The sequence below is a fragment of the Lytechinus pictus genome, chromosome 2 (assembly GCF_037042905.1).
Source record: "Lytechinus pictus isolate F3 Inbred chromosome 2, Lp3.0, whole genome shotgun sequence".
Lineage (NCBI taxonomy): Eukaryota > Metazoa > Echinodermata > Echinoidea > Temnopleuroida > Toxopneustidae > Lytechinus > Lytechinus pictus.
The window spans coordinates 42,277,931-42,422,109 of record NC_087246.1 but is presented as its reverse complement, the minus strand read 5'-3'; the positions used below and the strand labels follow the sequence as shown (position 1 = coordinate 42,422,109).

General features: G+C 38.3%; 4 protein-coding genes across 4 annotated transcripts; 3 read left to right on the top strand and 1 right to left on the bottom strand.

Annotated features, from left to right (window-relative positions):
* The first annotated feature begins 45,594 nt into the window (after positions 1-45,594).
* Positions 45,595-46,098, top strand: LOC129279487 (uncharacterized). The gene has a single exon (XM_054915597.1). The coding sequence runs from the start codon at positions 45,595-45,597 to the stop codon at positions 46,096-46,098; it is 504 nt and encodes a 167-aa protein (XP_054771572.1).
* Positions 46,099-68,311: 22,213 nt separating this feature from the next.
* LOC129279496 (uncharacterized) lies at positions 68,312-71,449 on the top strand. Its single transcript, XM_054915607.2, has one exon. It carries the CDS (start codon positions 68,312-68,314, stop codon positions 71,447-71,449), a length of 3,138 nt encoding a protein of 1,045 aa, XP_054771582.2.
* Positions 71,450-71,455: 6 nt separating this feature from the next.
* Positions 71,456-96,434, bottom strand: LOC135153233 (tyrosine-protein phosphatase non-receptor type 1-like). The gene is made up of 4 exons (XM_064095652.1): positions 96,357-96,434; positions 93,981-94,190; positions 72,067-72,243; positions 71,456-71,470 (listed from the first exon to the last, which is right to left on the bottom strand). Exons 1-4 carry the CDS (start codon positions 96,432-96,434, stop codon positions 71,456-71,458), a joined length of 480 nt encoding a protein of 159 aa, XP_063951722.1.
* Positions 96,435-100,847: 4,413 nt separating this feature from the next.
* LOC135153232 (uncharacterized protein K02A2.6-like) lies at positions 100,848-103,397 on the top strand. The gene has a single exon (XM_064095651.1). It carries the CDS (start codon positions 100,848-100,850, stop codon positions 103,395-103,397), a length of 2,550 nt encoding a protein of 849 aa, XP_063951721.1.
* The last annotated feature ends 40,782 nt before the right edge of the window (positions 103,398-144,179 follow it).

Below are 144,179 nucleotides of genomic sequence, written 5' to 3'. Positions count from 1 at the left end.
CGCCCATGATGTCTGACGTAAGAAGGTTTGCCCTGCCCCTTCCATTGATCGCTCGTACTCGGCCAGGTCTCCCTTTCAGCTTGAGATTGGGACCCCCTCATGGACGCCCCCCGGACCACACCTATAATCGCTACCCGTGATTGATTCTCTGGTCACTTGGACCATGTTATTCCCATGTACCATGCTGGATGAACTATGAACTCTTAGCCTTTACCCAGGATTTGGTTGCTTCTGTTTTTGCGAAAAATGGACTGCTTAATTGGTTTTCTGTAATTTTTATGTCATTATGAACATTCTTGTTTTTGGTTGTAATCTGATTTTATTGATATTAGTGTATAATTGATGGCCTTATGTATTTTTTATGTTTGTATGGACTTTTCGTTTTGGGTTTAGAATAATGTTGTAACCCGCAAGTGAAAACCCGAACCGTACCGTCCCGTATAATCCAATAATTTGCAAGCGGGACCCGCTGACCCGTCGGGTTTTAACCCGCAAGTAAATTTATCTTTGAAAAATGAAAATTATTTCTGCAATCCCCACACTATACAGGCACAAATCACGAAAATATATGCCAACTACTAACCTAGCCTAGAGTGAATTTACTTACAATTTGCAAATTCGCCTTTTATTCCGGAGAGAAAATATTTTTTGGGGTTACTTTGTACCCGAAATGGGTCGGCTCTGATCTCGTAATCGAAAGCATTGCGCAATTAACTCCTCGGATCGGAGCCGCAGCTCAGCGCGCGCTAGCTACATGTTGTAGTCCAGGCTGCCCAGCAAATTCGATGTTCAGTTTCCCGTCGCCCGCCCGCGTTATGAAATTTGGACCGCGTTTAAAAATCAAATTCTTGCTCGAGGTTTGGTCGAGCTACCTCAATAAATCCCATAGTCTAGTAACCTTGCATTGGTGAGTTGTCATACGGCATATCAGACAAAAAAATCATCAAACAAAACTCAATCTGTTTTACAAGGCCGACGGGAGGCTCACGCACGTACGCATTGGCGCTTGTACTAGCTAGCCAGTCTGAGCTCTGTCTCTCTGCCAGAGCTCTGGGGGACAATTCGCTCTGTAAAGGCCTCAATGATGGTGATTTTATGTTTCAGACAGAGTTTATATTTCGGGAATATTATTCAAAACTGCCAATAAAGTTAGATGATTTCTTCATTGTCATGTATATTTAAGTTATTAATGAGTTCATTCTCACCAAATTTAGACTCCCCCATAGAGAAATGCAATTTTCGTGGAGATCTGCGTTTTCAAAGAACATCAGGAAAAGTTAGGGTATGTAGGCCTTTATTACATGGCCAAGTACTGGAATTAGATGGAGTAGAAATTAGATATTGAATTCATTTATATCCAAGTTCAACTCATAGTCACACCCACACAAACACACCCACATCCAAGATTCTAAGCATGAAAAAAATAACTTTAAAATCATGCAATATTAAACAATAAGTAATAATTAATTTAATAAGTGAACAGGGATTCTTCAAAATACAAAAACGTAGCATTTGAAAAGAGCCCCCGAAATGAAAAAAGTAGCCTCCAAAACGGTAGAAATGGAGACTCTGAAATATTACAAAAAAATGAAAATGGAACCCCCGAAAAAAAATGATTGGTTTGCTCCCTGGCTTCAAGACAGTTCCACAGAATAAAAGTGCGTTCAAAGGTTACAAAAGGTCAAACTTTCATCTTCTAGAAAATAATGAATAATGAAATCCTCATTATGAGCTGGAAAAAATGGGACGGGAAACTCGACATCGAGTTTCATTGGCCTATGCGATTGCTTTTGACTAGACTGTGCTAGCTGCGCTGCACTCGCGCGCGCTCCTTCTTCGAAAGAGCAACTCGATGTATTTATGTCGAACTGGACTCGGTCCTGTTCACTGTTCACAAGACAAAAATACGCCAGCATTTTTTTTAAAGGAAATATCTACGTCTCTAAAAGAATCCGCCACGTAAGAAGCACATGATCCTAACTCAATTTTCATTGTTAATGTTTTTATTATGCGTCGTTACTTCTCCCTTTTTTTTCGCATGACGGTCTGCGGGTTTGAGAATGAACTCGGCCCGGCCCGCAACCCGCGATTGGGGGCATACCGGCAGGTTAACCCGTACCGCAACGGGTGCGGGTTACAACATTAGTTTAGAATAACCCTGGTAATTAAAAGTCGCTATATGAATATGGTTTTCATATGCACATATATTTAGTATTTAGTGGTGTGATTTATTACAGAAACTGATTTGATGGCTGCTTGTAATTATGTGACATGTGTATGATCTCGTTTTAATTTGTTGTATTAATGTAGGGAGATTTTTAACAGATGCTTACCATGCATGGGTATGAGTTTGTTTCAATGCATGCCTGTTTTCCCTTTGTTTTTGCTGAAATTATTTTGGGTGTGTGAAATTGTTTCATTCATTTGAACTTGATATATCATGACAATGGCATTGTTGTATGATACATGTATTTTGCATTGATAAGCTTTGATTGGTGTACCCCCCCCCCCCAGTTTATTGCCCTTAATTGTTTGTGACTATTTTTGGTATGGTCAGGATTGCTATCTTCCACAGCGGAGTACCTTTAGAATCCAATGTCATGAATCGATTACAAAAGAGCAATTACCTACTAATTGCTGCTGCGCTGCCGGTGTGGTGCGATATCAGTTTTGTCGCCCTCTACGTTCGTGAGTGAATTAAGAGTCCCCGGCGACAAGCAGGAATCGGATCGGGAGATGGATAAAGGATGGGGGGAGGGGGCAGATGGGGGAGGGGGGATGGCCCCGTAGAGGGAGTACACGACTTCTCCAATGTGGTGGATGTAGTAGGAGAGAGTGAAGTAATGGCAGGTGATATAATAATCAGAGGACTTAAAAAGGGATGATATATATGAAGGGATCAAAGAGGGGGCGCGTGATCGAGGACACGTGCAATGGTATATAATTATGTTGATGATGTTGTTTAAGGAATGATATACGTTGATATCTATATATGGATACAGAATACTTGGATACTATTATATTAAAACATGTATGGATATGAACACATGGATACGTGGATACTTGGATACTATTGGATACTTGGATACTTGGATACTTGGATACGTGGATACGTGGATACTTGGATACTGTTGGATACTTGGATACTTGGATACTTGGATACGTGGATACGCGGATACGTGGATACGTGGATACTTGGATACTATTGGATACTTGGATACTTGGATACGTGGATACGTGGATACGCGGATACGTGGATACGCGGATACTATTGGAGACTTGGATACTTGGATACATGGATACGTGGATACGCGGATACGTGGATACGTGGATACTTGGATACTATTGGAGACTTGGATACTTGGATACTTGGATACGTGGATACGTGGATACGTGGATACGCGGATACGTGGATACTTGGATACTGTTGGATACTTGGATACTTGGATACGTGGATACGCGGATACGTGGATACGTGGATACGCGGATACGTGGATACGTGGATACTTTTATACTATTGGATACTTGGATACTTGGATACGTGGATACGCGGATACGTGGATACGGGGATCTTAGATACCTTTGGTTACATGGATACTTGGATACGCGGCTACGGGCACATGCCTACATGAAAACTTAGATACATAGATACTTGGATAAGAACATCAAGGAGTTTTTGATACTCTGGAACATGGAAAACACATGAAGAAGTGCATGATACTAAGTGTACTTTTAGAACGAAGCATCACAGACCCTAATTACAATTATTTTCAGATAATTGACATCGTCACTTTTAATCTGTATTTTTCTTGAGAGAAAAGATAGAAAAGGCTACTTTCATCAGTGAATCGTTAAAAATTGGCTGCTCTCTTTATAATTATAACGAGACATATATCAATTCCCTAAGCCCATATGATTACAATTTGACCAATTAATCTTAATCCTTTTTAGGATTGATTTTATTTAATTAAGTTGATTTCAGTAAACAAAATATAAATAAACTATTTGGATTATTATAGATTTTTCAGTCAACATAAAAGAAGGCTAATATAATAACATGTACGAATATGCAGCTTAAAGGTCAAGTCTACCCAAAAAGTTATTGATTTGAATCAATAAAGAAATAAGAAACAAGCCAATTTCATCAAAAAACGTATGTAAAATAAGAAAGTTATGACATTTGGAAGTTTTTCGCTTATATTTCGCAAAACAATTACAATCATGTACAACTCAGTGATAAGTAATAAGACACGAGCAACAGAGAACAACAAAATAGTTAAGTAAGGGGATAATAAGAACGATATACGTTTTGGTTATATTAAAATGACCAATCAATTTCAAAACATTGGTTACAATTCGACAATTAATTTCACTCACTCCTGTTGGTAATTGCAACGAGACACATCATAGGGCCAATATCACAATCCTTTTTTTAAACAAATTAATTTCATTCCTATGTCTTGTTATGTGAATGTCTCGTTCTGATTATAAATTATCTCATATGACTCGTTCTATTTATAATTATTGGCATATAATTTACTTCTTTTCAAAAATTATAGAAAGAGTGAACTTGATGAAGAGAAATAGAAGAGGAATTACAGAAGGGGGAAAATAGGATAAAAGGAGAAGACGGAGGAGGAGAATGAAGAAAAATAGGAATATGAAGTAAGGGAGTGCAATACAAAGTTTTGTGAATGATATATTGCATTATTGGCATATAATTTACTTCTTTTCAAAAATTATCTTCCTACTTATACATCCAGAAGACTATCAAGAGAGCATGGAGAACTGCAATTGTAACAGAACATCGGCATGCAATGACGCCTATGATATAATATCTCGTTTTAAGCATAAATTGGATTAAACTTTAATTGGTGGGTTGTAATGTGAATGTCTCGTTCTGATTATAAATACGGATAAGTATTAGTCCTATATGATTCGTTCTATATCTTAATTTTTATCAAAAATGATTTTTTTTTAAATAAATATTTTATGAATTTAGACCTAGTTAAAAATTGAATAAGTTGACCGGTTTATGAAAAGACATGACTTTCTTAGCGTTTTTTTGAAATGGTGAACAGGAATGTTATATCTGACTAAACAATATTACTGATTCGAGTGCGAAGCGCGATTTAAAATATGTTATAGGGCCTATTGCGATCGGAAACTTCATATTTTAAGTACGTTTTGTACATAAATTTAGACCTAAAAACGGACATTCCTTGCTTTTTTTTTTTTGGGGGGGTCTTGTTGTATGCATTAAAAATTATTTAGTAATTTACGTTAAATAATGTGTTTAATTGCCAATATTTATTATCATCTACGATTATGCTGTAACGAAAAATGCATACACGACATACCTACAGTTACAACATCACCTTATTAATAAACTGGTAATTAGATACTGTCTTGCTCGAATGCAGTATACTGAAAATTTATCAAAATCGAATATAAAATAAGAAAGTTATGACATTTAAAGATACGCTTATTTTCAACAATTGGAAATTTTGAAATATGACGTGCTTGCACAACACATGTAATTCGATTTAATTATGTTAAAAAAATTCAGAATTCCTTCAGTTCATTGATAAAGAACCACCTGTGAATGCCTTTGAGACTATAGGGATACCGTGTAAGATTAATACCCCAAATTCTTGAAAGGAGGGATTAAGATTTAATAGTGATTACGTAATCTATTGAAGTTAATGACCGGCATGAACGTGAGACCGGCATGAGACGAGGAAAGAAAGATGAAATAAAAAAAGAGAAAAAAATGTGAAAAAGGAATATAAGAAAAAAACAGAAATTCAAGTTTATATTCCTAATGCATTTTAAGCACTTTGTTTGATCGTGAATGATATTTTATTAATAAGAAATAATAATAAATGATAGCATGTTTATAAATATCGCTATTCAGAACGGCTCAAAACGATTTACAGCATATTATTGTCCCATGATTCATTTCAATCCCGCATGAAAAGTGCACAATTTCCACATCTTGGGAAGCATTCCTTGCATTCATCGCAGCCTCGAAATGGCGCTTGCAAATTCAAGCATACAATAACTTTCGCATCCAACCGGGTACCCATTTAGCACCTGGGTCGAGAGTGGCAAGGTGTGCCGGCAATACGTCTTACCAAAGGACGGTATATAGACCGCGGTGAGAATCGAACACACGACTCTCCGTTTACAAGGCGGGAGTCAGAACCACTATACGCCACGACTCTTAAAAAAAAGGCCTTCCTGAAAAAGTCGTGCACAGAACATGTTTCTCATAAACATAAAATATGAGCGCGAACTTCTTTCAAACATCAAGGACGAAAAGACCTAAGTATTTTTCGTAAAAATGAATAGCGTGCACAATCTTCTTAATTATTAAAAGCATGAAGAGCGAAATGAACCAATAATTTTAACAAATTGACCTAGCTGAAACACTGATATCTTCCCGTCTGTAAATTTCTTCACTCTTTTTCTTCTTTTCCACTCTTCTTTGCATTTATTCAATTTTTCCTTTTTACGCAGCCAATAGGGCGTAGAGATCGCATTCGGCCTCCTGGAATTGCCCATTTACATTTTCTTTTTTAGTCTATATTTTAATTGGTACAAGAGGAGGCAAAGGCGATTAGACACTGGATTCACAAGTTCGTCCAAAAATTAAAACTGATATTTCTAATCTTACACATTCACAATCTTGGCCAATTATTTTCTGTTCATTATCGCGATTTTTTTTCCTACTTGATTCTATTTCACCTCATTTCATTCATCTCCTTTGTTTATCCAGGGGCCGCGGAACGGTTATCAAAGTGGGGGGGGGGGGGCTGAAGCCCCCCAGCCCCCCCCCCCGGTTCCGCGGCCCCTGTAATTCCTATTTCTTTTGTGCTGTTTGTATATCTCTTTAATACTGGGAGGGATAAGCCAGCAGCAGGGAGAGGAGGGCCGTATTAGCACGACATTCCCCCTTTGTTTTTCTTTTCCACCATATCATTTTTTAAGTTTCCCTTTCCATTTTACTTATATTTCTTCTGTTTGTACTTTTTTTAAAGGGGTAAGCAAGAGTGCAAGACCACCTCGCCCCTTGGTCTGCATGTGCCTGTCGAATGCAATTTGCATCCTAACTTCCCGTTTTCTTCCTCTTTTGTAATATATGTATTAATTTGTGGAAAAAACTATTAGAAAGTAATGTTATAAAGGGAGCCTCGACTTTGCTATTAACATATGCAGTCTTTTTAAAGTTACCTTAGATCCGAGATAATTTATTGTCATGTATAAAATGCACAAAATCTGCTTTCAAAAAGTGAATACTATTACACCGACAAACACAATTGTTTTTAGCCTACATATTTCAACAATCAAATAATGTGAGCGCAAAGCGCGAGCTGAATATTTCTTACATTCCCAGCTATATACAGGGCATTCTAAGCACCTTTTAAAATCACGAACAGGATAGGGGTATGACTATACACTTGATGTGATCGCGAAGCACGAGCCGAAACGAAATTCGACATCTCACGTTTTGTAAATCATGAAAAGGATGGATAAGTGGATAAATGGATAACATTCCTACATTAATAATTTGATAATCTGATCTGAAACTGGAACAAGATTCGTATCTAAATAAATATGCGTGCGTGTGTTTAGATTCAAACCTAGAATCTGGACATTCTAATTACATTCTTTATCATAATATCAATAATAAGAGCGCGATCCGCGAGCTAAAGATATTTGATTTTCCGATCCCAAAAAAAAAGTTAATTTAAGCGCAATTACGAATTGGATATGGATCCTGCTTAATAAATGATGCGAGTCAAAGCGCAAGTTGATATTTTTATCAATACATATATTTCCAGTTGCGACCGGGAAATTTTAAGGACATTTTTGTTTTTGTCGAGAGATGAAACTTGTCGATATTCCGTTCTGAAAAAAAAACCGGACAATGATTATTAGGAAATAATGAAAATATTATTATCTTACTTATTAATCTAATAAGCCCAATGAGGTCGCGAAATTAATATCAAGGTAAAAAAACTGGATATTTTGTAATCATGAAAAGGATGCATGGGTTAATATACTTTAAAGAATACTTTAAAAATAATGCGAGCGCAAATTGCAAGCCGAAAATTTTGATAAACTGTCAAGAAAGAGGAATTTAAAATAATTTGTTACAATTGATATAGGTATACATTACTCCCCAATGAAAATGCAAGTGCGCAGCTTTAGCTGATACTATTCAGAATCAGATAAGCCTAAAAAGGGATATTTTTCAAAAAAATATGGAATACACGAAGAGAATAGTTACTTGACGAATTAAATAATGCTAGTGCGCAGCGCGAGCGGAAAATGTCGATATTTAGACCATAAAATATAGTCATTTTACAGAAAACTATAAAATATATTTGTAAATCAAACAAATTGAAAACTCAGTGTCCGAGAAATATTTCATATATTTACTTCAAAACTTGATATTTTAAGCTCAATATAAGCCTATTGAGCAAGTTATGTATATCATAGATTAGGCAATGTGAGCACAAAGCGAGCGAAAATTTAAAATAGTGACATGAAATCCCCCCCCCCCCCCCCGCCTCATCTTATTTTATTCACTCGTCTTACTCCTCTTATTTTCCCTCTTCATTTTCTATTCTCTTTTCTCTTCTTTTTCCTCTCTTTCCATTTTTTCTTGTTTGCTCGTTCCAAAAAGTGGGGGGGGGGGGGGCATTTGATATCAAATTCCAAAAAGTGAGGGGAAGCGTCTCCCTGTCCCCCAGGGATTTCCACCAATGTATACAATTTGATTTGAAATAAAAGAAAACCCTACATCGTCTTTGTAGTCGATTTTTTTTTTTTTAATAGCGTACTTTCATGACGAATTACTTCATTCTCGCCTGCTCCTAAATCGGATTTAATAAGAAAATCAATGTTTCTTTAAAAAAAACCGCACCCCAAACCCCAAATAACACCCCTAAATTCATTTAAAAAAAATATATGAACGATAATTTTCTTGGAGTATTCGCAATTTGTCCGAAAATTATTCTTATTGTCCTCGTCCTTAAATTTACCACTCGTGACGTTGTCCTAAATGTCTCCGGTTCTGTCCTAATACGATCTGCATGCTGTCCGCGCCGAACGCCGACAAATTGATTTAGATAATCTTGTCCCAGGACAGTTCCAGGAATGTCCTACGACAATACGCAGACAGTCCTGGTCGTGTCCTAGGACAAGATCATTTGCATAATCTTTTACGGAATTTGGTTGCGGACAGCATGCCGAAATGACAAAAGTAGCTTCCGCAACCCTTCCTGGTCTTGTCCGCGCCCTAGTGGAAAACCGCCTTAAAAAAACAAGCTGTGTGTCTCGAACAATTAAATGTGAGCGCGAAGCACGAGCTTAATTTTTTGTATATTGACATGATAAAGGAGCATTTTGACAAATTTTGGAAAGAATTTCCAAAGAGGATAGGTATCTCACAAATCAAACAATGCCAGTGCGCAGCGCGAGCTGGAAACTTTTATATAACAATTTGTGTAAATCAAACAAAATAATGAAAGCTTGAGGTGCGAGGTAAAACATTGTGTGCAAATTGATTTCAGAACTGGATATATGAAATGTCATTTAATTCTCTTGAATGGGAATCATTACAAAGGCAATGCGAACGCGAAGCGCGAGCCACTTCCATTCACGAGTGGATACCATGCGCGACCATGGGGTCTCGAAAAGCACCCTAAACACGTAATTTCCATATTCTGAAAATGCGCCCCTTAACAAGTATTGGCGCGTGAAACCCTACCCTTAACAATAATTGGTAACAAAACGATACTCTTGGCAAATGTTCCCTTAAATGAACCCCTAAACAAGTACAGGAATGTTTTATTGTTACGGGTCCTTCGGTCGTCGGCTTTACCTTATTTGGTTTAGTACGACCCCACCTTCTACACCTCGCGCAAATCGTGACTCTAAATACGAAGTGTTGGGGCAAAAAGGACATCCTTTATAAAACATTTTAATTTTGTTTTATCATCCCCGCGAATTCGACCCTAAACACGTAATTTTCCTAGCGAAATAGATACCCTTTTTTCATTTTTGTGTTTTTGACACCCTTATCACGTTACGTACATAACGTGCCCTATCGTGAAAAAGACATCCTTTTTACGTGTTTTTTTTTTTGGTCGCGCATGGTATCCACTCGTCAATGTAAGTGCCCCCCCCCCCCCCCGCGGGGTTCAAACAAGGACAGAAAATGAGCTATGCCTATATTATACGAATCGCTTCATATTTATCCTCCTAAACATTCAGAATCCATGTCATATTCATCATAATCTCTAGATTTATAGAGAAAAAACAGCAAAAATATTGCTCTACAATTCTAAAAAGAAGGGTATATACATGTATATATTATTTTAATTATACGAACCAAAAGTCCAGTTTTCTGTCTTATAATTTACTGTGAAAATCACAAGAATTTGATTTAAAAAAAAATAGGTAGGCCTGTACAATTTTTTTTTTAATTAAAAAAGAAACAAAAATAGAATGGACAAGAAAGGAAGAATATAAAAGAGAAAAGAAAAATATATTTAAAAAAAAAAGAAGAAAAGAAAGGAGAAAAACAACGTAAAGGAAAACAAGTACAGGAATGTTTTATTGTTACGGGTCCTTCGGTCGTCGGCTTTACCTTATTTGGTTTAGTACGACCCCACCTTCTACACCTCGCGCAAATCGTGACTCTAAATACGAAGTGTTGGGGCAAAAAGGACATCCTTTATAAAACATTTTAATTTTGTTTTATCATCCCCGCGAATTCGACCCTAAACACGTAATTTTCCTAGCGAAATAGATACCCTTTTTTCATTATTTTTGTGTTTTTGACACCCTTATCACGTTACGTACATAACGTGCCCTATCGTGAAAAAGACATCCTTTTTACGTGTTTTTTTTTGGTCGCGCATGGTATCCACTCGTCAATGTAAGTGCCCCCCCCCCCCGCGGGGTTCAAACAAGGACAGAAAATGAGCTATGCCTATTATACGAATCGCTTCATATTTATCCTCCTAAACATTCAGAATCCATGTCATATTCATCATAATCTCTAGATTTATAGAGAAAAAAACAGCAAAAATATTGCTCTACAATTCTAAAAAGAAGGGTATATACATGTATATATTATTTTAATTATACGAACCAAAAGTCCAGTTTTCTGTCTTATAATTTACTGTGAAAATCACAAGAATTTGATTTAAAAAAAAAATAGGTAGGCCTGTACAATTTTCTTTTAATTAAAAAAGAAACAAAAATAGAATGGACAAGAAAGGAAGAATATAAAAGAGAAAAGAAAAATATATAAAAAAAAAGAAGAAAAGAAAGGAGAAAAACAACGTAAAGGAAAAGGAAAAGTGTTTAAACAAGGACAAAAAAATGAGCTATATGCCTGTATTGTCTTGAAAATGATTTTTTTAAAATAAGATGACTGAGACACGTACTGCACTGGGCCATGTTAAACCAAGAAAAGAATATAAACCAACAAAATTCTACTTTTAGTTAACGACAGATCGACCGACTGAAATGTGGATGAAAATATTTTCTGATTCTCCCTTCTTTTCCCCCTTTTCGCGAAAGGTGCATGGATCCTCCCCTGTATAACATACCCCCACGACTCTCCCTCCTTCCACCCCCCCCCCCTTTGGCGAAAGCTGGATACTCCCCTGTACCCCCTCCCCCGTATCCACAAACATTATCCCAGCTGCCCGTATCCTCGTATCCACGTATCCGCGTATCTTCGTATCCATGTATCCAGTTATCAGTACGGTAGTAGTATCCACGTATCCGCGTATCCACGTATCCTCGTATCCATGTATCCAGTTATCAGTACGGTAGTAGTATCCACGTATCCGCGTATCCACGTATCTTCGTATCCATGTATCCATTTATCAGTACGGTAGTAGTATCCACGTATCCCAGTATCCACGTATCCTCGTATCCATGTGTATCCACGTATCTTAGTATCCATGTATCCGCTTTTATCTCAAAAACGTAATTTCTAAAAAAAGTTAACAAGTACCGGTACGTCGTACCCGTTGTTTTCTCGTTTTAAAATCTAGAGATTTTTGTAATCGATTCATGACATTGGATTCTAAAGGTAAGCCCACAGCTATATGAAGCTAGCTATTTCAGTATTGTTTATTGTGAATTGCTTGCATATCTCCCTTTCGACTGATGGTTTTATTGAGAGTGGTCATTTTGTATATTACTTTATCAGTTAATACCTTTATCTTTGTCATTTATCGGCTGTACAAGTTTTGGATGGACAGTTGTTTTATTATTTATCTGTGTATTTTCTTTCATGTTACAGATAGGGAGTTATGTACAAATATGTGTATGTTTTGGTGATTTGTACTCGTTCATCATTTTTATATGTCAAAAGTTTTATTTTCCCTGTATATATGTTATAGCATTTGGTGAGTCTTGGACTCATTACTGTAATCATATTTGGAGATTGAGGGGTATCAGTTTACATGCCCCTTGCACAGTTTTTATTCCAAGGATTTGTATGAAGGAAAGGGTTATTCAGTTCATTTTAGTTCATGGTGATTAAGACACTTATATTTTATCTTTCGCTTCTTACAAACAACTTAGGCTGATTTATATGGTTCATGTTTTGCATAGGTGGAAACTGATTTTTTATAGTTGCTGTATTTACATAGCTGGTTCATTGTCAAAAAAAAGTTGGCTTTTATTCAGTTCCCTATTATGCAAAAAAGGAAGAAAAAAGGTTGCCATGGTAAGCTGTTATTTGTTTATAACATGTTGTGTATTTTGATGGGATAATAGGTGGAGAAAGTTATTGTGGTATTATTCCAATTGAGTTGTATGTATTTTATGTTGGTGAACTGGTAGGTACACTGTAGTTGATGATATTGATACAGGTAATTTGAATTAGTGATAAGACAATAATTACTCATAGTGATACAGGTAATTTGAATTAGTGAGAAGACAATGATTATTCAAAGTGATATCGATACTTTGAATTATTAATAAGACAATCATTATTTACGTATTAAGTGAACTGGTATGTAGGCCTACACTATAGTTGGTAATAGCGATACAGGCTTTTTGAATGATAGATGAGAATGATTATTAGCAGAGTTAAAAATTTTACTGTTGAGCATTCTCCCATTTAAATTTAGTGGAATTTATGTGAAGGCCAGTTTGCATCACTGTTACTGTTATTGTTTAAACTTTATATCTCAATAGCTGAGTTGTGTTTTCATGGCTTAAAAATGATCATATGGTTTAAACGTGATTTTATAGTTAACAAGCTATTCAGATGTCAGATGAGTAATTGCAGTAATTTAGAAAGTTAATAGAAGGGAGAGTTAAAGAAGTTAGTAGAGGGAAAGAAAAAGTGGTCACGCCATTGTGGATTGCTGCCCTCTGTCGGGCAGAGTTGTTTATGTCACACATGCGAATCGCTGTCATCGGCCCTTATCCGGCCAGCTCTGTGTAGAGGTACATTGTCATTAAAAATATAGACCATAAGATTATTGTAATTGACGTCTAATCATTTAATGGTGTTGATATCGTTACCAAAACTAGCATTTACCTTTAACAGAATGCTTTTGTAGTTACATGCAATTAAAAGGGTCTATCTTAGGTAAAAATGCACCCAGATTCAAAATAAAGTGGTTTCGTTTGCCAAATCACAATAGCAGTGGTCATTCGGGATTTATTTTGGCCTAAAATGAACATTTTAATGACCTTTTTGTCCGAAATATGCTACAAATACTGATCAGAGGTACGATTGGATGTCTTTAGAAATCCATATTTATTTTCAAAATGTGCGCTGGATCATAACAATCAACCTTATGTAATTCATTCCGTCAGTTATGACTAGCAACCCTCATCCATTATTATGACTGGCGAACCCTTTCTATTATTATGAAAAGCGACCCTCATCTACCATTATGACTGGCAAACCCCTTCTACTATTATGACTGGCGACCCTCATCCATTATTATGACTGGCGAACCCTTTCTACTATTATCAATAGCAACCCTCATCTACCATTATGACTGGCGAACCCCTTCTACTATTATGACTGGCGAATCCTTTCTACTATTTTGACTGGCGAACCCTTTGTACTTTTATGAATAGCGGCCCTCATCCACTATTATGACTGGGGAACCCCTTCTACTATCATGACTGGCGACCTTCATCCATTATTATGACTGGCGAACCCTTTCTACTATTATGAATAGCGACCCTCATCTGCCATTATGACTGGCGAATACCTTCTACTATTATGACTGGCGAACCCTTTCTACTTTTATCAATAGCAACCCTCATCTACCATTATGACTGGCGACCCTCATTCACTATTATGACTGGCGAATCCTTTCTACTTTAATGACTGGTGAACCCTTTGTACTTTTATGAATAGCGGCCCTCATCCACTATTATGACTGGCGAACTTCTTTTAGTATTATGACTGGCGACCCTCATCCAATATTATGACTGGCGAACCCTTTCTCCTATTATGACTGGCGACCCTCATCCATTATTATTACTGGCGAACCCTTTGTACTGTTATGACTGGCCACCCTAATCTACCATTATGACAGCCGAACCCCTTCTACTATTATGACTGGCCACCCTCATCCATTATTATGACTGGCGAACCCTTTCTACTATTATGACTGGCGAACCCTTTCTACTATTATGAATAGTGACTCTCATCTACCATTATGACTGGCGAACCCCTTCTACTATTATGACTGGCGAACCCTTTCTACTATTATGACTGGCGACCCTCATCTACCATTATGACTGGCGAACCCCTTCTACTATTATGACTGGCGAACCCCTTTTAGTATTATGACTGGCGACCCTCATCCACTGTTATGACTGGCGACCCTCATCCACTATTATGACTGGCGAACCCCATCTACTATTATGACTAGCGACCCTCATCAACCATCATGACTGGCGAACCCCTTCTACTATTATGACTGGCGAACCCCTTTTAGTATTATGACTGGCGACCCTCATCCACTGTTATGACTGGCGACCCTCATCCACTATTTCAAACGCCAAATTTCATCAACAGAAACGTTCAAGTCCCAGTTGAAAACTTACTTAATCTCCCATTAACAGTTTAATATTGTGTTTATTCAGGAGAATTCAAATTCCATTCTTGTTTGTTTTCTATAGTTGTTGTGTTTTGTGTTTATTTTCCTTGAAGCGCCATGAGCACCGAAAGGTGGACCTGTGCGCTATATAAGTAGCCACCATTATTATTATTATTACTATTATGACTGGCGAACCCCATCTACTATTATGACTAACGACCCTCATCTACCATTATGACTGGCGAACCCCTTCTACTATTATGACTGGCGACCCTCATCCATTATTATGACTGGCGAACCCTTTCTACTATTATGAATAGCAACCCTCATCCATTATTATGACTGGCGAACCCTTTCTACTATTATGACTGGCGACCCTCATCCACTATTATGACTGGCGAACCCCATCTACTATTATGACTAGCGACCCTCATCTACCATTATGACTGGCGAACCCCTTCTACTATTATGACTGGCGAACCCCTTTTAGTATTATGACTGGCGACCCTCATCCCCTATTATGACTGGTGACCCTTATGATTAATGTAGCCTCTTCCTTTTTATGACTAGCGACCCTTATCTAGTATTATGAATACCGACCCTCATTGTTGATTATGACTAGCGATCCTTATGATCAATTACCCTTATGGTCCATTATGAATAGCGACCCTTATTTTGCATTATGTAAATCGGACCTTATGACTCATGGTCCTTATGACCTTATGACTAGTGACCCCTTTTGCCTATTATGACTAGCGAGCTTTTGGGTATAGGATTTTACACGTTATGACTAGCGATCCTTATGACCAGTTAGTATTATGACTTATGGTCCTTATGACTGACGGGCTTATCCCGCACACTCGAGGGTATTTACAATATGTAACAAGCCATGAGGCAAAACCATCATTGGAGAAGGCAAACCCCTGTTTCGAAACATGGAAAACCTAAATCACCCCAGGTGGGTGTTTCATAAAGATAAGAGCGACTTTAAGAACGACTGCTGAACCTTTCTTCCACACTAAATAATTAATGATGAATACCATTTACCATAAGAAAGGATCACCAGTCGTTTTTAAAGTCGCTCTTAACTTACGAACAGCTTTATGAAACACCCACCATGCCACTTATTTAAAGGGATGGTCCGGGCTGAAAATATTTATATGCTTAAATCTTGTCTTCACCTTTTTCCCTCGATGTGTCTCAATGCTGTCACCTTTACGACCTATTCCACTACTAATTTCAACAGAGGGATTTTTTATGAATGAATAATATGCAAATAAAGCACACTTATTAGTGCGATGTGGTGATGCAGCACACTCGAGGGTATTTACAATATGTAACAAGCCATGAGGCAAAACCATCATTGGAGAAGGCAAACCCCTGTTACGAAACATGGAAAACCTAAATCACCCCAGGTGGGTGTTTCATAAAGATAAGAGCGACTTTAAGAACCACTGCTGAACCTTTCTTCCACACTAAATAATTACCGGTAACGGTGAATACCATTTACCATAAGAAAGGATCACCAGTCGTCTTTAAAGTCGCTCTTAACTTACGAACAGCTTTATGAAACACCCACCATGCCACTTATTTAAAGGGATGGTCCGGGCTGAAAATATTTATATTTTAATACATAGAGTAGAATTCATTGAGCAAAATGCCGAAAATTTCATCAAAATCGGATAACAAATAATAAAGTTATTGAAGTTATTAAAGTTTAGCAATATTTTGTGAAAACAGTCGTCATGACTATTCATTAGGTGGGCTGATGCAGTCACATCCCCACTTTCCTTTTTCTTGTTATTACATAAAATCATATTGTTTTCATTATTTCATACTTGTGTGAATAATATGTCTCCCTTATAATAAAATAAATCTAGTTCTTGGAGGAAAAAATTTGAAAAAACTTGTATATTTCATATAATAAAATACAAAAGAACAAGTGGGGATGTGACATCATCAGCCCTAATGAATATTCATGACGACATGTGTTAAACAAACTTGCTCGCCATCGCATGTAGTCATTTTTATTTCTCTTTGATAGTTTCCTTATTTCGGGGCCAATTTTCTTCATTCAAAACTGAAAACAGAATAACATTGGATTTCAAAATACAATATGCCTTTAAAAACTTGATTAAATATCAATTATACAATAATTTTTTTTCAGGCAGAGCTGCTCTTACGTAATATCAGCTGCACATGCACAGTGGGGTACCGGTCTACAGATACTCTCTGGCATGTCGGGAGTGGGTGGGTTAATTTGTGCCTGTTTCTATTTCTATTACTGCTCTTGTATTGTACATATGTTTATTATCATCATGTTTGATTCTTGTTACCTTGGTATTTTTTTCTTATACCTATTATTGCCATTGTTGTAAGTTGTTATATTTCTTCTATGCCCCCAGGAGGGGCCGTCAAAGAAATAAAATCATTGTCATTGTCATTGTCAGCTGGTGTTTATGGTCTAACCCTTCTGTTTCTCTCCCTATCTCCTTTTACGTTTCTGTTTCCTCTTATTTTTCCTTCTTTACGTTTTTATCCTTCGGCTTCTATCTTTAATTCTTTCTCTTTCTTCCTTTCTTTCTTTTTTTTTCTTTCTCTCTTTATTGCATATGCAGCGTGACGATTCAATCAAACTCTGCGGCCCACCAGCGCATGAAATCATTTTTATTCTCTCTAACAATTTCCTTTTTTCAGGGCCGATTTTCTTCGTTCAAAATTGAAAGCAAATTAACATTGAATTTCAAAATACAATATGCATTTGAAAACTTGATTAAATATCAAATACAATAATTTAATTCCGAAAGGCCTACTACAGGCAGAGCTGCTCTTACGTAATATCACAGCTGTTGTTTATGGTCCAACCATCAGGCTTGCGCCTGCAGAGGAGACATGTTACATACGAGGGATTATCGGGCGATTCAGGGTTGATAGCGCTTGGGAATGAAATATCTTGGTTCCCCCGAGGATTTCGTTATCGGGGTATACGACCGCAGCAAAGCCATGAGCTGGTGCACGAATCTGCAACGAGAATTTGAGGTAATGCACAATATAATGAAACCTGATATGTCTACATCATCACCAACTATGAAAATACTTACCTGATTTTCTTATTTACAATTTAACTGGATACATCTGCTTGATATAAGCTAGTTTATGTCAAATAACTTAACTTAAAATAATAGAACACAAATTTCCTTGTGCTAGTGCATCATTTCTGTGTGCGTATGCACCACTCAGAGCTCATCGCACAATGAGCATCCATCTTCCTCTTATTGAGCCTGTGACATTGAGACATGTTGCCATGCAAGGCGAGGGGCTGGTGGGAGGGACTAGATAATGTTGGGCCCGGAAGGAAAACCTGGCTTGAACCCGGACCGGAAGGTTTAGCAAACAAATTTCTGGGTCCTGGATCAGCCCGGAACTCAAAGCCACCGCACAACATTGCTGCTGCAGCACATATAGAAGCCTGGCCTTGCTAGGCACTTTCATAACCCATGATGTCAGTGAACTAATTTAACCTAAATTTTTGTCCGAATGAATTCCCAAGTAATGATCTTAACCTGACTTTCAACCTCATTTAGCAACAGGAACAGCTTTATTTCTGCTTCAACCTTGATTTCATCATTCGAATTCTCAGATGTAGGGTCTCACTCCGCCGCATATTCTTTTGGATATGTGCTGAAATTAGCGATTAAAACTGACAAACAGGAAGTCAACGTCAAATTTGACTAAGAATTTGAACGATGACGTCGCGTTTGAAGCCAAAATAAGGTGGTTTTTGTTGCTCGATGGGGCTGAAAATTCATGTTAAGGATCGATTGGAGTAAATATGAGCTAAGTTCACACATGGAGGTAAATAGTTACATTATCTTGCGGTTTATTTGGTATTTTTCCAAGACTGATTACAGCTTCCGGTCTCTGCTGTTTTAGCTCTCAACCGGACCAGCTTGACTCGGCGGAATTCCCCAAACTTGCCGAGTTCCGAGTTCCAGCCCAGCCAGCTCCCAGTATTAGGACTCGAGCAGATGTATTTTCATGATTTACTTCAACAACTGTGATACATCTGCTTGATATAAGCTAGACCAGCACGGATTCAGCCTTGGGGAGGCATGTTTAAAGCAAAGATAATACGCAAGAAATCAGGGAGATGAAGACACAAAGGCCGCTGCCTTCTGGGCTGAGGAGGGAAAACTCGCCTCATCAGTTACGTCTTTCAAAAAGGAAAGACGAGAAAGAGTTGGCAGAATGCCAAAAGCTGCCCTTAAAATATTTTCAAGTGGAAAAGGGGCTATGATGACCTGATACTCCTGGTATCATGGGCCTTCAGCCTCGTATCGGAAGAAGCGCGTCTGTACTTGCCAACCAAAACGCTACAACAAACCAGCGTAAGAGTCATGAGACACTGCACTGAAAGGTTAGCGAGAAATGACAAGGAGTTGATCAGATTTACGAGCACACTTTGTCTAATCGAGATACTATTTCAAAAGCCCGGACAGGACACCAAACTTTATCCTCAGAAAAGAAGGAATGTCTGAAGGGGAGTAAAAAAACTCCACAGAACCAGGCGCGATCGTTAGATGGTAGAAGAGCGATTAGCTCCCGCTCTGGGACCTGTGCTAGCCCCTGCTTTGCATAGCTGTTTCATGATGGAGCTTCAGAAGAGAGACACCACAATTCAACAACTGGAATTAAAGTTATTGAAAGCCGAAGCCCGTGTAGAAGACCTTGAACAGTATTCAAGAAGAAACTGCCTCGTCATACATGGAATCAAAGAGAATATCAACGAAGATACTGACAGCAAACTTGCTAAGGAGAAACTCGACGTCGACATCACCCCGGACAACATCGACCGATCACATCGAATAGGAGTCCACGGAAGAGTTGATAGGAATGGACATCCAATCCATCAACCCATCATTGCAAAGTTTACAATGTATGGACCAAGATCGCATATCTACGAGGCAAGATCAAAGCTCAAATCAACCAGCATCTACATCCATGAAAATCTGACTAGTGAAAGACAAAAGCTGCTGAGGAAGGTGAAAGAGAAGTACCCTACCCCGAACTCTAGATGGAAAGATCAAAGTGAAAACGACATCAAACAACAAGATAGTAATATCATCTTAATCTGATTGGGAAAAACAAACAGAGCACCTGAAAGTACATGTGAACTCTACACAACGCTCAACTTGCTTGCACTATAAGAACATGAAGAATGTAAACAAACCGGCTTCTGCATTGTAAGTTTCGTAATCTACAACTCTTTTGAACTCTTGAAATAGTGTGTTTCCGCATTTCTATGTTTATTACGTAACCTTATTTGTGTATGTGTTTGTTATGAAGTGCAATGTATGTTTCAAAACACTAAGAAGGAATCAATAGCACGTTGTGTGTGATTGTGGTGACAAATGCCATAAAAGGTGCTCTAATACAACCCAATTGCAAGATAAGTGGTCATGTTCTCAATGTATTGCAAATGAAATGCCTTTTAAGCAGATCCTTGACGATGTTGAATTTAAAATGTCCATTGATGCGTTCTTTAATCACGACTGTAACATGAATAATATTCCAATGCGGTGTTCTAAAATTTTTAATGGTTTCAATGAAATCGATGACGATACACCCAATTTGTTTATACCTTCATCCAATTATTACTTCAGCGACACGTTTAACAATAAATTAGATTATTTTAACGCCTACGATAACAACGTTCTTTCAATGTTCCATCGAAATTGTCGCAGTTTGGCCTCTAATTTCATGAGCCTACAGGATTATATTAATACTCTAAAACATAGATTCTCCATATATGCTTTTTCAGAAACATGGTTCAAAAACAATGTTCCATCAATGTACAACATGATAGGATATTCATTATTACACAAATCCAGAGGAAATAGAGTAGGTGGGGGAGTATGTTTATATGTTAATTCAAACTTGAATTTTAAACAACGGCTAGATATTTCTTTTGGAAATAGTAGTATAGATTCATTATTTATAGAACTGCAGTTTAATTCCCATAAAAATGTGATTGTAGGTGTGGTGTCTAAGGGTCCAAATTCTGTTTACATGGCAACTGTTACCATGGCAACGATGTCTCCGCCCAACACCAAAATCAATAGGCGGCTTTGCTTAATGGACCTTCATGCCACATTTGAAGATGATCGGAGAAGAAATGCAGCTGATAGAGCGCTCACAAGAACATCTCTGCTATTTCCACAAAAGCTCTTGTTACCATGGCAACGATGTCTTTGCTCACACTAAAATCAATAGGCAGCTTTGCTTTACCATAATGGACCTTCATGCCACATTTGAAGATGATCTGTTAAGGAAAGCAGCTGGTAGAGCACTCACAAGGATATCTCTGCTATTTCCACATACACTCTTGTTACCATGGCAATGTCTCCGCCCACACCAAAATCAATAGGCAGCTTTGCTTAATGGACCTTCATGCCACATTCGATGATCAGAGAAGAAATGCAGCTGGTAGAGTGCTCACGAGGACATCTCTGCTATTTCCACAAAAACTCTTGTTACCATGGCAATGATGTCTCCGCCCACACCAAAATCAATAGGCGTCTTTGCTTTACCATAATGGACCTTCATGCTACATTTGAAGAAGATCAGAAAACAAATGCAGCTGGTAGAGCGCTCACGAAGACATCTCTGCTATTTCCACAAAAACTCTTATTACCATGGCAATCATGTCTCCGCCCACACCAAAATCAATAGCCGGCTTTTCTTTACCATAATGGACCTTCACGCCACTTTTGAAGATGATCGGAGAAAAATGCAGCTGGTAGAGCGCTCACAAGGACATCTCTGCTATTCCACAGAAACTCATGTTACCATGGCAACGATGTCTCTGCCCACAACAAAATCAATAGTTGGCTTTGCTATACCATAATCGACCTTCCTGCCAAATTCGAAGATGATCGGAGAAGAAATGCAGCTGGTAGAGCGCTCACAATGAAATCTTTGCGGCGGCGCGACAAGGCCAAATCCATAGTATCCTCCGAACTCTGTTTGGGGGATACAATTATCATATGAATGGTGTTTTTTGTGAATAATTTTTCTAGTCATTTTCAAAGTCAGCACTGCTGCTGTATTAAATCGTGTAATGCAGGTGAGACTGCCAGAGGTGCTACACTAGTTCAGAGTTGTATTTCTTATCACTGCATACTCTTGCAATTTTGTGATTCATTAAATTGGAGTTGAACAGCTATCCCTAAGTGTTATTAATGCTATGCATGCATCTGAACAGGATAATGTCTGGGCCACCTAAAATTCCTAAGTATGTCAAAACCCAAGTTTGGGTGAAAAATGAATTACAGTTGCAGAGTTATGTGTCATAAGAGAGTCTTGCACGTAAACTTTACTGTTGACCTGAAAATGACCTTTAACTGCACCCTGACATGCAGGTCTTCTAAGGACATCAACAACCCAAGTTTCGCTGAAAAGTAACTTGCGGTTGCGGAGTTGTGTCATAAGAAAGTCTTGCATGTAAACTTCAGCGTTGACCTGAAAATGACCGTTGACTATACGATGTGACCTCTGACTGCAGCATAACATGCAGGTCCCCTAACTACATCTACCATCAAAGTTTGGTTGAAAAGTGACGGTTGCGGAGTTTTGTGTCAAAATGTTTGTGACGGACGGACGGCATTTGGATCCCTTAGTCTCGCCTTCACCTCTGGTGGGCAAGACAATAAAGTACTATGTTTATTGACCCAAAATGACCTTTGACCTTGATCATGTGACCTAAAGACTTGTGTAAAACAATCATTCATACTTGATTAGCTTTATATCTGTGTTTCATGAACTAGATCCATGATACCAATTCAACAAATACCCTCAACATGGCCGAAGTTCTTGATCTTAAATGACCTTTAACTCTAGGTCATGTGAACTGTTATGGGCACAAGATGTTCAGGGATACGTTGTTGCTCTTATGTCCAAGTTTCATGAACTAGATCCACTTTTAAAGTTATGATGATAATTCCACAAATATCCCCGACATTACCAAAGTTCTTGACCCACGATGACCTTTGAACTTAGTCATGTGACCTGAAACTCAGGCAGGATCTTCAGAGATACACCATCACCCTTATGTCCAAATTTCATAAACTTTCAAAGTTATGACGGCATTTCAAAAACTTAACCTTGGTTAAGATTACAATATTGATTACCCCAACAGTTCATTGACCCCAAATCAACTTGTTCATGTGACCTGAAAGTCAGGCAAGATGTTCAATAATACTTGATTACCCTTATTTTCAAGTTTCATGAACTAGATCCATATACTTTCTCAGTTATGATGACATTTAAAAAACTTAACCTTGGTTATGATTTCATTGTTGACAATGCCACCCTCGCCAAAGCGGTGCCTATAGTCTCTGCTATGCAGGCGAGACAAAAATGAGCATAAGTTGTTTTAAAAGGTTGGAAAAATAAATTTGTAGTGGATAGCTTGTTTAGAATCTCAGCAAATATTCTAGGATTGCACAGTTGAAGAGGTCACATCTGCTTTCTATTAAGATATAACAGGCATATCTCCCACATTATGTGCAACCAAGCACACAAATCAACTGTACGATCAATTCGATGGATTCATAATATGGTGCGCCATCAATCGGTTGCAGCAAACAGGTCAAATTTCTAACCTCGAGTGGACATCACGCGAAGGTGCAGGCAGCGCAAAGTGCAGTGTACTGAAATGTGATTGTGATGCTTCAAATATAAAATTGATTTGGCAAAAGTGGAGAAAGAATTCACCGAAAGCGGCAAAATTTCAGCCTGTCATTTGCAACCTATATTGTGATTCCACCGAATTGCTACACTTTGTGTTACAGTCACCAAGTCTCCTTTCTTACCTTGAGTTTGTTGGTGGGCTTGGTGAGTTACCATCGACTGTAGACTTGACACTATCCTTCATTCCATCCTTTTGTCCATCTTTCCCGATATTCTGCATATTGTTCTCTTCAGCCTTGTATGCGATTGTCTGTCCATCCACCATGGATTGAGGGCGTGAGGGCCTCTTAGGAGGAAGGGGAGGGGGTATTGACTCCACATCCGAGTTATTCTGCACAAATAATACAACAAACACTTTGAGGTAAAATCAGGTTTTCCAAAGCTGAGTCTGTTGAATTAAAGTTATTGGCAACTGCAAAGGTAACAATGTTTAATGGCCAAATGAAATCTATGATTCCATAGGATGGTAAAGTGACCATCATAGTACCTTTAAACAATGTTGAAGCGCCCTGGTGTAGCGGTTCTGACTCTCGCCTTGTAATCAGAGAGTTGTGTATTCGGATCCCACCATGGCCTAGCGTCCTTTGGCAAGGCGTCAATCCACACTTTGCCACTCTCACCCAGGTGCTAATTGGGTACAAGTATAACCGTCATTGTGGTTGGTTTAGCAAGTGTGCGCCTAACAGGCTGCTTGAAATGCTATGAATCCAGTGACCGGGTAATAATAATTGTGAAGCGCTTTGAGCAGTCGTAGATTGATAAAGCGCTATATAAATGCCAATTATTATTTATTATTATAGTAACTTTTAAACAATGGCACCCTGAACTGTACTGATAAACAGTATTGAATACATCAGAAGATTATGATAATGCTTAACTAATTTTCTTATTTGCAAGATAACTGGATACCTCTATTTGATTTTGCTAGTTATGTCTTAATAACAAGCTCCTGAATAATAGCATTAGCACCATCTCCAGGTGAACACGCACTTCTGTCTACCCCAAGCAAACTATCGTTATGCTATTCCTTGTAATGAGCTCTTGGAAGGTGGGACAGGTTGCCATGCTAGGCAAGAAGACGGAGACAGGGATTTAAAGGGATACTCCAGGCTGAAAATATTTATATCTAAATAAATAGAGTAAAATTCACAGAGCAAAATGCTGAAAATTCCATCAAAATCGGAGAACAAATAACAGGGTTTATTGAATTTTAAAGTTTAGCAATATTTTGTGAAAATAGTTATATGCACATGATCATGAATATTCATTAGGTGGGAGGATGATGTCACATCCCCACTTTTCTTTTTCTTATGTTATTACATGAAATTATAATTGTTTCAGTTTTTCATTCATGAATGAATAATGTGTCTCCTTCATAATGAAATAAGTTGCAGCAATCAATTTCTAATGCACTTAATCAGTTGTCAATCCAATTTTTTCAGTTCTTGGTAGAAAAATTTGAATAAGCCTAATTTCATATAACAAAATACAAAAGAACAAGTGGGAATATGACATCATCAATTTGTTCATTGAATATTCATGACATGCCGAGAACTGTTTCACAGGAATAATGCCAATCTTTAAAATGCCATAACTTTGTTATTCCTTGTCCGATTTTGTTTCAATTTTCAGTGTTTTGTTTTCTGGTTTTTCTCTATCTGTTTTAAAAACTCCCCGAAAGAGGCTAACTGCAATCAGGTAGCCCGGGAAACCCGTCACGGAACGAGACCCATAAAACCCGCTCGCCGCATATAAGCCTCCTCTTTCGTTGCCAAGGAGGGGCGAAGTCTGCTGGGGAGGACGGGTGGGGAGTTATAGGTAAGTATAGCTTGTCAGTAAATAATATGTTCACTACTGAGCATTCTGATTTACTAAACTGCGCTTTACTTACCTATACCATCTCATCAAATTGCTAGAATAGCAAGGAAAAACAAGTGGAACGCCTCTGGCAGTCTCGCCTGCATTACGCGATTTAATATAGCAGCAGTGCTAACTTTGAAAACTACTATAAAATAATCATTCACAAAAACACCATTCATATAATGACATTGACCATAGATGACATTTGAACGGTGACTTAAGACTTGTCAACTACACCCATGTCCACATTTCATTCACTCTATCCATAAACTTTCAAAGTTATGATGGCAATTCAACAATTACCCCAACATGGCCTACGTTTATTGACCTTAACTGACCTTTGACCTTGGTTTTGTGACCTGAAACTCACAGGGGATGTTCAGTGATACTTGATTACTCTTATATCCCAAGTTTTCTGAAATAGATCCATAAACTTCAGAGTTAGGATGGTAATTTAGCAAAGACCCCCAACACGGCCAAAGTTCATTGACCTTAAATGACAATTGACCATGGTCATGTGACCTGAAACTCGCACAGAATATTCAGTGGTACTTGATTAACCTAATATCCAAGTTTCATGAACTTGATCTATAAATTTTCTCAAAGTTATGAAGATAATTCAACAAATACCCCCAACTTGGCCAAAGTTCATTGACCCTAAATGACCTTTGACCTTGGTCATGTGACCTGGAACTCAGGAAGGATGTTCACTAATACTTGATTAACCTTATGTCCAAGTTTCATGAACTAGGTCTATATACTTTCTAAGTTATGATGTCATTTCAAAAACTTAACCTTGGGTTAAGATTTGATGTTGACGCCGCCGCCGTCGGAAAAGCGGCGCCTAGTCTTGCTCTGGCGTGACAAAAACTGGAGGAGGGGCAGAAATGAGACCAATCCCAGACATGTTAGCATAACAACAATAAAAAAACTGAATTTTATTGTCTCAATCTGCTATGCAGGTGAGACAATAACAACAAAATGACATACTATAAAAAGAAATTAATTAAACAAGGCAAACGCCAAGCGTTGTCTAGCCTGCATATTGCAGTCATGAAGAGACTACATGTCAAAACTACATGTATGCTATATGACTTAGATGGACCTCTTGTATGAATTTGGCAATCCTAACTCGAAGACATAGAAAGTTATTGTGTGTACAGCACAGCACATTGCCAGTCATGGAAAGTTCATTTACCTTTGACCTTATTCAAATTCGGCTCACATTTGAACTTGACCTGCACCTTCAAGAGATGGACCTCTGTTATGAATTTGGCGATCTCACCTCGAAGCTATAGAAAGTTATTGTGTGTACAACACAGCACAGTGCCAGTCATGAAAAGTTCATTGACCTTTGACCTTAATCAAATTCGGCTCACATTTGAACTTGACCTGCACCTTCAAGAGATGGACCTCTGTTATGAATTTGGCGATCTCACCTCGAAGCTAAAGAAAGTTATTGTGTGTACAACACAGCATAGTGCCAGTCATGGAAAGTTCATTGACCTTTGACCTTATTCAAATTCAACTCATATTCGAACTTGACCTGTGCCTTCAGGAGATGGACCTTTGGTATGAATTTGGTGATCCCACCTCGAAGATATAGAAAGTTATTATGTGTACAACACAGCTCAGTGCCAGTCATGGAAAGTTCATTGACCTTTGACCTTATTCAAATTCGACTCATATTCGAACTTGACCTGTGCCTTCAGGAGATGGACCTCTGGTATGAATTTGGTGATCCCACCTCGAAGATATTATGTGTACAACACAGTACAGTGCCAGTCATGGAAAGTTCATTGACCTTTGACCTTATTCAAATTCGACTCACATTCGAACTTGACCTGTGCCTTCAGGAGATGGACCTCTGGTATGAATTTGGTGATCCCACCTCGAAGCTACAGAAAGTTATTGGGTGTATCACACAATTGTTGACGACGACGACGACGACGACACCGGAAATAGTGAAAGCTATGTCTCGCTCCGCTACGCAGGCAAGACAAAAAATGACAACTTAGTAGAATAAAGAGAATAAAATGTTGAAATTTTTTACTTCCATTTCCCACACTCGATCTATTACGTATTAGACAATGATATGGAATAAGGCTGATACACCTTTATTTGTGCACGATATTCTTGACTAAAGTCATGATATGACCATAGACATATGGGTTATCAATTTTCATAGTTTGATCACACCATACCCTCTTTAAATTCCTGGAAATTCAAGCAACAATACATGTTATCATGGGTACGACACACATTTTCTTTATTGAATAGTATTATGACACCAAATTTGAAACTGTGCAAAGGCCTTTAATGGCGAACTCTGCTGGGTTGATACATATCCTATGGGCGATTAACATACCGGTACGCGAGTTTCAACGAGCATGATTCAGACAAATATTAATAGGTATAGATCTAGAGTGATGTTAATCATGGCAGATGGAAATGGAAAACAAGGCAAACGCCAAGCGTTGTCTCGCCTGCATATTGCAGTCATGAAGAGACAGCATGTCAAAACTACATGTATGCTATATGACTTAGATGGACCTCTGTTACGAGTTTGGCGATCCCACCTCGAAGCTATAGAAAGTTATTGTGTGTACAACACAGCACAGTGCCAGTCATGGAAACTTCATTGACCTTTGACCTTATTCAAATTCGACTCATATTCAAACTTGACCTGTGCCTTCAGGAGATGGACCTCTGGTATGAATTTGGTGATCCCACCTCATAGATATAGAAAGTTATTATGTGTACAACACAGCACAGTGCCAGTCATGGAAACTTCATTGACCTTTGACCTTATTCAAATTCGACTCATATTCAAACTTGACCTGTGCCTTCAGGAGATGGACCTCTGGTATGAATTTGGTGATCCCACCTCAAAGATATAGAAAGTTATTATGTGTACAACACAGCACAGTGCCAGTCATGGAAAGTTCATTGACCTTTGACCTTATTCAAATTCGACTCATATTCAAACTTGACCTGTGCCTTCAGGAGATGGACCTCTGGTATGAATTTGGTGATCCCACCTCCAAGATATAGAAAGTTATTATGTGTACAACACAGCACAGTGCCAGTCATGGAAAGTTCATTGACCTTTGACCTTATTCAAATTCGAACTTGACCTGTGCCTTCAGGAGATGGACCTCTGGTATGAATTTGGTGATCCCACCTCGAAGCTACAGAAAGTTATTGGGTGTATCACACAATTGTTGACGACGACGACGTAAATAGTGATACCTATGTCTCGCACCCCTACGCAGGCGAGACAAAAACAGTTCGGAAATATAATTTTTCTGGTTTGATTGTCAAACCTTTACACCACGCTCTGATTATGATTAGGGAGATACAAATACTCTCCATTAGTTTTACATACGATATTAAAATGACATTTTTAGGTGAGGATATACCCAACCGCGTAGCCAGGATTTCATTTTGGAGGGGGCGGTAAATGCACGCAAAGCGTGCCAACACTTACAGAGCGCGCGAAGCGCGGTCCCTAGGGGGTGGGTGCAGGGAGGGGGAGTTTCCCCCTCCCGCGCGAAGCGCGAAGCTTTTGGTGTCTCATAGATTAAAATGAAAATAGGAGCCGTCTCTCTTGTCTCTAGTACCTATATCAGCTCCAATTCAGTTGACTATATTGTGATTTTGAACCTTGTTTTCGAAAGTGATTGTGAACGCACAAAAAAGGAATACAATGGAGGAAATTAAAGTAATAACAACCCCGCGCGAAGCGCGGAAGCTAAAGCGTTTTATCATTTTTTTCAAAGAAAAGGGTTCCAAGAAAAGGGTATTCTCTAAGATATATTGAATACTTCCCTTGGAAAGATCAGATTTGATTACAAACAATTAGCGACAGTGCATATCTTTAATTCGCAAAACAGAGGAGAAGTGTATATGCCGGGAGGAAGATATTCCTCCCCGCGCAGAGCAATGAAACTCTGAAATTTTAAAGGGTGGACGTTTCATCAAATGCAGATATCTCTAATACCACATTGGCTCTAATTCAATTGATTATCTAAGATTATTGAACTTCATTACAAGGAAAATAGTGCGCAAAAAGTTGAAACTTCTGTGATTTATTGAAATTATATAAAAAAGGATGCCTAATTTCTTTGACTTATCCTGAATCGCTTCATTTTGAATGATAAAGAAACTTAATTGTCATTCAAAATTTCAATCTGAGGGCGCAAAACAGGAGATGAATGTGCAGGGAAATGACATGAAGTTTAATAGAATTTGATAAAAAAAATATTGTACTTTTTTATTTAATACGACACGAAATTTATACCTTCCTCTTTTTAAATTAGGAACCTGTTTGCCCCAAAATTATGGTTGTTTAGTGATGAGATGAAAAGCGGGAGAATTTGCCTATATGGAGGTGACGGCAGAAATTGATATAAAGATTTTACCTGCCCGGAGCCGACCCGACCAGAAGTTGCGCGATAAATAAAAAAAAAGGTAACTTCATATTTCGGCCTAACCTTACTCTAATTCCATGCCATAATGTATACATTTGAACTTTAACTGGCAAGAAACACATATAGCTGAGGTGGAAAAACAAGGTTAGAGAAAGGGTGGGGGAAACAATGGAGAACTGCAATATTGTCATTTAACCGCGCGCAGCGCGGAAGCAAAAATAGAAATTTAGAGCAAGAGTGAAGGAGTTTCTCTTTTGAGAAAAAAATAAAAGAAAAAGAAAAAACCCACAAAGCTACCCTTTTCCCTTTCTTCCCTTCGCTTTTCCTTTTCTCCTCTCTTTTTCTCTTCTTTTTTTTTCTTTTTGGGGACGTTTTGGGGGGGGGCGACCGCCCCCACCGCCCCCCCCTGGCTACGCGCCTGGATATACCGCATACATTCGTAATTCCGAAGCTTCGTTATTCCGAAGGTTCGTATTTCGGAAGGTTCGTAATTCCGAAGAATCGTTAATCCGAAAAAGAAATGAGGTTGGTTATTCAAAAGGTTCGTTAGTCCGAAAACGAAATGAGGATCGTAATTCCGAAGGTTCGTTAATCCGAAAACAAAATAAGGTTTGTAATTCCGAAGGTTCGTCAGTCCGAAAACGAAATAAGGTTCGTTAATCCAAGTATTAAATGAGGTTCGTATTTCCGAAAATGAAATTAATTCATTTTGGTAACAAAAACGGTGTTGTCATTACAAGATCTGACATGAAAAGTGGATATTTCAAAGATTGTTAGTTGGAGTTCAGGAATGGGATATACATCTCTCTAATCAAATGATGGGAGCTCGTAGCGCGAGCTGAACATTTTTTCTATATTCAGCACGTTTTGTAATCATGAACAGGATGCGTAATCGCGTATATCGCTGAAAGCTACAAAAATCGAATCGTGAGCATAAATAATCTAGTTAAATTGACTGGAAAATGGGATACCTTTTTTTAATATATATATTTGTATACCTTTCCTCCTCTCCTTCACTTTTTCCTCCAGGGAACCCCCCCCCCCACCCAGCTACGGCCCTGCATATAAAGTAGTCTGAAATTCAGACATCCTACATGTCAACTTTAGTAAGGCCTTTGATAAGGTATCACACAGGAAGCTGCTCTACAAATTGGAGTATTATGGCATTACTGGTCAAATGCATGGATGGATCAAAGCTTTTCTATCAGGCAGATCTCAGTCAGTTCATGTTGATGGAACATCCTCACCACGAGCCAGTGTACTCTCAGGCGTGCCGCAAAGCTCAGTACTCGGGCCTGTGTTATTCCTGCTGTACATCAATGACATCTGTGAATGCATCTCATCACCAATCAGACTCTTTGCTGATGACTGTGTGCTGTATCGCAAGGTCAAGACAAGAGCTGACCACGCAATTCTCCAGCGAGATCTTTCAACATTATCAGATTGGGCAAAACTGTGGGATATGTCCTTCAATGTCAAGAAGTGTGCCCACATGTGTATCTCATTGAAACGACAACCCTTGGCTTGCAACTTTACCATCAGTGACCAACCTGTTCCAACGGCAACCTCCTGTAAATACCTCGGTATGACCATCACAGACAACCTGAGTTGGAACTCCCATGCACAGAAGATATCCTCCAAAGCTGCTCGTACTCTTGGAATCATACATCGAGCATTGGGTAAATGTGACCTGAAAGTGAGAGACATTGCGTATAAGCAACTTGTCAGACCTCAACTTGAGTATGCTTCATGTGCATGGAATCCTCACATACAGAAAGATGTAAACATTATTGAGAACATTCAGGGTCAGGGTGCTCAGTTTGTCCTTCATGACTATAGCAGAGAATCCAGTGTAACATCGATGTTGTCAACTCTTCACTGGGATACTCTCCAACACAGACGCCTTCTTAGCTAATGTGAGATGTTCTACAAAATTCATCACAATTATGTTTACATCAACATGCCACATCAGATTAAGTTAAGCAGCAGTTCTCGTCCACAACGTTCACAACACACTGGACATCAGCTCAAGTACACCTAGACCAAAAGCTTCGGTCTCTGTTATGTTGGTTGTTCTGCTGAACTACGTTGGCTCCACTCACCAAATACATAGACAGAAGTTAAACCGTCGTCTGTACAGGGGCTCAATGGCCACCGCTAATTTCTTGTTTTTCTCCTCGATACCGCGATATTTTCCACCAAAAGTTCATACATATGCACCTATAGCTGAAAATGTATAAGTAATGACAGTTTCTTACCCTAAATTCCTGCTTTAAAACTGGCAATCAGGGGATTAACTGAAAGTTGACACTTGCGACTCGGACTAGTGGGCAGCCATCTTGGAATATAATTCATGAAAAAGTGGCCGACGAAAGTCAAACTCCGCCCCATGACCTTTACGTCACACATTACAGAAGGGGAAAAGAAAGGAGCAGTTAAAGAAACAAGAAAAAAGGGGAAATAAAAAATGAAAAATAAAAGTAAAACAAAAAAGAGAGAAAACGAAAGAGAAAGAGATAAAGGAAAAGGGAAAAAAAACGTCTAGAATTTTAGTATTCATAAACCCGACGTAAAAGAGATGATCTGATTGGCCAATGGTTTTGATACGCGGTTGACCCGGAAGTTCTTCCAACGGCATATGTTTGTGTGTTATGTCGACTTTGGATGAACTAGGAGCTACACGACAGCCGAGGTAAGTCGCTGTTTTTTCCCTTTTAACTTTATTTTTTCCCTCGTTTTTGGCAATTAATGCCAAGAGGGAATATTAATTCGCATTTTTGTCCATTTATTTTCATATATATTTATGAAATAAAGACAAAAATCGATGAGCCCCGTCGGGGGGAATTTGCATTGTACCTCCCCTAATGGCGGCGACACGCTAGCGAGCCGTCTGTGTATGAGGAGAAATTAAAAAAATAAAAAAATGTTTAAAAACTCCTCGAAACAGACGGCTGCCAGCTGTCTAAAGTACACCCAGCCTTTTTGTAGAGTGAACTGCTACATGTACAGTATGTTCCCAAGAACCATCCGTATTTGGAATACTCTCCCAAACGCTGCTGTAACTTCGACCTCTATAGCTGGCTTCCGGGGAGCAACATTGCCTATCATTCAGCAAATGTTGCCTCCCCCTCCCCTTAAGATGCTGTAAGAGGGACACACACGCACCACCCGCACACTGCACCTAGCACACTGTATATAGTGCACCAAGAATACCACCACAGGATCACCACATCACCTGAAGCACTGGCAGCACCTGACACAGCACAACCCTCTCCAGGACAGCGTGTACGCTTTTGGGAGAGTACTTCTTCAAGATTCAACAATAAACTTGCCTACCATTGAAATGTGATATGATGTCGAAGACCAGATAAAAAGGGAGTTTACACGGACGCAGACAATAGTGAAGGACATTATTTTAAGAGATCTCTGTACTAACATGATCGCCTCAGTACACCCGAACACACCCACCCACATTCACACACCCCCACACTCTGATAAACTGTGATACAATCGTAAAAATGTTAGTGTGTTATTGATTAATATGCCCTATATGTGGCGAAAGTTGGATCCGCGTGGGGGGTAGGGGCCACATGTATTACGGGCAAAGTGTCCGCCAGTATATTTCGTCGAATTCACGCCATTCTGTACACAAAATGTTATTATTCAGACGAAAATCATTTTGTCATGACGCAGTTTTATTTCGTATATGAAAGTTATTTTTTGTCACACGAAATGAATTTCGTCGAGACGAAATGTAATTGCGTCTACAAAATTCATTTCGTACCATATGAGATGAATTTTGCTATAACGAAATGTGATTTCGTGTACAAAATAGGCGCGCCAAGTGTCCAGTGGAAAATTTCGTCGAATTTACGCCATTCCGTACACAAAATTTGTTTTTCTCATACGAAAAACGTTTTGTCAATACGCAGTGTAATAACGTTAATAAATTTTATTTAGTACCACACGAAATGAATTTCGTCGAGACAAAATTAATTTCGCACCGTACGAAATGAATTTTGCTATAACGAAATGGATTGCGCCGACAAAATAAACTTCCTGTGGTACGAAAAGTTTGTTGTTGCGATGCAAAGATCTATTCTGTAAACGAATCGGACACTTGGTGCGCTAAGTCCGCCAAGTGTAAAAAAAATTAGTTTTGTGTCCGAAACCCGGAAATAAAAGGAAGTGGTCCGCAACGGCATTTACGCCCGCTCTGTCAAGGGGGGGGGGGGGGTACAAGAAGGGTGCTTATTGGCTGCCTTGCTCAAGTTGTTATGATAGCATCATTTTGTGGGACAGGCAAACCGATGAGACATAATGTAGTGAAATATTCAATATCGCTTTGAAATGTAATTTCATGTTTCCCTTTTTTTAAAAGACTTTTTTGTCCCTTTTACTGCGGGGGGGGGGGGGGGGCAAGGGAAATCAATGCTCTCCCATGACAAAAATATTAAATGTGTATCTGTCTAGTAGGGGATATAAAAAAGTCGCTGCCTTGCTCAAGCCGTTTTTGTCCCCCTTCAACTTACTTTGATTGATTGAATTCATTGTCATGCACAAATAAAAGTTGCATAAAAATTGTCTTGTGGCTCCTATTTCATGATACAGAACATATAACAAAATATGATTATTTTCTTATTTACGAGATAACTGGATATACTCATTTGATTTGCTTGTTCATTACGATGAACCAGCACGCCAAATATACAGTACACAATTTTCCTGCGCGCACGCTGCATCTCCCTATGAACGCACTATCCCAAGATCATCGCGCAATTTGGCGTCCATTTCCTCTCATGAGCCTGCTCGCAAGACATGTTACCACGCAAGGTGAGGGGTAGGTGGGAGGGTTCAAATGAGTATATCCAGTTATCTCGTAAATAAGAAAATAAACGCAAGTATTTTTATAATTTACTATCAATAACTGGGATAAACTCATTTGATTTGCTAGACCAACACGGATTCAACGTGAAGGGAGGCATGTCTAGACTAAGAAAGATACTGCTATCTGAGAATTTGGAGGGAGAAGACGTGTTTTTGCTTTGCTCTGAATATTGTCAACAAATACTTGGAAATACTTGGAAATGACTGCTACATTTTACATTGTGTGAAAGCTAATTGGACACCAAAGCCAGTGATGTGATTTTTATTGTTTGACTTTTGAAAACTGCGACGTTATCGTCGGTAAGAACATTAATTTTCGTCAATTTTAATATTCAATCTTGTTTGAAAATCAACATCACGCGCGAGATACTAACGCGCATCACTAAGACGCATATGCCCTTACAAAAAAATCCAATGGTAAATCAATGGTACATGAATGGTAGCTTCAATGGTATATGGTATTTCAATGGTATTTGAATGGTGGCATCTGAATGGTGAATGGTGTTTCAATGGTGGAGTCTGAATGGTGTATGGTGTTTAAATGGTGGAGTCTGAATGGTGAATGGTAGAGTCTGAATGGTGAATGGTGGAGTCTGAATGGTGAATGGTGGACTCTGAATGGTGAATGGTGGAGTCTGAATGGTAAATGGTGCTTTAATGGTGGAGTCTGAATGGTGAAAGGGGTTTTAATCGAATGATCTGAATGGTGAATGGTGTTTTTATGGTTGGGTCTGAATGGTGAATGGTGTTTTAATGGTAGAGTGTGTATGGTGAATGGTGTTTTGCGATGGCAATGGTAGCCAGTGTTCCACTGGTGGAAGTCTGTATGGTGAATGGTGTTTAATGGTAGTCTGTATGGTGAATGGTATTTTAATGGTGATGTCAATGGTAGCCAGTGTTCAAATTGTAGAAGTCTGTGTGGTGAATGGTGTTTAATGGTAGTCTGTTTGGTGAATGGTGTTTTAATTGTGATGAAAATGGTAGATAGCTTTGTGATAAATGGTGTATGGTATTCTGTATGGTGAGTGGTATTTAAATTGTGATGCCAATGGTAACCAGTGTTCAAATGGTAGAAGTATGTGTGGTGAATGGTGTTTAATGGTAGCGTGTATGGTGAATGGTATTTCAATTGTGATGTCAATGGTAGCCAGTGTTCCACTGGTGGAAATATGTGTGGTGAATGGTGTTTAATGGTCATCTGTATGGTGAATGGTATTTTAATTGTGATGTCAATGGTAACCAGTTTTCAAATGGTAGAAGTCTGTGTGATGAATATGTTTAATGGTAGTGTGTATGGTGAATGGTATTTTGATAATGATGTCAATGGTAACCAGTGTTCAAATGGTAAAAGTCTGTGTGATGAATATGTTTAATGGTAGTGTGTATGGTGAATGGTAATTCAATTGTGATGTCAATGGTAGCCAGTGTTCCACTGGTGGAAGTATGTGTGGTGAATGGTGTTTAATGGTAGTCTGTACGGTGAATGGTATTTTAATTGTGGTGGCAATGGCAACCAGCGCTTAAGTCTGTATGTGAATGGTGTTTTATGGTAGCGTGTATGGTGAATGGTATTTCAATTGTGATGTCAATGGTAGCCAGTGTTCCACTGGTGGAAGTATGTGTGGTGAATGGTGTTTAATGGTAGTCTGTACGGTGAATGGTATTTTAATTGTGGTGGCAATGGCAACCAGCGCTTAAGTCTGTATGTGAATGGTGTTTTATGGTAGCGTGTATGGTGAATGGTATTTCAATTGTGATGTCAATGGTAGCCAGTGTTCCACTGGTGGAAGTATGTGTGGTGAATGGTGTTTAATGGTAGTCTGTATGGTGAATGGTATTTCAATTGTGATGTCAATGGTAGCCAGTGTTCAAATGGTAGAAGTCTGTGTGGTGTTTAATGGTAGTGTGTATGGTGAATGGTATTTCAATTGTGATGTCAATGGTAGCCAGTGTTCAAATGATAGAAGTCTGTGTAATGAATATGTTTAATGGTAGTCTGTATGGTGAATGGTATTTCAATTGTGATGTCAATGGTAGCCAGTGTTCCACTGGTGGAAATATGTGTGGTGAATGGTGTTTAATGGTAGTGTGTATGGTGAATGGTATTTCAATTGTGATGGCAATGGTAGCCAGTGTTCAAATGGTAGAAGTCTGTGTGATGAATATGTTTAATGGTAGTGTGTATGGTGAATGGTAATTCAATTGTGATGTCAATGGTAGCCAGTGTTCCACTCGTGGAAGTATGTGTGGTGAATGGTGTTTAATGGTAGTCTGTACGGTGAATGGTATTTTGATTGTGGTGGCAATGGCAACCAGCGCTTAAGTCTGTATGTGAATGGTGTTTTATGGTAGTGTGTATGGTGAATGGTATTTCAATTGTGATGTCAATGGTAGCCAGTGTTCCACTGGTGGAAGTATGTGTGGTGAATGGTGTTTAATGGTAGTCTGTATGGTGAATGGTATTTCAATTGTGATGTCAATGGTAGCCAGTGTTCAAATGGTAGAAGTCTGTGTGGTAAATGGTGTTTAATGGTAGTCTGTATGGTGAATGGTATTTCAATTGTGATGTCAATGGTAGCCAGTGTTCCACTGGTGGAAGTATGTGTGGTGAATGGTGTTTAATGGTAGTCTGTACGGTGAATGGTATTTTAATTGTGGTGGCAATGGCAACCAGCGCTTAAGTCTGTATGTGAATGGTGTTTTATGGTAGTGTGTATGGTGAATGGTATTTCAATTGTGATGTCAATGGTAGCCAGTGTTCCACTGGTGGAAGTATGTGTGGTGAATGGTGTTTAATGGTAGTCTGTATGGTGAATGGTATTTCAATTGTGATGTCAATGGTAGCCAGTGTTCAAATGGTAGAAGTCTGTGTGGTAAATGGTGTTTAATGGTAGTCTGTATGGTGAATGGTATTTCAATTGTGATGTCAATGGTAGCCAGTGTTCAAATGGTAGAAGTATGTGTGGTGAATGGTGTTTAATGGTAGTCTGTATGGTGAATGGTATTGTAGCAGCTCGTGTTAGCTGTGTCACAAAGTCACCAAGAATCTTAATCTTAGAAGCATTTTAAATAAGCACTTTAAATAATGGAGATGGGAATCTTAGTAATCTTAGCAATCCTAGCAATCCTTACCCAGATAAACAATATGCTCTCATGCCAGAGTGGTCTGGTTGAGTAAGAGAGGTATGTTAATGATGTGTGCAATGAGCCATGCATGAATGCTGCTGTATGTTGCATGTGCTTGCCACTGGGCAGAGCAATTTTTACACTGGTCAAGACAGGACCTATGTGCTGAGTGAGTGATTGGGGAGTGATTAGAGATGTACAGGACCTAAATACTTGGTATTTTAATTGTGGTGGCAATGGCAACCAGCGCTTAAGTCTGTATGTGAATGGTGTTTTATGGTAGCGTGTATGGTGAATGGTATTTCAATTGTGATGTCAATGGTAGCCAGTGTTCCACTGGTGGAAGTATGTGTGGTGAATGGTGTTTAATGGTAGTCTGTATGGTGAATGGTATTTCAATTGTGATGTCAATGGTAGCCAGTGTTCAAATGGTAGAAGTCTGTGTGGTGTTTAATGGTAGTGTGTATGGTGAATGGTATTTCAATTGTGATGTCAATGGTAGCCAGTGTTCCACTGGTGGAAGTATGTGTGGTGAATGGTGTTTAATGGTAGTCTGTACGGTGAATGGTATTTTAATTGTGGTGGCAATGGCAACCAGCGCTTAAGTCTGTATGTGAATGGTGTTTTATGGTAGTGTGTATGGTGAATGGTATTTCAATTGTGATGTCAATGGTAGCCAGTGTTCCACTGGTGGAAGTATGTGTGGTGAATGGTGTTTAATGGTAGTCTGTATGGTGAATGGTATTTCAATTGTGATGTCAATGGTAGCCAGTGTTCAAATGGTAGAAGTCTGTGTGGTAAATGGTGTTTAATGGTAGTCTGTATGGTGAATGGTATTTCAATTGTGATGTCAATGGTAGCCAGTGTTCAAATGGTAGAAGTATGTGTGGTGAATGGTGTTTAATGGTAGTATGGTGATGGTATTGTAGCAGCTCGTGTTAGCTGTGTCACAAAGTCACCAAGAATCTTAATCTTAGAAGCATTTTAAATAAGCACTTTAAATAATGGAGATGGGAATCTTAGTAATCTTAGCAATCCTAGCAATCCTTACCCAGATAAACAATATGCTCTCATGCCAGAGTGGTCTGGTTGAGTAAGAGAGGTATGTTAATGATGTGTGCAATGAGCCATGCATGAATGCTGCTGTATGTTGCATGTGCTTGCCACTGGGCAGAGCAATTTTTACACTGGTCAAGACAGGACCTATGTGCTGAGTGAGTGATTGGGGAGTGATTAGAGATGTACAGGACCTAAATACTTATATATTTTGGGATGGCATCGACGGAAAACCGGGCAAGACAGGCCTGGAAGAAGACTCCTCTCAGCTCCACAGTATGGCTCTGACAACAGTAAGTTATATTTACCTGTTTTAGTAATATTTCTCAGATTCATTCATAGTTTTTTTAATAATGTATATCATCCAGAAATAGGGCGTGGCACCCGAACTAATCTCAGATTCATTATGGGCAATTGGTTAAGTTTATCTTTTGCTAAAAAGGAATGAAGGTAACCATTTGAGTAATTTGATTAATTCAAATTTGATCATTTGATGTATTTTATATTTTTGCTATACATGTATATATTCATATCATTTTGCCATGAAGAAGTCAACCTGCTAAAGGGTTTTGTTTTGTAAAGAGAATAATGTGCCCTGATAAGTAAGAATGTGCTCTATGGACAGATGTTTTGTTTTTCCTTCATAGATATTGGAAAGGGGGCAATTTAATTTATCCATTTAAGTTTATGCTCAGTTGAAAGAAAATTGATACAAGGAATAGAAGAATTATGTTTCTTGAATAATCCTGTACTTTAATGTACTTTGTATAATTATGTAGCTTTAACAGGCAATAACTGTTTTGGATTTAAATTGATGTAATCCAGTTGTAATATTCATATTGGTGCATTTTACAATTATAGTTGATATAATATTATTTTTCTGATTTATCACAAATGTTCCGGTATGTTTCTTGTGCATGAAAAAAACAGTCATGCCATAAACAATTTTAGAAAAGATTGTATTAATATCTATATTTAGAATATTCGCAACTTTATGCTGTGACCTGTAGGCTGTATATATATTGTTTTTAACAGGGGTCAGGCAGCTGGGTTCCGATTCCGATAGAGATTCCGATGATTTGAATTCTGATTCTGGGACAAGTCCTCCAGGATGGACTCTGTTCAACCACCATGATGCGAGTCTCCATCTACTAGACGCGTAGCATCGGTGTATTTTTGTTGATAATCACTACGACAAGCTTTCGTCGAGGATGGAACGCATGTTCATTGAAGGCCTGATGTAAGAACAGTCCATATGAGTTGAGAACATTCGCGGACTTATTTTTTGTTAATTGATTTTGCTGCAGAATCATACAGCGCAATTAGCAATTTCTTTGAGATTTTATAGTAATCTGAATTATGAGCTCAATTATAAGTTGGCCACTTAAATTATTGCAGTACGCCAATGTTGTACTTATACCAAAAAGGAATAATTGTTTTTCGTAGGAAAAACTGGGAAGTGAATATGTACACAATTCACTATTTGGGAGCATGATTGTTAGACAATTGTCATCTGAATGTTTAGGTCAGATTGAATCATTTACATCTGAGCTTGCATGTATATTGTTTATGTAAATGGAGATTGTTTAATGTGTTATGTGAAAATCACTGAGATAATGTTCATTCTGAGGTTGGAGAAAACCAATTGAAGATACTTGATTAATAAATCACATTTTCTTGATTTGAATATATGTATCAATGCATTGAATTTGATTTATTATTGTTGTGTAAATTCTTAGTCAACTTATCTATATAACCAGAATAGCACCTATCGCCAGATAATGCAAAAACAGTGCATGAATCTGACAAGCTGTGGCCTGTTTGTTAAATAATATTGCAGTTTAGATAGACTTGTAAATAAGGCTCATTTTAGTTTTAATTCCGTTAGCGCAACCACCTAGTTCTTTTGACCTTTTAATCTTTTCCTTCAGCTTCTTTGTTTATAAACAATAAAATTCTCCCACGCTCTGTACGTGACCTTTTTAGGTCCACGTGACTTTTGGTTGTTTCTCGCCACACACGTGCCTTTTTTTGGATGCGCGCATTCATTTCTTTTGACATTTCCTTGACTGGCGGTGGTTGCGGTAGCGATGTACGTTCCTGGTGTGCTAAGTCAACTTTTGGAGGTAATATGCTTGTAATTCGTAGTTATCCATTTGTTTCTTTAAGAAATTGTATTAGATAGAAAATCTCTCTAAGTCTTATTCTAGATGTCTGGCTAGCAATCACAGTCTTTATATGGATAGATTTTTGATAAATAGCAAACACATTTTAGTCCTTCTTGGACATTTTTCCTTTTTGTATTGTTTAGCTGTGATTGGTCGGATTTTTTGAGCTTTCTGATTGGTGCGTTTTACACCAATCTGATTGGACGAAAGTCTAGTTTGGTAGAAAATTTGGCTGATTGTGGGGAATGATCCCCAGAAGTTCGAGAATTAGCGTTTGGTCAACAAGGGCTCTGCTCTTAGCTCAGTTCATTAATTTTTCTTCGTCTTGGTAGCTTCGCTCAATGCACTGATCTCGCTTTGCCATTTGAGAACAATAATCATCAAACTTCATTTCATTGATTTATTTCGCCAACCGCTTTGGATCTATTTACCTGGTACTTTGAACTAGTGTCTTATTGAGCGATGGACTTGAATTTCGACTGCTCTTACTCTTAGTAATTGTCTTCTCATCATCGAACATTGTCTTATTCGTCAACCTCATCATAGAGCTTTAGAGTTCCACGACATCGAACATTATCTTATTCTTACTCGTCAACCTCATCATCAAATTTTAGTCAATCACGACATCGAACTTTGTCATCTTATTCGTCAACTTGATCATCGAAGTTTAGTCGATCAACGACATAGAAGTCGAACTTCGTCATTATCTTATTCGTCAACTTGATCATCAAAGTTTAGTCGATCAACGACATCGAAGTCGAACTTCGTCATTAATTATCTTATTCGTCAACTTGATCATCGAACATTGTCGTCATCTTAATTATTCGTCAACTTGATCATTGAACTTAAGTCGATCAACGAAGTCGAACATTGTTGTCCTCTTACATTTGAAATAGTTTAAATTTCCATGGCTATGCTTGGTCGTGTTAGAACTGTTCCAAAGGTACCTCATTTGTGTAATTCTTACTACCGTAATGCCCACAATGATGTGAATTTTATGTATGATAACAGTGTGTATATTTGTCTGGTCTCGGGTATTCATACCATATCTATCAAACATTTCTTGTAACAAATTATGTTTCCAGTGAAATCAGTTTTTCCTCAATCTTTGGATAGGAACCCACATTCCTCAACAAAAACACTGCCTGAATACTGTAAATGCATATGAGTTGACTGTCATAACAAAACAAATTGTCTTCTTTTTTTTTTCAAGTAATATTTTTATTGAAGTATCATTCCTATAGAAAACAAAAGTTATGTAACAAACTATTAATGTTTGGTTCTTCCGGGGACAAAGTGGGATTGATTAGGTATGGTAACACAGGAACTTATTCTTTAATTCTTGCCAAACTATAATATGCTATATAATTATCTGTATGCACATAGGGATGGCCGGGGGGGGGGGGGGCACTGAAGGAAACTCCATTATGTAGGCCCTTCTGTCCCTCAGCTTTATGTCAATTATTCTACCCCCACATAAATAATTTCAAAAATTTAATTCAGTGCAATTTTACCCAGCATCAATAATTTGAATATTCAACCGGGTGATTTTTGTATAGTTAATGCCCATTTTAATGGGCTGAAGTATGAACATATCCCGGGGGGGCCACTTACATTGACGAGTGGATACCATGCGCGACCAAGAAAACACGTAAAAAGGATGTCTTTTTCAAGATAGGGCACGTTACGTACGTAACGTGATTAGGGTGTCAAAAACACAAAAATAATGAAAAAAGGGTATCTATTTCGCTAGGAAAGCTACGTGTTTAGGGTCACATTTGCGGGGATGATCAAACAAAATTAAAATGTTGTATAAAGGATGTCCTTTTTGCCCCAACACTGCGTGTTTAGAGTCCCGATTTGCGCGAGGTGAGGAAGGTGGGGCCATACTAAACCAAATGGTGTGTAAATTAGATAAACACAACAATAAAATATCGCTGTATACTTGTTTAGGGGTTCATTTCAGGGAATACTTGCCAAGAGTATAGTTTTGTTTCCAATGCTTGTTAAGGGTAGGGTTTCAGACGCCAATATACTTGTTAAGGGGTGCATTTTCAGAACATGGAAAATACGTGTTTAGGGTGCTTTTTGAGACCCCGTGGTCGCGCATGGTATCCACTTGTCAATGGAAGTGGCCCCCCCCCGGGGAACATATAAACTAGCATTATATGGTATTTGAAATCTGGCTGAAGCATTTCTAATTACATGTATGTTCTTCATTATTCATGTTAAACTTCATTTCTGGTCAAGACAGTTAGACAGAATGAGCAGTTAGTAATCAAAAGGTTGAACATTAATTTGACATAGCAAGCGCATACTATTGTATTTTAGATGTGTATATACATGTATATATATATTTGTCAGTGTGTGAAAGGTGTAAGTTTTTACTTCATGTTTTAACTACCAATTTATATAGGAATGTTTGAGGCAGTTTTCTGTGTTGCATGTTACTTTTTTGTCGATAGCTCAAATTTTTGGGATCACAGTGTAAAAAAATCATACATTTTAGGTTATGTTTGTATTCATGTACCAAAGACAAAGATACAGTATTTTTTTTTATGCAAAGGTGCAGAGCCATGTGCTATATTTATATTGCTTTTTTTTTCTAGAAATAAAAGATATTATTGAAAGTTTAAATTAAAATCATATCCTTTTGGTATATAATTTATGCACTTATATTTATTATTGACTGTATGTACATATTTTGTATTACGTTGTCTGCATTTATCATGCTTGCTTTATATTATACCAATGACTCAATTTGTAATAGTATACACTGTCTAATTTTTGCCCACTATTCACTAGTTTGCCATAAAGTAAATAAAAAAATTTGAGTGGTATACTAATAATAGTAGTTAAATAGTAGACAAATAGTTTATTTTGTTTAATCGTAAGCCTATGGAACTAAATGGTGGCAAAATGGTAGATCGTGTATGGTAGATAAATGGTGGATTATTTGTGGTAACCCAATGGTAGACTCTGTATGGTAAACCAACGGTGGATTATTTATGGTAACCCAATGGTAGACCAATGGTACACTTTTTATGGTAGACCAATGGTGCACTTTATGGTAGCCCAATGGTAGATTATATATGGTAGTCCAATGGTGGTCTCTATGGTAGAGGAGTGGTGGATTGTGAATGGTGTTTCAATGGTAGATGAATGGTGGACTGTGAATGGTATGTCTATGGTAGACGAGTGGTGGATTGTGAATGGTGTTTCAATGGTAGAAGAATAGTAGACTGTGAATTGTATGTCTATGGTAGACGAGTGATGGATTGTGAATGGTGTTTCAATGGTAGACGTTTGGTGGATTGTGAATGGTGTTTCAATGGTAGATGAATGGTGGACTGTGAATGGTATGTCTATGGTAGACGATTGGTGGATTGTGAATGGTGTTTCAATGGTAGATGAATGGTGGACTGTGAATGGTATGTCTATGGTAGACGAATGGTGGATTGTGAATGGTGTTTCAATGGTAGATGAATGGTGGATTGTGAATGGTATGTCGAATGGTACATTTCAATGGTGGATGAATGGTACCAATGGTACAATTTATATGGTATTTTCAATGGATGAATGGTACCATTCATTTACCATTGATATGCAAATTTGTCCGAAAAATGTAAATTAGGTTGAATGGTACATTTCAATGGTGGATGAATGGTACCAATGATACATTTTGAATGGTATTTTCAAATGGTATTCTACTGGTATACTCCAGATGAATATTCCACTGGTACTGCCGAATGGTATTCCACTGGTACTTCCGAATGGTACTTCTGAACTTCCAAATGGTATTCCACTGGTACTTCCAAATGGTATTCCAATGGTAAACCAGCAATTTTTTTTGTAAGGGTGACTTTACGCTAAAAGGCATCTTTGAAGCGCAACATCCATCTCCATCCATCTCATCCAAATCAGGTCGGGTCAGTGTGACGTCATCGATAAACAGAGTATGCCAGGACCTAAGAAAAATCAGTCCATAACGTTCGAAGATTTCATTGAAATCAAGTCTGAACTTCAAAAACTAAACAAAACACTAACATCACAACTCAATGAAATTAAATCTGGTCAAGATGAGCTTTGAAAATCTGCTGAATTCTTTAGCGATAAAGTGGATGAGCTCACTGCGAGGTGAAAAGGCTGAGTAGTGAGAATGCTTCTATGAAGAAAGAAAATGAGGATCTGAAAGCAAAGATGACGACACTTGAACACCAAGTGAATGATTTGGATCAATATCACAGAAGGATCAACTTAGAAGTGGCAGGTGTTCCTGAGAAGGAAGGTGAGAATGTGAGGGAGGCTGTCCTTCACGTCATGAAGAAAATTTCACCAGAGGTATCCAACGACGACATTGATGTGACACATCGACTTGGTCAGAGAAGTGAAGGTGGTCCAGCCAGACCAATCATCGTTAGATTCACAACCAGAAGGATGAGGGATACTCTATACTCAGGCCGGAAAAAACTGAGGGAAACATCAACCCGTCAACTGGGATTCTCAAGAGATGAAGGAAAGGTGTTTCTCAATGAAAATCTAGCCCCAGCTAAGAGGTCTCTCCTGAAGAAGGCGAATGACGAGAGAAAGAAGGCGGGATACAAGTTCTTATGGACAGTGAATGGCACCATTCTGGTGAGGAAGAGCCCGAATGTTCCACCGGTTGCTATTCATCGAGAAGAGGATCTGAACAAAATTAAGTAAAACTCTCTCACGCATATATGTTTATATTATACTGGTGTTTCATGTAAATAATGATTGACTTTGATATGATTACGAACATTTCTAATGATTCCAATGATGTTATTAATAATATTGGTGCTAATAATGATGAACTTAAAATTGATTTAGATCCAAATGATGGGGCTTCGAGTGTCATATCCTCAAACTACTACACTCAGGCTTCAGCCAAAAACATTTTCAAAGGTTTACCTTCTTCCTGCTTGTCTATTTTGCATCTAAATATCAGAAGCCTTAACAAGAATTTTGAACAATTTCGTTTATTTTTAGATAACTCAGGTGTTCCCCAAAATACAGTAATAGGTTTAACTGAGACATGGCTGTCAGATAAATATATTAATATGAATGCACTCCCAGGTTATGATATACTTACAAATAATCGTGTTGATAAAATTGGTGGTGGTCTTGCAATTTTTGTGCCGAGTCAATTTGAGTATGTTATTATTGAAGACATGAATTTAATGAATGAAACTGCAGAAACTTTATTTATTGAAATTAGTGATCGTGATAACAGAAAAACTGTATTGGGAGTTGTTTATAAGCCTCCTCGAAGCAATAGTGCCGATTTTCTAGACACTTTAAATAATTTACTACATTATCATTCTGTTCAAAACTAAAGATGTATCATAATGGGAGACTTTAACTATGACCTGTTAGCGAGTGATACTAATATTTTTGCAAATGACTTTTTAGAGACATTCCTTTCTGCCTCCTTTTTGCCACATATTTCTCGACCCACTAGAATCACTAAAACTTCCGCTACTCTGATTGACAATTTTTTCTCCAATATACGTTCAGAATTTAAAGCTGGTATAATTATTTCAGACATGTCTGATCATTTCACAATTTTCATGTATTGTTCTAATCAATATCAGCCAAACAAACTTCCCGATTACGTATCTAAGAGGCGTGTGTATAGTGATATAAATATATCTCGTTTGAAACAGAGTTTAGAAGAAGAATCTTGGGATGATGTATTTAGTACAGAATGTGTTGACGAGTCCTACGAAACATTTATTGATATCTTCATGAGTCATGTTAATGAAAATATTCCTTTTGCAAAGCCCAAGTCCAAAAATTATAAAAGATCACCCAGACTACCTTGGATAACGAATTCAATTCTTCGTTCGATAAATAGAAAAAATCGATTATACTATAAATATATATCAAGATTAACTGAGAATACTCGGAGCCAATATACTAATTATAAGAATATACTTAACAGGGGTCATCCGTACTGCTAAAAAGGCATATTACCATGATCAATTTAATGAATGCAAGAATGATCTTTAAAAAACATGGAAATTGGTAAATTCTACCATCAATAATGGACCAAAGTTTTCAAAGATAACTAAGCTTATGCATAATGATTCTATTATTGAAGATAAAGTTCAGATGGCAAATATTTTCAACAATTACTTTTCACAAGTTGGATTTAAGCTCTCTAGAAGTATACCAACAAACTCCCATTCATTTCATCAATATCTGGGGATAGAAATCAAAGTTCTATGTTTTTCTCTCCTACGAACGCACAGGAGATAATTAAAATTATATCTAGCCTAAAATCAAATAAAAGTGCAGGATTTGATAACATTGATAACAACCTTTTACAAAAAACTATGAATTATATAATTGACCCTCTTATTTATATATTCAATTTGTCATTATCATCGGGAAATATTCCAAAATCAATGAAAATTTCTAAGATAATACCAGTCTTCAAAAAAGGTGATAGTTCTTAAGCAAGTAATTATAGACCGATTTCATTGCTTACAAACTTATCTAAAATTCTTTAAAAATTGGTTCACATACGAACCATATGTTTTTTTAAAAAGCACAACATCCTATCCGATACTCAATTTGGTTTCCGGGAAAAGAGTAGCACTTCCCACGCAATACTTTCTTTAGTTCAAACAGTTGCCAAAGCTTATGACAAGTCTTCAAATACGATTGGTTTGTTTTTAGATTTTTCAAAAGCATTCGATACAGTTGATCATAACATTCTCCTTTATAAACTTTCTCATTATGGAATAAGAGGGGAACCACTAAAGTGGTTCAAGAATTATCTAACCGGGCGTTCACAGTTCGTTTCACTTGATTGTAATATTTCTGAACGTAAACCTGTCCTTTGTGGAGTTCCACAGGGCAGCATTCTTGGCCCACTTTTGTTCATTACTTATATAAATGATATTGATATGTCATCTAGATTGCTTCAATTTATACTTTTCGCTGATGACTCTAATATATTTCTGTCGCACCCCGACCCAGAGCAATTGACGCAAATATTCAATGACGAACTAAAAAATGTGTCTAATTGGATAACAGCTAACAAACTCTCTCTTAACCTAGAAAAAACTAGCTACATGCTATTTAGCAACAAGATTACGAGTGTACCAAAAGATGTAATTTAAAAATGATATTGTCATTCAAAGAGTGCGATCTACTAAATTTTTGGGACTGATCATTGACGAAAAACTTTCTTGGAAAGCACATATTGATAATATTTGTAAAATCATTGCTCGCAACATCGGTGTCATTAGAAAATTAAGTTACTTCTTACCCCATTATATTTTGTTATCATTGTATTCAACGTAAATTTTACCTTCCTTGAATTACGGAGTTGTTGCGTGGGGTAATGCAGCGAATTCTCAAATTAATAGACTTTTTATTTTACAAAAAAGAGTGATTCGTATTATTAGTCATGCAGAATTCAGGGCACATACAAATATTCTGTTTTTGAGAAATAAAGTCTTGAAGGTTAAAGATTTATATTCTTTTCAACTCGGACAGTTAATGTTCAAGTTTATCAATAAACAATTACCGTTACCTTTTAATAATATGTTTGTAAAAAATGATACAATTCATAAGCACTTCACTCGCCAGGCGAATTCCTTTCATTTACCTCTGAATAGAACATCGTTTGCACAGAAGACATTTGTTTTTACTGGTCCAAAATTATGGAATTCTTTTTCAAAGGATATTATACAATGTAATTCAATACACAATTTCAAAGGAAAACTTAAAAAATATCTTCTGAATTCATATTAGATTATTGTTTTTTCCCAAAGTAATGTAATTCAGAACTTAATATGTAAATGTGTTTATTACTTTCTCTTTGTATATATGTTTAATCGTTTTATGATTTCTGTATACAGTGTATACTGAATCATTTATTTTTATTATTATTCATTTATTTTTATTTTTATTTGTTTATTTTTTATTCATTTTACATATATATATATATACATATATATACTGTTTATTTCTTTATTTTATCTTATTTTTTATTCATAAAATTTACTTATAAAAGGGGGCCTTCACCCTACAAGCTCTGCTTTTTAGTTGGTCTCCTTCCCTTTCGATTTCATGGTATTATTGTATTACAAAAAAATGATTTAAATGTTATATTTTGTAAATATGTATGTTGAACTATCATTGTAAATGTAAAAAGATTGAAAGAGAAAATAAATGAATTGAAAAAAAACAAACAATTGAATTGAAAGAAAGTGCGTACAAAAATAGGGAGATGAAGACACGAAAGGCCGATGCCTTAAGGACAGAGGAGACAAATAAGGCCTCATGTGAAGAAAGGTCCTTAAGAACAAGGAATTAGAAGAGCGCCAAAAAGGCGGTCCTCAAGATGTCGTATACGACGATTCCATAGAAAGAGCCCAAGAAGAATGATACTAAAGTATCATGGGCCCTCGGCCTAGTGTCAGAAGGAGAACATCATCACCAACTGACTTGATCGTTTCAACAATCCAGCGTGAAAAGATGTCTCGAGAAGCTGCCGCGAACGGCTTGCGCGACAAAACAACCAACTTCACAGAGTTGGGAATTGTCTGAAGAATGGCAAACAAAGATGAGGGTTAGAAGTCCCGGCAACGGTCCGGGAGCGATGCATAAGTATGCAAAACTGTAAATGGTTATATATAAACAGATACAGGAGGGATCTCGACTGATAGACAGACAAAAGATACCCTGAATACCGACCCAAGAGGGAGTTAGTCAAGCGTCAAGAACGACCGACAGGTGCCATGACGGACTAAGCCATACAAGCTCAACGTTAGAGAAGAACTTTAGAGGTTGTAAGATTCGGATTGAAGGTATTAATCATCCGTAACCGGAGGGATGATAATTGCCGATGATCAAAAAACGATCCGATTTTGTTGAAAATTTCGACAAGAATCGTGATCGGAAGAATGAAACTTGTACGATTCAGTAAGTGATCAATCAATCAATCTGAGAAGGCGACAGCGGGGCTAATAAAAGCCACGGTCAAGTCACCGGCTTAATAATTTAAGCCAAGCCGCAACCATGCAAACGAAGAAATGCGAGATATCTCAGAAGACCCCGCGTGGGAGAAGGCGCCCAGAATTCGATATCTGTCTCAAATGCGTGAGGGCAGAACATCTGCAGAATTCTGATAGAGAGCTGTGGCAGGATGTTTCCAGCAGTCCGATAAGGACATGGAACGACAGAGAGTAAGGTTGAAGTAAACCACGCGTAACAACGGCCCTGTCCTATCAAGGTTAGGGACGGAAACTGGCAAAGAGTGTCTAAGTCCTCGCTTGACGAAACAAGCGGAGGAGAAAGGCGACTTGAGGAAAATAATCACCAATATTTCCCTCAGTCTGCGATGAGAACCAGTGGTTTCTCTGGTGATCGCAAGGGCAAGCACCGCTGGCGCCGGTTGCAACAGCATGGAACAGTCCGATATCGGTAAGATAAGGAGTTCCGAGAAGCTGCGGGGGGCGGCAAAAATGATGCCCTAAGCAGCGGGGGATGAGAATCTAAGCTTCTAAAAAGAAGAAGTCCAGTGAAGTAAATCACTTTCATGGAGGGACTCATCCACAGTCGGCCCGAGAGAAAGCGGGTCGTGGTGATCGTGGTTAGACAGGCATAAGTATGCATACACACACGTATACATTTTATACATAAATGTATATCCACCACGATTACATCATCCTCGGTCACGCAGTGACCATGGTCACATACATAGCATGGAAGGAGGATGAAAGCAGCCTGCGAGGCGACTCAAGTGTGCCGAGTGAAAAAGCTTCTAAAAAAGAAGACAACTCGACACACGGGCACGGTAAATGCATCGACCGTAGCCCACTCCACACGAGGAAGCGGCGGAGACGCCCGCAAGCTTGACCCACATAGAGGGCAGTCTATCAGATAGACTGTTTGAGCTCGACCGATGGCCTGGTGGCGGACAGTTTGGAGTGAACTCGCCGACCCGACAGAAAAAACCTGGGGCTTGAAACAACCCTGAACGCACGTACACAGCCGACAATCTAAAGAGATATATGGCTGTTTCTTTCCACCGAGATGATGCTTACCCGACCGGGAAAGACTCGGGGAACAAGTTGTGAATGTCAACAGGAGGGGTATCTGGGCGTTCGGTGCGGGTGCTGCCGGCGGGGTCCGGGGGGACGACCGATGATGGCAGATCGGGCAGGGCTCGCACGAGCCGCCCGAATACGAGACAAATAGCTTACAAAATAACCATAATGCACCGGGTGGTGAAGGCATAGCGATTATTAAGTATAGGAGAACTATTAATCGCCGTGACATTCAGATCCGATATTTATGCTCATAAGCTCGGCAGAGCTACGAGATAGTGAGACATACCGCTGAGCGGTGATGGTGCTAATATCGGAGTCGCCCTCACTACAGCGGCGATCGCTGGAGGACGGGTGTCTGTACTAGCCCTGACTCTAACCTCACAAGGAAGAGAAGGAGTTAAAAGTAAAGACAGGGCACCCTTACTTTCGTATAGAAAGTGAGGTTCAGGCCAAAAGCTGACAGTCCCGTCACCTGGGCGGACGGTCCGCGGGCGTGATAGGTTGCCCTCTCAAAAACAGCCAAACATTCTCATGAGAGAAGGAAGGCATGCGGTATGTTAGAAATTCTTATCTCCAATCTACAGGCCCGCCTAGGGGGTAGAATGGAGAGAGTTACCGCTGAAAGAGCCGTTGCCGTAAGCGATGCCCGGTCAAACTGTGAAGCTTGACGTAGAGGGCGAATTCGGGAGTACCTGCATATTAATGGGGGATACCCCTGCAGGTGAACTCGCCGACGGCTCCCCGGAGTGCGGGCTGGCGGGAGAAACTCAATCCGCTCAATGCCCGACACCGGCAATAATACCGACAGAAAGCAGCCAAGCGGCTGCAGCGTCCAACCAGCGACATACGGGGGCTTGCCGACTTGCTGGGTGAGACCCATACATCAGCAGCACCTGTGCATATCGTGAAAACACCCGTGCGGGTGAAAGGGCCGGCAATTTCAAAGAAAAGGGCCGGTGGCTGGTGCGAGGCTGTTGATAAGCCCGGCCGTCGCGTAGCGGCGGTCTGTAATGACGGAGAACACGAGGGTAAGAACCCGTAATGCTCGGGACGTGTTGATGCAACCTGTAAGGATGCAACGTCCAGCCGTCGGTCATCGAGAGCTTGCCGACATGTTGGCTTGAAAGCCGTATGTTGGAAGCACCTGCATAAAAACGGGGTCACCGTGTAGGTGAACAGCGTTTCAATAAAAGCCCGGCGTGAGAGGGCAGGTGACTGCTTGAACCGCACGGTGCTTAGCACGGCGGCTGAAGCTGACATGAAGCGTGGGGGAATTTACCCGCACTGCTCGTGGGCGTGTGAAGCAACATGAGAGTTGCGACGCCTGACCCACAATTATCGGAGGTGTGAGATGGCGAATGTCTGCTTGACCTGCCCGGTGCTTGACACGGCGGCTGAAGCTGACATGAAGCGTGGGGGAATTTACCCGCACTGCTCGTGGGCGTGTGAAGCAACATGAGAGTTGCGACGCCTGACCCACAATTATCGGGAGTCTGGTGACATAATGGGGGGCGATGCCCTTATGTCGATAACACCTGTGTATTAGCGGGAATTTCCCTTGCAGGTGCGTGAGCCGGCGAATCATGAAATTGCCGGTGACTCTCCGAGGTGTGAGATGGCGAATGTCTGCTTGACCTGCCCGGTGTTTGACACGGCGGTTTTAGCTGACAGAGAGCATGAGGATAAAAATCCGTGATGCTCGAGGGCGTTCTGTTGTAACATGGAGTTACGACGACTGGCCATCGGCACAAGATTTAGAAAGAAAGGGTCTGCCCGCGAAGCAGGGTTAGCAACCTAGAATTTCTTCTTCTTCCTCTTCTATGCAGCCCCCGCCGGGGGGCAGAAGAGGGCACAAGAGGCAGGGGGGACGTGATATCTCGCATGAGAAAAGTCACCCAAATCTGATCAAGCCGTTTAGGCACATGAACGCTAATTCCACGGTTCCACCTTTAAGGGCACGTGGACGCGATTTCACGGTTCCACCCTGATCAGATAATCGTGAGATTGACGGAGTCGAGCTCACGTGTCTCTAGTGACTAGGGGCTGGTAGCCCTTTGCTAATGCTCCCTGAAGGAGACTGACAAAGCATCGAGCCTAGTCTGTGCCGGGAAAAGAGTCCCATGCTCTTAACCCGGACTTGATGGACCCGATAGCCGGTGGGTAAAGCAGCCCTGGAGGAGTGAAGTTTTCTATACTAGTACAACACTCCCCAAAATAGGTTCAGGTCCCGTCGAGGGAGCCGTGGCTATCACCTTTCAGGCACGTGGCCGCTGCGCCACGGTTCCACCCTAAAACGCTCGGGCACGTGGGCGCGGTTCCAACCTCTTGGGCACGTGGACGCAACTCCACGGTTCCACCCTCCTTTTTCCAAGGCACGTGGACGCAACTCCACGGTTCCACCCTTTATAGAGCCCATCGCAAAGGGTCTCACTCTCATGCCCTCATACTCACCGCCGCTGATCACGGGAACAAAATACCATGTCTGGTTCTCTCCCAGCGGCAGGTTTGGAGTCATCAGGAGATGAGTCAAAAGAGCTCATCTACCTGGTAAGTTCTTAGCCTGAAAGAACAAAGGAGGGTCGAAAACAGAGAGGGGGCGGAGGGGTGGGTGGACAAGAAAGGTGACAAAGCAAGATCCTTTTCAGAAATATTAATAATAAAATTAATAACTTCGGAAAGAACAGGACCGACTTCTTAAACATGAGATCAAACAAAGTTAAGAAGCTGAAGTGAGAAAAAAAACTAAAGTTTTTTTTTTTTTTTTTAATTTTTTATCAATCACACGTATACATGACGTTAATTAATTAAAAACAGAAACGTCAAAGTCCAAGGACGAAGAGCAGGATCAGCTAAGAAAAAAAACACAAGGTTTTTTTTTTGTTTTTTTTGACAAGGGTCAAAAGAAATAAGTAAAGGAGCTGATCTGAAAGGAAGAAGTAAAAACTTACTTCCCTTAAACTGGAAAGCCGAAAACTCATTAGCGAAAACTTTTTTAAAGGACGCTAATAGATAACAGGGGGGCTTCCCAAAAATTTTAAGAGAACTTTTTTTAAGACAATAAGTCCAAAAAAAAAATTTTCAATACAAAAATAATTATTAAAATTAATTTATAATTAAACAATTAACCAATTGGTTAATTAAACAATCAATCAATTAATCAAACAAGAACAAAAGATTGATTGAGACAATCAACCGACTCACAAAGGAACAAGTTGAAAACAAGTTTGAGAACAAACAAGGACGACGCTCCTACCTGTCCCATAGCCTAAGCTGTGGGGGGAAATAAAATCAATTCAATTCAAGACGAGGCAAAGGTGCAAGTCAAGAATAATAAAGAATTCAAAAGGATCGTCGTATCAATGCCTGCGGCACGCAGGAAGAGTGCGCGGAGCTATGGGGAAGGGAAGTGGAAGCAACCCGTCTGTGAGAAAACGAAACTGACGGTTCGGAACTCACAAGTTTATTTAAAGAAAAACGTGAATAATAACACGAAGGCTCCATGCACTAGGATATAAATGAAATCAATCTAAAGCCAAAAGGCAAAGGATTGAAATAGGCTGTAAATACATAGATAAATATGTAAACAACGGACACTTTTAAGAAGTAAAGTGGGAGTGTACTTAGCTAACGTCTGATCACGGCGGCAGGCGAAAGTAAAAGAGGAAATGGACGCCAAACTGCGCGATGATCTTGGGATAGTGCGTTCATCTAGGGACATGCAGCGTGCGTGCAGGAAAATTGTGTACTTTTTATTCGGCGTGCAAGTTAATAGTAATGAACTAGCAAATCAAATGAATATATCCCAGTTATTGATATAGTAGAGCGGATAAGCTGAACAATTGTGCAAATTATGACTAAAGCATGAAACTTTCACAAGTATTAGTATATGCCGTATGACTTATTTTAAAGATGGGAGGTAAATTCATAAATGCCATTTTCGGCCGTTGCCATGGCAATGGATTAATTTCTCAAAAATACATTCCCATGTAAATGGTAAATAAACATGATATAGATGACCAAAATAATAATTTCAGGCTCCCAATTGAATACATTGAAATATTCAAGATCACCTAGATAGTTCCAATCGGTCTGTTGCCATGGCAACGGCTTGTTTTTCCCCAGGAAAAAAAAATTGATTTAAAAAACGTAGAATATGATTTATCTTTAATTTTCCATAATTTTACAGTGTTAAACAAAGATATTTTGGTTGTTAAATGTTTAAATTACATCTCAAGCCATTGCCATGGCAACCAAATAACATCTAATTTGCAAACATAACATGGTTGACAAGACAATGGACAGGTGGAATTGGCTTAATCTGTATGCTTAAGTTTTGACCCCCTAATTTGAACAAAAAATACAGAAAGAGTTCTGCAGGAGTTCTTTATAAAGATAACAAATTATGTTGCCTTGGTAATGCTTGAATTAAACTATTAAAAAAACAATGTTGCAAAGGACCCGTTGCCATGGCAACAGCTTATTTCCCTCTAGAAAGATAAAAATATTGATAAAAATGTAGAATACATGTATGATCATCATTCCATTTTCAATAATTTTAAGGTACTAAGCGAGATATGTTTGTGACTAAATCTATTAATATAACATCTGAAGCTATTGCCATGGCAACCAAATAATGTCTAATTTACAAAAAAATAATAATTTGGATGACAAGATTATGGACAGGTGGAAAATACAATTACAAATAACTCAATGTGGGAAAGGTTTGGCCAGTCATTCAATTTTGAACAAAAAATTCACTTAGTATTCTGTATGAGATCATTAGAATAATAAATTGATTTTGCCTTGGTAATACTTGAATTTAATGATAAACATTAGTGTTTCAAATGTCCCATTGCCATGGTAACAGCTCATTTCCCCCAGAAAAGTATCAGCAGCTTTCATAAACAAAAACATTGTAAAATCTGATTTTTCTTTCATTTCCCCTAATTTTTAGGGTGCTAAGCATATATATGCTTGCTGTTAATATATAACATCTTCAGCCATTGCAACCAACTAAAATATTAATTTATAAACATAATTTGTTATCTTTATAAAGAACTCCTGCAGAACACTTTCTGTATTTTTTGTTCAAAAGAGGGGGTCAAAACTTAAGCATACAGATTAAGTCAATTCTATTAGTATTTTCCACCTGACCATTGTCTTGTCAACCATATTATTTTTTGTAAATTAGATGTTATTTGGTTGCCATGACAATGGCTTGTGATGTAATTTATACATTTCGCAACCAAAATATCTTTGTTTAACACTGTAAAATTAGGGAAAATTAAAGATAAATCATATTCTACAACGATTTTTTAATCAAAATTTTTATTTTTCTGGGGAAAAACTAGCCATTGCCATGGCAACGGACCAATTGGAACTATCTTGGTGATCTTGAATATTTCTAAATTTCATATTATTATTTTGGTCATCTATATCATGTTTATTTACCATTTACATGGGAATGTATGTCATTTTTGAGAAATTAATCCGTTGCCATGGCAACGGCTGAAAATGGCATTTATAAATTTACCTCCCATCTTTAAAATAAATCTTATGGCATATACTAATACTTGTGAAAGTTTCATGCTTTAGTCAAAATTTGCACAATTGTTGTGATTTTTGGAGCTTATCCGCTCTACTAATACATGTAGTAAATCATTCATTTTTAAGATCTTGCTGAAAATAATAGGCACGTGTTTAGCGCTCGCATACATTGTTTACGTTAGTTATTCTGTCTTAACATGTTTTATTTTCACTGGTCGAGTGCAGGATTTAAAAAAAAAACGGACTAGATTATTCTGTCTTAACATATGTTTTATTTTCACTGGTCGAGTGCAGAGTATATATATATATATATATATATATATATATATATATGTGTGAAGAGTAGAGTAGAATCAAGGATGAAGCAAAGTATACACTATGTTGTAAAGCTTTCGGCCCTGGCCTTCTTCAGTTTTTAAGATCTATATATATATATATATATATATATAGACCTACACTTTGAAAGGGGTGCAATGACTTGTCCCAGGCCTTGTTTGTCCTAGATACGCCACTGTGGACATGGTAGATATTCAATGAAACAATGCGAGCGAATATCGAGAGCTGAAATTCTCTATATTATGACACGACAACTAGACATTCTAAGCAGTTTTTTTAATTTAAATAAGCTTTATTTTTACATGTAGACATAAAAACTGGACATTCCTTTTGCACTTCTTGTGAAAATGAATACGAAGGACATCATGCTCAACAATAAATATTGTGATATTACTACTTGATCACGACTGGACGTTGTAAAAACAATAAAGAACAAGCTGTCTATAGCGCGAACTAAATTTACTGACCTGAAAAGGAACATTTTAAATGTGCTGTCCAACACGTAAAAAACTTGTGAAGATGATAATGGAACACTCTAAATGAATGATGCGAGCGTGAAGCCCGAGCTAAAAATGTTGGTGACTTAGACCTACGGCCGGGCAATGTTAATCACTGTAGGCAAAAAGAATGGGTTAAATTTTTAGGCGAATTAGACCTAAAACCGGTACATTCATATCACTCTCGGAACATGAAGCAGTTAGAACAGCCCTGTGTGACAGTACATTCTAAACACTGTCGGTATAGCCTACATGGAGTAGTGGAACATTCCTTCGTGACCCAACATTTTTATCATTTTTCCGGTGGGCGTCAGACCAACAGCCTCTTTTCTTTTCATTTTCGTTTCCTTCTTTCTCTTTTCTTCTTTCTCTGTGACCTTGACCTTTGAACTTTTGACCTCAAAATCAACAGGCTTCCTGGGATTCATGCTAGTATCATACACACCAAATTATATGAGCCTAGGTTAAGTTTAACTAAAGTTATCGCATTTACAAGGACTTCAGAAGGGTAAGATGAAAACATGTAAGTGTGACCTTGACCTTTGTCCTTTTGACCTCAAAATCGATAGGCTTCCTGGGATACTTGCTAGTATCATACACACCAATTATATGAGCCTAGATTAAGTTAAACTGAAGTTATCATGTTACAAGGACTGAAGAAGGGTATGATGAAAACATGTCAGTGTAACCTTGACCTTTGTCCTTTTGACATCAAAATCGATATGCTTCCTGGGATACTTGCTAGTATCATACACACCAAATTATATGAGCCTAGATTAAGTTAAACTGAAGTTGTCGTGTTACAAGGACTGCAGAAGGGTAAGAAGAAAGCATGTCAGTGTGACCTTGACCTTTGACCTTTTGACCTCAAAATTTATAGGCTTCCTGGGATCCTTGCTAGTATCATACTCACCAAATTATATGAGCCAAGGTTAAGTAAAACTGAAGTTATCGCATTTACAAGGACTGCAGAAGGGTAAAACAAAAACATGTCACTGTGACCTTGACCTTTTGACCTCAAAATCAATAGGCTTCCTGGGATCCATATATGTATCATACACACTTAATTATATGAGCCTAAGTCAAACTGAAGTTATCGTGTTACAAGGAAAAGTTAACAGACAGACGAATGGACACCGAGCGTGATACCATAATACAGTTGAGGCCAGAAGTTTACATACATGTACACCCAGGAAATTCAAAGAAAAGTTGACACTTGCCAAACATCTTAAAATCTAATGTATCTAATAAAATATTTGTGCTATCATGACGAATTTGATATAAAACAAATGAGTATGTCATGCCCCTTCATCACATTGCTTTGTCATCAGGAGCTGAAAAATATTTAGTTGTAATTTTTTACTCCCAAAATCTTCATAAGACAAATTATAAATAAAAACTTGACAAAAACATTTCACATTTGTGCTAGTTACTTCTCAACACAAACATTTCAGATTACACTTTTTTGTTCAGTGGTGACATATCATGATAGAAAATGTAACATAAATCATAGATTTGAAATTTATATTTCATGAAACGATGTTTGAAATTATAATAAACAATAAAATACATTTGGCATGAATATTCCTTTTTTTTCTTCAAAGGTCAATTCCACCTGAAATATACTTTAATCCCAACGGCATCCCAATCATGTGAAAAGAGCTTAATACATTATTTCATTTGATACCAAATTTGTCATGGTAGTATCTATATTTCTGAAGATATACATGTAGTAAATTTTACGATGTTTGGCAAGCAAACAAATTTCCCTGAATTCCATGGGTGTATGTAAACTTTTGGCCTCAACTGTACGTCCCGTCTAAGACAGGCGTATAAATATTTAATTGATTGACTTCGTTATTCTTCATCTAATTTCGATCTAGAGATTCATAATTAGAAGCGAAACCTTCCCCTGTCGTAGCTTCATTGCCAATACCATTTGATTCAGGGCCTTGAAATTGCATTCTTTTTCGCGATTCTAGGACATCCACCCCCTTAGGACAAGTACCCCCTAGGACAAGTACCCCTAGGACATCTACCCCCCGGACATTTAACCCCGGACATCTACCCCCCGGACATCTACTCCCCCGGAAATCTACCCCCGGACATCTACCCCTGGACATCTATCCCCCGGACATCTACCCCTAGACATCTACCACCCCCGGATATCTACCCCCCCCGGACATCTACCTCCCGGACATTTACCCCCTGGACATCTAAAATATTATGTCCACATTTTTATTGTCGGGGACTGTTACCCACCCCCGGAAATTTACCCTCTAGACGCCATTTACCCCTAGTACGGAGCCTTTAAAATGCCATCGACTTGAGAACATGGCGAGATACTTTATCTTGCCATTTCGACTAAATAAGCTCATTATGTCCACATGGCGAGATACATTAGATTCTCGCCGGGACATGTACACTTCATATCTCGCCATGTTGACATATCGACTTGGCAAGATAGAATATATCGCCATGTCGAAATAATAAGCTTATTAATTAGACATGGCAAGATAAAGTATCCCGCCATGTCATCACGTCGATGGCATTTTCAAGGCTCCGTACTAGGGGTAATTATCTGGAGGGTAAATTTTCGGGGGGTAACAGTCCCTAGCGGTAAAATATGGGGGTAACATTTTCCTTGAAGTCAGGGGGGATTGCCCTAATTGGGTTAGTGTTAAAGAACCCAGGCGCTGATCCAGGATTTCATGGGGAGGGGGGCCCAAATTTGACCTGATTTTTGGCGCCCATGTGTACTTTTCGAAAATGGCGCCCCTCCCTCCCGGCCAGGCAAACTTAAGTGCCTTAAAGGGGGGAAGAACTGTGTGTGGTCTCTCATTGACTGTGTGTTATAAATACATAATCTTGAAAAATACGTTTTCAGATATCTGCTAATACTACAAGAGAATAAATTGACCTATAATTGCATTTGTATAGAGAACCTAAAATCTTTTGAGAGGAAAAGTAATTATTTTGCTACTTGTCATTACGGTATAAATGTATTGAGTAGTTAAGTAGCATGTTATCACTCAAGTGGGTCTATATTACTAGACTACACTAGCATTATGGGTCAGGAAACTGGCCAGGTATGAGTAGTTGAGGACTCGAGATGGCGATATTGGTTTGTATCTGCTTTAAATGAATTTTGAATTATCTTATTACATAATCACATTTAAAAAATAAAGGCAATTAAAGACCACTTTTTTAATGTGTTCTTAAAAAAATCCATGAATATATAATGTAATATCAATGGGAGCGCGACGCGCGAGCGATTTTTTTTTGGTTTCAATTTGGTTTAACTTCTCACCAGAGTACAGTCAGTCGGCAAGCCCCTGTGTTAATGAGCAAATGAGCAAGATTTATCAATTTTTATCCTCTCGTGGCTGAATTCATGTCCCTGCAAAATCTTGTGAATTGTGAGACTTTCTTTCTCAAAGAATTTTACCACTTTCTCCTTGAGTAATATTGATTACTTTTGTACCATGGGGAAGAGTAAATAATACTCTTGTTTATTGATCATTTCTTTTGAATGAAATATTTTGATAAATAAGTTAATTTTTTACCTGAAAAGATGCATCAAACAGAAATTTCTTCCTCTGTTTTCACTTGCAAATTGTGTAACATTTTGTGTTTTAGGCACAAACATTATTTATATCATCAGAAAGCTCAAACTCTATACTTTCTTACAATGTCACTCTTGATATGTGGCATCTTTTAGATGGGTCAGCAGCCAGCTTTTTCCATCAAGATGCAAGACGAGATTTCTGAAAAATCCAGAGTTCTGATTAGCTGAATAATGTTTTCAAAGCAACAGGCGCGGGTAATTTGAAGAGATTACCACATGGTGAGTGTGACCTTGCAAAGGCCCAGTGTGGGGAACATTGGAATTTGCGTGGGTGTGTTGCGTGGGTCTCCATGAGGCCATTCTCATTACGCTTTCTAAAACTAGTTTACTGGAAACCGATTCAGGAAACCACTTTGGAAGATCGCTTTGCTAGCGTTCCCACTTGATCACACGAAAGTGGTTTTCAAAATCACTTCACGTAAAGCGCTCTTGTTGCTATGGAAACGCTCTCAGTTGGGTGACACGTTTCGCGCAAAATTCAAAACCGCAGCATCGGCATTCTACACCTGTCGTGTGGAGTAGAGCGCTCAAAATGTGCGAAGATCGCTTCCCGAAGAACGGTTGTGTCCTCACTTACGCTAAAACCTACGCTATGACACGACAACTAGACATTCTAAGCAGTTTTTTTAATTTAAATAAGCTTTATTTTTACATGTAGACATAAAAACTGGACATTCCTTTTGCACTTCTTGTGAAAATGAATACGAAGGACATCATGCTCAACAATAAATATTGTGATATTACTACTTGATCACGACTGGACGTTGTAAAAACAATAAAGAACAAGCTGTCTATAGCGCGAACTAAATTTACTGACCTGAAAAGGAACATTTTAAATGTGCTGTCCAACACGTAAAAAACTTGTGAAGATGATAATGGAACACTCTAAATGAATGATGCGAGCGTGAAGCCCGAGCTAAAAATGTTGGTGACTTAGACCTACGGCCGGGCAATGTTAATCACTGTAGGCAAAAAGAATGGGTTAAATTTTTAGGCGAATTAGACCTAAAACCGGTACATTCATATCACTCTCGGAACATGAAGCAGTTAGAACAGCCCTGTGTGACAGTACATTCTAAACACTGTCGGTATAGCCTACATGGAGTAGTGGAACATTCCTTCGTGACCCAACATTTTTATCATTTTTCCGGTGGGCGTCAGACCAACAGCCTCTTTTCTTTTCATTTTCGTTTCCTTCTTTCTCTTTTCTTCTTTCTCTGTGACCTTGACCTTTGAACTTTTGACCTCAAAATCAACAGGCTTCCTGGGATTCATGCTAGTATCATACACACCAAATTATATGAGCCTAGGTTAAGTTTAACTAAAGTTATCGCATTTACAAGGACTTCAGAAGGGTAAGATGAAAACATGTAAGTGTGACCTTGACCTTTGTCCTTTTGACCTCAAAATCGATAGGCTTCCTGGGATACTTGCTAGTATCATACACACCAATTATATGAGCCTAGATTAAGTTAAACTGAAGTTATCATGAAGAAGGGTATGATGAAAACATGTCAGTGTAACCTTGACCTTTGTCCTTTTGACATCAAAATCGATATGCTTCCTGGGATACTTGCTAGTATCATACACACCAAATTATATGAGCCTAGATTAAGTTAAACTGAAGTTGTCGTGTTACAAGGACTGCAGAAGGGTAAGAAGAAAGCATGTCAGTGTGACCTTGACCTTTGACCTTTTGACCTCAAAATTTATAGGCTTCCTGGGATCCTTGCTAGTATCATACTCACCAAATTATATGAGCCAAGGTTAAGTAAAACTGAAGTTATCGCATTTACAAGGACTACAGAAGGGTAAAACAAAAACATGTCACTGTGACCTTGAACTTTTGACCTCAAAATCAATAGGCTTCCTGGGATCCATATATGTATCATACACACTTAATTATATGAGCCTAAGTCAAACTGAAGTTATCGTGTTACAAGGAAAAGTTAACAGACAGACGAATGGACACCGAGCGTGATACCATAATACAGTTGAGGCCAGAAGTTTACATACATGTACACCCAGGAAATTCAAAGAAAAGTTGACACTTGCCAAACATCTTAAAATCTAATGTATCTAATAAAATATTTGTGCTATCATGACGAATTTGATATAAAACAAATGAGTATGTCATGCCCCTTCATCACATTGCTTTGTCATCAGGAGCTGAAAAATATTTAGTTGTAATTTTTTACTCCCAAAATCTTCATAAGACAAATTATAAATAAAAACTTGACAAAAACATTTCACATTTGTGCTAGTTACTTCTCAACACAAACATTTCAGATTACACTTTTTTGTTCAGTGGTGACATATCATGATAGAAAATGTAACATAAATCATAGATTTGAAATTTATATTTCATGAAACGATGTTTGAAATTATAATAAACAATAAAATACATTTGGCATGAATATTCCTTTTTTTTCTTCAAAGGTCAATTCCACCTGAAATATACTTTAATCCCAACGGCATCCCAATCATGTGAAAAGAGCTTAATACATTATTTCATTTGATACCAAATTTGTCATGGTAGTATCTATATTTCTGAAGATATACATGTAGTAAATTTTACGATGTTTGGCAAGCAAACAAATTTCCCTGAATTCCATGGGTGTATGTAAACTTTTGGCCTCAACTGTACGTCCCGTCTAAGACAGGCGTATAAATATTTAATTGATTGACTTCGTTATTCTTCATCTAATTTCGATCTAGAGATTCATAATTAGAAGCGAAACCTTCCCCTGTCGTAGCTTCATTGCCAATACCATTTGATTCAGGGCCTTGAAATTGCATTCTTTTTCGCGATTCTAGGACATCCACCCCCTTAGGACAAGTACCCCCTAGGACAAGTACCCCTAGGACATCTACCCCCCGGACATTTAACCCCGGACATCTACCCCCCGGACATCTACTCCCCCGGAAATCTACCCCTGGACATCTATCCCCCGGACATCTACCCCTAGACATCTACCACCCCCGGATATCTACCCCCCCCGGACATCTACCTCCCGGACATTTACCCCCTGGACATCTAAAATATTATGTCCACATTTTTATTGTCGGGGACTGTTACCCACCCCCGGAAATTTACCCTCTAGACGCCATTTACCCCTAGTACGGAGCCTTTAAAATGCCATCGACTTGAGAACATGGCGAGATACTTTATCTTGCCATTTCGACTAAATAAGCTCATTATGTCCACATGGCGAGATACATTAGATTCTCGCCGGGACATGTACACTTCATATCTCGCCATGTTGACATATCGACTTGGCAAGATAGAATATATCGCCATGTCGAAATAATAAGCTTATTAATTAGACATGGCAAGATAAAGTATCCCGCCATGTCATCACGTCGATGGCATTTTCAAGGCTCCGTACTAGGGGTAATTATCTGGAGGGTAAATTTTCGGGGGGTAACAGTCCCTAGCGGTAAAATATGGGGGTAACATTTTCCTTGAAGTCAGGGGGGATTGCCCTAATTGGGTTAGTGTTAAAGAACCCAGGCGCTGATCCAGGATTTCATGGGGAGGGGGGCCCAAATTTGACCTGATTTTTGGCGCCCATGTGTACTTTTCGAAAATGGCGCCCCTCCCTCCCGGCCAGGCAAACTTAAGTGCCTTAAAGGGGGGAAGAACTGTGTGTGGTCTCTCATTGACTGTGTGTTATAAATACATAATCTTGAAAAATACGTTTTCAGATATCTGCTAATACTACAAGAGAATAAATTGACCTATAATTGCATTTGTATAGAGAACCTAAAATCTTTTGAGAGGAAAAGTAATTATTTTGCTACTTGTCATTACGGTATAAATGTATTGAGTAGTTAAGTAGCATGTTATCACTCAAGTGGGTCTATATTACTAGACTACACTAGCATTATGGGTCAGGAAACTGGCCAGGTATGAGTAGTTGAGGACTCGAGATGGCGATATTGGTTTGTATCTGCTTTAAATGAATTTTGAATTATCTTATTACATAATCACATTTAAAAAATAAAGGCAATTAAAGACCACTTTTTTAATGTGTTCTTAAAAAAATCCATGAATATATAATGTAATATCAATGGGAGCGCGACGCGCGAGCGATTTTTTTTTGGTTTCAATTTGGTTTAACTTCTCACCAGAGTACAGTCAGTCGGCAAGCCCCTGTGTTAATGAGCAAATGAGCAAGATTTATCAATTTTTATCCTCTCGTGGCTGAATTCATGTCCCTGCAAAATCTTGTGAATTGTGAGACTTTCTTTCTCAAAGAATTTTACCACTTTCTCCTTGAGTAATATTGATTACTTTTGTACCATGGGGAAGAGTAAATAATACTCTTGTTTATTGATCATTTCTTTTGAATGAAATATTTTGATAAATAAGTTAATTTTTTACCTGAAAAGATGCATCAAACAGAAATTTCTTCCTCTGTTTTCACTTGCAAATTGTGTAACATTTTGTGTTTTAGGCACAAACATTATTTATATCATCAGAAAGCTCAAACTCTATACTTTCTTACAATGTCACTCTTGATATGTGGCATCTTTTAGATGGGTCAGCAGCCAGCTTTTTCCATCAAGATGCAAGACGAGATTTCTGAAAAATCCAGAGTTCTGATTAGCTGAATAATGTTTTCAAAGCAACAGGCGCGGGTAATTTGAAGAGATTACCACATGGTGAGTGTGACCTTGCAAAGGCCCAGTGTGGGGAACATTGGAATTTGCGTGGGTGTGTTGCGTGGGTCTCCATGAGGCCATTCTCATTACGCTTTCTAAAACTAGTTTACTGGAAACCGATTCAGGAAACCACTTTGGAAGATCGCTTTGCTAGCGTTCCCACTTGATCACACGAAAGTGGTTTTCAAAATCACTTCACGTAAAGCGCTCTTGTTGCTATGGAAACGCTCTCAGTTGGGTGACACGTTTCGCGCAAAATTCAAAACCGCAGCATCGGCATTCTACACCTGTCGTGTGGAGTAGAGCGCTCAAAATGTGCGAAGATCGCTTCCCGAAGAACGGTTGTGTCCTCACTTACGCTAAAACCAGTTTAATGAGGCAAAACGATCTTGAAAACTACATCGCGAGGTGGTTTTCCAAACTGGTTTGGAAGATCGCTTCCAAGACCGCTTCGACCGTTCTCACTACGCGTTAAACTAGTTTCCACTAAACTAGTTTCCAGTAAACTAGTTTTAGGAACGTAGTGAGAACAGCCTCTAAGACCAATTCTTGTTTTTGAGCTGCTAAATGTACTTGGCCTATGAAAAGCTGGCTGCTGACCCATCTAAAATACATCTTCTTATAAAAACTATATCATATCAAAGCTTAGATCTTCAGCTTTATCATGATCTAATAATCATTTGTGCTCAAACAGAAATTAAGTGTGAAAACAACAACTTTTGTTGCATGAAAAAATTATTTGTTTCATGTTTTAGATCAAAAGTGTTATGACATACGTTGTACTTTCCTCTAAAGCGGCTGCGACAAGACTACTAAATTACGGAAAAGAAAAAGCTGCTTTATGCTTAGCCATGAGTTAGTGATACGCTCGACGTGTCGTCGGGTTTCCTCAGATTTCTTTAAAATTTACCAGAGTTATGCACTAAAAAGGTCTGTTGAAATCGTTTATGATATTTTGGATAGTTATAGTGTCTTTATGATTCAAAGTGAAGAAATAACTGTATTTCATAATGCCTTTTGAAGGGCTTTTATAGATCGATCTGTCAAGAAATTGTTTGATTCTCCCGCAGAAGTGTGGCTGCTTACTCTGCGGATTCTATAAATTCCAGTTTCATCTTTTTGGTAGAAAATAATTGCTCTGAGTTGTGAGAAATGCTAATTATTGAACAGTAATGAATATGATGAGTTATGATATGTTTTGAGAGAAAATTGAGTTTAAATACTAGTTTCAGGCATGTACTATTTATTTGTATGGCGGAGGTTGCCATAAGTGATACATACACAAACCTACGCAGAAAATTGAGTGCGGATTGATATTCTGTCAGTTGTAAAAGTGATCTGCTGCTTAATTTATGCTTGGATTCGCGGAGTTGTAAATGATTGGAAATAGTTCAGGTCGTTTTGAACCTCTGGGATTCTCTGATGAATAATTTCAAGCTTGAAGTACAGATTGCCCAGGATTTTTTTAATGATTCTGAATTAGTAGTTTTGGTATGAAAAGTTATTGCAAATTTGATATTTGGTGATTGTTATGCAAGAATTGAAAAAGTCACATCATTTCAGGAAATAACTGAAAACTTGATAGCTTATTGTAAAACAAACGTAGGTTTATTAGCTATGGTTTTTGAAAACTATACTTCTTATTTTTCCTTTCTCTTTGTTTTATTTTCTGCAGGAATCTTTTATTGTTATTGCTACTTCGTTGAAACAGAGAGTTGAAACTAGAAATTAAACAACACAAGAACTTAAGAACAGTTTCCACTCATCTTTATTATTGCAACAACGTGTTACTAAGTATTACATCACTAATTCGGGACATTCTTCAACAACTCTTGTGTGTTCATACAAGTTCTCTGTCTTCTTAATCCATCATGGGTGATGACGTCAAGAGTCTGAAGCTGTCACGTCGCAACCTGAAAGGTCAGCTTACCAGGACGCTGACAACTTTGGACAATCTCGCAAAGAATGACCTTGGTGACATCAACATATTCCAGAGGTACATCAGCAAGGCAGAAGAGCAATTCGAGGGTGTCGAAAAGAAGCACGCTGAGCTGATAGAAGTCATCGAAGACGACACAGAGTCAGAGGAGAAATAGATGAATGACTGTGAAGCCCAATTTGTCCAAGCGCTGATTCAAGCTAAAAAGAACATGGAACGCTGCCCTCAGACTACATCCGATGCCAGAGGGCCAGCAACATTATCAACATCTCATCAAGAAACTCATACAGGTGATGTGAATTCTACACTATCCCAACCTCGTGTTGCCCCATCCTCAACTCCCAAGATGGCGCGGATGAAATTCCCAACCTTTAGTGGGGATTTGAAGGATTACAGACGATTCAAGGAGCTGTTTGTCCACTGTGCAGGAGGCTTAACTGAGATTGAGTGCTTCTACCAGCTCACAGAGTCAATGATCAACAACAGAGAGCGCAACATGATAAAAGGATGTGTTAGTGTTGCTCGTGCATGGGAGATATTGGATGAATACTATGGAGATCCAGACAAGGTGGTTGATAGTCTTCTAAAAGAACTTGATGACCTGAAGCCATATGAACATAAAGGAAAGATTAGTCTACCTGCAATGAAACGGTTTGTCCAAACCTTACTAACATTTGAAAACCAAGCAGAGACTGTTGGCCTGGAAGGAGAGCTGAATAGCAGGATAATGTTGAGCAACATTAGACAGAAGCTGCCAGAAGAGCATCGCATAGCTTTCTTCAAGAGTGTGAGAGATGAGCATACTTCTGATACATTGACTGGCCTTTTGAAGTGGCTCTACAGCCAGTTGCTATTGCTTGATAAGGCCAAGCTTACTCATGCAGAGACACCAATGCCATCTAAAAATGACAAGACCAGTAGGTGCTCTAACTCCGCCACAGTTCATCCCTCTCCAAAACAACGTGGGAAAGGTTCTCAACCCGAGGTGCCAAAGTGTGCATTACACAGGGATTCTCGCGCACACTATCTCAAAACCTGTAAGAAGTTCCGTGGACTAGATCTGAAAGAGAAATATGATATTATGGAGAAGAATAACATTTGCAGGCGTTGTGGGCATAACAACTGTGCAGCTGGGAAACCTCCACATAATCTCAGATCCTGTCAATTTGCTTCCCCCTGTATTATCCGCACATGTGGAAGTGATTCTCATTTCTCAGCTATCTGTCCAGTGGTGTATGGGAATAGTGCAAGTTCCTCAAGCCAGTGGATTGAACCCTCAGGGCTGTTGAATGCCAGTGCAAGTTCCTTTGTTCCAGACCAAACTCAAGCTAATGTTTATACTGCCACAGGAACTCAATTAAGTGGTATTCTCCCAACAGTTATGGGGTACGTTCGGATTCGCAACACTCGTCATTTGGTTCGCATACTGCTTGATGGTGGTAGTCAGGCAACCCTTATCAGAGAGGGGATCCTACCTAGGATGGAAGATGATAGGTACCAAGATCATGAGCTAACACTGGTTGGAGGTAAAATGATTTCACGTAAATTAAGACTGATCGATTGCTACCTAGAGGATCTGGAGAGTAAACGGTCTTACCCACTAACAATGACAGAGATCGACAAGCCTTGTGGGAATGCTCCAATCATTCAAGCTGAAGATCTTAACCAATATGACCACTTGAGAGGTGTCGAGATCAACACACCTGCTTCTACAACCATTGATGTACTGCTGGGAGTAGATAACACCAATCTGATGATCTGGGAAGAGTATGTACGTGGTCATAAATCACAAGATCCTATTGCTGTTCGTTGCCCACTTGGATGGTACATCCAGGGAGGCCGTTTTGCAGGTGCCAATCCACTCTTGAACTACCTGAACATCTCAGCCACCGGACCAGTAGAAGAGTTCATGGGTCTTGAGACGGTTGGTCTTGAACCACGGAGATGTCATTGCGCAGATGAAGTGTTGAATAAGAGTGCGACCGAGTCAATGCAGAAGAGTGTCACTCAACTTCCTGATGGATCGTACCAGATAGATCTACCATGGAAGAAGCAACCAGACGATCTTCCAGACAATTACTTGTATGCAGTTAAGAGATTGAGAAGTCTGGAGCACCAGTTTGCTAACCGTCAAGAAGAATGGGAGGTATACTGCAAACAGATGAAGGACCAGCAAATGAGGGGCGTCTCCCGTCATATCAGTAAAGCACAGTTACAGAAAGAGAGAGATGAAGGAAAGAAAATGTGGTTCCTACCTCATTTCGCTGTCAAGAAGGACTCCAAGTCAACCCCAGTACGAGTGGTATATGATGCCAAAGCAAGATTCCAGGGCCATTCACTCAATAGATATCTTGTGAAGGGTGACAACATCAACAATGACATTTTTGATGTTGCCTTAAGATTCAGAGAAAATGAAGTTGGTGTCATAGCAGATATCTCTAAGATGTTTCAAGCAATCAAGATAAGACCTGATGATGCCCGCTTTCATAGATTTCTGTTCCGTGAGAAGCCTACTGAGCCCATTGAAGTCTATGAACTGACAACAGTAACCTTTGGGGATAAGCCGTCTCCAACAGCTGCGATTGTGACATTACGGCATGTAGTCGAAGAGCATGCACCAGATGATGAGCAGCTGAGAAAAGTCATCACTGATCAGTTTTACATGGATGACCTCAACGAGTCAGTAGCCAATGTGCAAGAAGCTCTTGATCTGAAAGTAAAACTTACTGAGACTCTCAGGAAGGGTAAATTTGCCATAAGAAAATGGCAATCAAATGCCAAAGTGATTTGTGACGAGTCAGAAGATGACAGCAATGCTATGGTACTTGGGACCAAGTGGGATCTCAGCAAAGACACACTGAAGGTTAAAGAAGTCAACCCATGTAAAGATGCTCCAACAAAACGTAACATTCTGGGACAGCTAGCTTCTTACTATGATGTCTTCGGCATCCTATCAGGGATTCTTGTACGTCCAAAAATACTCTTGCAGAAGTTATGGCAACTGAACTTTGACTGGGACACGTGCCTGGACAGGAAGAGTACACTGTATGCTATGCTAGACGGGATATACAAGGACCTCCAGCAGATCGATGGTGTAGAAATTCCTAGATGCTTGATTCCAACACAATTCAAGGGAATGAGACCACTACCTGAGGTTTCTCTACACGGAGCGAGTGACGCATCGGAAGATGCAATGGGTATGGTGGTCTGGTTGAGATGGTCTCACCCTAAGGACACTGATGCTCATTTATCATTTGTTTGTGCACGAGCCAGAGTCACTCCTTTGAAACAGCGCAAGGAATTTTGTGTGTGTTATTGTCTTCAGTTAGGCATTCATGTGGATGAATAATAATAGTTAAAAGGCTGTATCCTAGTTGTTGAAATAAATCATATAATTTAATTTTACCAATGGAGACTTAAAATTAGCCACATTGGTGATGTCATAGAGTAAGGCAAGGACTTCTCTTCCATTTATTAAAATGGCTAAAATGTCGTTTAAAAAAAGTTTTACTTCAATCCTATTTTTCTTTCCCTGAGGACATAAAACACTATGCTACCTTGGTTATATTTTGATTAAGTACTGTGAAAGGGGAATAGGTACTTAAGAGAAAACTCATGGGGCTATGGGAAAGTTTTCACTTCCACTTGTCATAATTTCCTTACAAAGTTGCCAATTTTAAATTGACATAGTTATGGAGATCTCAATTTTAAAACAGCCATAATTATTTTATTGATTGTCCGATTTCTTTCAAACTTTCACCAATCTGTTTTACTTAATTTTCTCCTCTCTCACACAGCATTTCATGACCAAAGTTGGATTCCACTGTTATTCATGATCTATTCCACTTAGAGTTTAACTTGCAGGCTACAAATGAGGAAACCTCTGCCTATTCAAAGTTCATACACACCACATTCAAAACTATTTATTATGAAAAACCTCATCTATTTTCTACAGTAAATGCTTACTTCTACTGCTAATGAACTCAGGTCATCTCCCCTGAGAATGACCTTTGATCCTTCTAGGATAGCACAGTATGAAAAGCGTAGTTGTTGCCAGGTCTGAATGAGACCTTGTCGATACCGCCTCATGTCTAGTAGCTGCTTCTTCACATCCAATTCCGAGGTATTGCCTTTCTTCTCAATCTGTACAAGTATGATAAAAAGAAATGTAAAAGATGGTAACTACATGGACATTGACTTCTTATTGTTATGCAAACTAATGTAGCCTACAATTAATACTAGAACAGACATGAAAACAAGTAGTCACATATCATTAATGGTCAACTGGCTCTAGTTTTTCTTTCCATTTGGATGACAATGATATTAACCCCAGGTCAAGATATGATTATCAAATAACCAGTATAACATAACTACAATCCAATTGCTGTTTAGCTTTGAATATCAATTATCGGTTACACTTTTGTAATTACGAAGCTTCGTAATTCCGAAGGTTCTTTATTCCGAAGGTTCGTAATTCCGAAACACGTAAATTGCCTATACCTCGATGTTCGTTAATCCGAAAACAAAAAGGGTTCGTTAATCCGAACATTTGTGGCGTTATTCCGACGGTTCGTTATTCCGAAGGTTCGATAATCCGAAAACGAAATAAGGTTCGTTGTTCCGAATGTTCGATAATCCGAAAACAAAATAAGGTTCGTTGTTCCGAAGGTTCGTCAATCCGAAAACGAAATAAGGTTAGTTGTTCCGAAGGTTCGTTTATCTGAAAACGAAATAAAGTTTGTTGTTCCGAAGGTTCGTTAATCCGAAAACGAAATAAGGTTCGTTAATCCGAAAACAAAATAAGGTTCGTTAATCCAAACAAGTGGAATGCCTCTGGCCGTCTCACCTGCATCACGCGATTCAATATAGCAGCAGTGCTGATTTTGAAAACTACTATAACTCGCACAAGATGTTCAGTGATACTTGGTTACTCTTATTTCCACGTTTTATGAACTAGACCAATACACTTATAGAGATATGATGGCAATTCAACAAATACCCCCAACGTGGCCAAAGTTCTTTGACCTTACATGACCTTTGACCTTGATCATGTGACCTGAAACTCGCACAGGATGTTCAGTGATACTTGATTACTATTATGTCCAAGTTTTATGAACTAGACCAACACACTTTCAAATTTATGGCTGTAATTCAACAAATACCCCAATTTGGCCAAAGTTCATTGACCCTAAATGACCTTTGACCTTGATCATGTGACCTGAAACTTGCACAGGATGTTCAGTAATACTTGATTACTATTATGTCCAAGTTTCATGAATCAGATCCATAAACTTTCAAAGTTATGATGGTAATTCAACAGATACCCCCAATTCGACCAAAGTTCATTGACCCTAAATGACCTTTGACCTTGGTCATGTGATGTGAAACTCATGCAGGATGTTCAGTGATACTTGATTAACCTTATGCATAAGTTTCATGAACTAGGTCCATATATTTTCTAAGTTATGATGACATTTCAAAAACTTAACCTTAGGTTAAGATTTTGATGTTGATTCCCCCAACATGGTCTAAGTTCATTGACCCTAAATGACCTTTGACCTTGGTCATGTGACATGAAACTCAGGCAGGATGTTCAGTAATACTTGATTAACCTTATGGCCAAGTTTCATGAACTAGGTCCATATACTTTCTAAGTTATGCTGTCATTTCAAAAACTTAACCTCAGGTTAAGATTTGGTGTTGACGCCGCCGCCGCCGTCGCCGTCGGAAAAGCGGCGCCTATAGTCTCACTCTGCTATGCAGGTGAGACAAAAATGAAAACCGGGAAAGCAGAGGCAGAGGCAAGGGGGGGGGGCGGGGGACACTGTTGCCGTTCAATTGTTATGAGGATGGGAAGGCAAGGGCGGCCGAACGAATTTTCGTTCGGGGGTAAAGCCAAAAAATGAAACTCATATGTCAAAATGGGCACTTTGGTGATATTTTCACCTTAAGATTATCATCTGCTTGAAGTCATTGTGTGTTTGATAGTGATTAAGTAGAGAAAAACTTTTTTGAAGTGACTTCTTATTATGGCAAAATGTATATTAAGGCTTTATTTTTCGGGAGAGAGTATAATGACGGGCGGCTTGGTAAGAAAAAATTTAAAGGTGAAGTTGTAAAACTCGTTTAGGGGTCAATTATTCTTAAAATGGCATTGCGAGGTGTTGCGAGCGTAAATCACAAGCCAAAACTTAAGGGTATTTCAATAAAAAAATGAAAATAAGTATTTAAAAAGCCGAGCAGATTTCTGCTGTCATTAAAAAGATGTGCATCTAACTAAAGAATTAACACGAGCGCAAAACGCGAGCTTAAACATACTGACCAGAAAAGGAACCTGTTAAAGAAAGCATTTAGTGACCTCTTTAGGATACATATTTCTCCAATCGAATAATTGAGAGTGCGAAGCACAAGCTGAAAATTTGCAATAACCCAGCCTTTTCATGAGTCACTAAATGCAGTCCTTAAAAGGTTACTTTCTAAAGCCTGTTGCATAATAATAATAATAATAATAGCCAATATTTATATAGCGCTTTTCCCAGAATGGCTCAAAGCGCTTTACAGCATATTATTACCCCGGTCATTGGATTCATTTCAATCCCGCACGAAAAGTGCACAATCTCCACTCCCTGGGGAGTATTCCTTGCATTCATCGCTGTCTCATTATGGTGCTGGCAAATTCAAACATACAATATCTTTCGCATCCTACCGGGTACCCATTTAGCACCTGGGTCGAGAGTGGCAAAGTGTGGATTAACGCCTTGCCTTGCATAAAACTTTTTACCTGAGAAAACTCTGGTAAAAACTGAAAACTAAGGTTAGTCTGATTTCCGCCATTGACTTTAGCACAGGGCAAAAACTCCGGTAAAAACAATCTGAGTTTTCTCAGGTAAAAAGTTTTATGCAACGGGCCCCAGGTCAGTATATAAACAAATTACAGCTCGCGCTTCGCGCTCGTGTTAATTCTTCAGTCAGATACACATCTTTCTCACGATTACAAAAAATGCTCAGAATATTTAAGTTCAAGTTTTTTTACATGAAATGTCTACTAGTTTGAGCTTGCGATTCGCGCTTTCAAATCTCACAAGGATCATTATTAGTATTATTTTTATTTTTATTACCAGCAGAAGCTGTTATTAAAAATGACATCCCCTCCAATACAAATCCTATTATCAAGAGGTTACTCGCACGCGACCAACAAACTTAATCCCCTGCAGCCTTAAACCATTTGCTAAAGGCAGCAATTGCTCAGATAAAATCGAAATTAGCCTATGCTTGATCCGGGCGCCTATTCTTAATGAAATACATGCTTTTGGCCACAACACACGCATGTATCATCGATCGTTATTACTAACATCCTTCGGAATTACGAAGCTTCGGAATTACGAATGTATGCGCTAATATCATCCACTTGTTCTCATACCCACTTTTGTTGAGTCGGAAATGGGGGTTCCCGTGCACCATCATATTTTTTTTTAAACCAACTTTTTTGTATTCCCTGAAGTGTCTAGTTAATGAATCTTGATGTTCCCTTTGCCAAATTGTGTCCCATGGGGTTCAAAATTTGCAATTTTGGTGGCCATCTTGGATTTTTCATGAAAATCAATTATTTTCATACTTTTTGCACAGACACTGGGAAAATCTTAAATGAAATATGCATTTCACTATGATATAGTTTGTAGAAATCGATCGCAATCGTCTTCTGGACAGTCTGGTTCATATTTTTTGAAAAATATGATAATTTATGCCAAAATTTTAAGGTTTTTCGACAAAAATTTGTATGTGCATAGATTTATCATCTACAACTAGTACATTAACAACTAATGCAAAATATCAGCATTTGACACGAAGGAGGATATATTTCAATAAAGAAGGAAAATAGGCAAAAAGGACTTTGGCAGCCCCTGAAGGGGGTAGCGTCGACGTGCCAGCATTTCTTTACATGTAGCTGATAGAAAAAAAGCTTTATTCTTTCATTTCTGAGTGGTTTAAAACAATAAAACTGGCTTTACTATACAGAGCGTATCAATATAAAGTTTACACTTTGAAAAAGTCCTCGGAATTGAAAAATATAGAACATGGGGGTAATTTTTTCGCATATATTCTTGGGTTTGGGTCTCATCTATCAAATGAAAGTAACAATTTTGACAGAATGTTACACTTGAGCGAGCACTGTCCATTTTTGTAAAGCTCGCAGAAATGCTCATTTTTATTGTGTCAAGGAAAAAAATTCGAAAACAAACAGACTGTGCGCTACATTTATCATACATTTCTTTTGCATTTTTAGCCAATTGAAAAAAATTAGATACATATAAACATTTTTTTAACAACTTTGCCACCCAAATAAAAAATTTATCCCTAGGTAGGCACAACCTATAGCTTTTTTGTGCCAGCTGGATCTGAGTACATAACTGAATGTAAACAAAAGTTTAATTCACACATCTCCAACATTTTCTCACTAAGTTTTTATCATTTTAGGTGGGTGTAAATTTCTTATTTCAGTTAATTCTTTTTTCTCCACACTTTTCCAAAGCTTGACAATAATTAACAATCATGTCAATCACAGCTCCATGTAAAGCAGATATCATCATGATGGCCTCGGTCTGTGTGGGGGGGGGGGGGGTGCAATGGTGCTCTATGAAGTGTATTGGGCAAGAAAATAAGTTAAAAAGGTAAAAGATATCATCAAATCAATTATCCTCGCTTAAGTTCATGTGTTTTTCATGATTAACGTCTATTTTTTATTTACTTCTATTTCCAAGTTCTGCACAAATCCTTTTTCCTGAACTTTTGAAAAGTCAATGGTGCTAAAGCAAGCGGAATTAATTTTTGACAGTTATATCGTCATTTGCTTAAAGAGATCTGTAGCAATGTTTAAATTTGATTTGATTTATTGTTTTCTTCTGCATCCATAACATTCGTATAATACATTTTTCATAACATAATAAACATAATATGCTAGCATTTTTGGCATGAATCATAAATAAAGAGTATTAAAAAGATAATTTCAGACAAAAATGATTAACTATATGATATTCACAATTTGCAGGAGAAGGATTGTCATCATAAGCAGATTGCTTGAAAAAAATGACAATCCCAAACTTATACTAATTGAATTAATTAATACATTTATAAAGCAGAATGGGCATACATTTTCAAATACGAAACATGAATTCATGCAATATTATAGTATGAAGATGATAAAGCTGAGGGTGACGGTGATATGATGATGATGATGATGATGAAGGCCATGGAGATGATGGTGGTCATGATGAAGATATTGGTAATGACTAAATCGAAGGAGGAATAAATTCACGATAAAAAGGATATGACACAGAAATTTTACTTCAAATATTCTGATAATAACATAGATTTAACGTTTGCCTTAAATGAGTGAAGAGACGAAGATTGTTTTACAGGCTCTAGTAGAGAGTTCCACAAATCTGGACCATGGTGTCTTATGGATCTCTGCGCAATAAGCAATTTAGGGTTGATTAAATGGAAATTTGAAGAGTTACGGGTAGGGTAAGAATGAATAGATGTATTCAGAGTATAAAAATTGTGGAATGAAGGTGGGAGCATGTTATGTACGTACTTAAACATAAGTAGTAAACTTTGAAGAGTATTTATGTCAAATACTGTTAGAGTCTTTAGTTTATGGAATAATGGATTTGTGTGTGATAAATATTGGGAATCAGTACAGATTCGAATTGCTTTTTTCTGTAATAAGTATATTGTATTAATTTTAGTTTTTGCACATGTTGCCCAAACTATGTTGCAATATGATATATAAGGCAATATTAATGAATTGTAGAGTATGACAAGAGTTGTATGTGGAATAATGTTTTTCATTTTGTAAAGTATACCAACGTTTCTAGAAATACTAGTAGTTATACAACGTACATGTTCATTCCAATTTAAATTTTCATCTATTGTGACACCTAAAAACTTTGTTTCTCTTTTCCTTTTGAGAGGAGTATTGTCTATGTTTATATTGTAAGGAAATTCGTTATCATGTGAGTGTGTATGCTTGAAATATATAAAGTTTGTTTTATCTATATTGAGTGAAAGCTTATTACACTTAAACCACAAAGATAGTTTTGGTAATTCACGGTTAATTATATCTACTAAAGTTTCTAAGCTATTATGTGAACAAAAAATGTTGGTGTCATCTGCAAATAATACATATGATAATAAAGGTGTTACAGAAGTCAAATCATTGATATATATTAAAAAAAGCAAGGGGCCTAGGATTGATCCTTGTGGAACTCCGCATTGTATTAACTGAAAATCAGAAGGAATATTATTGTGAATTACATATTGTTTTCTATTGGACAAATAACTCTTAAACCAAGATAGTGTAATTCCGCGAATTCCACAATTTTCAAGTTTTTTAAGTAATATCTGGTGGTCAAGAGTGTCAAAGGCTTTGCTTAAGTCCATGAATACGCCTATTATATGTTCTTTTTTTGCCATTGCATTTGTAATTTTATCGTATATTTGTATTAACGCCTGATCAGTCGAATGTCCTTTCCTGAATCCATATTGGTTAGAATTTAGAAAATGAAAAGTATCTAGAAACTTATAAAGTCTATTGTAAATAATCTTCTCTAATATTTTGGAAATGCTGGGAAGAATAGAAATAGGCCTGTAATTTGTTATTTCATGCGGATTGTCTTTTTTTAAAACAGGATTTACCTTTGCAATTTTTAGGGAATCAGGACATATTCCGGTGCTAATCGACAGATTAAAAATATGACACAAAGGAGAGGCAATATAGTGTATGATCTGCTTAAGAAGGAAAGTACTAATTCTATCAATTCCCTGTGATTTGCTTGATTTGAGATTTTTTGTTATTTCAATTAATTCCTGAACATTTGTTGGGTTAAAGAATAAAGAAGTGCTAATGGGTGTGGGAAGAAATTTTCCAAAATTTTCATCAGTTCTGTCAAGTTTGTTTGCCAATGAGGGTCCTAAGTTAACAAAAAAGGAATTAAAGGTATCAGCTACATCTTCTGAATTTATCGCAACATCATGAGCTGTGAAATTATCTTTGGGTAATATTTTGGGTTTCTTGCCAATCAAATCATTTATTAGCTCCCATGTTGCTTTCATGTTTGATTTGACTTTGTAAAGCTTCTCGGAATAAAATAATTTGCGAGAAGCTCGAATTGTATTGGTTAGTCTATTTCTATAAGTTTTGTATTTATTTTTGTTTTGAATAGAAGGGTTCTTTAAAAATGCCTTGTAAAGTTTATTTCGGGTACGTATGGATCTTAAAATTGCTTTAGAAATCCATGGCATTTTTGCCTTCTTTCTTTTGACCAGTGGTATCAGAGGAAAATTTTTCTCGTAAAATGTTTGCAATTTATTGTTAAAATTTGTGTATGCAATGTTTGAATTAGACTCATTAAATACATCCAACCATTCTTCAATAGCAAGATCCCTTTTAAACGATTCAATGTTATTTTGAGATTCTTTTCTATACATTGTCAATTTGAGTATATTTTCTTTTGGAATATCATTATCGCAAAATGAAAAAACCGGCAAATGATCCGATATATCAGATATTAACAATCCGCTGGTAATATCTCTGTTTAATATATTTGAAAAAATGTTGTCGATAAGTGTTGATGAATGGCTATCAATTCTGGTCGGTTTATCTATATGGGGATAATAGCCAAATGAATGCATTGTGTGTAGGAATAAATCATGTTCATTATTTTGGGATAACAGGTTGATGTTAAAATCACCCATTAAATATATTTGTTTTTCTTCTTTTCTAATAGTATGAAGGCACGTTTCAAGGTCTTCACAAAATAAATTTACTTTATCATGAGGGGGTCTGTAAATCAATCCAATAATTATATTTTTGCTTTTTGGCTTCGTGATTTCTATGAATAAAGTTTCACTCTGTTTTAATGATATTTCTTTCCTTACTTTGAATTGTAAATGTTCACTGATGTAAAATGCTACACCTCCTCCTCTTTGATCTTCCCGGTCACGCCTAATGAGATTATAGTTTTCCAAACTGAATATGTTAGGTGAAGTATTGTGAAGCCATGTTTTAAATGTGGAAAAAGCTTCAGGATATTACAAATATATAATTTTACAGGATTAGTGTAAACTTTTTTTGATACGCACTGGATAGCAGAAATGGCATTTTGCCTGAATTGGGGCTCAAAAACTGCAAATTTTTCAATAAAGAGGGAAAATAGGCAAAAAGGTGGGTAGACTTTGGCAACCCCCTGAGGGGGGTAGGAAATTTTACTGCTTTGTCTCCAAGTGGTTTCAAGACAATACAAGTGGAGTGCCTCTGGCGGTCTCACCTGAATCACGCGATTCAATATAGCAGCAGTGCTGACTTTGAAAACTACTATAACTTGTTAAAGATGTTCAGTGATACTTGGTTACTCTTATGTACACGTTTTATGAACTAGACCAATGCACTTACAGAGATATGATGGTAATTCAACAAATACCCCCAACATGGCCAAAGTTCATTGACCTTACATGGCCTTTGACCTTGAACATGTGACCTAAAACTCACACAGGATGTTCAGTGATACTTGATTACTCTTATGTCCAAGTTTCATGAGTCAGATCCATAAACTTTCAAAATTATGATGGTAATTCAACAGATACCCCCATTATGGCCAAAGTTCATTGACCTTTGACCTTGGTCAAGTGACCTGAAATGCATGCAGGATGTTCATTGATACTTGATTACTCTTATGTCCAAGTTTTATGAACTAGACCAATATACTTTCAAAGTTATGATGGTAATTCAACAAATACCCCCAACATGGCCAAAGTTCATTGACCCTAAATGACCTTTGACCTTAATCATGTGACCTGAAACTTGCACAGGATGTTCAGTGATACTTGATTACTCTTATGTCCAAGTTTCATGAATCAGATCCATAAACTTTCAAAGTTATGATGGTAATTCAACAGATACCCCCATTATGGCCAAAGTTCATTGACCTTTGACCTTGGTCAAGTGACCTGAAATGCATGCAGGATGTTCATTGATACTTGATTACTCTTATGTCCAAGTTTTATGAACTAGACCAATATACTTTCAAAGTTATGATGGTAATTCAACAAATACCCCCAATTTGGCCAAAGTTCATTGACCCTAAATAACCTTTGACCTTAATCATGTGACCTGAAACTTGCACAGGATGTTCAGTGATACTTGATTAACCTTATGTCCAAGTTTCATGCACTAGGTCTATAGATTTTCTAAGTTATGATGACATTTAAAAAACTTAACCTTAGGTTAAGATTTTGATGTTGATTCCCCCCAGCATGGTCTAAGTTCATTGACCCTAAATGACCTTTGACCTTAGTCATGTGACATGAAACTCAGGCAGGATGTTCAGTAATACTTGATTAACCTTATGGCCAGGTTTCATGAACTAGGTCCATATACTTTTTAAAGTTATGTTGTCATTTCAAAAACTTAACCTTCGGTTAAGATTTGGTGTTGACGCCGCCGCCGTCGGAAAAGCGGCGCCTATAGTCTCACTCTGCTATGGAGGTGAGACAAAAATGGCAGATGTTCCAATAAATAGTGTTACAATACTGCAACGAATAACAATGAAAATTTAGTTTTAAATTTGATTTCCTATTCTTTTATTACAGGAAATAGATCATATAGTGAAGCGATTATGTGACAAAAAATGGCCAAGATGCTCGGATCTGGCAGAAAGTGTGAAATTTGGCATACAGGGTTAAATTGCCGGCTATAAGCGATTTAACCATCAAGTCGGCCGCCATTTTGAAATCCAAAATGGCCACCATGAAAAATCATTAAATATAATTTTCTTGAGTTTTACATGGCATGTAACACTGAAATTTGGCATATAGGGGTATTTTGAGGCGCAGTTCCCAGCAATTTGATTATTTGGTTGGTGGCAAAATGGCCACCATGATAAATTGTTGCAATCATTTTCTCGACTTTTACATTAACTGCGGTATTGAAATTTGGCATATAGGCTAAATTTGGGGAGCTGATTGTACAACTTCTTTATCGGTGGCGTTCTTCCTCTTGGTTCCGCCATTGAGAAAGGAGCGCGGGTAACCATTGGAGACAAGAGCAGAAGCAATGTGTTGCTTCTCAATGACGGTGCATTGTGGCTTCGATACAATGCGCGATGCCCTGTCATAAAGGCAGTTAACCAGGCTTATTATAATCACTCGCGTCGCGTCGCGTTCAAAATCACTCGGGTTTTGGATTTTGGGCAATTTTTTTATTTCGGTGCGATTTTTTTCTAACGGTGTCTTCAATGGGACAAACACGCTGGGAAAATAAAATGAAATTGAAATTCGAGTATCGTTTTAAGCTGGCAAGTGCCTTAAATAAGATGTAGACCTACTCGACTACTGTTTTAACATAACAAACAAGCAAATCAGCCATGTGGCTCAACTAATTTAGAATAGATCCGGACTTCTACTGTGTCTTATACGAGGACTCCGAGTCGGAACTTGCCATATCTGCCACATCGATATTACATCGTATCATTCCCATATGCGGACATGCCTGCATGCAGTGGCCCCAAGGCGGCCGGATCTGGCCGCGGTCAGACACGACGTGCATCGGTAGCATGGAGCAAGCAAACGTGAGTCGAGCTGAGTTAGATCCCACGTTACATATGAGACGCCGATTGTACCAATCTTATATAGAACAATTATTTTTTATATAATCATTATTTATTAAATAACTATTATTTATATATAATTTACATTTTATTTGTAAATAATTACTATTATATAAAATAACTTTTCTAATTATTTATATATTATTCCAAGTAATACTTCATTATTTGTAAATAATAATCATTTGTTTTTCATTATTTATAAAAAATGATTACTTCTTTTTCATTATTTATAAATAATGATTATTTGTTTTTCATTATTTATAAACGCTGATTGTTTTTTTTTCATTACTTATAAATAATGATTATTTGTTTTTCATTATTTGTAATGATTATTTGTTTTTCATTATCTATAAATAATGATTGTTTGTTTTTCATTATTTATAAATAATGATTATTTGTTTTTCATTATTTATAAATAATGATTGTTTGTTTTTCATTATTTATAAATAATGATTGTTTGTTTTTCATTATTCATAAATTATGATTATTTGTTTTTCATTATTTATAAATAATGGTTATTTGTATATAAATAACGATTATTAGTATATAATGGCAAACTGTAAAAATCGTTTATAAATAATGATTATTTGTAAATAATGGGATATTGAAACAAAATTGTTATTTATGAATAATGAAACACGATGAATTTTCATTATTTATAAATAATGAGGTAGATATTTCATTATTTAACAAATAATCATTATTTATAAATAATGGAAAACTCGAACATTAAATAATGATTATTCATAAATAATGAGAATAATGGCGCGCTAGAAAAAAATATTTATAAATAATGAAGTAGACGTCTTCATTATTTAACGAATAATCATTATTTATAAATAATGGGAAACTCAACAAATTATTTATAGATAAAGAAATGTGCACTGGCATTGTTAATAAATAATTATTATTTACAAATAATAGAAAACTCGACAAACTTATTTATAAATAATGGAAAAACGAATTGCAATTATTCATAAATAAAGTATTCAGTGTCAATATTTATAAATAATGAAACACAAAAATTATAATTTATAAATAATGAAAAACAAATAATCATTATTTATAAATAATGAACAAAAATAATCATTACAAATAATGAAAAACAAATAATCATTATTTATAAATAATGAAAAAAAAACAATCAGCATTTATAAATAATGAAAAACAAATAATCATTATTTATAAATAATCATTTTTTATAAATAATGAAAAACAAATAATCATTATTTATAAATACTGAAAAAGAAATAATAATTTTTTATGAATAATGGAATGTCGAACTATTATTATTTACAAATAATGAAATATTACTTGGAATTTATTTACAAATAAAATGTAAATTATATATAATACGATTATTCGAATTAGCGAATAGACGCATTTGTGAGAGAATGCAGGTCCTTACAGCAGACGTATCTAATAGCGTTCCATACAATCCGTGAAGATCAATTAATGCGCGCTTGTATTCCGTGGGAAATCTTCAAGGACACGCCCCCAGCAACAGGTCTGTGATTGGCCGACAGCAGCCTCATTAGCCCCATAATGCAATGTCCTTAGTGATAGCGTAACAACTGCCGAGCAGGCTCCGCCTATATGCGGGGAACGGCCAATGAAATGTAGCAAGCGATTTCGGGACGTGCGCACCCGCTGGAAGAATTGCAAACGTGTGCTCATTCTCAACTTCGCACTGGGGGATGCAAGACTTTATTTTTTGTGATTTGTTCACTACGTGAATTTTCCCCGATTAGCGTTAAAACATAGGCAAACGGAAAGCTGGACGTGGCCGTGGTAGACCACACAAACAAGAGACTGACACTGCCGGGAGGACGGCAAATAGAGTTATTACGAGATCAAGGAGGAGAAATGGTGAAAATACCGGGCAAGGTGGAGCAGCGTAAGCGCAGGCCGAGGGTGGCGAAGTCCAACGGACGCTCTCGGGACCAGGGCGGCTGGAGATGAGCTCTACGCCTCAGCCAAATCAACCACAAATACCCGTGTCAGGTGAGGTTGCTGATGATGTTATTACAACTAACGTTATTTCTAGTGCAGATACAGCTAATATCGGTAATGCCGTGACTGCTAGGGATGAGAATGGTGTGGTGTCACCCATTCCCATGGGGTCATTTCCGAGTATTGTGCCACCATCATACACTAGGCCTAGTGACCTAGGTCTTCCTGTAGGTCGTATTCTTTCCGAGGACGGTTACAGCAGTTTGACTCGGAATGTAGGCCAAGATCCAAACCAGGGCCAAGCTTCAGGACTAAATGATGGGCCAGTGAGTGTTAACCCAACTCAAATTCACGGGGAAGCATTAGGGGCTGCGATTCCCAAGAACATCAAAGAAAAAATATGGAGAGGTGAATATATAGATCTAAATGGGCTAGTTATTGATCAGGGGATGTCCACCCGGCCCGTGGGGCCACAGGAGGAACAATTTGGGTTCACGATGGTCCAGAATGGTCAACAAATTTTCTTAAAACCTGTGGCTAGCTCAAAAAACAAGATTATGAAAATACTTATCATGATTTTCTTATTTACAAGATAACTGGATATACTCATTTGATTTGCTAGTTCATTACGATTAACTTGCACGCCAAAAAAAGTACACAGTTTTTCCTGCGCGCACGCAGCATCTCCCTACGCACGCACTATCCCAAGATCATCACGCAAATAGGCGTCCATTTCCTCTTATGAGCCTGAACGCAGGACATGTTGCCATGCAAGGCGAGGGGTCGGTGGGGGGGGGTTCAAATGAGTATATCCAGTTATCTCGTAAATAAGAAAATCATGGTAAGTATTTTCATAATTTACTATCAATAACTGGGATATACTCACTTGATTTGCTAGACCAACACGGATTCAACGTGAAGGGGGGCATGTCTAGACTAAGAAGTGCGTAAAAAATAGGGAGATGAAGACACGAAGGCCGCTGCCTTAAGGACAGAGGAGGCAAATAAGGCCTCATGCGAAGTAAAGTCCTTAAGAGCAAGGAGGTGAAGGAATAGAAGAGCGTCAAAAATACGGTCCTCAAGATGTCGTATACGACGATTCCATAGAAAGAGCTGAAGAAGAATGATACTTTAGTATCATGGGCCCTCGGCCTAGTGTCAGAAGGAGAACATCATCACCAACTGACTTGATTGTTTCAACAATCCAGCGTGAAAAGATGTCTCGAGAAGCTGCCGCAAACGGCTCGCGCGACAAAACACGCAACTGCACAGAGTTGGGAATTGTCTGAAGAATGGCAAACAAAGACAAGGGTTAGAAGTCACACCTAATCTAAGCCAATCCCGGTAACGGTCCGGGAGCGATGCATAAGTATGAAAAGCTTTGTACTGTAAATGGTTATATATAAACAGATACAGGAGGGATCTCGACTGATAGACAGACAAAAGATACCCTGAATACCGACCCAAGAGGGAGTTAGTCAAGCGTCAAGAACAACCGACAGGTGCCATGACGGACTAAGCCATACAAGCTCAACGTTTCAGAAGAACTCAAGAGGTTGTAAGATTCGGATTGAAAGTAATAATCATCCGTAACCGGAGGGATGATAATTGCCGATGATCAAAAAACGATCCGATTTCGTTGAAAATTTCGACAAGAATCGTGTTCGGAAGACTGAAACTTGTACTGTTCAGTAAGTGATCAATCAATCAATCTGAGAAGGCAACAGCGGGGCTAATAAAAGCCACGGTCAAGTCACCGGCTTAATAATTTAAGCCAAGCCGCAACCATGCAAACGTAAGGAATGCGAGATATCTCAGAAGCCCACGCGTGGGAGAAAGCGCCCAGAATTTGATATCTGTCTCAAATGCGTGAGGGCAGAACATCTGCAGAATTCTGATAGAGAGCTGTGGCAGGACGTTTCCAGCAGTCCGATAAGGACATGGAACGACAGAGAGTAAGGTTGAAGTAAACCACTCGTAAGGCAGTCAATGTGTCGAGAAAAGCAACTGAGTGCCATCCTGTTAATAAGAAAATGCCACGGACCTGCTGTCTATGTAGAATAGTAGAACAGTCTGGTCAAAACAGCTCAAACGGGCGTGTCGGAGAAAAAACGCGGCACGCATCACGACATAATAAGTGTGATAGACAGAGCGATCGAGAGAGGACCCCGGATCCCCTTTCTCCCGTACTAAATAAAACACCCGCCCGAGGGTGCAGTGCCTGCGGCGGGAGAGGTGGGAGGTGGTTTGGCTGAAGCCACCATCGCCGATAGGGCCCGTAAGGTTAGGCTGCGATGGATGTCCGCTGAGAGGAGCAATCCCTAGCCGCAGCAAGCGTACGCCAGAGGTGAGGTGGCGAACAATGTCTCTGTCATGATATTACGTGTAAACGATGATCAAGAGATGTCTGTCAAGATGTTCTGAACAAACAGACATTGCCAGACATTTACGTTCCCGACGGAATCGAGTGAGGTAACAACGGCCCTGTCCTATCAAGGTTAGGGACGGAAACTGGCTAAGAGTGTCTAAGTCCTCGCTTGACGAAACAAGCGGAGGAGTAAGGCGACTTGAGGAAAATAATCACCAATATTTCCCTCAGTCTGCGATGAGAACCAGTTGTTTACGAAAACAGCCACAAGGCCTGGTTTCTCTGGTGATCGCAAGGGCAAGCACCGCAGGCGCCGGTTGCGACAGCATGGAACAGTCCGATATCGGTAAGATAAGGAGTTCCGAGAAGCTGCGGGGGGCGGCAAAAATGACGCCCTAAGCAGCGGGGATGAGAATCTAAGCTTCAAGTTCTAAAAAGAAGAACTCCAGTGAAGTAAATCACTTTCATGGAGCGCATACATTCGTAATTCCGAAGCTTCGTTATTCCGAAGGTTCGGATATTCCGAAGGTTCGTTATTCCAAAGGTTCGTATTTCCGAAGGTTCGTAATTCCGAAGGTTCGTTAGTCCGAAAACGAAATGAGGTTTGTTATTCCGAAGGTTCGTTAATCCGAAAAAGAAATGAGGTTCGTAATTCCGAAGGTTCGTTAGTCCGAAAACTAAATGATTAACTGTCCTTATTTCGTTTTCGGACTAACGAACCTTCGGAACAACAAACCTTATTTCGTTTTCGGATTAACGAACCTTCGGAACATCGAACCTTATTTCGTTTTCGAACCTTCGGAATAACGCCACAAATGTTCGGATTAACGAAACCTTTTACGTTTTTGGATTAACGAACATCGAGGTATAGGCAATTTACGTGTTTCGGAATTACGAACCTTCGGAATAAAGAACCTTCGGAATTACGAACCTTCGGAATTACGAAGTGTAACCTTCATGGAGGGACTCATCCACAGTCGGCCCGAGAGAAAACGGGTCGTGGTGATTGTGGTTAGACAGGCATAAGTATACATACACACACGCATACATTTTATACATAAATGTATATCCAAATATATATATATATATATATACATATGCATGCACGCAACATCTATCCACGATTACATCATCCTCGGTCGCGCAGTGACCATGGCCACATACATTGCATGGAAGGAGGATGAGAGCAGCCTGCGAGGCGACTTGAGTTTGCCGAGTGAAAAAGCTTCTAAATAAGATGACGACTCGACAAACGGGCACAGTAAATGCATCGACCGTAGCCCACTCCACACAAGGAGGAGACGGTGGAGACGCCCGCAAGCTTGACCCACATAGAGGGCAGTCTATAAGATAGACTGTTAGAGCTCGACCGATGGCCTGGCGGCGGACAGTTTGGTGTAAACTCACCGACCCGGCACAGTGGGTGCGCCCAGGAAGTAGGCATAGAAATGCCGACAGAAAAGCCTGGGGCTTTATACAAGCCTGGACGCATGTACACAGCCAACAATCTAATGAGATGTACGGCTGTTTCTTTCTTCCGAGATGATGCTTACCCGACCGGGAAAGACTCGGGGAAGAAGCTATGAATGTCAACAGGAGGGGTATCAAGCATATAAATAGCCGATTCCCTCCAGGTGTTCGGTGCGGGTGCTGCCGGCGGGGTCCGGGGGGACGACCGATGATGGCAGCTCGGGCAGGGCTCGTACGAGCCGCCCGAATATGAGATAAATAGGTTAAAAATAACCATAATGCACCGGGTGGTGAAGGCATAGCGATTACTAAGTATAGGTGAACTATTAATCGCCGTGACATTCAGATCCGATATTCATGCTCATAAGCTCGGAGAGCTACGAGATGGTGAGACGTACCGCTGAGCGGTGATGGTGCTAATATCGGAGTCGCCCTCTCTACAGCGGCGATCGCTGGAGGACTGGTGTCTGTACTAGCCCTGACTCAAACCTTACAAGAGTAGGATTTAAAGGTAAAGACAGGGCATCCTTACTTTCGTATAGAGAGTGAGGTTCAGGCAAAAAGCTAACGGTCCCGTCGCCTGGGCGGACGGTCCGCGGGCGTGATAGGTTGCCCTCTCAAAGGCAGCCAAACATTCTCACGAGAGAAGGACGGTATGCGGTATGTAAGAAATTCTTACCTCCAATCTACAGGCCAGCCTAGGGGGTAGAATGGAGAGAGTTACCGCTGAAAGAGCCGTCGCCATAAGTGAAACTTGACGTAGAGGGCGAATTCGGGAGTACCTGCATATTAATGGGGGATACCCATGCAGGTGAACTCGCCGACGGCTCCCCGGGATGCGGGTTGGCGGGAGAAATCTCAATCCGCTCAATACCCGACACCGGCAATAAGACCGACAAAAAACAGCAAAGCGGCTTCAGCGTCCAACCAGCGATTTCGGGAGCTTGCCGACTTACTGGGTGAGACCCATACGTCTGCAGCACCTATACATATCGAGAATTCACCCGTGTGGGTGAAAGGGCCGGCAATTTCATAAAAAAAAGAGCCGGCGGTTGGTGCGAGGCTGCTGATAAAGCTCGGCCGTCGCGTAGCAGCGGTCTTATAATGACGGAGAACATGAGGGTAAGAACCCGTAATGCTCGGGGACGTATAGATGCAACGTCCAGCCGTCGGTCACCGAGAGCTTGCCGACATGTTGATGCTTGAAAGCCGTATGTCGGAAGCACCTGCATAGAAACGGGGGTCACCGTGTAGGTGAATAGCGTTTCAATAAATGCCCGGCGTGAGAGGGCAGGTGACTGCTTTAACCGCACAGTGCTTAGCACGGCGGCTAAAGCTGATATGAAGCGTGGGGGAATTACCCGCACTGCTCGTGGGTGTGTGAAGCAACATGAGAATTGCGACGCCTAACCCGCAATTATCGGGAGTCTGGTGACATAATGGGGGGCTACGCCCGTATGTCGATAACACCTGTGTATTAGCGGGAATTTCCCTTGCAGGTGCGTGAGCCGGCGAATCATGATATTGCCGGTGACTCTCCGAGGTGTGAGATGGCGAATGTCTGCTTGACCTGCCCGGTGCTTGGCACGGCGGTTTTAGCTGACAGGGAGCATGAGGATAAAGATCCGTGATACTCGAGGGCGTTCTGTTGTAACATGAAGTTACGACGCCTGGCCATCGGCACAAGAATCAGAAAAAAAGGTCTGCCCGCAAAGCGGGATTAGCGACCTAGAATTTCTTCTTCTTCCTCCTCTGTGCGGCCCCCGCCGGGGGGGGGGGGGGGGGTTGGGTAGAAGAGGGCACAAGAGACGGGGAGGGGGACGTGATATCTCGCATGAGAAAAGTCACCCAAATCTGATCAAGCCGTTTTCAGGCACATGAACGCAATTTCATTGTTCCACCTTTAAGGGCGCGTGGACGCGATTCCATGGTTCCATCCTGATCAGTTAATCGTGAGATTGACAGGGTCGAGCTCACGTGTCTCTAGCTACTAGGGGCTGGTAGCCCTTTGCTAATGCTCCCTGACAGAGACTGACAAAGCATCGAGCCTAGTCTGTGCCGGGAAAAGAGTCCCACGCTCTTAACCCGGACTTGTCGGACCCGATAGCCGGTGGGTCAAGCAGCCCTGGAGGAGTGAGGTTTTCTATACTAGTACAACACTCCCCAAATAGGTTCAGGTCCCGTCGAGGGAGCCTTGGCTATCACCTTTCAGGCATGTGGTCGCTGCGCCACGGTTCCACCCTAAAACGCTCGGACACGTGGGCGCGGTTCCACGGTTCCACCCTCTTGGGCACGTGGACGCGACTCCACGGTTCCACCCTTCTTTTTCCAGGGCACGTGGACGCAAACCACGGTTCCACTCTATATAGAGCCCTATGCAAAGGGTCTCACTCTCTTGCCCTCATACTCACCGCCGCTGATCACAGGGACAATACCATGTCTGGTTCTCTCCCAGCGGCAGGCTGGAGTCATCAAGAGATGAGTCGAAGAGCTCATCTACCTGGTAAGTTCTTAACCTGAAAGAACAAGTAGGGGCGAAAACAGAGAGGGGGTGGAGGGGGTGGAGGGGTGGGTGGGCAAGAAAGGTGACAAAACAAGATCCCTTCCAGAAATTATTAATAATAAAATTAATAAGTCAGGTAATTCACAGGACCACCTTCTTAACATTTTTTTTTTAATTATTAATTACACGAGCGGGCAGGGCTCGACATGACGTTAATTAATTAAAAACAGAAAAGACAAAGAGCAGGATCAGCTGAGAAAAAAAAACACAAGGATTTTTTTTTTTTTTTTTTTTTTTTTTTTTTGACAAAGGTCGAAAAAGAAAACAAGTAAAAGGCGGCAAAAAAGACGCCCTAAGCTGATCTGAAAGGAAGAAGTAAGGGCTTACTTCCTTCAAAGACAAAAAGTCCAAAAAAAATTTCAATACAAAATAATTATTAAAATTAATTAATAATTAAACAATTAACCAAAAGGTTAATTAAACAATTGATCAATTAATCAATTAATGAAAACAAAAGATTGATTGAAACAACAAGTTGAAAACAAGTTTGAGAACAAACAAAGGGCGACGCTCCTACCTGTCCAGCATAGCCTAAGCTGTGGAGAGGGAATTAAAATCAATTCAATTCAAGACGAGGCGAAGGAGCAAGTCAAGAATTAAAAGAATTATAAGGAATTATAAAGAAAGGTGAAGCGTCGCATTAATGCCCGCGGCACGCAGTAGAGCGTGGAGCTATGGGAAAGGGAAGCAGAGCAACCCGTCTGTGAGCAAAATGAAACTGACGGTTCGGAACTCACACAATTTAATTAAAGAAAACGTGAATAAATAACACGAAAGCTCCACGCAGAGTAGATATAAATGAAATCAATCAGAAGCCGAAGGGCAAAGGATTGAAATAGGTAGTAAAAATATAGATAAATATGTCAACAACGGACACTTTAAAAGGGGCAAAGTGGGAGTGTACTTAGCTATACGTCTGATCACGGCGGCAGGCGAAAGTAAAAGAGGAAATGGACGCCTATTTGCGTGATGATCTTGGGATAGTGCGTGCGTAGGGAGATGCTGCGCGCGCGCAGGAAAAACTGTGTACTTTCATTCGGCGTGCAAGTTAATCGTAATGAACTAGCAAATCAAATGAGTATATCCCAGTTATTGATAGTAAATTACCAATATCGAGTTGTGGACCAGCGCGTTTCTGGTATATGCGAGCGTCTACTTAGAGGCGCACAGTCACTCGGCCCAGGCCTTACTTAAATACTGCAGCCTTATCAGATCAGCTGCTAATAAATATACTGGATTCGGGTGGCGAGAATACGACATTCAGTACCGTTCCCGCATGTCGGTGACGCTTATGGGCCAGGCTTGGGGTAGAATAGATGGCGAAGTATGGCTCATGTATGTGGTCGGTGGGGGTTCTCCGAAGCAAGGGGCCCATAACCCCTCGAGCTATAGACTGACAGGATACGGGAAGAACAACTACACATCTCCTAGTCAATTTGTGTGAGAGACAAACTGGGAACCGATCGGCTGATACATTACATTTTAGCAGTGGGTTCAGCCAAGGGAGGTGGCCTCTCATGTCTAGAAATTATCCAAGAGTTTAGGACATTATGCAAAGAACTGGGGGTCCCCCTCGCTCAAGAGAAGTCAGAGGGTCCCACAACCAGACTTACATTTCTAGGCCTTGAAATTGACACCGAACGCATGGAAGTAAGAGTCCCTTGAGAGCAAAGGACACAATTGAAACGGAAGATCGCTGAGACAATTAGGAAACAATCCTTGTCTTTGAAGGAGATACAGTCCTTGATCGGGTCGCTTAATTTAATATGTAGGGCGGTTAAACCGGGTAGGGCTTTTCTGAGGAGGTTAACAGATCAGACAAAGAAAATTTCAAAACCGGACAGTGTAATACAACTCTCAGAGGGAACAAAGTCCGATCTACATGGCTCGCCTTCCTAGATGACTTCAATGAAGTGACTATAGTTCGACCGGGTCGCTGGGATAGTGACTTTGATCTTGACCTCTTCACTGATGTCATTTCAAAAACTTAACCTTCGGTTAAGATTTTGAAAATAATTCTCCCAACATGGTCTAAGTTCATTTACCCTAAATGACCTATGACCTTGGTCATGTGACCTGAAACTCATATAGGATGTTCAGTAATATTTGATTATCCTTATGGCCAAGTTTCATGAACTAGGTCCATATACTTTCTAAGTTATGATGTCATTTCAAAAACTTAACCTTAGGTTAAGCTTTCAATGTTGACGATGCCGCTCTGCTATGCAGGTGAGACAATAAAAACAATATCAAGGAAATATGGAGGAAATATGGAGAATATATGGCCAATTTCATGAATATAAAGATGTAAAATGTAAAAATTCCGGCAACTTATAGGGAAGTTTCTTTGTTTCCATACATCTATATACTGTTTATAAACAGTTCTCAAAATAGGTAAACTTTTTTTTAACGTTGTTTAAACGATACTACCATATAGTAAAAAGATGAAAGAGGATAGCCTAATTACAAGAAATGGTAAATGGATAAACTGTCAATTAGACCAAATGATTACAGGTTGTAGATGATATGGGATGGTATCATTTGGTGGTATACCAAATATCAATTTCAATTCAATTTTCAATTCAATACATTTATTTCCTGTTTCAATCTTTTTACATTTACAATGATAGTTCAATATACATATTTACAAAATATAACATTTAAATCAATTTTTATAATACATTACTACCAAGAAATCGAAAGGGAAGGAGACCAACTAAAAAGCAGAGCTTGCAGGGTGAGGGCCCCCTTTTATAAGTACATTTTATGAATCAAAGATAAGATAAAATAGAGGAAAAAAAATATGTAAAATATATCAGCTCAATGAATAGTCTTTAGAGATCCCCTTGCTGCTCCTACTCACCTTTACAAGACAAGTATCTACCAGACAAAGAGTCCCTGATCTTCCTACTCCCGCACTGCAGTGTATGACAGGAGGACCAACGTTGTCCAACAGTGAGCCTGATTGCCTCACATGGTGCAGGAACTGAAGGAATGCTACAGGAGATTGAGGAACACTGAAATCTGACCAACGGGTGTAATGAAAGTGAAGGATCTCTTTGGTTTGATGGGACTGTAGGAGGAAAAAAGAACAATTCTAACAAGGTAACCGAGTGCTTCATGAGGTACAAAGATTGATTGGGGGACAATGAAATCTGATCAACAGGTGGAATTACGGGTAACATTCATAATTCCGAGGGTTCATTATTCTGAAGGTTTGAATATTCCGAAGGTTCGTAATTCTTAAGGTTTGTCATTCTGAAGGTTCGTTAGTCCTAAAACACAATAAGATTTGTAATTCCGAGAGTTCATTAGTCCGAAAACAAAATAAGGTTCGTTAATCCGAAGGTTCATTAGTCCGAAAATGAAATAAGGTTTGTTTTTCCGAAAATGAAATTAATTTATTTTAGGAACAAAAATGGTGTTTTAATAAAAAAAATATTATGCAGTAATATTTTCAACGGACATGTGTAAGGTGTGGTCAAAGCATGTATTGCATCAAGAATTGGTGCTTGGATCAACATCTTAATTTTGATTTTCTCTGAGCAATTGCTGCCTGATCGAGAGAATGGATTAAGAATAGGCCCGTTTTGAAAGTCCAATTTTGATGCACGTGTACACGGCATGTTTTTCGGTCGTGTACACGTTGTAAACACAAACAGCCAGCTATGTTTGGTATAACTTGCATTGTCTAAATTTCCACCAATAATTCATGAACCGATGATTACAATACTCACACTTTTTCACTTGATTTTCTTTCTTATAAAGCAAATTATGAAAATACTTACCGTTATTTTCTTATTTACGAGATAACTGGATATATTCATTTGATTTGCTAGTTCATTACGATTAACTTGCACGCCGAATAAAAGTACACAATTTTTTCTTGCGCGCACGCTGCATCTCCCCGCGTACGCAATATCCCAAGTTCATCGCGCAAATTGGCGTCCGTTTCCTCTTATGAGCCTGAACGCAAGACATGTTGTCACGCAAGGCGAGGGGCTGGTGGGAGGGTTCAAATGAATATATCCAGTTATATCGTAAATAAGAAAATAACGGTATTTTCATAATTTACTGTCAATAACTGGGATATATTCATTTAATTTGCGAGACCAACACTGACTCAACGTGAAGGGAGGCATGTCTAGAATAAAAGAAAAGTGCGCAAAAAATAGGGAAATGAAGACACGGAGGCCGCTGCCTTAAGGGCACAAGAGGCAAATAATGCCTCACCCGAAGGAATGTCCTTTAAGTAAAAGGAAGTGAAGGAATTAGGAGAGCGCCAAAAGGCGGCCCTCAAGATGTTGTCTACGGCGACTCCATTGAAGAGAGCCCAAAAAGTAGCGATACTTCTAGTATCATGGGCCCTCGGCCTAGTGTCAGTAAGGAGAACATCATCACCAGCTGACTTGATCGTTTCAACAATCCAGCGTGAAATGATGTCCCGACAAGCTGCCGCAAATGGCTCGCGCAACGTTACAAACGACTGGTCGGAGTTGGGAATTGTCTGAAGATTGGCAAACAAGGACAAGGGTTGAAACAGGGAACCCACATTGTTCGATCGAAAACCGTTTCAAGGACCCGGACGCCACATCATATTACCAGAAGTTAAGGGATCTAGAGGGAGTTAAGGAACTCCATTGGACCAAGTGCGAACGACTGGTTCTAGATAACAAGGCATGGAAGTCACGCGTAATCTACGCCAATCCCGTCAAATGTCCGGAGCAATGCATAAGTATGCAAAGCTACAAATACGGTTACAGATAAACGGATACAAGGGGGATCTCGACTGATAAACAGACGAAAGATGCCCTAATTACCGACCCAAGAGGAGTAAGTCAAGCGTCAAGAACGACCGAAAGGCACCATGATGGACTAAACCATACTAGCTCGACGTTTGAGAAGAAAACTCAAGAGTCTTGTAAGATTTGGATTGGGGGTATTAATCATCTAGAACTGGTGGAATAATAATTGCCGACAATCAATAAATGTTCCGACTTTGTCAAAAAATCCGACAAGAATCGCAATCTGAAGGACTGAACCTTGTATGGTTCAGTAGATGATCGTTATATCAATTTGAGAAGTTGAGAGTCACCGGCTTAAGAATAAAAATAAGCCAAGCCAAGAGTTTACGATTGCGTCTGCAATCACCACGATGTTGTAGAGAAGATGATTATCATTGTAAACAACTTCGGATAGCAGTGTGTCTATTTTGGTCATGCAACCTCTAAGAGTTTACGATTGCTTCCACAATCATTACGATGTTGTAGAGAAGAGGACTGTCGTTGATCGTCAGTAGTGTCGCGTCATCATTCATCTTCTTCTCCTTCCTCTGATTATGTCAGAGATCAAAACAAATCACCTTCTTCCTCCGCTTTTGTCGGAGATCAAAACAAATTCTGTCATCAGTGTAGCTTGCAGAATTTGTCCGCGTGCCGGACATCCACAAAGTTTAATGAATTTTCTTGTTTTTGAATTATATTCACCTTCTCTACAACATCGTGGTGATTGCAGAGGCAATCGTAAACTCTTAAAGGTTGCATGACCTACCGAAATAGACGCACTATTATCCAAAGTTGTTTACGATGATATTCACCTTTTCTACAACATCGTGGTGATTGCGGAGGCAGTCGTAAACTCTAACTTAAGATTTTGCAGCTAGAGATCATTCCTAAAGAATACATATATTAATATCTATTTTAAATCGCTAGCACCTAAATTCAAAATATTTTGAAAGCATGTTCCACCGATTGGTCATTATTTTGTTGGAGACTTCTGTTCAATTTTCTTTGCAGAAATATGCATCTTTTATTTTTCTTCTACTTCTAGGAGAGCAAGAGATCATTGCTAATAATAATTCTAAATCACTAGCTCCTCAAAACATGTCTAAAACATTATCGCGCATGTCAGCTGTTACGATATCAGTATTGATATCTAAGCACTTCATACACCTCCCGCAACATGGATACCATGCCTGTTGATTGACCTGCCTGGCCTGTATAATAAAACTGTATATACGTTCACTACCAAAGTCTCCACCAGAGTCCTTTGTATTGGATCATGGTGGCAGCTGAAACTAGTGATCGCCTTTGAAATGACAAGGATCAAGGAACCAGCTACTATTGGGAAGTAAACTGCATGTCGTTTTACCGAAATACGCATGCTTCCTAACCTACTATACTAACCCAGCTGGTACGGGTGACCGCTCGCCCCGGCTATCGCATCGCTACTGTACGTTAATACCGTACTGTGCATACCCTATGCACTGTCACAGCAAACCAAACCGTTTTGTGTGAAGGAGCGAGATGCCAACGGTGACAGTAAACAATCAAATAAGCCTGAATAAGTTATAACTGTGTTCAATCACTGGCACAGAGGTCTGCATCAGAAGATCAACATACACTAAAAGTTGATAAAACCTAAATTACTTAATTTTCTAGACTGGAGTGTGAACAATGAATTAATATTTTCCTAATATTAATTGTAAATCTGGAGTGTGAGAAGTCAGTGGGAGTGACCAGCATTTTCACTGCATGAAACAACTAATGACATTCACACAGGGCTGTGAGTGCGTTACAGGTATCATCACCAGTCGACCTGTGACTGTAAGGAGCGTTCACACGTGGATATTATCAGACATTAATATCTACACTCATTCATTTAAATACCTAATACGTACAGCGAACATACACAATGAGTAGTGGAAAATAGTCCAGAAATGAACTGGGAGGCAACAGACCTACCCGAAGAGTTCTAGCTTTTCAGACAAAGAATGGAGCTGATTCTAGCAGACCAAGACATAACTTATCAGAGAAAAGTGGCTATAAAAATCAAGATTGCTGTAGGCAATGAAGGCTTGCGTCGAATCAATGCATCGGGGCTATCAGAGACCGATAAAGAAAAACCACAAGAGCTATGGAGACTATTAGAGGCACAGTTAAAGGTCAATATTAATTTTCGCATACACCACTTAGAGCTAATGCGGTACAGGCAGAAACCAGATGAAACCAGAGGGACAAAGCCAAAAATTGCGATTTCGAGGAAGCTGAGTTAAATGAGCGAATCATGGAGCTAGTGATTGCGTCAACTCCAAGTCTCGAATTCCAAAAGTCATTGCTAGATCAACCGAAAGGTTACAAGGTCAAACAAATTTTGGTAGAAGGTCGTAAAAACGAGGCAGTCGCTGCGAGCCGACAATGTCTTGAGACACTACACCCTAAACAGAATATCAATTCGTTCAAGCGTAACCAGGGACGAAAAGCGTGTGGTAACTGCGGACGTTTCCACAAACCTCGTCAGTGCCCTGCGTATGACGAAGAGTGCTGTGCCTGTGGCACCAAGGGCCATTGGGCCAAATTCTGTCGTAAATTGAAAAATGATCATAGTCGTAAACAGAATCGTAGATCAGATGACCGAAGATCCGACATGGTATCTGATGATCGTAAACCAAAACATAACAAATCACGATCAAAGTCGAAAAGTCGAAAGAGTAAACCGATAAGCGAAATGGACATAACACATGATACTACCACAGATCATGATCATTATCAATCTACAGATAGTCCATTCAATGTAGCACAATTCGACACCATACACACTAATGGACCACACACAGTTGTAAATCTAGAAGGTACTGTAGCATTTGCTAACATTGACATAATATGCCCACAGAGAGTAGGTCAACATAAGCTTTACCTAAAAGTGGACTCAGGGGCAAATGCTAACACTATCGCCCTACGTACCGCCAAAGCAATATACGGTCCAAAGTGGGAATCAGTAGTGAAACAAACTGTTATGGGATATTTAGGCTGAATACCCAGACTAGCACCATGTGTATTCAATGTATATGCAAATCATAGCGTGCCTGTAAGCAGCGCCCTCACATGAGATGCTAAACAACATGACTTCAAGGTGTTATTGTACGATCACGTCTCCGTGTGACTTCTTTAGCTTATTGTGCTCCTTATAAGCTAACATGGTGTCAGAGTGATGGATAAAAATCGGTTCTACAATCATGAACTGTGTTGATGCACATTTAAAACTGAGAGAAGGGTGACTTTTGGAATGAAATCGCCGAACCTGTACTCGTCGAACTCGTTGTGTGGAATCGCGCGACGTGTGTAGCAGTGGACTTCCGATACCGGTGAGTTACCGAGAGACTGTGTACTGTACCTACCCTAATACCGTAAGTACATGCATTCTGGCGTACGAGTGACTGGTTGAAGGAATATTCACTAGAATAAGATGGCGTTGTATCAAATTCCCCCGCCCACACCTATGGTGTGCAAAGGAAATACAGAGAAAAACTGGACTAATTTCAGAGAGACGTGGGATGATTATTTCACGGCGACAGAAATGGAGAGAAAGGAGAATAAAGTCCAGGTGGCCACATTAAAGACAATAATGGGGCAAGATTGTAGAAGCGTGTTGGCTGGTCTCAAAGTGTGTGTACCGGAAGGTCAAGTCCTTACTTGTCAAATGATATTGGACGCACTGGAGAAACATTTTGTAGCAAAGAGGAATGTGCTGTATGAAAGATTTATGTTCAATGCAGCAGAGCAGCAACCTCATGAAACGGTGACACAATTTCTTGAGCGATTGAGACAGCTTGCCAGCACGTGCAAGTTTCGTGACGCCGCACTGGAGGAAATGATCCGGGATCGCCTGGTGATGGGCAGCCGCGACCAAGGGGCCAGGGTCAGACTTTTCCGGGAGGAAGAGTGCACCCTAAATAAAGCATTTGACACTCTAAAAATCAGTGAGGCCACCACGCATCAGCTGAAAATGATGACTAATGGAGAGCAATCCCTTCAGGAAGTCAACTTCGCCAAGAGTAAGCCTGCCAAAAATGAAGGCCGACACCAACAGAAGTTGAAAGGCAAATGGAAAGGCAGACCTGATAGCTCAAAGAACTCAGCTAAGAACAGCAACGCTTGCAAGTATTGTGGGCTCAAGCACAAAAAAGGTCGTGATAATTGCCCAGCCTATGGAAAAGAGTGCTCCAAATGCAAGCGCAAGCATCACTTCGCTAAGGTCTGCAAGACCACATCGGAACAAGTACATGCTGGCGATGATGTAGCTGAACTCAGTTCAGAGGATGACTTTACTTTCACCCTGGAAGAGGTTAAGCTGCTGAATGATACCCAAGAAAAAAGAATCTTTGTGAGGGTGGAAGTTGGAGACAGAGATGACAAAAAATCAATACGATGCCAGGTTGATACGGGAGCAACTTGCAATGTAATGCCGTATCAAACGCTTGCTAAGCTGGAAGGGATAGATCGCCCGACATTGAATCCCTCCCAGTCAAGGATAAGGCTGTATGCAGAACACTCCTTCCTAACAGTTATAGGAGAGAGGGACCTGACGTGCTACTTCCGTGGAAAGTCATACAAACTCCACTTCAAGATAGTCGAAACCGCGAAGGAGATCCCATTGATTAGTGCTGAGACATCTATAAGGATGGGAGTGATCAAGGTCCTAGCGAAGGAGGAAGTGCACAATATGGCCCAGTCCAGAGACCTCATCGAGGAATACAAGGATGTATTTCAAGGACTCGGGATGCCTGCCGGGAGCATACAAATTGACTATAGATGAGACAATCACTCCAGTAAAACATCCGGCAAGGCGAGTCCCAGTGCATATCAAGAATGACCTAAGAAAGAAGCTGACTGAGCTAGAAGAAAGAGGGATTATAGCAAAGATCTCGGAACCAACCGATTGGATTAGCAGTATGGTAGTTGTAAAGAAGCCTCAGAAATTGCGCATATGCCTAGATCCAAAAGATCTTAATAGAGCCATAAAGAGGCCACACTACCCCATTCCGGTCATTGATGATATCCTTCCAAATTTAGCCAAAGCCAAGGTCTTCACAGTATTAGACGCCAAGGATGGCTTCTGGCAAGTAAAGATGGACGAGGCCAGTAGCTACCTGACAACTTTCTCCACACCGTTCGGGCGTTACAGATACAAGCGCATGCCATTCGGGATTTCCTCAGCACCCGAGGAATTTCAACGTAGACAGCATGAGATTATTGAGGGCCTGCCAGGAGTTGAAGTCATAGCTGATGACTTCATAGTGTTTGGCTCAGGCGACACCAAGGAAGAAGCACTTGCTGACCACGATAGGAACTTAGAAGAGTTCCTTAAAAGGGCTCGTAAGGTGAATCTGAAGCTCAATAGGGCCAAGCTGAAGCTGAGACAAAGTACAGTGACGTACATGGGCCATAAGCTGTCAACAGATGGATTACGTCCCGATCCAGAGAAGATTCGAGCTGTCGTGGGAATGGCACCCCCAGCAGACAAAAAGGGTGTCCAAAGGCTGCTAGGTAGTGTTACCTACCTAGCCAAGTTTCTTCCCAGGCTTTCAGAAGTAGCAGAGCCTCTCCGGAGACTGACAGATAAAGAGGCACACTTTGAATGGCTCGAATACCACGACCAAGCTCTGGGAGAAATCAAGAAGATGCTCACACAGGCACCTGTGCTGAAGTACTTTGATATAACACAGGAAGTGACAATTCAGTGTGATGCATCAGAAAAGGGTCTTGGAGCCACACTCTTACAGAATGGACAACCAGTGGTCTTCGCATCCAGAGCTCTTTCAAGAACGGAACAGTGTTATGCACAGATAGAGAAGGAGTGCCTCTCCATTGTGTTTGCTTGTGACAGATTTGCACACTATATTCAAGGCAAGAAGACAACTGTCGAGACTGACCATAAGCCCCTGGTGCCAATCTTTGGCAAGAGTTTGCACAGAGCACCAAAAAGGCTTCAAAGAATGTTGATGAGGCTACAAAGATACCAGTTGCAGCTACAGCATAAGCCAGGAAAAGATATGCACATAGCTGATTGGCTGAGCCGTGCTTACTTACCCAATGACAGGAAAGAATCCAGGATCTTTGACGAACTCGAGGTCATCAACCAGATGGATCTCTTGAAAGTAAGTGCAGCCACTGAGCACCAACTGAGATGTAGCACCGGTACAGACCAACAGCTTCAGGAGCTAATGTTAATGGTCCGACAAGGATGGCCAGACAACAAGGAGGCTGTTCCTGGTAGCATCCGGGAGTACTTCAATTACAGGGATGAGATTACAGCCCAGAATGGAATCTTGTTTAAGGGACAGAAGGTGATCATCCCTATGGCACTACGAAGTATGATGGTGGAAAAAGTGCACAGGAGCCACCTAGGAATAGAGGCCTGCATCAGACGGGCTAGGGACACACTTTTCTGGCCTGGAATGGCAGCCCAAGTCAGAGAAAAGGTGGAGCAATGCCCTACATGCAATTCCATGAAGCCCAAACAGCAAAAGGAAACAATGATGTCAGCTGAAATACCAAGCAGGCCATGGAAGGTTGTGGGACAAGATTTATTCCATGTGAATAACAAGGATTATCTGGTGACGGTAGACTTCTACTCTGACTACTGGGAGCTGGACCAGATGGATGCCACGAGAGCCGGAGATGTTGCCCAGTGCACTAAACAACATTTCGCACGTTATGGCATCCCGGAGCGAGTCATAACAGACAATGGACCACAATTTGTGGCCCAGGAATACGCCCAATTTGCAGCAGAATGGGACTTTGAACACGTGACAAGCTCACCCAGATACAGCCAGAGCAATGGAAAATCTGAGTCAGCTGTAAAGATAGTAAAAACGATCATCAAGAAAGCTGTGAAGGAAGGTAGCGATGTCCAACGAGCAATACTGGAATGGAGGAACACTCCTGATCCTGATGGAGTGAGTGCTGTCCAGAAACTGATGTCAAGACGCACTCGTACAGGCCTTCCCACACCAGACGTACTACTAATGCCTCATGTAGTACCAAATGTTCCTGAGCAAATCAAATTGAGAAAGCAGAAGGCCAAGCTCCAGTATGACCGAGGGGCTAAGGATCTACCAGAACTTAGAATCGGCCAAGGTGTACTTCTACAGCCTGATCTCCCTCACCAACCCTGGAGACAAGCGGTGTGTAGAAAGATCCTTGGCGACAGGTCATACTTGGTACAGACGGATGACGGCCATCAATTTCGACGCAACCGCAGGTTCCTGAGAGCAACAGCCAACAGTGCTCCTGAGGCACCCTCTACAGAGCCGACAGAAGTTGAGCATCAGCGACAACGCACTCGCCTTCAGTCTTCATCTGAGGAGCGTACTGGCCGTAGCAGTGCCATTGAGCAACAGGAAGTAACCCAGGAATCTCCACCTCCTACATCCCGTGGAGGTAGACCACAGCGGCAGAAGAAAATCCCAGCAAAGTACAATGATTTTATTCTTACTTAGGATTCAGAAACACATTGGTTCATGTGAGGATCAACCGATGGAGCAATCATTTTGTTTCTACTTGGATCAAATTGTGTCTTTAAACGCAGGGATAACCACTTGAATCGTCTAGGAATGAGCGTCACAGCTAGTTAGGCAACCTGAGCCACAACGGCGGGCAGAATAATCCCGAGGCTCATGGTTGGGGATTGATACCTTCGCTCTATCATCCCATCTTGTTTATATTATTTTATTTTGTTATAGTGTTCGATAGTTTAGCAAAAAAAAAAAAAACAATTTGTGAATTCAACTGTCTGAGTTTGGATCATACCAATGAAAAGTGATTAAAAAAAAATGCAAGTTAACTTACACGGCTGGCAAGATTTAAGACAAAGAAAGAAAGGAAACTACATCAAGATTTAGATCAGATTGAACATAGACACAACTATAGCCAACAGTCTGGAGAAACACGTGGAAACAAATGACTCATAAAACACTGGACAATATTTTAATGAACACGTTTTATTATGTTTCATTCCCAATTTTGATTATTGTAAAACAAAAAAAAAAGAAGGAAAATCCATGGCGCTAGTTTTGGTTCAAAGTTACTGATAATTTTGGTTTTGAAAAAAAAAAAATAAAAAATAAAAAAATTGTTGACAGAGGGGTATTATGGAACATGTGATATTGTTGTAAAACAAAAACAAACAAAAAAGATAAAGAAAGGGAGATGTTATGGGATATTTAGGCTGAATACCCAGACTAGCACCATGTGTATTCAATGTATATGCAAATCATAGCGTGCCTGTAAGCAGCGCCCTCACATGAGATGCTAAACAACATGACTTCAAGGTGTTATTGTACGATCACGTCTCCGTGTGACTTCTTTAGCTTATTGTGCTCCTTATAAGCTAACACAAACAACAGTAAAACTTATAGCTTACGGAGAGACACCAATTCCATGTAAGGGTACACTAGACATAAAGTGTAGATACAAGAGTACAAAATTGTCAACACAGACATTCTATGTAGCAGATGTCAAAGGTCCAGTGATCCTAAGGTTGTTAGGTTGCACTGACCTTGGAATTATCACAATTCACTCAATGCACAACAAAACACCTACACCCAATCCTAAACCTAAACAAACGCCTATCACAAGTGTAAGGGATCTCAAACAAGCATATCCGAATCAGTTTGACGCTATTGGTAGTTTCCGGGGGAAGGCGATGCTTCATGTCAAGGACAACGCTAAACCTACCATAGACGCACCCTGCAAGTGCAGCGTACACTTGAAAGACAAAAACAAGGCGGAACTGGACAATATGGAGCAGCAAGGAGTCATCAGAAAAATCGAGTATCACACCGATTGGTGCAGCTCCATGACCACTGTTGTGTAGAAAGATGGCTCCATCAGGATTTGTCTTGACCCCAGGAAATTAAATTATGCACTAGTCAGGATATCTTCCAGCAGCATATGGATAGGATCGTCCAAAATGTGCAAGGCTGCATATGCATCGCAGATGACATAGCGATCATAGGAAGAACGGAGGAGGAACACGATAGGAATCTCTACTTACTCATGGAGACAGCAAAGTAAGAAGGCTTGGTTGGTGTCCAACAGCTCCAAGTGTACTATCAAAAAGGAAGCCATCAACTTCTTTGGTTCCAAGTATCTACCCGGATCCGAGCAAGGTAGAAGCTATCACATCAATGCCATCACCCAAGGACAAGGAAGATGTTCAGAGAAGCCTAGGATTATTCACATACCTAGCAGCATACATTCCTAACTTCTCAGAGAAGTCAGCTCCACTTCGAGAACTTCTACACAAGGAAGTACCATTCATCTGGGATGATGATCATGAACATTCCTTGAACAGCCTGAAACGTGCAGTATCATCAGGTGCATGTCTACAATTCTATGACCCAAGGAAAGAGACAACTCTTGAGGCAGATGCATCGATGAAAGGGCTAGGAGCATGCCTGCTCGAGGAAGGCAAACCAGTTGCATTTGCATCCAAAAGTCTTTCCACTGCACAGTCCAACTATTCCAACATAGAGAGGGAAACCTTAGCCCTAGTGTTTGGTATCAACCGCTTCCATACATATCTGTTCGGGAAGGAATTCACCGTCATAACAGATCACAGACCATTGGAGATGATATGGAAGAAACCTCTTAGAAGTGCACCACCACGTCTACAGAGATTGCTTATTAAAGTCCAAGGATACCGATGTCAAGTCAAGTATTGACCAGGAAAAGACATGATTCTTTCCGATACCTTGAGCTGACTTCCTTATCCCAAGGAAGCACGCAATGTTCCGCTAGATGTCAGAGTGGAATCCATCTGCTCTGAAGCCGAAGATTCACACCAGATTGAATTGATATTCTTCGGACAACACAAGAGAACAGAGCTTCAGAGAGAAACGGCTAATGATCCCGTTCTCATATCACTATGGCAAATAGTCACTCAGGGATGGCCTGAGACCATCCAAGAATTGCCGACATCCCTTCGTCAATTTTGGTCTTACAGAGATGAAATCGGAGTATCACACGGAGTACTCTTCAAGGGAAGTCAAGTCATCATACCGAAGACACTAAGGAATGACATCCTTAGACACCTAGGACACATGGGAATCGAAAGCACAAGGCGACTTGCTCTTGAGACAGTGTTCTGGCCAAACATCAACAAGGACATTGATCAGTTGATAAAGCAGTGTGAAACATGCCAGAAACACCAAGCAAGACAGCAGAAAGAGCCGCTGCATCCCCATGATGTGCCACCAGCACCATGGACCAGACTGGGAACCGACTTGTTCATGCTCAATAGACAAAAGTATTTACTCGTCACTGATTACTATCATCAGCGTGTTCAACTAGATTTTAATTGAGATCAAAACAAATCATCACCCCTCATTATCTTCTTCTTCCTCTTCCTCCGCTTAATTCGGAGATGAAAACAAATCATCTCCTCCTCTTCGTTTTATTCATTTTTGTATGTGTAGCTGTTACCAAAAAAATTTAACAGCTGTTTTCGACTCGCCGTAAGGGAAATGTGACTGCGCCATGTAAGTAGTATCCACGATAGATATACACTATTTAGATACTTTAATTACTAAGTAGATGCATACATCAGCCTCCATGATGACATGAGCTGGTTCTAGTTAGTATTGGCAAAGACTTTGTTTTATTGTTTTTAAGACCCCGAAGCACTTGAGCTACTTCGTTTTAGGAAAGATAACTCTTAAAATCCCTTTTATAACAGATTAAGCTTTGAAGTGAACGCCCTGTAGCGACTTGAATGGGGTCGAATAATTACACCGTCTCGCACGTTTTGCGAACAATGGATGAAGGTGTGAAGCTAACAATAGGAAGAGCCCGTTTCAAGTGAAGTTACGCAATGTTTTCTTAAACCCCAACGAATCCCCCCACCACATTGTGTCCAATCACGGAACTACTGAAATAGTCAGCGTATGTGAAAACGGAATGGTGATCGAGGATAATGGTGATGGTAATAATGATGGTGGTGATAATGAATGCGGATGAGGAGGATGAAGGGGATGAGGATGGTAGTGGTGGTAATGATGATGATAATAACATTATTTGTTTTCTTCATTTTAAAATTTATGAACAAAATGGTGTGTAAATAAAAAAAATAAAAAATTTGCTCTGTAAGAATATGGGTTAGATGCATATAATATATATTATCTTTTTTTTAAATTTGTGTTTGATTATGTCTCTATTGTTCTGATCACTTTTAATTATATGCATGCATATCGGGATTTCGTTAATACATTTGTTGTTGATTCAATAAAATACGTAAAGAAATTAAATATGATACAGTGTTTATGCGATGAGGGTTATGGTGAATGATTTTGCACAAGCTGGTTATCAAAATGACGCTAAACGATTTTGGAAATGAGACCCACATGGCTTTAAACCTATCGGTATAATGAATTGTAGCCAACTCAATAAAGTATCCAAACAATCAAAGATAGGGCTGAGTGGGAAAAATGGAAAGTACTCAACAGATCTTTCATTAGAAAAACAAAATCGAGAAAAGAGCCAAGTCGCGAGGTTATAGCTTTACTCAAGTGACTGTCACGTAGACCTCTATAGTATGTATTTATTCTTCATTTATTTTTATTCATCTTTTATAAGGATCGCCCCAGACGATGCCCGAAAGATACCCCTAGTAAACGCCCATCATTTGCCCAAGCCTCGTAACGGAAATGTTAAGCAACTAGTGGGCCAACCCCAGAAAGAGCCCAGACCTAGCCCGATCATCATCCGTTTTTCGTCGATGTTTGACAGAGATCGCCTACTTCGCGCCTTTGAATCTCAACCGTGTCAGAGAGAGTCCAACCCATCAAACCCAGCTCATCAGGCGACAAGGTTGCCGATGTTCTCTCGCGTCACCATCCGCAGTGACCTTCCTTTAAGTTGAAGAAGGAACGAGGACGCCTTGCCACAGAAGCATATCGACTCAGGCGGCAAGAGAAAGTTTCGACGCAAATTTGTCTTGTCGAATCCAAGGTAATCTTCCAAACCCGCCCTGTCTCCCCCAGTGGATCACAACCTACCGCCTGGGCTACCTGGACAGGATAAGGCAAGTTATCTTTCACGCTCTCTTTACCCTAATCGATCCTGAAAGGGATGGTCCAGGCTGGAGATATTCATGTCTCAATAAATAGAGTAAAATTCACAAAGCAAAATGCTGAAAATTTGATCAAAATCGGATAACAAATAACAAAGTTATTGAATTTTAAAGATTTGCATAATTCCGGTGAAACAGTTCTAGGCATGTCTTTCTCAATATTCATTAGGTGGGCTGATGATGTCATATCTCCACTTGTTCTTTTGTATTTTATTATATGAAATTAGGTTTATTCAAAATTTTTCTACCAAGAACTAAAACAATTGGATTGATAACTGATCACGTGCATTAGTTATTTATTGCCGCAACTTATTTCATCATAATGGAGACACATCATTTACACATTTATGATTTCATGTAATAACATAAGAAAAAAGAAAGTGGGGATGTGACATCATCAGTCCACCTAATGAATATTCATGACGATATGCATATAACTGTTTTAAAAAAATATTGATAAACTTTAAAATTCAATAACTTTGTTATTTGTTATCCGATTTTGATGATATTTTCAGCATTTTGCTCTGTAAATTTTACTCTATTTATTTAGATATAAATATTTTCAGCCCGGACCATCCCTTTAATAAAGTACATTACATAAGCATCGAAAAGAAGTTGATTTTGAATGCGGCAGTAATAATAAAGTGATTTATACAAGCATCGAAAAGGAGTTTATATTGAAATGCGGCAGAAATAAAAAGTGATTTATACAAGCATCAGAAAGGAGTTGATTTTGAAATGCGACAGAAATAAGCCATATCATCAATATTCGTCCAATTCGTTAAAACAAACAAGGACAAATAAACAATTAAAAAAAACCTTACACTTCGCCTTCATTTTTTTAGGAACGAATAGACCTATGACCATATCATCTTTCAAACGACAACTCAAGTCATATCTTTTTCCAAATATCTAGTTTTCTATTTTCATTTATTAGGTGATCTGTCAATCGACAGATCAACTCTTAATTTCGTACGAATTTTCTTTTTTATTGATTTATTATTTATTTTTATTTTCCGCCCTTTTCTTGTTAGCACAAAATCTCCAAATCTACATCATCAATTATCTTCAGAATATCATCAGATATGGGGACTTATCATGTGATGTGTATAAAACAAGTTCAAGGTCAAAAGGTCATCATGACGTCATCTAGAGGCCATTTTGTAAAATCACAGTATCAATCATATCTTCATTATCAATTTCAACAAATTAACAATATTTACATCACATTAACTTCAGGTCAAGGGTCAACTGTCCATGTCATCAAAGGTCATGTAAAGGTCACAATTTTAAAATGCTCAAAATCACTTTTTGACCAAAGTAGAGTACGAATCAGGTCATTTTAAGCATTTCAAAAATGTGCGCGCGTGCACAGTTACGCGCGCGTTCTCGTGCGTAACGGCACTATACAACATAGGATCGGCATTTTTAAAAATATCAATGCATTGATAATATAATTCTGAGTAATTTGATACCTTGATCAACCTTCTACGACAAGTAATAACGGAATTAGCCTCCATCAAAGTTTACAGCACGCACGCGCGCGCGCACTAACCATAGACAATATATGTACAAAAACATGCCTATACAAAACTCATTATAGCTCTTCAGGTAGTCCGTTGACCCCCAATTTTTTTTCATATTCGAATAGAGTATGGATGGGAGATATGATTTCATGTCACATTTGACCCGAAATTTTATCATGACGTCATCAAAATGGCGTCGGAACTCAAAATTTCCATTTTGCTACTTATGACGTCATCATAATTATGCAAATTTGACTCTAACTCCATAAATATTGGTCAATTTTCGCTCAGTTTCTTATATATTGTAGCCGAGGACTCACTCTATCTAATGAGTTGGCATTTTTACATTTTAAGGAACGGATTATCCCTGAAAATGTCGATTTATAGGGGTATGTCATTTTCGCTCATTTTGTGTGCAATCTCTATGGGAAATGACTTTTTCTCCAAACTGGATTTTACATTCCTCTATTTCGCGAGCCATATCTCCATTTCTTTTTGTCGGTTTTCGCTGAGCTTGGAGTATGTTGTAGCTGAGATTGTAAGCTATCGCAAATGTGGTCTCCATTTTCCGATCACAAGCCGGGATCATGCCCGTATTTCACTTGCAAAATTGGATTTGAGATCCTCTTGTTTTGCTTATGTGTAAGTCTATGGGAAGTGTGTAGCTCAATGGGGACCGGGGTGAACATGAGAATTTTCTTTTCTTTTCAACATTTCACAAATGGTCCTTTATGACCATTACAATGTATATTAAATAAAACATTGGACAATAAAGGAGATTAAAATCCCTTTTAATGTACAATGTTCCTGTACAATATGTGTATGACCTACACTTTTTCACACAACTTTTTCATTTCCCTCTTTTTCAAGAGTATTCAACACGTTCTTTTCGTAAGAGAAGTTCAGTTTTCATCATGATGATCATATTGATCTCAATAAACATGCTGATTGTCTTCCTGATCATGAAATCAGAGACATATCACCTAATTCGTCCTCATGACGATTTAAAATTCTAGTTTAATATGTATTTGTTTTGATGATTTTTGCTATCACTGTTCTGTTTGACTTGGCTAACCCATCTGGGGCCTGGTGGCCTCAAGTGCTATACTAGAGCTTCTGTGAATGATGTGCTGACCGGGCTTGTCCCTTAAATTGTTTGTGAACGAAGCAGCAAGCAAGAGGCCACCAGGCCTCATCTGGCGCAGTTGAGAACACCAATAGTTGATGCAATTTAATGTATACTATTCTATACTTTTTTGTTATTTAAGATTTATATTTATATTTTATTTCTGACAATTGTAAGCGCTGTGATACTTTTTGTGTATAGCGCATATAAATAACCGTTATTATTATTACTATTATACTAGCAGAGCCCGTGGAAATTCCACAGGTTTTGGGGGTGTGATTAAGTTAAATAGAATTTGTTTTAGATTGACAGGTGTTTTCAAGATAGGGAAAGAAATAAACATTTGAATTTTTAAAGAGAACATTTTAGAGAGTGTGGTTGTGGTTTGAAAGGAATGGGAAAGTTGTGTTTTTATTTGAAGTCGTAATTTGTTTTGAAAAATATATGATTGATTAAAGGTAATAGTGAGAAAGTAAAAAGTGATAAAGAGTTTAGGATTTTGGTTAATAAAAGAAATACAGATAAGAGAATTAAAATGCTATTGAAGTTGGATGAATATGATTTTTAGTTAAAGTAAGGTTTAAAAATATTGCCCCTCATTTTAACTATAAAAAGGGAAGTATGAAAGTATTTGGTTTTGGAGAATTTACATTAACCCTTTTATTTACTTGTTCAACGTATTTCATTAGATTAGCTGATATTCATTTTATCGCCCCCCCCCCTTTTTTTTTTTTTTTTTACTGTTTTTTATTTCTATTGGTCCCAAAAAGTAAAGAAGGAAGAAAACATTTTAAAAAGACAGAAATTTATTTTTTTTTCTTTTTTTTTGTCCCCTTTATCACTAAAAAAAAAAGGATTAAAGAAAGAAAATAATAAGGAAGTATAAAGGAAAGGAAGGACGAAAGAAAAGAAAGAAGAAGTGAAAGGTAAAGAAAGGATAACTAAAAGGGAAAAAAGAAAGAACAAAGTGAAAGGAGTCAAAGGGAAAAAATGTAAAAGAAAAAGAAAAAGAAAAAAAGTATGAAAGCAATGGGGAAAAAACAAAGAAGCCGTAGTTGCGATATGGACTGAAGTTAGCGATCATAATATGTGAACCTGCCGCGCAGACACACAGGCGGCGCGGTGCAAACTGCCCCATCCTTCGCGAGGCAGGTTCACATTATTATGATCGCTAACTTTAGTCCATATCGCAACTACGGCGAAGTCCAACTGAGAATTCAAACGAAGGCGTCAAGATCGGCTGAAATTCAGGTTATGGATTGATTAGACATTTGGGAATAAAAATATGATATTGTGCCAAAATTAATTGGCGAAAATTGCCCGGTGCGAAAGTGCATTTTAGTTGTGACAGAATGCCAAAATCTCATTTCACGTTCACTTTAAATTCTACACATGATTCAAATCAAAGATCTCGCCATGTTTTATATATTTGTCCTTTCAAACGGTATTCGAATGTTGTTACGCCTTGTTTTTGTTTTCCACAGTAATTATTGCATGTATGAACAGAAGTGAAATATTTGTTGTGAAGCACTGTGTGAATGTTGTGTGATCATTGAGCTATGGTGTGATGGTATTCTAATTAATTCATCATTTTTGTTATAAGACTGTAAACCTGGTGGATGTGAGGGAGTGGCCTGGATGAAAGGAAAGTGAACATGTGTTCAATTACTGATTTGCATATGTGCATTCCCTACATTCCATGCAAAGAGTAAAGGAGAAGTCCACCCCACCAAAAAATTAATTTGAATTTAAGGAAAAATAAAGTATTGCAGAAAATTTCATAAAAACTATGATTCAAAATTTTAAAAATTACTATTTTGACATTGAGAAATTTGCCTAATTTTACAAAACAATTATATGCTCATTTTGGTCAATGTGCAAATTACAGAACCGATTATGTCACACACACACTCTAATTTCTTGTGTATTTTTTTGTTTGCTACATGGACATGACATGTATATTTTATTTTAATTTTCTCATTTTCTTTAACAAATTTTGAGATGGATTTTAATTCCTCCATTAACATTCGTAGTTTCCATGAATGTAACATATTGTGATTCGATGAAGAGTTTTTATATCAAATTTACTAAAATTGATAAAGTAAAATGCAACCAAAATTTAGAAAGTAATGTGATGTGAGTGACATAATCAACTCTATTTGCATACTATTGTTTTGTGTATATAACTGTTTTGTGTTAAAAAAGTGAAATTTCTCTATTAATTCAAATATTTTTTGTTGATGTGCACTTGACCTTTAACTCACTTCCCTTCCCACCCCTGCCCAAATAAGTGTAATCAAGAACTTGAAAATCAAAAGTGATTAAGAAGAAGTAAGATTTAATCATAGTTATTAATAGCTCCATGATTTAATAATACAGGCCTAAATAGAAATTCACATGAAAGTAAAAAGAGAATAAAGCTGGGTAGGAACAGGGAAGGAATATGATTTAAAGAAAAAGCAAAAATATATCAACACCACCCCCCGAAAAAAAAAAAAACACGCTCAGGCGGGTTTCGATCCAGGGTCCCTGCACACGTCAAAACATTGTGCTACGTAAGTCGCCAAAGATCGCTTTCATACTGCTTTGGGGTTTTTAATGCTATATAAAATGTTGTAAGTCTGTGCGCTGCTGTTGACCAATCAGAACGCGGCACAAGGAGCAGGTCTACGGGGATTTTCGGTGGAAGAATCGGACGACGACTTCATCCTGCGAGGTCGTGATGGGCTGGGAGTGCGGCGAGTCCGTGAAGAGTGGCAGGCCTGTCACGCAGTGCGATTTTGGAGCCCGGGCATGGCGGATCCTGGGAGGAGATACGGTTCAACCGATCACCACCCTATGGGCTTAGAGTATTCATGTAATAGATTATTGTATTCATGTTTGTAACTTTATGCCGAAATCAAATTTTGTGTATTCTTATGCATGACAATAAATTATCTTGAATCTTGAATGTGGCCAGCATTTTGTTATACTGAACCCTTTTCTTTATTAGGCGATGTCGTTTGTTGTAGAACATGTTCATTGCGAGGATGTGGGCCTAGTGCAGAAATTTCTCAATTACATGTATCTAAATTTGTTTTGTTATGATGTATTCATTCATATTCGTTATTAAAAAGAAATATACTCTGTCTATGAATTGGTATTTGCAAGACAAAAGCTCTGTACATCAATTCCCTTTCTCTCGTGCAAAATGTGTCTAAAGATGCAAACAACAACAACAACCAAAAAAGCTCTACTTTGCATCAACGACCAAATATGTAACCGCCATGGCTAGCGTACATTGCATATTCAAATGCCATTTCTTTTCTTCTTTCTTTTCGTGTATTTCTCAGTTAGTCATGCTATTGATAAAACTTTAAATAACTGTTTTCGATACCTTGGCTATAATTTTGACTCCTAACTCAATTGAATGTTGTTGTTAATCTGCATTTATTGCACGGCCTGTACGATATTCATTTTTAATAGGCTCTTTTGCCCGTTAAACTGAAAATATTAATCCTTTCAAGTCGACCTGTCATTTTGATACGTATGTAAAATCACATATTTTCATGTTTGTCTCTGACAACGTTAGTTGGTCTGCCTGATTGATGGTTGGAAAACTTGATAACTATCAAATTCATTATAATAAATGAAAACCCATAAAGTATTTCAAAATGTTGTTTGCTGTATGCAAATTTGAAACTTAGCGTTCATGTCTACATGTTTGACGCTTGGCAAAACGTGACTTTAAAAATGATGTTTCACTCTAGTCACTAAATCTCACATTTACCTTTAGGTCTATTAGGATTACTTAATTACGGTGAACTATGATGATTCTTGAGTTTAACACTCTTCAATTCAATCTTTCTATGAGATTGAATAAGAAATCGTCCCTCAATAACCATGAAAACATGAACAAGAGAATAATGGATGTGTTTAGTATTGACGATATTCAGCTTTACTTTTCATAGTTTTAGTCCAGTCAATATAGAGTTTGACCCACCACTAATTGCAACACGAGATATTCCACTGCAATTCTTTCAAGGAAGGTCCCCTAAACAACATACTAAAAGTCCCAAGAAATCCAAGCAGTGGAAATTTATGAAATTTGCATATTATGCAAATTAGCCATAAAAAGTTAGAAAAATAAGGAAAATATCCAAATGATTACAAATTGAGTGTCCAAAACAATTTAATTTGAGCGAAAATTCATGATAAACAACTGTATTCAATTTTTTTTGTCAAAAGTGCAAAAAAATCTACCTCATTTGTATATTATGCAAATAATCATCCTTATATGGAAAAATGTCAAGGTATTGTGATTTTTCTCTCATTTACTGCTTGAAAATGTCATTAATATTGAAATTTACATGCTGCTTTCACTAAGGAAGTTGACTACATTTGTATTCAGCTACGGTGTCTGTAGTGTAATTTGCATATTATGCAAATAAAAGTATCTAACATGTTATAAATATTCAAGATAACACACTGGTGATACATCCCTCAAAAATTGCAAGTAGATTATCTATTGAAATTGGAATATGGCAATACCTTACAGGAAGGTTTCCCAAACACATATTAAAAGTCCTGAAATATACAAACATATAGGAAAATCACACAATTTGCATTTTATGCAAATTAGCCATAATAAATTACAAATAAGGAAAATAATCCAAATATTGCAAATCAGGTGCAGAAAACAATATGAATTGAACTGAAGCCCATGATAAGTTTACAAATTTAGTTATTTTTTTAAATAAGAAATCGTAAATAAATCTACCTCATTTGCATATATATGAGCATTTTTATATGGAAAAAAAAATCAAGAAATTTTGATTTTTCTCACAAAAACAGTCATGAAAACATTTCAGTCTAGATCAATATGATGTGATCACTAAGAATGGCAAAAACATTAATAATCAGCTTAATATCTGAAGTGTAATTTACATATTATGCAAATAAACAGCCGACATGTTATAAATATTCAAGGAACACATAGTGATATTTTCCTCTAAAATTCCATGTAGATTATGTGTATTAACCATGATGACCTTCCCTACACTTCTTGCTTGGTTGATATTGACTTTTGTCACGAGCAGTTACCCCACTCATATTGTACAATGATGAGTCCATTCTACATGGATCCCATTGCTTGAATGCTTCATTATTTCCATCCAAGTCTTGCTCTCTTCTTGACTTTGTAGAGACTTTGCGTTTCTTGCGGTTATAGTCCACGCTAGCAAGCTCCTGGATTGCCAAGTGATCAGCACAAGATGTCACACCCGTACAAATAAGAGGTTCGAATATTTGGTCCTTGTAGCACACCACTTAGCTTATAAGCTTGGGGTCCTTGTATTTAAAGCGCTTAACGATAGATCTCCACCCTACATAATTATCAGAGCATAGACCAACACGCAGTCTCAGATCAGCAGATCAAGCATTGCTGAGGAAATCTCTTAGCCACACAACCTGGGGTGACAGAGCCTTCTACATCTCTGGACCAAAGCTGTGGAATAGCCTTCCCAATTTATCAGGAGAGCAGAGACCCAATCAACTTTTGAGTCTTACCTGAAGACCTTTCTGTTCCCCACTCCAACATTATCTCAAGAATAACTCAATTGTAGCACTACTAGGACAGTACTTGAACTGAATGATGATCATAAGCACTGTTTGAAGACATTGAAATTTGTGAGATATTTCCTATTTTTGAGAAAGCGCCATGAGCGCCCAGCTGAGGCGGATACCGGCGCTTTAAAAGAACCCATATCATCGTCATCATCATCACTTGTCTTGGTGGTGAATACGAGTACTTGCTTGGATCACAAGATCTCTGGGCATGCTTATAAGAGTAACAATGGGCATTTGCCTATACGAGCGACATGAAAGCCATTCATAAATTCATGATGAAGGCTTAAAGTGCATTATAGGCATCTTTCTCAGATACAGGAATCGTGATTAGACGTTCTTCCTGAATCCAGTTGCTGCTTCATGATGAAGCATCCATTTTCTGTTCTTTCCTCTTTGATAAATCTCCTATGGCAACCATCTCCAAATATTAAAGCTATAGTTTCTAAGTAAGTCGTATGCAAATTATAATATTAATGTCGTGATTATTATGGTAAACAGAAATTCCTCAGTGAGACAATGAACAAACCAGGAGGACTAAGCCAGATTATTGCCTTTCCAACAGGAGGACACAACATAATGGAACACCCTTGACATCACCATCAAATACCATCCAACATTGATTAGACAGTGTGTACCACTTCCAGGATTTATTTGCCACAATGTGTTACTCATGGGTATACTGTGAGGTTATCCAGAGGAATAAACCTTTTCGTAATTACGGTACGACTAAGGATGTTCTTCTGGATGAATGCTGACTTTGATAGTGTCATGCAGATGTACTTTGGACAATCATACAACTCTCTGTACTGAAATCCGACAAGTCGAGCCTAGGAGACTGAATGCCAATCAAGAGGACTTTAACAAGAACACACCGTTAACCATGTCTTCTTCCGACACAAGTTGCCTCAATGGACAATGGACATAAGTTGTGTCGAAAGATGTCAAGAGTTTTAGAGTAAGACTAGGAAGGCTTGCACATTTTAGAGCTCCAAAAGCATCAGTAAGGTAAAGCTCAGAATTGCTACAATGCATTAAAGAGGACCATAAGAGGGTTTGTAGACAAGCCTATAATACATAATTTGCTGACCGGATTGAAAATGATCCAGGCTGTAACAATTAGCATGTTGGGAGCCCTTAATATCAATAGCTATGACTACATTGGAATAGCATTATTAAAGGAAGGCAAAGATTTTTAGTCTCAGTATTCACCACTGATCATGATGATGATGATGATGACGCTGCTCTACAAGTCCTGGGACCCAGTCCTGACCCAGATATGGCCAGATAACATATTGTTTAGTCAAACAGGTGTAGCCAGACTACTGAAGAAATTGTTAAAGAAAACACCATGCATGAAGCTACTAGGCCAGACGGAATCTCTGCTACACTTCTTAATATCAGATCCTCCGTTTATCATGTTTATACGGTGAATTTTCAACAAAGTACATGTATAAGTCGTTCCCATCCATATAAGAAAGGGTTGCTAACTCTAACAAACTACACACCAATTCAAATACTGTGCTTTGTTCTTGCCGATCCCATCATCTTGTCAGACTAACAACGCGGCTTAGAAAGCGAAGAACATATTTCCAGTATTTTTCCTTGAATATAAATCATATTAGGATAGATTTGAATGCTTAGTGATAGCAGCATATTAATTTGAAAAACTGATATGTCTTCCCTGCAGTCAATGTGATAAAAATCAAAATTTCTTGACATTTTCCATATAAGGATACTTATTTGCATAATATGCAAATGAGGCAGATTTGCTAGCTTTTTTAAATAAAGACATTGACTTATTTATTCATCATGAACTTTTGTTCAAAATTACTTGCTGTGGACATTTAATTTGTAATCTTTGGATTAATTTCCTCATTTTTTATTTTTTTTAATGGCTAATTTGCATAATATGCAAATTAATTTTCAGGCATTGGGATGAATTCTCATGCTTTATAGTAGCATATTAATGTCAACATTAATGAAATGTTTTCAAGCAGTCTATATGAGAACAAGTGGAATGCCTCTGGCCGTCTCACCTGCATCACGCGATTCAATATAGCAGCAGTGCTGATTTTGAAAACTACTATAATTCGCACAAGATGTTCAGTGATACTTGGTTACTCTTATTTCCACGTTTTATGAACTAGACCAACACTTATAGAGATATGATGGCAATTCAACAAATACCCCCAACGTGGCCAAAGTTCTTTGACCTTACATGACCTTTGACCTTGATCATGTGACCTGAAACTCGCACAGGATGTTCAGTGATACTTGATTACTATTATGTCCAAGTTTTATGAACTAGACCAACACACTTTCAAATTTATGGCTGTAATTCAACAAATACCCCAATTTGGCCAAAGTTCATTGACCCTAAATGACCTTTGACCTTGATCATATGACCTGAAACTTGCACAGGATGTTCAGTAATACTTGATTACTATTATGTCCAAGTTTCATGAATCAGATCCATAAACTTTCAAAGTTATGATGGTAATTCAACAGATACCCCCAATTCAGCCAAAGTTCATTGACCCTAAATGACCTTTGACCTTGGTCATGTGATGTGAAACTCATGCAGGATGTTCAGTGATACTTGATTAACCTTATGTATAAGTTTCATGAACTAGGTCCATATATTTTCTAAGTTATGATGACATTTCAAAAACTTAACCTTAGGTTAAGATTTTGATGTTGATTCCCCCAACATGGTCTAAGTTGATTGACCCTAAATGACCTTTGACCTTGGTCATGTGACATGAAACTCAGGCAGGATGTTCAGTAATACTTGATTAACCTTATGGCCAAGTTTCATGAACTAGGTCAATATACTTTCTAAGTTATGCTGTCATTTCAAAAACTTAACCTCAGGTTAAGATTTGGTGTGGCCGCCGCCGTCGCCGTCGGAAAAGCGGCGCCTATAGTCTCACTCTGCTATGCAGGTGAGACAAAAATCACAATATCTTGACATTTTTTTCCATATAAGGATGCTTATTTGCATAATATGCAAATGAGGTAGAAATTTTTGCACTTTTGATTACAAACATTGAATTCAGTTATTTATCTTGAATTTCCATTCAAATTAAATTGTTTTGGACATTTAATTTGTAATCTTTGGATTATTTCCCTTCTTTTTCAAATTTTTCATGGCTAATTTGCATAATATGCAAATTTCATAAATTTCCACTACTTGGATTTCTTGGGACTTTTAGTATGTTGTTTAGGGGACCTTCCTGGAAAGTATTTCAGTGGAATATCTCGTGTTGCAATTAGTGGTGGGTTACCCCCCTATTCTGGCTAGATTGACTGGACTATTTCTCCCTTTCTTCTAAATAGAAATAACATGGATGTATTGACATGAATATGCCTGGTTTCTCATCTGCACAATTGATTTTCCTTAGGGCAATTTCCATGCTCAAATAATGTGCATGCCCTACAGTTGGGTCGTATGGACATCGCTTGTTAAAGCATCTTTAATCTGATTGTCCATCTCACTCTGAGAAATGCCCCCCCCCCCATTTGTTTTGTACTTTTCACTGCATACCTTTACACATCCAACATCATCACTAAAATTATCATCTGTAAACATGCCAAGTAAAAAAAAATAGTATGCCATCTATTATATGCACATCGTTATGCGTACGTTTGAGTGTTTACACTGTATGTGCATGATGTGACACGACTATTTTCATTCTTTTGATGAGATTTGGGGGCAATTCTTTAATTTAGATGTGAACGCTAAACCCTGGATGGTATGGGCGTCGCTCTGTTCTGGTTGGGCATTGCCCCCATTATCCTGCGCTGAATGGGTTATACATATTTGCATGCCCTGTTCATATTCAAATTTTCTCATATTCTCTTCCTTAACCATGCATGTATAGATATAGTAATGTGAATGCCTTTTCTAGGTGAAATAGCGTTACTCGCCTTGGTTGGGCGATGCACCTAAACCATGTTTAATGCTTTGTTACACGTTTGTCGGAAATGTTCAATGTTTTTAGAGCGTGTTTTCAACCCAGCTTTTAAGGACGTTCCACAGTTATGTTTGTGCGCATCATGATCTGCGCATTATTTTACACTCTGCGCGCTGACGTCAAAATGGATGAACTGGTGATTTAATCAACTGTAGGTAATGTGAGCTGATTTTTCTCCTTATCTGCACTAATTGCAGATCTGGTGGGTGTTTCATAAAGCTGTTCGTAAGTTAAGAGCGACTTTAAGAACGACTGGTGATCCTTTCTTGTGGTAAATGGTATATTCATTGGCGATGGTTAAGCGCGTAAGAAAAGTTCACCAGTCGTTCTTAAAGTCACTCTTAACTTACGAACAGCTTTATGAAACGGCCCACTGATGTGTTATTTTATGAAGCTAATAAACTGGAATTATTCCATGGACTATTTTTTTTTATCATGACAAAAAACTTCCATTTGAGAACACTATACCCCAGTTTCCCTTCTCATCAATTCTCTTCTCCAAGTACGACAAACCCTAACTGCCCCAAGCAAGCAATTTAAGTATCAAAACACCTGTTTCTTGACGTCGGGCCGAAGATAACACAACAGCCCGGCATATACAGTCACAGCAGGGGGCCACACACGATGGGATGCATGCGCAGCGCTGAGTGCGGACCCTGTAAGCATTCCGTCATTTTTATTCGCTTACTTTCCTTATTTCGAGGTCGATTTTCTTCATTCGAAATTGAAAATGGACTAACATTGGATTACTGAATACAATATGCCTTTGAAAACGTGATTAAATATCGAATACAATAATTTCATTCCGAAGGTCCTACTACAGGCAGAGAAGTCTTACGTAAAAGCACAGCTGTTGTTTATCTTTTCGTCCTTTGCTCAACGCTCATATACTGGCCTGTGGAGGTGAAATTGAGACAGCGGGGATTACCCCTGGATTACATGTACCTGGCCAAGCGCGGTTGATAAGGGCTTGGAAATGATTTTTAAGAGATCCAAATGGAAAATGGGGTATAACACCGCAGTTTGCAATCTGAACTGCGGTCTTTCTCCAAACGGGAGTTTAACGTAATGATTCCTCTACAATTTCAAAATAGTTTCTCTGTAGTGCTGCAAAGTATGGTTAATATGACCCCGAGTTTTAATAAATGGAAAAGTGGTTCGGAATTTTTCCTCACATAGATACTGCTTTTGGCGTGTTTTCGGGTGTTTTAAGAAGCAAATTTGCTCTAATAAGAGTACTGATAGTTTGAATACAAGCACATGAACCCACATTTTTTAATGTTTGCACCTCTTAGGTATACCTTCCTCTACAACTTTGCAAAGTTTGGTGAAAATGACATGGGTTTTGAATAAAGTGCAGCATTTCTTTTACTTCTCAAGTTTGTTATTGAAATTTGAAATTTTTGAGGTTGAGTATCCCTCCCGCAATTTCTAAGAACTGAGTGTGTTGTTAGACTTAAATGAGCAGACAATTGACAGCAATATAGATATCTTATCCATCTTAAGGATACAATTATTAATGATATTGCAAAATTTGATGAAATTTTCATGGATTTTGACTGAGTAATAGGGCTTAAACTCTTTGTTCTGATCTCGTGAGGTCTAAAAATGCCAAATTCTTTTGGATGCGCATTTCTTAAGAATATCATCCATTTGGGGTTAACTTTGAAGCTCTGTAGCAAAAAATCAAGCACATGGACCCATACTTATATTTGCATATTTGGAATATTCAGGTGCTAAAGTATCTATGTACAAAGTATAATGAAAATGACATGGATTTTCAATGTTTGGGAGCGAGACTACGGAACCATTTGGATTTTAGACGGTATTAACAGACTTTTATTCGTTTTTGGCGCATTTTGGGCTGTTTCAAGCCAACTCGCAATAATTTGGACACTGATAATTTGAAAACGAGCACATGGACCCCATAGTTTAAATGTCTTAACTTCTTCAGAATATATTCCTCTATAAATCTAGAGAGTATGATGAAAATGACATGGATTTTAAATGTTTGGGAGCAGGACTAAGGAACCATTCATATTTTAGACATTTTGGACGGTATTAGACTTTTGCCCGTTTTAGGCGCATTATACATGTTATAGACTGTTTCAAGCCAACTCGCAACACTTTGGACACTGATAGTTAAAAAACGAGCACATGGACCCTATATATTTAATATTTTAACGTCATCAGAATATATTCCTCTGCAATTCTAGAGAGTATGATGAAAATGACATGGATTTTGAATGTTTGGGAGCGAAATATGAAACCATTTGCATTTTAGACGGTATTACTTTTTGCTTGTTTTCGGCGCACTTTTGGATTTCAATATTTTCAAGCCAACTCGCAACACTTTGGACACTAATAGTTTAAAAACGAGCACATGGACCCCATATTTTTTATATTTTAATGCCTTTAAAATATATTCCTCTACAAATCTAGAGAGTAAGATGAAAATGACATGGATTTTGAATGTTTGGAGTGAAATATGAAACCATTTGCATTTTAGACGGTATTACTTTTTGCTTGTTTTCGGCGCACTTTTGGATTTCAATATTTTCAAGCCAACTCGCAACACTTTTGACACTGATAGTTAAAAAACGAGCACATGGACCCCATATATTTAATATTTTAAAGTCATCAGAATATATTCCTCTACAAATCTAGAGAGTATGATGAAAATGACATGGATTTTGAATGTTTGGGAGGAGCGAAATATGAAACCATTTGCATTTTAGACGGTATTACTTTTTGCTTGTTTTCGGCGCACTTTTGGATTTCAATATTTTCAAGCCAACTCGCAACACTTTTGACACTAATAGTTTAAAAACGAGCACATGGACCCCATGTTTTTTATATTTTAATGCCTTTAGAATATATTCCTCTACAAATCTAGAGAGTATGATGAAAATGACATGGATTTTGAATGTTTGGAGCGAAATATGGAACCGTTTGCATTTTAGAGGGTATTAAGAGACTTGTGCATGTTTTCGGCACTTTTTAGGCGATTTTCAAGCCAACTTGCAACACTTGGGACACCAATAGTTTAAAAACGAGCACATGGACCCCATATTTTTAATATTTTAATGTCTTCAGAATATATTCTTCTACAAATCTGGAGAGTATGATGAAAATGACATGGATTTTGAATGTTTGAGGGCAAAACTACGGAACCATTAGCATTTTAGACGGCATTATTTTTGCACGTTTTCAGCATATTTTGGGCGATTTTCATGCCAACTCGCATCACTTTGGACACTCATAGTTAAAAAACAAGCACATGGACCCCATATTTTTAACTTCCCTACACCTTTGATATGCATTCCTCTACAATTTAGCCGAATTTGATGAAAATGACATGGATTTTTAAAAAAGTGCAGCTTACAAAATACTTTTTTAATTTTTGAGTAGATTCACGTCTTTGAAGATAGTTTTTTCTGAGTTTTTGCACCTTTCTTGCCAAATGAGGGCGCTGCTGACTCCAAATAGATATAGTTTTACCAATTAAAAGACTTTTTCTTACTTTAGTATACACTTTGTTATATATCTCGAAAATTTGATGAAGTTTGATGCGGTATCCACTGAGTAAAGATGATTTAAACTCATTTGGTGAATTCGTGAGGTCTAAGAGAGGCATAATTCTCTTGATTGCGCAAGATTGCACATCATTCAAATACGGCAACTTTAAAGACCCGTAGAAAAAAAATAAGCACATTAACCTATATTATTTTTTGCATTTTTATAATGCATAGATACCAAAGTAACTCTCAGCAAAATTTGGTAAAAATGACATGGACTTCATTTTAACTGTGGAACGTCCTTAAAGTATACATCCGAAGAATCAAAAGTATTTTATAATGACTTTATGTGGTCATCATTGTAAAGGGGAAGTATTACTAATCAGATATATAACTTCACTTTTCAAAATAGTGATCAGAGTTTGCAGAAATCAGCTCTCAAAAATGATTTATTTTCATGCCATATTTCTGCCTTCCACCGGTCCTCTTGCGAGCTCCAGCTGAGTGACGTCACACAATGAGCAGTGAGCAGCTAAGCTGACAGCAGCCCATTGGAGACAATCTTTCCAATCAGCGTTTTTTGCTCTTAGAATTGTTTATTGCTCTTAATATTGGTCTTGTTATATAGATAAAAGTTTGAATTTACTGAACAGTGAAAAAAAGTGCACATTTAACGTATTTTGGTAACCGATATTTAGCTTAGAATTTTTTTTTTTTTCAAGAAATATATGTGAATAAACAAAGCATATTTTCACGTAGAAATCACACTTGCGTCACATTAATATTATAATCAATATAAAGCATAGACATTCTTCTTTATGACTGAACATTTGACGTCGCTGTCTGAGAATCATTCGTGTTGCCCTTCTCTGAATGTGCTCAAGCATATCAATATGATTCTGAGTATAGACCATCCAAGCTGGCACTCCGTAATCAAGGATGGGCAACACAAGTGACTTGTATAATGTCAGAAGCGCTCGTGAAGAGAGGCCAGCCGACATACGGGTTAGGAGCCCGAGCATACGGTTACACCTTGAAACAACATGATTAACATGGTCATCCCAATTCAACTGGGAATTGAGAAATACCCCTAAGTACTTGATACAACTGACCTGTTCAATTACCTCATCATCTATCATGTAACTAGTGTTACCAACATTCTTTTTACGAGGAGCAATTCTCATAGCTTTGGTTTTACTGGCATTCAACTGCATCTTGTTAAGACTACACCATGATACAACCCTATCTAGATCCTCCTGAAGGAATCTGGTCTCAACTGGGTCTCTAATCAATCTATATATCAATGTGTCATCTGCAAAAAGCAGGCAATGTGATTGGACAACTCTTACTAGATCATTGATAAACATATTAAACAATCTCGGACCCAGGACACTTCCTTGGGGTATACCAGAAGAAACAATTGCAGGATCTGAGCAAGAACCACGGTATTGCACAACCTGGTAACGATTAGATACAAACGACTTTATCCAATTCCACAGACTACCTTGTATATTGTAATTCTCAGAGAGCTTATTAAGAAGAATGTCGTGGGGCATGCGGTCGAAGGCCTTACTAAAATCAAGGAACACAGTATCAATAATTGGGGTAGGAGATTTGTCAAGGGCAGTATACCATGTATGAGTTAAATTCATTAGCTGTGTTACACAGGACCTCTTTTGGCTAAACCCATGCTGGTTGGGGCTTAACAATCCATATGTTTCTAGATGTTCTCGAATCCTATTATCAATCAAGGTTTCCATCATTTTACACACAATGCTTGTCAAAGCAACTGGACGATAATTTGACACATTAGATGCACTACCAGATTTGTGGACAGGGATAATAAGAGCATCCTTCCATTGAGAAGGCAATTTACCAAGTGAAATTGAAATATTGAATATTCTTTGTAATACAGGTGTGATTGGAACAATTGCCGACTTCAGAATAACTGCCGTGATTTTATCGGGTCCCGGTGATTTATTCATGGGCAACTTGCTAATGAGATCTGCGATTTCACGAGAGTGAATCTTTAGTGAACTCAAAGGGGGAATCGCCAAGTTACAAGGTCGGGGCGTTTCAGGTAGTACATCACAATCACTAAACACTGATAAAAAGTAATCTGAGAAACATTTAGCTATTTCATCTGATTTGCTAGTTGGTTTACCATCTACATTAATGATTTGGGGAGGGGGGTTGCGTTTCTTTGAGCGTATATAGCTAAAGAAACGTTTCCTATTGTCTGGCAATGAAAATAAGTCATTCACATATTTCCAATAAGATTTGTTGACAATATTCTTCACTCTATTCCTGATTTCTTTATATCTTGACCACAATTCAGAACTACTACCTCCAGCCTCTCTACATGCTTGAGCACGTTTAAAGCATTGTTTTTTCTTTAACAACAGTTGCTTTATATCCTTATCGATCCATGGACAGAACTTTTTACTTTTTTGTACTTTGGAAGGGATACATTCATTAATTGCCGCCTGAAACACATCCATAAAACCTTCCCAACTTTGGTCAATATTTTTCTCATCTATGAATAAATTCCAAGGGGCAAGGTGAAGCAGATTATTCAAATGATCATAATCACCTTTACCATAACACAGGAACCTTCGAATAACAGACTTTGGTGGTTGTGGTTTACAAACGTGAAGTATGATAGATACAGCATGGTGATCACTCTCAACACAATTTTCTACCACATCAACACTCTGACATAATTCTGGACGGTTAACAAATACAAGATCGATAACCGTTCCCTCTGGAGGGCTGTCAATTCGAGGTCTAGTAATATCATGAACACATTGAGTCATTTCCATAGTGTCAAACACACGAATCAAATTATCTCTATTCCTATTACCGTGATCAGTCCAGTTAATGTTGAAATCCCCTACGAATAAGACACCCCGGTATCTATTACCGATTGCCTGAATCTTGTCAACAGTACATTCAAGTTTCTCAAAAAAGTCATTTGTTGAATTTGGTGGTCTGTACATAGAACAAAGTAACCACTTCGACTCCCTCATACTTATTTCAACAATAACGAGTTCAAGGTCAGGGTGTTCTAATTCTGACACTCGCTGTGGCAGCAAATATGGTCGAGCTCCCACAAGAACTCCTCCACAACGGTTGAGGGATCGATCTCTGCGAAAGATACAAAATTCTTCATTTAAGCCAAGTTCATTTGTGCTGAAGTCCTCATCGAGCCATGTTTCACATATACAGATAATATCAAACACGTGATCATGAAAGAACGCTTGCATGGATGCAGTTTTATTCCGAATGCTTCTACCATTGAATGAATATATAGATACATCGTGATTCTTCAAGGGGGTAGTGGAGACAAGATGAGGACAGTGATTCTCACCCCAATCATCTGATGGTACTCTACGATTACGTTCCCCATCTGTGACTGTATTGCCCTGTGGTACACTGATGCTATCTGAGATGTCAACTTCAGCTTTGGATTGATGCAAACTGGATGAAACTGAATTAGATGGTGAGTTATCATGGTAAGTCCTTCTTAATATGGGTCGTCTACTTCGTCTGGTTTTCTTTCTCCGAGATATACCGAGATTAGATAGTCTCCTCCATAATATAGGGTTAAGTCGCTGTTGTTGTAGGTGAATTGTATTAAATGCCAACAAGGATGCCTTGTCGTATACATAAGTTGCGCCCTCTGGTGACGGTTGTGTTCGGAGTTCACCCAAAGCATTTATGTGGTCTTCATTATTGCTGCTATTTGGGCCTGGATTTGAACTTACATCTCCAGCAAGCAATAATAGCAATTGAAATGTTGCGTTGGAGTTGGGGTAAAAACATAATCTTTTCCCGCAGTATTTATGAGATTTCCATGATTCAATTTTTGGGGAAAAGATGCCATCATTGTGGGATTCTGCATATTCACTCCCAGTCCCTAGACTACACAGAATCAGCAGACATAGCAGTGAAAGTATTCTATACAGCATCATTGTAAGAGCTCAAAACTTCCTTTATGTATGACAAAAGTTATTTAGAACTCAAGTTCATGGTTGAGTGGACATCAAAAGGCTGGTGTAGAGGTAGTGCATGTATGTACTGAATCATGGCTTCTCTCATACACGATCAACTAGTCCTTCCATGGTAAAAAACTTATCTCAAATTTCCTTGCTGACGCAGTCCACAAAACTCACAGATTTGGTCCTCCAGGTCCCTGGTGTCTCAATAAATCAATTCATTAACATCATGTGCAACCAAACAAAACAGGAACATAATACAAAACACAAATGTCGAGAGCTAAAAGTGAGCTACACCGCAGTGTGCTGCAAAAAAAAAAAAAAAAAAAAAAAAAAAAAAACTAAAAATTATTTGAATAGAGTAATTTCCCTTGTTGTTTTTCCTCAAAACAGTCATATACACAAAACAATGATATGCAAATTAGAGTTGTCACTCACATCACATTCGTTTCTATTTTTGTGGCATTTTGTTTTTTATTCTTTGCAGATTTGACGATAGGAAACTCTTCATCTGATCACAATAGGTGATATTTACGGAACTGTTAAAATAGTAATTATATAAATTTGAATCAAAGTTTTTATGAAATTTCCTGCAATATCTTGTTAATTTCTTTAAATTCAAATGAATTTTTGATTGCGTGGACTTCTCCTTTACTCTTAATGTAGGGAATGCATAGCAAAATTTATCCAGAAACAAAATTGTCTTAGAATATGCAAATCAGCAATTGGACACATGTTCACTTTTCTTTCATCCAGGCCACTTCCTCACATCCACCAGGCTTTCAGTCTTATAACAAAAATGATGAACCATCACACAACAGCACACAACATTCACAGTGCTTCACAATAAATATTTCACTTCTGTTTATACATGCAATAAATATTGTGGAAAACAAGTAAAAGGCGTACCCATATTCAAATACCGTTTAAAAGGACAAATATATTATACCTTTCGAGAAAAATCAGCACGTTAAATATCTGATAACAGAACATAATTATGGGGCACTGCAAGAAACTTATGTTCAATTGCAAATCAAGCGTAAGTCTTAAATTCAAATTCAAGCGTAATAAGGTCGAGTTGCAATCGCAATTCAACTACATGTTTAATCAAAGGACTTACCCTTGATTTGGGACGTGTGATTGAGTATAACATTTCTCGCAAAATGCCCTAGTAACATTAAAATTGTTCTTTCGTTTTAAATTGTGTGTTATTATTTTTGACAAGCTGTATTCCTGTCCAAGTCAAATTTCTTAGTTCTCTCCAAAACTGTGCTCAAAATTGTTTCCAAGATTGATCAAGAAAATTTTTCTTTTGTATCATTATCAGTCCACAACTTGCAAACCGTAGGTCCTGGAAAGAGTGAAGAAAAAATGGCTATATCCAAATCATAGTAAAAGGACATGATGGAATCTCCCAGATTGAGGTAGCAAGCAGAGACCAGAAGTCACCAGAGTCAGCAAGTGTGCAGATCTGTGTGTAGAAGAGAAAAAAAGAAATAGTTTAAATAATCAAATCAAAGTATGAATTTAATTATCGTGATGATTGATGACGTGCGGTGGCATGTAATTCCCGGTCAACAACAAATGATAGTAGGTTAAGACACCTGAAAAGTTCCACTCAGAACACTGGTGCTCTACCTCAAGTGATGTTTGTGTAGGCCCCACTCCACTTCACTACCGCTACACTACCGTACATGTACGCCACACCTACCCGGGTAGGTGTGTAGCGTAGTGTAGGCTATAGCAGTAGTGAAGTGGAGACTACACGAACATCACTTGAGGTACGGTGCTCTCTGAGTCTCTGTGTCATTACAAAGATTGCATTTATCTTCATTGTTTAAGGCATTACGCATGCATATATGCAGCAACACTCTAATCAGAAAGAAACACCAGACTCTAATTTTGGCCCACCCAAGGGTTCATTACATGCCGCCGCGCACAGAAAATTCAAGCCTTAGAAGTCGTGTGTTGTGGACCCAAGAAGTGAGATCCCAGCACGCGCGACCCACTATTTAAAAATCCACTGCCAAACGCGGTTCGTGGTGCGAGGTTAGTATACTAATACTAACCTCGCAATACGTGTGAGTGATTTTGGCCAGGAATCAGGGTAATCACTGCTGAAAATTTGTCTGGCTTCATGACATCGGCATCATGGTGATATAATTCTGTGTATAATAAAAACTTAAACATTCCTCTGAAACAGCAGATTTTCAGCCATGGTCCATACCAGTGCTCCTAAATAATTTAATCGCCTGCCTGAGTCCTGACCAGTTTTAGAAATCTGAAGAAAAAATCTGCTGGAATTGTGCAAAAACATTATTTCTAAAATAAAGACTTTTTAATTTTAATAGTATACGCCAAAATGCATGATTCTAAACTTATATCAGATCTGTATCTGTCATCTGACCTGAATGCATCGTCAGAACAAGTACAGTTTCCAAACATGCTTACCTTGACTTTTGACTGGATCAAACAGCGTAACCTGCAACATGCATCAGGAGCAAGTGAATGGGACCGTGCAGCTTGGAGTTTTTCAATAGTTAGTAGAGCAACACAACGAAGACTGTCGAGTGGACAAAATCGATCTTTCCAGTTCACAATTCAATAAAAACCGGGCAAAATAACACAGTTCTGGTTCCCTTATAGTCTGAAGTTGTCGAAAACAGAATTCAAATATCACAATACATGAAGAAAACGGTAAATTCGAAGAAAAATAGAGACCAGGAAGGTGAATCAGCTATCAGTGTACTGCTGGCTTGCACAGAGCTAGAGAGCGGCTGAGTGAGTCGATCATCATGTGACGTCATTATTTTCGACTGTATTTGATCGCGTTATTGTCTGTCTGGGGGCGGCTGGGGGGCTGAGAAGGGTCTCTAATAATTTCATTTCTTGCATTTCCACGACATCAATAAGACTTTTTAGTGACATATTTGTGTATAAAAAGACAAGACCTTTCCATTCATATATAATTTGTCTATAATCATCACTTTCGTGAATTTTCTTTGGATGTATACTTTAAGTAAACAAACACCTAGTACAATTGCAAGACTTAGGAATGTATTTTCTTTACTGCATGCCTTTACCTCGTTCATTTTTTCAAATACAATGACGACATTCTCAGGGCAGTGCATTAACGATAATTATAGTTCAGTTTTGAAAACCAGACTCTGATTGGTATGGGAATCGTTCGGTATTGGTTGGACGATGCTCATTAATCATGATGCTTTATTATGCTTTAATTGCATGTTTTCTGAATTTTGTTATTGTTAAGCAATTTCCTGCGCGTTTAAAAGTATTTCAACATAAAAGCGCCATCACCAAACTCTATATAAGAATATATTATCTATTTGAAAGACTTTACATTGTCTTTTACTCTAAATGACAATTACCGCTTCTTCTAAACAAGTTTTGAAGGATTTTAAAATGTGAACACCTGATCTTGACTGGTATGGTAATTTCTCGGTTTTGGTTGAGAGATAATATGTTTTAATTGCATGTTTTTTGGGTTGGCATGGGCATTGCTCGGCTTTGGTCCGACAATACTCTTTGACTGTTTGAATATGACATTATCTTGTTTGAATGCCATTTACCCCGTTCATAATCAAAATAACAATACTGAATTTTTTAGGAGAGTTGTAATGTGAACACTTTACTCTGGTTGGTATTGAGATCGTTCTGTTGGCATATATTGCTCATACATGTAATGACCCATGCAGGCTTTTTTCGGAAATACTGTTAATGCAAATTTCCCACGTGTTTTAAAGAATTTCAACTCTGTAGTCTCATTGTCCATCACCAAACTATATTTACCTTGTTAATATTTTAAATAACAACAATGACTGCTTCTTCTAGGTAATTGAGGGAAGCTGTTTTATACGTAAACACCTGACCCTGGTTAGTATGGATATCGTTTGGTTTTGGGTGGCGAAATAATACAAGTATTTTATGATGCGTTAATGCAGGTTTTCGGAACTATATATTGTTAAGTAATTTCCCACGTGTTTTAAACTATTTCAACATTGAATGAACCATCGCTAAACTAAACAAATGTCTGTTTTTACATGACTTTACTTTGTTCATATTCATAACATCATTATTGCCTTTACTAAGCATGAATAGATGTAATCTGTTTACACATGATCCTGGTTGGTATAATTTTGGGCATTGCCTCGATTGGGCAATGCTCCTGTTATCCAGTGCATGATACTTTGATATATGTTTTCACTTATATGAATTCATTGTTTGCATGCCTTTACGTTGTTCATATTTATAGCACAATTATGCCTTTTTATATATAAGCATGCATGGATGTAATTTGTTAAATATCAATGTGAAAACCTGACCCTAGTTGGCATGGGCATTGCTCGGTTTTTGGTTGAGCGATTCACTTTTTGTTATTTTAAAGCGCTCAATGCTATGATATATGTTGTTTGAATTTGTTATCCATGCATTTACCATGTTGGAATCCTAAATAATAACAATGACTGCTGTTTCTAAGAATGTATGGAGGTAAATTGTTTAATATGTACACTTGATTCGAGGTGGTATGGGCATTGCTCGGTTTTGGCGACTATAGTCAACCAAGGCCGAGCAATGTCCATAGGAACACTAACACTATCGTGTTCCTATCATCAATCTCGCGCTCTTTACTTTATTGCATGTTTTTGGAAATGCTTTAGTGTTTCACAATTTCCCGCGTGTTTCCATGTATTCTCCCTTGGGATAAAATTGCAACTTACGAATTGTTTCGCTTGCATGCATTTACCTAGTATCGGTTGGTTTTGGGCGCCGCTCGGTTTTGGATGAGCGCCGCTTTTGTTATCCAGTGCTTAATGCTATCATGTATTTTTTTTCAGAAATGACTATTCAACAATTTCCCGCGTGTTTTAAAGAATGTCATCATTGATGTACAATCGCCTATTTATGAATATATTGCCTTAATTGCTTGCATGCCTATGTTGTTCATACTTAAAATGGCAACAATGACCACTTTCTCTAAGCATGCATTTGGGCACCTTTTTTTTATAAGTAAACTCCAGACCATGATTGGAATGGGTAATATAAAATTGCATGCTTGGTTCTGGTCGAGCAATCATTGCATAATTACCGGTATGCTTATTTGTAAGCTTTTTCCTCATCCATATTTAAAAAAAAAAGCAACAACAATGCCCTTTCTAATAAGCATTAAAGTACCTTGTTAAAATGTGCATACTAGACCCTGGTTAGTATGGACATTGCTCGACTTTTTTTATCTCCGGGATTTTGTTTCATTATTACTCATTGTTCAATGCTTTGATGCATGTTTCAAACCGTATTTTGTTGCATGCCTTTAACCGGTTATGTCATAACAATGCATTCTCTAAACATACTTTGACTCCATTGAGATTGTTTTATTAAAATGTGAATGTCCGAACCTGGCTGGTTTGGGTATAGCTTGACTTTGGCTGAGAGCGACGCTCTTGTACTTTTCACTGCTTTCATGCAAGCTTTTAAAATGTTCATTGACAATTTTCCCTTGTGTTTTCAAGAATTTTAACGTTTAAACTGGCTGATTGGTATTGGTCAGCCAGGTAAAGCGATTCTTCTTTGTTATGTATTTATTGCTCTGATGTATATTTTTTCAGAGGTAATTGCCTTGTTTGCATGTCTTTACCAAAATTAGCAACAGTGACAATTTTATCTATTTTCAATTGTACATGACAAAAATTATGGTCGCCTCTTTTCATGTTTTGTTTTCATGTCCACAATATGGATTTTGCTTATGCTTACCGTAATCTTGTTATTTGCCCACCTGTATGGAGAATCGTTATTTTCATCATTTGCATTTCTTATTATATTGATTTTTTGGGGGGCATCTCGCCAGTAATTATCAATGATGCATTAATTTTTACAGTCTTTGCTCTCTGACGCGTTCGTCCGCTCTGCCTACGAAGATTTCTGCTAAATACTGCCCTCTCTCGAACCTTTATGAATTGGTTATTTGTTTTTATGTGTTTTTGTTTCTCTGTATCACTGTTATTTATTTGTTCCCACACAGGACCTTTTATCTTAATTACTCTTTTTTTATTAACTCAATGCCGAAAGTAGTAGTGAATGTTGAGACGCTATTCTTCCGTGAATACTTTAACTGATATGCCGTTTTATTCTTTGAGTAATGATGACCTCTCCATTAATTCAAATACACATAATAATTCAAATGGCAACCCTCAGGTTAATTTGGCGTACAACCACTTTGTAGCAAACAACATTAACGCATCATCAGAACTTCTTGATTTTCACACTGATCATGACTTAAATCGCAATCCTTCATCAGAATACATCACTGAACTTCAATTCAAAAACACTACTAAACAATTCTCCAAAGAGATTTTTTCTTTATTACATTTAAACATAAGCATAAATAAACATTTCGAAGAGTTGCAACTGCTATTAGACAATAATTCATCTAGACATTCGTTTTCCATTATTGGACTTACAGAAACTTGGTTAACTGATGAATCCAATATTCCATTTGCATTAGATAAATACGATTTTGTATTCAATAATAGGAAAGATAGACATGACGGTGGTGTTGCATTATGTGTGACAGTGTCCCACAATTACGAATACAAAATTCATGACGAAATCACTAATATGAATGAATATGTAGAGTCACTTTTTATCGAAATCAATGTCCCAAAGTCCAAAAATATAATTATAGGTGTTATATATAGACCACCAATTTCTAACCATAATGAATTTTTACTTTACCCTTTTAACTTAGTTAGAAATGCGTTGTTGGTGAACAAAGATGTTTTTATATTAGGGGATTTTAATATCGATCTATATATTGAAGCATGACAGCAACAATACTGCCCATGAATTTCTTTACACATTTTTGACTTCTTCATATTTGCCATTAATATCAAAACCCACTCGCAATGCAGATCGCTCTGCAACCCTTATTGATAACATATTTTGTAACATCATGCCGTCTCCTGATTCTGAAATAATATCTGATCTGACAGATCATTGTCACATTTTACCCTTAAGCACTCATGTATTAATCCTTCCACGCCATCAAGGCGGAGACCTACTCCCGAGAATCTTGCAAGACTGGGTGTTTCGTTAGAGTCTGTTGACTGGTCACCTGTTTATAACAATAATGATGCAAACATATGCTTCAATAACTTTCTGAATATTTTTAATAGTGAATTAGATAAGCATATTCCAAAAGTAAAAGATAGACAAACTACAAAAAATCACAGAGACTTCCTTGGATATCTAAAGCACTTTTGCATTCAATCAACAGAAAAAATAATTTATATTATAATTCAAAACTTAAAGGTACTCTTCAGGCAAAAACTAAATACACCACATATAAGAATACTCTAAGACAATACGTTTGGCAAAGAAAAGATATTTCACTGATCAACGACATTCAAAATACATGGAAAGTTCTTAAACAAGCCATGAATTTATCCAATAATAAGTCCGATATAACTGAAATTAGGTCTAACGATGATATTATTGGAGATCCTGAAAATATAGCTAATATTTTTAATGATTATTTTTCATCTATATGAATTAACCTAGCTAGAGACATCCCCCTTCAACAAAACATTTTCATGATTATCTAGGTACACCTAATTCTAGTTCAATATTTTTCACTCCCGTAGTCAAAAAAGATATTACTGATATTGTATCTAATTTGAATAATGAAAAAGTCCAGGTTATGATGTCAATAACTTCATTTTAAAAGGTACAATATCTGAAATCGTCGATCCTTTGACATATATTTTTAACCTTTCTCTAACCTCTGGTCAAGTCCCTGATTGCATGAAAACTGCCAAGTTCATTCCATTGTACAAAAAGGGTGACAAGTTAAGTATCAGTAACTATCGCCCAATTTCTTTATCATCCTTGCCCAAAATTTTTGAAAAAGTGTTTAAAGCAAAACAATTGATTTCTTATATATAATCTCACAATATTTTTTCTAACTTTCAGTTTGGATTTAGAGAAAAACATAACACAGAACATGCATCATTGAATTTCGTTGATAAAGTGGCCCACGCTTTTGATAATTGCCCACATCTAGTCGGCATTTTTTCTGGACTTCTCCAAGGCCTTCGACACCATTAACCATGATATCTTATTACATAAACTTTCTCATTATGGGGTGCGCGGGAAGGCCTTGGAGTGGTTCAGAAGCTACTTGTCCGATAGATGTCAATTTGTATCTTTGAATGGTCATGCATCCACCATGCAATATATTAATTGTGGAGTCCCGCTAGGCAGTTTGTTAGGCCCTTTATTATTTATCATTTATATTAATGACTTTTGTAAATCATCTGATGTCCTTTCGTTCATACTCTTTGCAGACGATTCTAATATATTTTATTCCCATAAAAATCCATATACCTTAGTAAATACTGTTAATAATGAACTTTTAAAAGTCACCCAATGGATAAGATCCAACAAATTGTCTGTTGATCTACTTAAAACTAAATATATGCTATTTAGCAATTCCATTGATACACTTCCCATGGACATTGTTTTAGATGACACTAATTTAGAAAATGTCACATTAATTAAATTTCTTGGTGTTACCGTTGATAATAAGCTTTCCTGGAAATACCACATAGATTATACATGTAAGATTATTTCGCGAAATATTGGCATTATCGATAAATTGAAATATCATTTTCCGTCGTCATCACTTTTAATGCTATATTCTTCCCTGACCTTACCTTACTTGAATTATGGGATACTTGCCTGGGGCAGCACCCATCAAACCATTTTAGATAGACTGTTATTACTGCAAAAGAAGTCCCTTCGTATTATTCATAATTCAGCTTTTCGTTCACACACTGACCCACTATTTTTTCATAGCAAATTGCTGAAGATAAGCGACCTATACTTATTTCATTTAGGACAATTTATGTTTAAATTTGACAAAAAACACCCTTCCACGTGTATTTGATTCTATGTTTCCTCTTAATCGGTCTTTTCATAATAACCCTACTAGGCAATCTAACGAATTTCATTTACCCAGTTTTAGAAGTTTATTGGCAAAGTGTACATTTATGTTCAATGGCCCTAGATTTTGGAACTCCCTCGACAATAACATTAAAACAGCCCTTCCATACATTTATTTAAAAGAAAACTGAAAAACTTTTTACTTAAATCCTACCGAGGTCTTTATTACTAATTCCCGCTCGTTATCATCTCCTCTCAGACATAAAGTTATTTCTATTGGTCTTTATCATTTTGTTTTATTCTCTGTTTTCGGTCGCAATTCGTCCTGTTTCTATTCATGTTTATTTCTCCTTTTTTCGTCCTGTTTTTTTTTTTCCGTTTTATTTTACTTTTTTTGTTTTGTCTTGTTCTGTGGGTTATCTTGTTCTTTTTAATCTATTCAGTAAGTATCTGTAGGCAAATAGCAACCATTGCATCTCTCTCTCTCTCTCCCTCCTCTTTTCTCTTCCTTGAGGGAGGTTCACATTATACAAGCTATGCTTGCTATACTGTACGAGGGAGCAAAGCGTCAGTTGATCGAGCAAACTCGAGTCCTGACCTGGCTGTTTTGAATTTCAGATTCATTTTTTTTCTGTTACATAGTCAAAGCAAAAATGTCTATCTAGTGACAATCTAGTATTCAAATCATTCAGATATTAATTTTGATTAGGCCTACCATATAGTTTGCAGCAATATACTAATAAAATCAATTCGCAAATAGTTCTAGACATTGGGGTCTAGATCTATAATGAATTGAAAGTGGCTGTGAGCGACGAGGTCACCATTATAGGCATAGCAGCCCCAGCCCCGCAGCGCCGGTAGCCGCTGCCAGCGTGAGCGCCAGCACGGCAGCAGCAACACCATGCCAATTTGAATCCAACGCCCCGCGCTTGCTTGCACAGAGTTATGCCACGAACACACCACAAATGCTCACAAACAAAACATTTTTGGCCATTTTTTTTTCAAACAGAAAACAAAAATTACTTACCCTAAATGCGGTTTCAAAATTGAAAGATCAATCTCGAAGCGGTACAATGCAACAACATGAGATACTAAAGCGCAACGTGCTGCACTGCTGGTTCAGCACGGCGCTCTTGCTACACGCTAGAAATTCATTACTAGTACTCGCCATCAGTGAACTATACCACTACGGTACGTAGTGGTATAGTTCAGTGTTCGCCATACAGTGTGCGCTTGCATACGTGCTATACAATCGTAACCTGCTGAATGAATATGTCTACTGCCCTCTTTCAATAAAGGCATGTACATGTACATTGCTCAAAATTCTTATTTTGCGGAAAATAATGGACAATTAGCGGAAAACCTAAAAAAAAATAAAAAAACTGAAATTTTTCGCCAAAAGCGGAAATGTTGGGTCTGTTTTGAGTGAATCTCCCATTTCCACAGATACCTTTTTTTCCATCTAAATTACATATTACAATTTGTCTACAAAATGCACCATATTTTGTATATATCTTTATATGTTAATTATCATTGATGTTTTTTTAATATAATTGTAATGACACTGATTTGAATCGTAAATATTTGTTATAATGTATGAAAATGATTTGTATCAATATTTATGTCATTTCTGTTGGAAATAAATTTGAATCTGAAAGTTGCGTTAGTTTATAGTCAATTATTTTTTATGTTTACAGGCTATATACTTTTTAATATGTTTCTCATGTTTCACGTCATATTGTATATCACTTTGTAAAACAGTTAGTGCAATATTGCAAAGGTCTTCACTTTCAAATAAGGGCGGGGGGCACACCCCCTCTCAAGGGGGGGAGGGGGCACGGAGCAGCTTTGTGGCCTTTGCCCCCCCCTGGATCCGCCAGTGTGTGTGTATAATGAATTTTCCTCACCTCTGGTCTACCAATGGTTTCGCGCCTCGATCACAGGCGACTCATCAGTGTGTCCTGATGAGCCATCTTTTTACATTGTATATATATTTATATATATATATATTCACTATAGTCCTCATGTCAACATGACCCGTATAGATTTCATGTTTCTCCTTTTTTTGAGGGCTACTTTTAACGATCTACTGAGTGTAAATCTGCAACATGTGATTAGTTTTAACATTGCAGTGAAGGTTACACTTCGTAATTCCAAAGGTTCTTTATTCCAAAGGTTCGTAATTCCGAAACACGTAAATTACCTATACCTCGATGTTCTTTAATCCAAAAACGAAAAAGGGTTCGTTAATCCGAACATTTGTGGCTTTATTCCGAAGGTTCGATAATCCGAAAACGAAATAAGGTTCGTTGTTCCGAAGGTTCGATAAAGCGAGCGGTTTGGAAAAAAATTCAAAGCTGAAGTTGTAAAACTCATTTTGGGGGTCAATTACTGTTAAAATGGCATTATCACAAGGTGTTGCGAGCGTGAATCACAAGCTCAAACTCTAGGGCATTTCAATAAGAATGAAAATAAAAAATTCCGAGCAGGTTTCTGCTTTCATTAAAAAGATGTGCATCTAACCACGGACCCTGAGGTCCATGATCTAACTAAAGAATAAACAAGAGCGCAAAGTGTGAGCTTAAATATACTGACCAAAAAAGGAACCTGTTAAGGACTGCATTTATTGACCTCTTTAGGATACATATTTCACCAGGTGAACGTCCATGGATTACAAAAGGTATACTACAATCTATCAAAAGAAGAAATGTCTTATACAAAAAGAGTGAAAGACAACATGGCCGTCTTAGCGTGAGGTGTCCGTTTAGTGAGCTCTCGCAGAAAACCAAACTTTTTAATGGATTAGTAGCTGTTTCATCCGGAAATATCAATCTTTTTCATCTTGGCAATTTACTGTAGACATTGACATTCATTTTTGGATAATCTCTTCTGGCATTTTCTCGTTTTTCATGTCCAAAACATACAATTTGAGAAGTAAAGGCGTGTCTGCCGAAAGCATGGATTCAACGAACCAACGCCCATGTTCTTCGCACGATCGGAGTACGATGCAACAGACCGTGCCCAGCGGTGAGAAACTGGCCGGGGATTCGAACCTCACTCTCGTTGACCTTCATAAGACTCTCACCGAGTTCTCAACAAAAGTGTGTCAGAAATTGGACGATATCCAGACGAATATTGCTGCCATTACGAAAAAAGTAAACGACTTAGAAAAAGCAGCAGAAGACAGCAACGCCCACATACTGAATCTAGAGAAGAAAACAATTCCCGAACTCGAACAGAAGATGCAGAAAGAAATGAAGGAAATTAAGGACAAAATGATGCTGGCAGAGATTTACCAACGAAAGAGTAATCTGCTGTTCTACGGAGTCAAACAGAAAAAAGAAGAAAATGTGTACGAAGTCTTAAAGGAAACGCTTGTCTACATTGGATTAACGAGAGAAGAGGCGGATTCGGTAGCTTTCGTAAATGCCCACCGCTTGCCCCAGAGGAGACAGACGGAGGGCATTCCCCAACCAATTATTGCCAAGATGGTCTACATGCACCAACGCAACAGAATTCTGTCAACCTTCGAATCCAAACGCCCCCCGAGAGTAGAGGGACAAGAAGCTAGAAGGATCTCTGTACGTACAGATTTGCCCCCAGTCCTGAAAGATCGTCGCAACATCCTCGCGAAAACTGCGTACAACTTGAGGAAACACAAGAAATTGTCAACAAAGATTGTCGTCGAGGGGATTAACGTCGTTCTCTACTGCAAGGAGAAGGAATCCAGGGTGTGGCAAGTATACACTGATTGATATGTCTGAGAGCAGTGAGGAGATTGAGAGGTCTTAACAGCTTTATATTTTGTCGACAAATATCAAAATCATTAATCTTTTATAAGTGAGCAAGTTACAGGTCCATGGAATAAACAAGAAAATATTCTATATGTCATGGTCATCCTATATACTCACATTATGTTTCTTTTTATAATTAATGTCCTTGATACTGAAGAGGAATAATGATTTGAAAAAAATATAAACCCAAGTGTTTCTCATCCGTTTCTCATCTATACCTTCGTTGACTCGCGTGTGCAAGAAATTACGTCATCGGCCAAAGGAGAGAGAGAGTTATTCATTTTATTAAAAACACCGAAAATTGTTTATTGCTTTCATCTCTGCTTCGCTTCATGTTTGTTTAAACATCAACAGACTTGTCTCAGGAAAATACGTTTTTTTAGTCTAGAAAATTATCTATGACGTGATGAATAAAAAATACAATGTACTTTCTTATCTCTGCATATACGACAACCACAAGGATCATGTCATCATGAAAGAGAAGGAAATGTTTAATGAATGGAATATCAAAAGAAACTAATCTGTGAGCTCATCGAAAACATCTGTATTTCAATGAAAACTTTTTCTGTGGAGAGCGAATGACTTTTATGTGAATGAAATGTACGCTTTACTTTATTCACGTTATTTTTTTAATGGAAAATTACTAAGGTGTCACGCCATTTGAGAATGAGGGATTTGATGAAAGAGAAACAAGGGAAAGTGGGGGAACACGGAGAAGGGTGAACAACTCTCATGTAACTGAAATTCTCCCTTTTTTTGCTTTCTTTTCTTGCAAAATGAGAGATTCGAATGAATTAAAAAATGAGAATAATCACCACTTTTTACGCAAGGTACTAGATATTGGATTGATAGGATTAAATATATCTCAAAATGAACGTTAAGTACAAATTCCTTTTTCGGGCTTTTTAAATTTCGACCATATATAGTTCTTTAGCATCAACTTTTTCCAACAAAAGAGGAAAATGATATAAGTAATTATTTGATTGAAATGTAGGTGCAGAAGAAAGGCGAAAAGGAAAATGGAAAAACTGAATTTTATTTGTATTTAATTAAAGTCCATTTGTTCAGTATAGAACCTAAAAAAGTAAAGGAATGTCGAGAAAAATTATAGAAGGTACGATTTTTCCTTCGTATTTCTTGCTTGATATGATCTTAACTTTTGCCGTGCCAATTATATGGAAAATAAGAATGAAAGGGTGAAAAGTACAACTCTCTTTCATATGTATTGCACTAGTAGAACATTTCTCTGATATATATATATATATGGTATATATATTTGTAATCGAAGTAAAATTTCGAATGTCAGAAAGAAGCAAGGGATGTTGACTTTTTTTTTTACAGCATTACCATAAATAAGAAAGAATGCATAAAATATGTAAATGAAATGCATATAACGTGCTTTCTCATTACTTGCATGGATGAGAGAGAGAAAAGTAAAGGTGTCATTCGCGTCATCCGGCTCATTTTTTCAACTTGTAACCTAAATAACAGGTTTTATAAGTTAGGAATATCCATGCCACGACTGGAGGCATAGTAATGCAGGATTTACCTCCCTCTCGTCTTTAAAATTTGATCACTGAGTTTTCCGAAGCATTCAGTCTTTTAAAACAAAAAAATACTGCAAGAGTCACGAAGAATAGGGAAAATGCATCTGTTTTATGCAAAAGAAACAAGAAGAGCGAAATTATATTATACAAAGCCCACATTGGTCTCTCTCTCTTTCCTGCTACTTATTCTACATGTAACAATGCAGCAAGGAAAAAATATGTAGGAGAAATAATGTATTTTATTATATTTCTCAAATATGAAGGGCCCGTCAGTATTCGATATTTGAGGCTTAACTTATTTATAAAGAATATATTGACGAATCCGCCATATTTTCTGATGAAGTTCAAGTTTTATGGTGTTTTTTTTTTCGAATGAAGAAACATGGAATGAGAATCATCATTTTTACGAGAGGTGCAAGATGTTGGATTTGACAAGATTGAAGATGTATCAAAATGAACGTAAAGTACAAGCTCCTTTTTCCTTTTTCCTTTTTTTTTTTGTTTTTTGTTTTTTTTGTTTTTGTTTTGTTTCTTTCACTGAGACCATATAGTTTTTTAGCATCTACTGATTTCAAACTGAAAAGGAAAACAATATAAATAATTGTACGATTGAAAGGTCAATGCAAAAGAAGGGCGAAGAAGGGAAAAGGAAAATCGAGTTTTATTTGTATTTAATCAAAGTCCTTTTTTTTCTTTTCAGTTCTATGGAATATAAAAGGCCAATGAATGTCGTGCAAAATTACCGAATGTACATTCTTCTTATTTCTTGCTTATAAAGTTTGATCGTTTTGACTTTTGTGCCAATCATATTGAGAATAAGGATGTAAAAAGCACAACCCTCCTTCATATGTCTGCTCTAATATCATGCACCTTTTTCAGATTTTTTGTTTTCTGATCGAAGTGGAAACTTTGAATGTTGGAAAAAAGGAAGTGGAACTGATTTTTTTTTTTCTTTCTTTTTTTTACATAAAAAATAAGAGTGAATTAATGAAATGTGTAAATGAAATGCATGTGAGGTGCTCATTTCTCATTTCTTACTTGGATGAGAAAGGAAAAGGGGTGTTTTTTTAGCCTAAATGTCATCCAGCTTATTTTTTTTTTAAGTTGCAACCTATACAGGTTTAGGTCCATGGTTCATGCCACGTCGGGACGTGATAGTGATGGAGGATTTTCTTTCCTCTCTTCTTTTAAACTTTGACTGCTAAGTTTTCCAAAGTGCTCAGTTTTTTAAAAACAGAAAAACTGTTGCATGAGACACGATGAATGAAAAAAAAAAAAAAAATCTGTTTATGAGACCAAAATAAGGAGAAGAGCGAAATAATATACAATTAAAGCCCTCTTTTTTCTCTCTCTATCCTGCTCGATGAATATTCTACATGTAACAATAAAACAAGGAAAAATTATGGATATGTTTATATTTCTTAAATAGAAAGGCCTCGTCTGTATTTGATATTTGATGCGTAACCTTTTTTAAAAGAATATATTGATGATTCCATTATATTTTCTGATGGAGTTCGAGTTTTAAGTTTGTTTGTTCTCTAAAAATCTCCAATCAATATAGCTGATTTATTTGAAAGCTAAGAAAAAAAGAAAGAAACTTTGTCACTCTTAGGTAGGATCATTTCATCATAATTTCTTTTTGCTACTGATTATAAATGTGAACACGAATAATATTGGTTTTCTAGCAGAGTCTCCGTTCGGAGAGGTCATGTTTTAATTTAATACGCACTACTACAACATGAAACAATCTGTTATAATTGTCTTTATGTTTGTATATACATGTGAAGTGTTCCTTGTAGAACGTTACAATTTATATCAAGCAATTCCCCCTTTTGGGGAATGCACAGGTATATTTGGCGATTTGTTTTGCAATGTTAATAGTCTACATTGTCTTGTTTTTTCAAGGTACTTTATTAACAATCACAATTACGATAGGAGTGTTAAGAGGTCATGTTTTATCTGTCTTATTTCAAATCCTAATGATATACGACAAGTGCTTAGCATTTTTTCAATGACAATACTTTACAGATTGGGATGTAGGCCTCTGAAAGGTATTCATGCACAAAGAACAGATTTTGAGAGTTCAGTAATTTGTATGCC

Excerpts from the sequence above, each read along its gene's own strand:
- LOC135153233 (XM_064095652.1), bottom strand. The coding sequence starts at position 96,434 with ATGAATGATGACGCGACACTACTGACGATCAACGACAGTCCTCTTCTC. Across the intron at positions 94,191-96,356 it reads TAATGATTGTGGAAGCAATC|TCCCATCAAACCAAAGAGAT; the intron begins GTAAACTCTTAG and ends TTCCTCCTACAG. Across the intron at positions 72,244-93,980 it reads TAGATACTTGTCTTGTAAAG|ATTGAGAAGAAAGGCAATAC; the intron begins GTGAGTAGGAGC and ends ATACTTGTACAG.
- LOC129279487 (XM_054915597.1), top strand. The coding sequence starts at position 45,595 with ATGACGACACTTGAACACCAAGTGAATGATTTGGATCAATATCACAGA.
- LOC135153232 (XM_064095651.1), top strand. The coding sequence starts at position 100,848 with ATGGTAGTTGTAAAGAAGCCTCAGAAATTGCGCATATGCCTAGATCCA.
- LOC129279496 (XM_054915607.2), top strand. The coding sequence starts at position 68,312 with ATGGAACGCTGCCCTCAGACTACATCCGATGCCAGAGGGCCAGCAACA.